General features: G+C 43.4%; 1 protein-coding gene across 2 annotated transcripts; it reads right to left on the bottom strand.

The window, feature by feature from the left end:
• Positions 1-2,261: 2,261 nt before the first annotated feature.
• PAFAH1B1 (platelet activating factor acetylhydrolase 1b regulatory subunit 1) lies at positions 2,262-74,455 on the bottom strand. Of its 2 annotated transcripts, none has more exons than XM_075904873.2 (11): positions 74,157-74,455; positions 41,689-41,905; positions 30,065-30,149; positions 21,634-21,708; positions 18,537-18,743; positions 15,477-15,645; positions 12,486-12,588; positions 9,853-10,081; positions 8,388-8,489; positions 7,788-7,944; positions 2,262-6,015 (listed from the first exon to the last, which is right to left on the bottom strand). In XM_075904873.2, exons 2-11 carry the CDS (start codon positions 41,718-41,720, stop codon positions 5,942-5,944), a joined length of 1,233 nt encoding a protein of 410 aa, XP_075760988.1. In that variant the 5' UTR covers positions 41,721-41,905; positions 74,157-74,455; the 3' UTR covers positions 2,262-5,941. The 2 variants fall into 2 exon arrangements, with proteins under 2 accessions (XP_075760988.1, XP_075760989.1); XM_075904874.2 differs by lacking the exon at positions 74,157-74,455 and adding an exon at positions 73,646-73,664.
• Positions 74,456-144,179: the final 69,724 nt, after the last annotated feature.

Below are 144,179 nucleotides of genomic sequence, written 5' to 3' on the forward strand. Positions count from 1 at the left end.
GTACCAGCCACTGACCTGTCCCCTGCACCAACCTCCTCCTAGTGCCAGCCCCACACCCTAGAGACATCCACCAGACCTCTCAATGCCAGCCTCCTGTTTCCAGAGCCACACTGCACCCAGCACCCTCAGAGCCCCTCCAGTGCCAGCCCTCAGTCCCCAATATTAGCTCCATCCCCAGTGCCAGCTCTGCCCCCCGAGCCCTCCACTTGATGCCCCAGTGCCAGCCCTCACCTAGAGACAGCCTCGCCCACCAACCCTTCCAGCACTAGCCCCCACCCCCACCTAGCACTAGGCTGCCTCCCAGCACTGCTGCCGGGTTGCGGCTGCTCTAAGGTTGTCCTGCCGGGCTCCGCACAGCGAGCTGCTCTTCCACCTCTAGGTGATCCCACCTCTGCCTGGTGCTGGCTGGCTGAGGGGTGGGCAGGACACACCTCTCCCCACATCCACAGCAGGAGCCAAGTACCCCAGCCCCCAGAGCTGCCACGGCCCATTGGGAACCGCTGACCCAGTCCGTTCCCTTGCACTACGGCAGGCTTAAGAATACATAGAGCATCCCGAACAGGCATTTGTCTAACCTGTTCTTACCAACAGGACCGGGGTTCCAAATCTCCTAGGTAACCTGTTCCCATACTTAACTGTCCTTAGGAAAATATCCCTGATAAATCATGCATCAGGCTAGCAAAGCTTTCTAGAGTTTCTTCGCCTTGCTTTGAACCTCTCAAGGACAGAATCTTCTAAAACCAAAGCTCAAGGTTTCCCATGGAATCCATGGTTCCAGCTGTGCCTTCAAGGGAAGGCACAATGCGAACTCTGGGTATGGTAATTGCCACGTTCTATATGCCCTGAAGAGTGATCATTCCCTGTAGCACCTTACCTATAAATGCCCTGTGGTACCAAACCGTTCCAGCCGTCCAGTCGCATCTTTCCGCTCAACTGAAGCTTTCGCTTTGATGACAGCATTTACTCCACATTTCAACAGTCATTTCAACACAAATACTGTGGCCTTCTCTAGACTCCTTTCCTTCTAGCACAAAGATAAAACCCATTTCTTTAAACAAGGAGAGTCAATTAGAGGCATTAACAGGCCTTGTCACACAGTCAGAAGATACCCATCAGTAAAGCGCAACTGAGAATGTACTCAAGTAACCATTCTACTGAGTACTGGGTAGCCATGCAAGTTAGTTTAACCTGTATAAACCATCGTCTTTTTGTCCAGTAAGAGTGGAAAATCCCCACTGATTTGACTAGGTTTGCATAACAAAAGCTGCTGAGAGAGTCAATACAAGCAAGCAAGCGCTTCCTTTCTAGCCACATGGAACAATGCCCGTGTAGTTTGTCCTCAATCTCAAAAGCATTCACAACAGTAGCAGCATGAAGTTAGTTATCAACTTCCCAATGCAGCCAGTTAAGACGTGGTCCAAACAGCTCCTGCTGTTTGCCAGGTAGAACGTGAGAGTCTTAGAAAGGTTCCAATTACTTCTTCACTGATGCAGTCTTACTCAGTTTGTGCATATCAAATACAACTATTGTACTTTTCTTGCTCTGCAAGAAACGCTTTCCTCTGAGTTCTTGCTACTATAATTTTGTCACTTTTCTAGACTAGGTTGGGTGCTGCATATTAAGTAGCTTATGCTCAAAATGTGCTACTCTTGAAATGGATAGCTGTGGAAAGGAATTGTCTTCTAGGTAAAACAAAACTTGAGCAAAAATTCACCAAGCAAGCAATGCAGAGAGATGCTGCTTCAGTATCTCTATGCACTTTGCTACAAAGCTATCGTGAAGGACATTTCAACTTACAGGCTGGGCTGATACCATCTGAGAATAAGGAAGTGCTCCATTGAGAACTGATGCTTGTTTAATAGGAAAGGGGGGGAATTAGGATGCAAAACCCCCCAAAATAATGGAATATAAAGATTTCTTCCTTTGAACTATGCAAGGTTGTATCCATATCAGTCCTAGGAGTGAGGTAATAGTTTTCATTGGACAAACTTCAGGTATTGAGAGCTGGCCCAGTGAAACGTATTACCTTACACACCTTGTCTCCCTTGAACTAATCAGTCTAATTTTCAATTTGCATCACAAACCCAAGATTCTCTTTTATAATTCAGTTACTACTCAGTATTAGGACTAATTAACTTAAAATATTTATACACTTCCTAGTTGGAATAGATTTAAAGTGTGGAGTAAAATCTGAAGGTGAGCCTACAGTATTTTATCCAAATAGTTTTAATTCCTGCAGCCAAGGAAACAAAAGCCACATCTAGTTTTATATGCATTTAATAGTTTACCAATTGGTACAATAAGATTTTTTTAATATGCAGAAAACATGAATAAATTTTGTTTTACACAGTCTGAGAGCAACAAATTTTACTGTAAAACACAGAGCAGTATTATATACATTCCTTTACTGATTTTTTTTTATTATTGTGTCAATATCTTCAGTTAACTCCTACAGTTTGGGAACTGTTTTCTCCAACGGGAGCCTCTACATCGTTCTTATGTTTGCCTTCATGTCAATGTCAGGATCAAATTCTAAACTTGAAGATTTCACTAACTTATCTTCAGAATGAACTTGGGAAAGCCTGAGGGATAGGTAGGACAAGAAAGCAGCTACTTACATGACACAGTGGAAAGATAGAAAGGCCAGTTAAATCCAGTCGTGACTTGTAAATCCAGCTCCCCTCCCCCATACCCCAAGTGTTCTTCCCTACCATTTTTACATGTAGTTTTACCCCACTAATGGAGATTATTTTGTAGTAACTAGTTTTCCTTGTAATACACTGGATTTTATGTACAGCTGGATCAAGAATGAGTAGTCTAAGTGCCTTTTTCCTTCATTCAATTCAGCAATTTTTAAATCTTCAAATTGTTAAAGGATTATCAAGCCACCACGGTCAACAAAAAAGGATATATATTTCTTTTAAATAGCTTTTAAGGGAAACAAAAGCTATTTAAGAGTGTTATTACCAGGCAGTTCACAAAAACAGAAGGAGGCAAACAGGAGAAGCAGGGTACTGACAGGATAAGTAGACTGGGCTTGGTGAGTCTATAGCCAAAGCTTTCAAACCACTACAGTGCTCCACAGCCCTTGGACAACTTGCTAGCAACTAGTTTTGTTTTGTTTTCTTTTCATTAGTGCCCTGGGCACATCATTGGTCACACCATACACAAAAGCAGGACGGCTTTTTAATCTTCTAAAGTGCAAGATGCTATAAAACATCAACTTTCAGATTATGTTTAAAACCACAATAAATTTTGCACTTTCAAGAATTCATTGAGGATTTCCTGGGCACATTAAGTTAGCGTGGCACTGGAATGTCTGTCTGTTTTCATTCATTTTAACATAGAATCCATTTGTCGATTTGGGAATGTAGTACTACGTGGTTTATTTTTAAAAGCCAATTTTAGTAAGGAAAGTGACAAAGCAGCAGTGAACCTCTAAACCCTCCAATAAATTCCTTTCACAATCCAAACCAGTAACCTCATCATTGTACTTATCACAGGAAAGGCACAGGATTAGACAGCTGACAGAAAACATTGAAAACAGTGAAAAAGATCAACAGTGTAATATCAAGGGGCTACACTGCAGGAAACCCTCATAAATCCAACTCCTGTGTTGTAGCTTTCACTTTGTCGTCTAAAAACAGGGCTTCAACGTTTGATCCATTTTAGGATCATCCCTGAGATTATTCACTGCTTATTAAAAGGAGAAGATTGCAAACTGAGTTGCTGCAAGTTTAAATATTCAGCAGGGTGTTTCACTTTCTCAAGCAAATAAAATGCTGCTTACAAACCTTTAGTTCCTCTTTATCCCTGTAAATCATTGCATGTTACAGGGGGAAAATGCAGTGCACAATTTCCACGTAATAGGTACCTTTAAGTTTATGAATTCTGTACACGTGTGTGGTTTACTTTATCCTTAAATAAGTGAAGTTGCTAGATCGTAACAGGAATTAAAATGCAGTACTACTTTACAAATGCAGATGTATAAAGAAATTTTAAAATGCACCATTTCTGTGTATTTGGAATTCTCAAAATAGGACAAATAAATAGCAGCAAGTTATTCCAGTTGAAACAGCTTAAGCAAAAATAAAACCTCAAATTTGTATGTTTTACTGTGGAAAACGTTATCCTGAATTACATAAACTACTAGATATAAGGAATTAGACTCCATGTTCATATGCCTTCAGAATACACTAACACTCAGTTTCCTTCCCTCTACCAGAGGCATGTTTATGCAATGAAACAATATTAGTATCAGAATCCAGCTCCTTCACGTTTTAGAGACCATTTTTGGTGTGACTGTAGGAAATTAGCAATCTTAACACGCACTATTTTTCTTAGTCTGTATATACCCTCCAATCCAATGCTTTCCATTGAATCATGTCTTTAAAAAGGGATAGTTTTAAAAGCTATGTAAACAAAATGAATAAAACAATGCACAGAATAAATTCACCTATTAAAATGTCAGACTGGTACTTCATTATATTGCAAATTTTAAAGTGGATTTTTAAAAAGACCTGGTTAGATAAGCAATGAAATTCTTAATTATCTACAATGGAATCTGTCACAAAAATGCTGATTAAAATATTAGTTTGATATTTTCATTCACTTCGGATCAAAATATGTAATTTTAGGGATATGCAAATTAAAAAATTTCTACCAGAAACTGATATACTAATTACCTAATCAGACTAAGATTTTGTTTTGTTTTTAACATTTACTTGATAAGATCATGCCTACTCTTGGGCAGCTCATTATAAGCTATAAATGTGAAAATTATTTAGAAGCTTGTATCAAAATCTATAATGGAGTCCATCACTCTACAATCAGATCCACTTTAGTGCTTTATTTAAAGTATGTGAACACTGTAACCTATGATATTTTTCCTTACACAGACCACAGTAAATTTTGATGCAAGCTGTGTTAAATCAGGTGTTTTATATTACCTCACAGTTTTAGAAGGAACTGAGGGGGCACTGAAACCCATTCCCCCCGACCCCCCCCACACACTTCCCACATATAACACAGGGAGAGTATCCTTTGATACTGAGTAATGGGCATTGCACATTCTTAATAAACTATGTCCAAACCAAACGTTAAACTGGTACCACAACGTATTCACTGGAGAGATTAAGCTCTAGATGGAAATTAAATCCTTAAGTTTACTAGGAAGGAGGACTCTTAGAAGTATGGCTAACATGAAAAGAATTAAGCTTAAAGTTTTACATATAGCTTAACCACTGAATGACCAAATAAAATAAATACATCACATCAGTTGCTACTAATATGTGTTCTCTTATTTCAGATTTACAAGTTAATTGGTTTATATAAATACACCACCTTTGCGAGACAGGAGGCCAAAACAAATGTATTCTATTGATTTGGCAAATGTGTCATGACAAAAATCCCAAAGTTTAATTAAATTCCCATTAATTACATATAAGGTTCAGAAGATTCTGAATTGCAGCCTTATTATCTAGTATCCTTAGAGAAGATTTATTAAGCACACTTAAGTGATGTTATATAGATACACATTTCTGAAAGAGCCCTACAAAACTTTTCCCAAATGAGGTCACCAATTCAGGCACCAACAGACAGCAGAAAGAAAAACAGGTATAATTATACAACATAAAACGACACCGTCAGCTATTCAGTTAAGTGCCCTATTTCAGTTATCCAACTTCTGCCTTCTTAGGTCTGATGTGACCAATGCCAGCCCATGTTCTTAAACCTATGGTACTTCTAGACAACGTATGTAAATTTACAGTATACAATTTGGATTCACCATGCATGAATACTTTGTGTGTAACATTTAATAAGCTCAATCTACATCCAGAATAATTTACATGAAAGGACAATATTTATTTAAACAGAGCTCAATGGATAACCATGGTATCTGAGTGCATCCAGAGGAAAAGGGGGTCAAGTGTGACTTCAATCAACGGCACTCCCACACTTTTACTGTTTGATCTACACTGCCAGTAACCACATATGGTGCTGTCTTGTGGAAATCTGTGAGAAAAAGAAACTCAGATGAATGCAGCAATTCATAGCATTCCCCTCCCCATCAAAGATACCTTCCCTCTGCTCCCAGGAAAATACAATGCTATAATGATCAAGGACAGATTCCATTGGTAGCCCTTCTGGGACAAAGATAATCTTTTGTTGTGCTAAGCACTGTATTAACACAGATTCAGGGCCCACAACTGTGTTTCCTAGAGTGATACTAATCAGAAGAACCCGTGAAAGTGTTAAAACCTCCCAGAGGAGAATGCTACTGGAAGGACAGAGTTACTAAGACCCTACAACAGAACTGCAACAAAAAGCATATTCCAAATAGTCTAAAAAGGGTGCACATCTCAGCTTCCTTATAGAATTCTGCTAGAAGGAATTGTTCTGAATCAGAGCCAAAAAGGTCCCAGATAACATGAATACTCTCTCCCAGTGATGGTTCAGCTAGAAGAATGCTGGTGACCTCTCAATTCCCTTAAGGGGAAAAAAAATCCCTTTTCATACTGAAATGTTTGGATTTTATTAACATTTAGATTACAAGTTTTGTGGGACAGGAAAAAGGTCTCACTCTACTTTTTAGAAAGTGTTGTGCAAATGTACAGTTATATGACGATTTAGCTTAACTTAGGTTTACTAAGTAGAGTGTTATAAAAATGGAAGTACACTCAAGTCTTTCATCCTTTGGCTAGAAATTGAAAATACCATTTCAGAAATTTCATACATATCAAAATGTTTGATAGTGGACACCAGAAAATACCACGTTTTTATTCCTGGAGTAGACACTGACCAGGAATGGAGGAGTATGTTTCATAGGCTTAAAGAGGGGACCACTTTTATGGGGAATCTGAGAGAGGAGGCATTATAAACCCTTTAATCAACTTCTGATCAGGTCAACTGGTGGAAGGCTAAATGAAGACTATCACTGGAAAATTAAGAAACAGTGTTCATCTTTAAAAGGTGGATGCTATAGATTTTAAATGTGTCTAACATTAACAACTTGATGTTATCTAGCCTTCATCTTTTCATGATTATTTTTAAACACTTTACTCCTTTTAGCAGTAAAGCCCTGGGCATACAGAAAGCCTGACTTTCAGTACTAATTGTGATAAGCACAAATACTTAGTAGCAAATTAAAACTTTTCATCTACAGGTCAGACAGCAAACTTGACAGAAGTTTCGCCATTGCACTTAACCAGCTTCAACTCTGATTTGAAGGGAAACTCATGGTGCTGGAGACTCACTAGAATAGGTACACAAGTCCCTGGCTTGTTTGCTGAAACTCAATCAGCGCAGGTGGTGATTTTTGATGGAAACCTCTAAAACTTGGTATGATGATATGTAAGTGAAGAATAACTTTTAGTCAACCACTGATCTAAGAGGAATATGAACACACATTAGGTGTTGTCTTAAACAACACTTTTGTAAGGTTAATGAGTCACTTTTGTATTTAACACAAGTCTTTTCTACCAGATTTTCTCTCTAATACGGTATTACTGATGTACCGTAAAATTAAATGGTCTTTTTGCAACAGATTTTGTGCATCAGTAATTGCAGTACAGATTAGCAAACAATGCATGAACTGCAACTACAGAAGCACTTCAGGTGGGTACTAAAAGACCTTATATTTAATCACACTTCGTTACTGTTATTCCTTTGAGTACTGTATTTAAGTCTTCAGGTGGATATTTCTGGCCTAGAACACAAGGAGTGAAAGTGCAGAAAGATGGTAGTTTTGGTTCGGTGTTCTGCAGTAAGCATTGTAGAATACATACCCAAAGAGGTAACAAAGTGTTCGTGCGCATTAAGGGTTTTCATACATCGTTTGTTCTTGTAGTCCCAGACACGTAGGGTCTTGTCATCAGCACAGCTCAAAATAAATTTTCCTCCAGAATGGAACAAAACACCACGTACCCAGTTATCATGGCCCACCTGATGAACAAGCGGACATAGGAAAGTTCTTACATTCTCTAGATCTGCTTAAAACACTTCAACTGTGTCTCATTAGCAAGTTGATGTCAAGACAGAATAAAGCTATTTCTTCATTACAGAATAAAAGTATTTTCTTAAAACCTATCCAGTGTTCTTGACTGGCCTACAAAACAGCAGCCCTAGTGTGTTCAGTGTTGGATATGTCTACCAATTTTCATCCTAGCCTTGTTGCAAGTGTTGCAACAGCAGGCCAGATACAGCAACACACTTGATTTCACTTTTGAATTTGCTGGGTCTCTAAAAACATTTATATAAGGGCAGAATTTAGATAAAACTAAGCCTACAGTTTCACAAGGTGAATCAAGATACCAGCTGTAGTCCCAGACCTATGCTGACCAAAGTAATATAGTGTCTGCACTACAGAAAAAAAAAAAACAACTTACAAGTGTCATAAGGCACATGCCAGTGCTAATGTCCCACATCTTAATGGTCTTGTCTCTGGATCCAGACAGCAGGAAAGGCCCAGGCTTACCACTCTTCTTAGTCTATGGAAACAAGCAGACTTTTGGATTGTGGTATTTTCCATGAAAGAAAGGTTTGCACAAACATTTCAAATGACACTCCCAATCAAGTCAAGTGATATTTCTAATTAAGTGGAAAGTGGATTGTTGTCTGACAAGTTTCAAGCTATTAAGCATGTACTACCAAACAAACTCCTGATGAATTTTTAACATTTACTAAGAATAATTCAGTGCTTGAACTTATGTGAAAGATCCAGCAAGAAATGCAACTGAAAGTTTCCCTCCCTAGCAATCCAAACTAAAGTTTTAATTTAGGAGACTTAATGGCGTCCTTCTCAACTTAATATCAGGCTGTCTCATTTAACATGCTGGTAGATATAGTATGATGCCTCCTTGGATAAAATTCCAGAAGCAGTCAAATAATTACACAGCAAAAAGGAAATCCAAACATGTTCAATTGGGATATTAGACCATCAAGACATATCCTCCGTTTTCTAAATCTTCACATAATTGACAGAGTAATACTAGCCAATGAATCCAGAAGAGGGCAGAAGAGAGCACTGCTTTGGATAAATTTCCTCTTGTCATGGTAGTTAACATTTGGAATTTAAATTTATTTAAAAAATAAGTACAGTAAGTCAATGAATAAAAAAACCTAACATTTGTCCAAACCTGTGATTTTGACAAGTTACACCACATAAAAGAAGCAATTGACAAATGTAAGTTATTTCACCCTAATAAAAAGGAACTGCCAACAGATGCAATTCTTCCATGCAGAAGAACCAACACATTGTGTCACCCTTAAAAGAGGTTTATGCAAACTAACAAAACTTCCTTAGTGATTATTTGCTTCTAAAACCAAAGACACTGGGCATCTGTGGGGAACATAAGAATCTCACTAGGACATTCAAATCAAAGCTCTACTCAAATGAAGTCCCCATAATCCTTTAGTAGGCACCTGCCTCTTAATTCTAGGTTAGTTTTCCTACCACTTGTCAAATGCCCTTTAGCTGATGAAAGCAACTGCACTGACAACAAAAAACATACCTTTACGTGTTCCCTGCAGGCTGGGCCCCGGGGGCCTCCTAAAAGCAGAACATTTGACCTGTCTCCCCAAAAGGAAAAGAAACGCACCACCACCCCCAAGCTCCTGATAATACGTTTAGAGGTAGCTCTTGAATTTACACAAAAAGTTCAATAAAAGGGCACTAGAAACTAGGAGCTCAGGAAGTGACAGATAGGAATAGTTCCCCCTGTGCACTGCCATATCCATTGCACCCAAACATAAAAAACGTTTACTGGATTAGGCATTTAACACTATAAGCCCTTTAGACAGCTGTCTTTGCACTGTGTTTATGCTGAACAGAAAGGAATTTTTTATGCTCACCTCGGATCCTGTAGCTTCCGATATGGTGGAGTATGAGCTCTCAGGAGCCCAAGAAATGCATTCTACCACATGCTCATGTTCTCGGAGCTCAGCTTTGCATTCCTTTGTTGCTACCACCCAAACACGCACTGTCTGGTCATTAGAACAGCTGGCAATCAGGGTACCATCCTGATTAGGTCGCACCATGCGCACCCATTCTCTGTGTCCCGTGAAAGTCTTCACACAATAACTATCAAACAGGAAGGCAAGTTATGAATCAGTCTAAGCATATTGCTATAAAAATCTGGTGGATTCAGTTTTAAGGTTTAGGGCAGGGGGCGGCCCTGCAGCTCAGGGCGCCTCCCAGCATTGGCACTTCAGCTTCCACCCCTCCCCGCTGCGGGGCTGGAGCAATCTACTAGCTTGGGCACCCTAGACTCTGGTGTGCAAGGGGAAGGTGAGGAGTGCCATTATCCTCCTTGGTTGGGGGCCACGGCAGTGAGGTGTTTGGAGTTTTTTGCTTCTCACTTGTGTGTGGCCCCCGACTGTTTCTGCAGGTCAACAGCAGTGTTTCCTGTAAGCTGAGCGCTTGGCAGCCGTTCCGCTGGTTAGAAGAGCACCCACTGCTGAGTTTGTGTTTCTACTGCTGATGCACATTCACACATCTCAATGCACATAAAATTCATTCCACACATGTATGGAAAAATATTTGCACATGGATGGAAAAGATTAGACGGAACATTGGTCAGCAGACCCTGACCCAAAAAAGGTTCCCCACCACTGATTTACGGACACTGGGGCTATTGAAGGGGCTATCACTATATAAGAGGCTACTTATGAACTGAAATATCAACATGCTGGCTAAGCAAGATGGAAAAGGCTCTAGAAGAGTTAAACATGTATGGATGAAAAGATCAGTAAATTAAAAAGAAAAGGAAGCTAAAATAAGCAGATAACGGGAAGGATATATGCAAGTAATAAAACAATAGGCCTAGAAAAAAACTAATACAGGCAGTCCCCGGGTTACTTCAGTCTGACTTAAGTCGGACCCCTAGTTACGAACTAGGGGAGGAGGCGCAGCTAGTGCAGGGTGCCTCTCCCACTGTCGCCACCTCCGGCGGCGCGGGGGGCACTTCCCCCCAGCAGACCAGGGAGACGCGGAGCTAGCGCACCCCCAGCAGACCAGGGAGACGCGGAGCAGCTTTTCTTGCCGCAGAGGACGCAGGCGGCGGGACCGCCAAGACACGCCACAGTCCCGCTGCCCGCGTCCTCCGCAGCGAGAAAAGCCGCTCTGCGTCTTCCTGGTCTGCTGGGGGGGGGGGGGGGCGCAGCTAGTGTCCCCCCTCCCCCCCAAGCAGAGCAGGCTTTTCTCGCCGACGCCTGGGGTAGAGCAGCTGGGGGGCTGCCGGGTTGGTCCCACAGCACCGAGGTGTGGCGCTACTGGACCAACCCAGCAGCACCCCAGCTGCTCTGCCCCAGGCATCCCCAAGTCAGCCGCTGCTGAAACTGATCAGAGGCTGATTCCAGGAAGCCCGGGGCAGAGCAGCTCTGCCCCGGGCTTCCTGGAATCAGCCTCTGATCAGTTTCAGCAGCGGCTGACTTGGGGATGCCTGGGGCAGAGCAGCTGGGGTGCTGCCGGGTTGGTCCCCGCAGCGCCGACATGCGGTGCTGCGAGGACCTACCCGGCAGCGCCCCAGCTGCTCTGTCCCAGGTGCCCAGATTCAGCCGCTGCCTTGGGCTTCCTGTAGTCAGCCGCTGGTCAGTTTCAGCAGCGGCTGACTTGGGAACACCTGCGGCAGAGCAGCTGGGGTGCTGCCGGGTTGGTCCAGTAGCGCCAAGGAGTGGCGCTGTGGGACCAACCCAGCAGCACCCCAGCTGCTCTGTCCCAGGTGTCCCCAAGAGCAGCTGGGGTGCTGCCGGGTTGGTCCCGCCACACCAAGGGTCAGCACTACCAGACCAACCCAGCAGCACTCCAGCTGCTCTGCCCCAGGCGTGTCCGATTCAGCCGCTGCTGGTCAGTTTCAACAGCAGCTGAATCTGGACGCCATTTCCGACTTACATACAAATTCAACTTGAGGACAAACCTACGGTTCCCTATCTTGTATGTAACCCGGGGACTGCCTGTACTGAAAAAATTAGTCTGATTAAAATACTAGGCTTTTTAAAAAATGACATCTGGGGAGATCTAGAAAAACTATAGAAATACTTCATTTGCAAGTTCAGAGCATATGGTTGGGGCACAGATGAGAGAAGCAAAGTTTTGTGGGAGGATGGGTGTTGCATACTGAGGAACGAAGAAACTGACAAGTATAAAGATAGGAAAAGGCTTTTGTCCACATCAAGATGGCAAGTATTGAAGTAATCACACCCCACTGGTGGCTATAAGAGTTACAGTCGTGTGTCCCAAAACTATATAGTATTCTATAGATTCTATAACTATAGTAGATCACAAGCAGCAAAGGAACAATCAGTATATGATTCCTGGATCTTTGGGGCCCAGTCATTTCAGGAAACATCTTTTAGCAGCCAGACTGAAGGCACACAACCCAAATGGTACATTATGACATTCAAGCTACATATAGCAAACTTCTTACAAAGGGTATACAGTGTTTCCCCTTGTGGAATGGATGCTTTTTAACCAGAACTATACATACCCTGTTTGAACTTCCCACATTTTGATAGTTTTATCCCTTGAAGCAGAGACTATGTGATCTCCATTGGGCATGATAGCTACTGAAGAAACATTATGATCATGACCTAAAAACAAATCAAGCTTATATTAAGTGGTACTCTGACATACTGCATTATACATAAGCAATCCAATACCCAATATTCTGGAGAAATAAAATTACAGTGGACTACACATTTTAATAGGTAAATCCTAATATGGAAGTTTATGGGGGAGTTTAATGAGCTAAGTAATACTTCAGTGCATCTGTAGTAGTATGTCAATGTTTCCATATGACAGTATTAGGTATTAAAGCAAGTATTAGAACATTACTGAGTCCTTTTGTAATTACTTATACATACGTGGTATGCATTACGTGTTCCTTACATTTATAACAAGTTTTGTGAATATGAGACAGCAACACCATATTTCTTAGAAAGGAAACTGCAGGAAAATAACTCAAGTTTTCACCAAATAGGCAAGAACAAGACCCGAGTGACAATCTTCATTCAAGGCCTTAACACTATTTTAAAGTGTAAGCATTGAAAGAGTGCCTCATTTTAGGCATTAGTTCTTATACCATTGTACTACTGAGATCCACATATCTGATCGTGTCTTCCCCATTATCTAGTGACTTAAAGAACGGGATCAGGATTGAGTCAGGGAAAAAAAAGTCAATTCTGATCCCAGCTCTTTCGGATTCAGTGACCTTGGCTATATAGTTTCACCTCTTGGCTTATGATAGCTGTAAGAGGATACACTCCCATCTCTCCTAAGCGTGTTGAAGATTAGTGTGTATGTTTTGCGAAGGCAATGTTTTTCATGAAACAAGATATTTCAAACATCTGAATAAAAGTGTTAATGAAAGGAAAGTATTAGCAAATACATCAAAAAAACCTTTGTGTTGTTTTGACAAGTTCAATAAAAACAACTTTTACCAAATCGATAGTTTATATCATTCACGTAGATGTACTTAAACATTTAAGATAAATGCAATATAATTTCAAAAAGGAATACTGTGTCCAGTTAAGATATTGGGACAGAAGTTATTATTTCTAAAGCTCTTGAGTACAATGATTTGAATAATCTTAGGGCAGCAGCTTAGAGTATTAATTTAAACAACCTCCTGTGTAAACATGAAATTCTAATATTCCCCAAAAATTATGTTACTAACATGCAGATTTTAGTGCTAAATACATGTCTTGCATATAGATATCTAAGAATAAAATATGAAGACTCAGTGAAACAAGTTTAAATTCTGCATGTTTTTTTGAAGTCCCACTAAAAAAAAAAAGTAACTATTTCAGTGGATATTAATCGTGACCCATCCAAAGAGTTTTTGGTAGATTTTCTGTACTTCATACTGCTCCATCAAAGTGACTTCATTTAAATGGATTTTTTTTAAAGGGAAAAAATGTTCAAAACAATGAAATTATGAAGTTTGGTGTGAAGCCATTTCACCCATGCCCATGTTAATTGACAGAACATGGTTTACAAAAATCAACACAAACATGTACTTTCTGTGGCCTATTTAAGGTGAATATAGCCCTTATTCACCTATTTGTGAATGACACAGTAGTGCTTAAAGAACAGCAGATGCTTCGCTGAAGACTCTGGCCAGTTAGTTGTTTTTCACTTGCTCTTTAGCAGACTTTTATTAAGAAACAAAGTTTGTATCAAAAAGATTATCTACTCCTGATGTAAATTTTTAACACAATTACATCACAAAATGTTATCTTGAGATGAAGCAGCAGGATATGAATACTTAAGGGTACGTCTACAGAGCAGTGTTATTTTGGAGTAACTGATGTTATTCCGAAATAACAAAGAGCTCATCTAAACTACAAGCCTTTATTTCAAAATGTCGTCAAGCTGCAGGACTTCTTACTCTGACTCCTGTAACTCTCGTTTTATGAGTAAACGAAGTTGAAGGAAGAGTGTTCTTCCTTAGATTTCCTGCTGTATAGACAGTGCCAAAAGCAGAGTTAACTAGTCTGACTTCAGCTATGTCAATTGTGTGGCTTAAGTTGCATAGCTTAATTCGACTTTAGCCCTGCTGTGTAGACGTACCCTAAAAGATCATGTTCACATGCAAGAGAGTTGTTAAAAAGTCAGAGGGTAAGAAATATACAATGTATAACCCAAGCAGAATTGTTTAGAACTTTCTGAAGGTTGCAGAGGTGGTCTCCATATTCTCCACCCCTCATCCCCATCATCTTCACCATCTGCCTTTGTAACCTTGAATTGGGGTAAGCCTGGAGGTTGTTCTCCATCCTCTGCAGCACGACACACAGATCACTTGCAGGTTTAAGCTAGTATAAACGGTAGATTCTCGGTAACTTGAAATCTTTAAATCTATTCAGCCAGAGCATAAAGGTCTATTACAGGAGTGGGTGGGTGAGAATCTGTGGCCTGCTGTGTGCAGGAGAATCCAGATGGTCCCTTCTGAGCCATGTTATGGCTCCTGAAATTTTGGCAGAATGGGAAAGTGTTCGTCCACCATTGTACAAGGAACCCACAACGTGCATACACCATTTATACACCTAGAACAGTAAGCATGTCAATTCAAAACAAGAAAACACGGAACCAGAGATTCTCCTAAGAGGTAGATTCAGTATAACAAGCAAATTAGCAAAAGCCACATATACCAAACTGTAAAAATATTTTAAACCCTCTTGGGACCGCCTCATTTTCCACTGATCTCTGTACATAGCAGTAGTAAACGCATCCATCTGCTGTTTCATTGAAACTATATCAGATATTTTATTTCTGGTACCATCTCACACAGTAGATTAGAGATAAATTTTCAATGTGTGATGGGACAGAATACAGAGTTATATAGAAGACACTCCAAGTGTTAAAGACAAGTCTTTTGGGTATTCTGACTGTATATCCCTTCTCACATCAGCAGTTTTCTGAATAGGAAAAATAAATTAATTTTTCTTCATCTTATAGATCATTAAGTTAGACTCCTTACCGTGCATGGTTCTGATACAATCAAAGCCCTGGAAGTCCCATAGCTTAATGGTCATATCAGCAGAACAGGAGGCCAAGAGTTTGCCACTGTGGTCAAAAGAAATATCCTGCACAGAGTCTGTATGTCCCTTAAGGGTTCGTTCAAAATCGCCTGTCTCATAATCCCACACCTGACAAGTGAACAGAAAATTTGTTAGCACCAGCCTATCACTCTTCAAGTTCTCCAGCTTTACATTTGCACCCCACAGGCCAGTCTGGCACCTTGTTCAATAATTAACTTGAGCAGGAGACAAAGGAAGACTGTCCTAGAAAAGCCAAGCCCTGGAGGAAAATAAACTGTGCTATATTTATATGGTTTAGTTACTTGTAAATTACGGTAGTTATATTTCAAGCATAGGTGCACTTCCCAGATTTCAAAACAATTTAACGTAAATGGTCTCCTCTTTGTGACTAGAAGTCTTGATACAAATTACCTTTAAAAAAAAAAAAAAAAATCCACAGAGCGAGTAAATTCCAATTAGGTAAAAAAAAAAAAAAAAAAAAAAAATGTAGTCCTTTTCTCTTCCCACCTTTTGCCATTAACTTCTCCAAGCCCTTACCAACGCTCTTCCCTTACAGCCTACCCCTTTCTAGGGATTAGTATGCTTCTAGTAATTATTTGATGCTAAAGAGCCATATGGCCACCAATCTCCCTCCTGGAGAGCAATATGCAGCATTTTGGTCAGATTAGAGAAGAAAATCTAAGGTCACTTCCAAAATTTAATAGTAAAAGTAAATGGAATCTTGTGTCAGCCAAGACAGTAGTCAATATAAATACAACACATTTGCAGTAAATAACTGATCTAATTAAGAGGTGAAAATGAAGCATTCACACTATTATTTGTCAATTATTAGATATCTATGAACATAAACCTACTTCACTCTGAGACAAGCTACTACAGATGCTAATTTCTTTAATGCCATTGGCCTCATCATAATCTAGTTGAAGATTAACTAAGTTTCATTTTATAACATTTAGAAGATTGAAGACATCTGTGACTCCAAAATCATTAGCCTTTTTAAATATTGAAAATAAAATGAGGTAATTCTGGTTACAGATACTGTATAGCTTAATTTCTGATGTGGCGTGGTTCCTAAGGCTGCAATGCATAATTAAGAATAGTAGCGGTTTATACTAGACCTACAAAACAAATGGTTTATATTCTGTTTAGCTCTCCACCATGACTTCAACATTATTTGATGTGTTAACACAAGGGATAATGCCAGTTTAGTTAAACAACAGATGGCACCCACTAGATAAATTTATTCTTATAGAAGAGCATGAAGGATACATAGAGTTTATGGGGAAATTATTTTCCAGGCATTTAACAAAGGCATTGAAGAATGGCACTAAACAGTTTTAGATAATCTTTTTAGAGACTCTTCTCCCTTTGCAGAACCTGGCCTTCTCACCATGCCTTAGAACCTGGAAACCTACACCTATCACTACCTACCAGACTAATTATTAAGTAACAAGATTACTACAGAGAGACATAATGCTTAGACTAGGTATGTAAAATCCCATTTAATTAATCGGTTAAACGTTAAATTTAACTGGTTAACTGATTAAACGGGGCCAAGCCCCACTGGGCTGGCTGCCCGCCCTCTCTCCTCTGCCCACCCCCCCTAGCCACCCACCCCCAAATCTGGGCTGGCTGCTCCACCCAGCTGCTTCCAACCCTGCACTAGGTTATCAGCTTCCAGCTCACACAGGCTCATGGGCTGGGATTTGGCGACCTCACCTGAAGCAGAAGAGTCTCAGCAGTCCTCTTCCTCCCTTCCCCCCCACCTCTGTGGGGCTGGAGCAGCCCGCTGCCTCCCAGGTAATGGTTAGCCATTACTCTGTAAGCATCACCTATTAAAGCTTACCAGATAGCCAGTTACCTATTCACATCCTTAGCTAAGGGGGAACTAACTGACAGTTGGGAGTCATGCACTTCATGCCCTGTGGAAGGAATATTGTATATTCAGCTCTCGCAATCACCCCTGGCAAAAAATGTTCCAAACTCCTGTGGCTGGGGCAAATGGATACCCTAAGTAGAATCTATATGTGCAGTAACCTGAAGAATGACATTATTGTTGTTTAAAAACTTGATGCTAAATTATTTTAATTTAAACTTTGTTGTAGCCATCAGGACAGATTTTTCAATATTTCCTTAGAGTTTGGGTAACAAATATTACAAGTCAGTATGACTTTCAACAACTTCAGCTCGCCATAGCAGTTTCCATGCATGCACAAATTAAGCCCCAAGCAAATGCTCAAGGTGGTCTTCAGGGAGTGCAGCCAACTGGAAATGCACCTTTTCATTCCATGAATAAATCAATTAGACAAATATTTTTCTTTCTAATTATGACACTAAATGGACAAAGTACCTGCCTACCACAAGAGTCATATGGGTGCATTAACATATGCAACAGATCTTAATAAAAGCACTATTAGAAGTACTGGAAAACTAAACCAGTTTCTATACACACCATCTTCAATTTCCCCAAGAATAGGAGAAAACATGTTGAAAACCATCATCATATGGTGTCTATGTGAGTATTTCACATGAAATGGAAAGTATTAATTCTTTACACTAAAAAGTAGCAGAAGAAAGATGGTAAAGTTTATTTAAAATGTTAGCCTGAAAAGGCACCATTCTTCAAAGAACCTTCTGAGATGGTCTTCTATCTCTCTCATTACTCTTTACCCAAACACTTCTATATCTCACATCATATTCCTTAATCTTTGGCTACTCTCTTCCATGACAGTGTTTATCCTTTAATCTTCTACCCAGACCCTAAATCCATACTTGTGGTCTCAACAGTTTTCAAATATTTATTTTGGCCAGAACTCCCCCCCTCCCCCCCAAAAAGATTACTTGAAAAACTAAAATCTGCTGCATACCACTACACAGACTGTGATCAATATCAAAGTTAAGGGATTATCAAAGTAGGTAAACCTTGGATCATGATTGCATGTGTTTAGGGAGCATGCATCTCAAACTGATTTGCTTGGCCAGTTATAGCAAACATTTACCTTTATTGTGGCATCCTCTGAAGCAGAGACCATAACACTGAAAACTGGATGAAAAATTACTCTTGTGACAGGACTCCTATGTCCACTCAATGCATACTTCTCTGGAGGACGAGGGATCCATTCTTTCGGGTCTCGTTTCTGACCAAGAGGTCCACCTGATGTGAATTCTTCCTTTGCTTCATTCAATTTAGATTCTAGTTCCATAACCTGAGATTTAGGCGTTTTAAACAAATAAGATTAATTGTTTCTACAATCTTCTACAAGACCACTGGCGATTAACAAAGTTAAACTTGCTGAATGACTTTGGATCTACAATATTTTGCTTCTCTTGGGAAGAGAGCAAGTTACTTTCCCAGAAGTTGTATGTGGAAGAGGGATTATGACTAAAGTCATTTAGCTCTACCATCCTGGAAAGTTCAATACTTCAAATTGACTGAAAGTAACTAAGTTATGAATTTTGCAAACAGCCTTTTGGCAAACTATTCTCAGAGGTAATTTTACTACTAAAAATGCTCACACAGTCCAAAGACCACTGCTCAAAAGACAATCCTGGGATTTACACATCGAGTGTGCATACAGGACATCCAAGGGAAAAATATATTAAAAGCTCAGTAAATCCTGTTATTCACTGTAGTTGGTATCCTCTGCTGTTAATACGCTATGATTTTTTATGCTTTCAATACACTAGAGAGCCATGGTCACCAACCGGTAGATTGCGATCTACCAGTAGATCTCAGGGGCTCTAAGAGTAGATCTTGAGCCCTCTCTGAACTGTGCGCCAGCGCAGTACATTTACATTTGATTTCTTCATTTGAGCAGCAGCTACTCACCAAGCAGCAACACAGGTGAGTAGCTGTGGAATGGTGGGAGCTGGGAGGTCAGGAGAGCTGAAACACCCTGGCAGCTAGCTGCTGCTTTCAACTGAAAGAGGCTGCCCTGCTCTCCAGCTGATCAGCCGGCTTCTCCTCTGCGCCTGCCGACATGGAGCATGGGGCGCCATGGCGCTCAGCCAGAGTGTATCACGCTCCACGTGGGCAGGCGCAGAGGAGAAGCCGCCCGATCAGCTGGAGCGCGGTTCAGCCTCCTCCGGGCTGAAAGCCACAGCCAGCTGGCCAGGCAGACGCTTCTCTTCGCTCCAGCCCAGCTGCCCTGCGCTCAGCTCAGGGAGGCTGCACCTACCTCCAGCTGTGCTGGAGCAAGCTTCCCGGGCTGAGCGCAGGGCAGCCAGGCTGCAGCGAAGAGAAGCCGCTTCTCCTCGCTCCAGCCTGGCTGCCCTGCACTGAGCCCGGGAACCTTGCTCCAGCACAGCCGGAGGTAGGTGTAGCCTCCTTGGGCTGAGCGCAGGGCAGCCAGGCTGGAGCAAGGAGAAGCGGCTTCTCTTCGCTCCAGCCCGGCTGCCCTGTGCTCAGCCTGGGAAGCTTGCTCCAGCATAGCTGGAGCTAGGCGCAGCGTCTCTGGGCTGGGCGCAGGGCAGCCAGGCGGGAGCGAAGAGAAGCCGCTTCTCCTCACTCTAGCCCGGCTGCCCTGCGGTCAGCCCAAGGGAGCGCAGGACGGAGGCTTCCCTCTGTGGCTGGTGTTGGGGACTCCCTGCTCCTGAACCTTGTTCCCTCTCCCCTGCCCCAAACCTGTCCACCACCCTCCTGTTCCCTCTCCTTTGCCCCCCTGCAGAAACCTGTCCCCCAGCACCCTGCTCCCTCTGGAGAAACCAGTTCCCTCTGGCACCCTGCCTCCTCTGGCATCCTGTTCCCTGCCCCAGAATCCACTAGCACCCCTCCCCAGTACTGTGTCCCCTGCTCCCGAATGACTTTTCTATGGATCAGAGACCCCTGACTCAAGGCAGATTCCCTGCCATCCTCATAAATAAAGACAATGCAGAAATTTTTTGTGTTTGACATAGTATTTTACTTAAAAATGAAGTCTGACCAACAAGCCCCCATCTGGCCACAACCACTCCTGCATTACCCCTTCCCCAGACCCTAGATCTGAGCCTATCAAACACTGGAACCCCCTGCCCTGAGCCCCTCACAGACCCCAACCCAAATTCCTGCACCCTCACATCCACAAGCCTGTGGCTTGCTTAGTACCCCAACACTGCCCAGCCTGGAGTCCCCTCCCTGAGCCAGCGTCCCCTTCTCCACCTCCTCCTGCATCCAGATCTCCTCCCAGAGCTTGCATCTCTCACCCCTTCCCACACCCAAATCCCTCATTCCCACCCCGGAGCCCACACATCCTGTCTCAACCCAGCAAGGGTATGACTAGACTGCAGGAGTTTTTCAGGATTCCAGAGATATCCCAGAAAAACTCTTCTGCATACAGGGTTGCATTTGTTCTTCCGCTTTTTTTAGTGGAAGAGCAAACATGCTCTTTCGGGCACCCCTATATTCCTCTTTCCACAGTCTAGACAGGCCAAATGTTGGAAAAACCTCTTCCTACAGGAGGAGAATAGAGAGGGTGGGGCTTCAAGGAAGGGGTGGGGCTTGGCTTGGTCTGTCATTTAAAAAGCCAGTAGATCTTGGCTTGGTCTGTCATTTAAAAAGTGATCTTGGGTATAAAAAGGTTGGAGACAACTGCTATAGAACTATGGATGCCCTGTAAAGCACATAGTTTTGTACTGTGTTTTTGCACTACAATCACTTACTCTAACACATCAGAACTAATGGCTTCACTGAAAAAGAAGACTCCAAAAGGACTAGAAACAGAGTGTATGCCTTATTCCCTGCTAAGCAAGCTTTTTGGGGACAACTATTCACCCTTTGTATTTCCAAAAAGCCTTGGGGCACTCTTTCCTTCCCACCATCTTCTCAAAGTGCATCAGAAATCCATGAGATGAATCAAAGTGTCAGATATCAGAGAAGCCATCACAGAAGAAGACTATAAAATATTTTTGCTGGAGATGAAGTGGACAGTCAAGCACATTTCAAGGCTAAATATTCTCCTCTGCCTGCCAAATATTTTCATAGAATATTTAATAAGCCCCACATTTCCTTTGAATGCATGACAGTTTTTCAATTTCAGTCCATTGAATACCGTTAATTTGATTTAAAATATATTACTCACTGTATAACTGTATATGTTAAATTTAAGTCCCTCCATTTACCTTCTTTTGTAATCTTATAACAGATGTCCATTTTTTCTCCAAAAGTCCAGCATACTTCTTATCTAGCTCTTCATTCTGAAACAAAGTTGTTATAATGTAGTTAGAGAGAGACAAGCCACAGCATTTTCAAGAATGTCTAAACATTCAAATGAATACTTAGGGGGAAGTAGTAGTATCAGCTGATTTCAAAATCAACTTAATTCAGTCACAATATTTTTAATACTTTGGCAGTCTACTTTGGTTACAAAGTAACACTGATGTTTAGCCAAAGATTTTCTGTGATCAAATCTACAAACCCAAACTCTCAGGTCACCCACATTATTGGCACTTTGGCCATTAACACCCTCCTGCCCACCCCATTTCTTATGCTTGAGAGTATTACAACTGAGTATTACTACGGGGGGGGGGGGGGCAGAGTCTGAGTACACAACTCATTTCCCTCACAGATTTGCTTCCCTTCAGATGATGGGGAAGCAAAAGGAAGCTGCAAGAGCAGCCACAGATTCCTGTCCAGCAACACAGGTGCAGTGTTTCAGATGCCTGGAGCAGCTGGTGGAGAGAAATCTCTGCACAGAGACAGGGGGGACCTGGCTCCTACCCCGTGCTGAGCCTTGCTAATCTTATCAGGGCTGGGGAAAAACAGAACTTCCTCTTCTCCTGCCAGATGCAGCCAGGGCTGGATTGGAGTTGGGGTACCAGGGCAGATCTATGCCCAGAAACCTCCCCCGGTTGCACAAAGCTCAACACCCCAGTCTCTGCCCCATTACCCCACAACTGCAGGTGGAGAGGATGCTGTAAGGGTAGCTGCTCCCCCATCTACCCAACCCCTCTGCATCCTGATCCCACACTGAGCCACCCACATTTCCCCATTCAAACCTCTTGCCATACACCTGGATCCCCACACACACTATGCACCCCTTCACACTTGAGATTCTGCTGGCCTGAGCCAGCTTCCCTATACTTTGGCCAGGGTGAGGGATGGGTATGAGAGACTCTGCCCATCTTGCTTACTATCTTGGTGCACTTAGTTGTGGAGGAGAATGGCCCTGGGGTGTTTGAGACAGGAACTTGTGTGTGGACTCACACCAAGTCCATGTTGGGGGGCACTGCAGGATCTCCCACCTCTGTGCTCCCCACTGCCATGCTGGAGCAGACATTTATTCATTGACAAAACATTCAGAATTTATTTTTTGGTACAAATCTCCTTCAGGATTAGAGTATACAATGAATTGCTGAGAAAACTCTACTTGCAGTTTGTCTTATCTTTCCCACCAACCTCCATTCAATTAGAAAAGGAGAAATAGGAAGAGATGTTTTGATTGTGTGGACTGGAGAATAAGTATGACCTGGTGATAATTAGGTTTTTGTAGTTACCTAACCTTTTGATCAAACAATCAAAAGCTGATGAATCTATATGTACCACAACCAAGGAAATAGGCTTCCATTATGTTTACACGCATAATCAGTTAACTTGAGACATCTGCTGCACTGCTTAAAAATTTACAGCACCATACCAGAAGGCAGGTTTGCAGATATAGGCTATGGCAGTTTCTTCTTATTTTTAGCTGATGAAAACAATCCCATCTTTGTTGAAAGGTCTTTACACCACATCAATGATAGGGTTCAGCCCTAATAGCTATGGGAATCATTTTTGGCATTTCAGTGAGCTCTCAAACTATACGGCTAAAGCAAAAAAGATTTAAGCCCTCTATTTCACTATGTCTAACAAGGTATTTCGGGACACTTGAAGGCGAGTCGTGTTCAGTGGCTAATAAGTGTTCCTTCTCTCAGAAAAGGAATATGCTGGTGACACTGACTTAAGGATTCTAAAGATCTCAGTAGAGCAAGAGAACTGCTACAACTCAGGGTTCCCTGAACTTCATTCCAAGGACTGGATGTGCTCACAAATGTAGGTCTGGAAGGGACTGGCCTGGTCCTTGGAAGGGAGTAGGTCTGGTTTTCCATACTGAGGCAAGACTAAGTGTTATCTAGAGTTTAGACCGTCTTGTTCGCCTCAAAGGAGCTTATTCCTGGTAAAGGGCATTACAGTATAGCTGTGTCTAGACTGCATCCCTCTGCCAGCAGAGGGATGCAAATCAAGCACTTTGGACGTGCAAATAAGCCTGGGATTTAAATATCCCGGGCTTCATTTGCATACTCACATTCAGGCTCTGTGCCAATCACGCGCCCTTTCGAAAGTGAAAGTAAAGTGTAGCCACAGCTCTGCTGACAGTGGGGAGCTTTTTCGGCAGATTCTGTACTCATTTTTTGAGGAGTACAGGATCTGCTGAAAAAGGCTCCCTGCTGTTGGCAGAGCCGCAGCTATACTTTACTTTCACTTGCGAAAGGGCGCGTGATTGGCACAGCGCCCGAAGTGAGTATGCAAATGAAGCCCAGGATATTTAAATCCCAGGCTCATTTGCACTTCCAAAGTGCTTGATCTGCATCCCTCTGTCAGAAGAGGGATGCAGTCTAGACGTAGTCTAAGACACTTAGGGTTAGAAATGAAGATTTCCATGCTGGAAACCAAGGAATCCTGTTACCTGCATAGATACTGGGTTAGGAGACAAGAGTTACCCTAGCCAAAACAGTCATTCTGTGAATCAAGCCATAGATTAAAACCAAGGTAGTTTAGACTTTGCAATACTCTCTACGGGATACTCTATAATAGTCCATTCTAGCTCCTGAAAGTGTACCAGAGCCGTACGTTTTGACAAACCTGGATGCACTAGCCAGGACCAAGTGCCAGTTCTTTGAAATGATCATAAGCCTTCCCACTCACACCCCCTTTTATCAGTTAATCTGTTAGACAACATGTTTAACTGGTTAGCCAACTAAATGGGATTTTACATTCCTAGCACAGAGCTGCCTCATCTCTCCTCCCAGGGCTGCAGAGGCAGCCTACTTGAGGATCACGATCGAATGGCAGAGGCTCCAGGATCTACCACTTGACTGCGATTGATGGGTTCGTGGCCACTGCTCTGGAATGGGGGTTTCAAATTCCCAGCCCATGGACCATCCCCAGTCGGAGCAGTTGTGCAATCAAGCTTGGGAGTGTCAGGGGGCTGGGGTGGAATACCTGTCCATTCCCATCCCCAATATTCACCTCATCCTCTCCTTCCCCCAATGGTACCTCATCCATCCCCCAAAGAATGTGACCCTTAGGGATTTTTTTGGGGGGGAGGAGGGGAGGGAATGGCATGGGGCGGCAGCTGCAGTTGGGCACCCACGCACTCCCTACAGTGGTGGGAGCCACAGGGAAACTGAACACAGCAAAGCGAGTACTACCACTGAGCGTGCTCTATTTCCCCATTGCTCCTGCCACCGCAAGGAGTGGGGAGGGGGATGACCACTGCTGCTGCCCTGCACCAGCCTCCCCCCACAAGTAATCCACGGCCACATCCCCTGGGGGAGTGCCATGGGGGAGAGGGTGGAGATGGGAAGGAAACAGGGCTTCAGAGGATGATGGAAAGGAAAAAGGGTCAGGGTTTGGGGGAAGGAAGAGACGGCCCTTACCACTGCCTGCCAGGACACCCAGTCCAGATTGTGCAATTGCTCTGGCTGGGGATGGCCTAGGGGCTTGAGACTTCTGCTCTAAAAGTAACAACTGTAAAAGCTTAGATGATTAAAGATTTTTCCCTATGCAATTTTCCCCCCTTTTATGGCTCAAGGATTCAATCAAGGAGATGCAATAGTGAGCAACTGATCCAACTGCTCAAGTGGGATAACTATCTTCTCTAGTAAACACTAAAAACATGATGAAAAGAGGCAAATACACTGAATCCCAATCCCCTCTCTCCATGTGTGAAAAGAGCAAGAGAAAACCCAGATTGAGGTGGGACAAAAAAGGGCAAACAAACAAGAGCAGTTTCTCCGAGTCTTGAGATAGTTTGAGCTAAAGGACAAAACACAGACTGTACATAAAGGCAGGGAAGAAGCAAGACTTCAGAGTTTCTAGCCAAATTTGCTACTTAAGTCAGAGCCCACGGTGATACAGCCTATTACTCTAGCAATGTTTTTGAGAACGGAGTCATTTGCAAAGTTAATCAGTACTAGGGATGTAAAATCCTGTTTTAGTTAACCAGCTAAATGTTAAATTTAACCAATTAAATAGGGGTGGGGGCTCCTGCAGTCCAGCTGGGCTGGAACAACCCCCCACCCACTGCAGCCTAAAGATGTTAAATATCGGCTAATTCACTAGTTGAGTAGCGGATGGAATTTCCATTGACTACCTGACTAGTCGATAGGCACTTCCTCATTCCTCCTCCCACTGGGGCTCTTGTACATTTCAAAGGAATGTACAGAATTCTGCATGCAGCCCCGGACCAGTGGGAAGTCCTGCTCACTCTGGGCTGCATCCAGGCTTGCCAGCTTGGAAATGCGGGCTCTTGTGCATTTCAAAGCAGCAGTGCAGAATGGAGCCGGAGGTCAGTGGGGGACTCCCCCTGTTGACCCTGGGCTCCACATGGTGCTATTGCTCTGAAATGCTGCCTTGGCATTTCAAAGGGGCAGTGCTGCCACTTTGAAGTACCCTCTCTCCCCTCTCCCCCCCCCCTTGCTGCCTCTAGCTAATAGAGGCAGCAAGAGAGGAGGGGAATCGACTAGTTCTTAACATCCTTATTGCAGACAAGTGCTGTATCAGCGAGGCCAGAGTGCCAACTGCAGACAGGGGTTGCTCCAACCTGGCTGGACACCCTCCACCTGCAGCAAGCCCCATGGGACTGAATAACCCCCTGCCTACAGCAGGTAGGAGGCTGCTGCAGCCCTCCACTGCTTAACCATAACAGGAAAGCCTCACCCTTAGCTTATAGGTTAACCAATAACAGCCCTAATTAGTACTGGAACTAGAATCAAACCATGCATAGGGCTCTGCTTATCTCCTTACCACTCGCTGTACCCATTACCATGTCAGATATTGTTAGTCCTTTTTAGCTGTTTTAAAGTAGTCACATCTAATTCACATTTTCCTGTGAGAAAGTTCCTGTATGAAGTTAACTAACTAACTTGATTTTCTTGTATCTCCCTTAAGACTATGCTAGGCAATCTGGTTATTTGATATTCAGGTCTTTTTAACCTTCAGGAGGAAGGCTTAATTAGGCTGACTGATAGTTTGATAAGTGAATGTTACTATGATTTTCAATTATTACTTAGAACACTGAATGCAATGTAAGCAAATCAAGTAAAACCTCAACTGAACATTTTGGAAAATAGGATGGATAATCCAAAATTTAAGAGAAATACTAATTTATGCAGTTTGCTAGTGCTGAGTGATATTTTCAAAGATAGTGATTTCCACCTATTACAAACAACCTGCTAATAGTAATTCAAATATTCTCCTGATCAACCTTACATATAGGTACAGAATATTAATTTCACTGCAGATTTGCAATCCCAAAACAAAGAATATTTGTCCATTCTAGAGCCATCTCCTAGATGTAAAACACATCAGGGATTTTCTTCATGCAATTTGGAAGTGAGATAATTGGCATTTTGTCAAAAGATATTGCACATATGCAACAGAAGTTCTTGAACTTGAATATGATCCAGTTTTCAAGTTCCACCGATCAGTTACTATGGAGACAAATACCACTGAAATGCCAACAAATGAAACAAAATAGAAGAGACAGGGTTAAATTCACCTGTATCATGAATCCCAGTAACTGGAATTGTAGTGACTAAATTTGGCCCCTTATTTCCAATACAGGCAGTCCCCGGGTTACGTACAAGATAGGGACTGTAGGTTTGTTCTTAAGTTGAATTTGTACGTAAGTCGGGGACACCTGGGGTACCCGATTCAGCCGCTGCTGAAACTGACCAGCGGCTGACTACAGAAAGCCGGAGGCAGAGCTGCTTTGCCCCGGGCTTCCTGGAATCAGCTGCTGATCAGTTTCAGCAGCAGCTGACTTGGGGAAACCTGGGGTAGAGCAGCTGGGGTGCTGCCAGGTTGGTCCCCGCAGTGCTGAGGTGCAGCACTGCAGGGACCAACCCGGCAGCCCCCCCAGCAGACCAGGGAGATGCGGAGCAGCTTTTCTTGCCGCGCAAGACGCGGGCTGCGGAACCGCCCAGACGCGCCGCGGTCCTGCCGCCCGCGTCCTCAGCGGCTTTGCTCTGCGTCTCCCTGGTCTGCTGGGGGCTTTGGGCAGGGGGCTGGACTCGATTACCTGAGGTATCTTCCAGCCCTAGGATTCTATGGACATGTTCACTGAAAGTGCTCTTGCTACCTTCAATCCTTGCTACCTTCAATCCAGTATGATGCAAGACCTCTTAAATTTGAGGGCATGCATCATACTGGATTGAAGGTAGCAAGGATTGAAGGTAGCAAGAGCACTTTCAGTGAACACGTCCATAGAATCCTAGGGCTGGAAGATACCTCAGGTCATCGAGTCCAGCCCTCTGCCCAAAGCAGGACCAACCATGACTAAACCATCCCAGCCCCCGCTTGACAAAGCCTTGATTTAAAAAACTCTAGGGATGGAGATTCCACCACATCCTTAGGTAACCCATTCCAGTGCTTCACCACCTTCCTATTAGTTTTTCCCTACTATCCAACCTGGAACTCCCCCACTGCAACTTGAGACCATTGCTCCTTGTTCTGTCATCTGTCAACACTGAACAGCCTCTCCATTCCCTTTGGAATCCAGCCTTCAGGTAGGTAAAGGCTGTTATCAACCTCCCCCACCACCACCACCACTCTTCTGTAGACTGAGCAAGTCCAAATCCCTCAGCCTCTCCTCATAGGTCACATACTCCAGCCTCCTAATCATTTTCATTGCCCTTTGCTGGACCCCCTCCAATGGTCCACAACCTTTCTGTAATGGGGGGCCCAGAACTGGACGCAATACTCCAGATGTGGCCTCACCAGTGTCGAATAAATAGGAATAAACATGTCTCTAGATCTGCTGGAGACGCTCCTCCTAATGCACCCTAATATGCCATTAGCCTTCTTGGCTACAAGGGCACACTGACTCATATCCAGCTTCTCATCCACTATAACCCCCAGGTCCTATTCTGCCAAACTACTGCATAGATAGTTGGTCCCCAGCCTTTAACAGTGCTTGGGATTCTTCTGTTCCAAGTGTAGTACTCTGCAATTGGCTTTGTTGAACCTCATCAGATTTCTTCTGGCTCAATCTTCCAATTTGTCTAGGGTCATCCTAGGTTGCGTGAACTAAAGTTTCAAAACAGGTGGCCCAGAATTCCTAAGACACTAAATAGGAGTTTGTAGTCTAGAGAATTTATCTACATACGCATTAGTTCTTGGCTTCTATACAATTCCCAGTAAAAAATTAAATTTGATGGTAAGGATAATAAGAACCACTCGACTCTTACTATATTTAAAATTCAGAGGCACAGTGGTCCCAGACCAATGCAAGACAGGACTGCTCAGTCCCAGCTCCACTGGGTCCAACAGCCCCTGTTCACAACAAGTCAGGCCACCATGAACAGGGGCTGCTGCCAGAGCAGCCTTGGCCCTCTGCAGGCAGGTTGCTATGCAGCAGCCTCCCCTACCTTTGCTGCCTCTGATAGAGGCAGGGGAGAGAGGGGTGGCTCAACATAGATGGTGCTGGGGGGGAACTGGCTTTTAAGTTGGCTCCCACCAGCACTGACTCCTATTTCCTTCTTCCTCCTCCTCCCCTGCTGCCTCTCAGAGGCAGCAAGGGGGGCAGGGAAGACAGGGAATCGAGTACTCAACTACTTGCTTACATCCCTATACCAAACTTGATATGGACAAGGTTAGTTTTGACAAAGCTAGATGGGCCAAAAGCGAATCAGTCCTATTGCCATTAAGGTTGAAAATAACAGTGTTTACATAATATTAAATTGGAAAATTGAAGAATTTGTTCCCTCTCCAGCTGAGGCCTTTAGGCATTTTAGGAGAGGCTCTGATTAAGCCTGTATCTGGAGAAATTTCAGTGTAAGAATTGAGAAAAGAAAATGAATTTATTTCCAGCACAGTAAAACTAAATACAGCCAAGTAATAATAATATGCATCTCAGAAAATGAAATGCATTCACTTGAATATTAACTTTTCCTTGATACCAAAAAACAAAGTATTTTTATATTGCTCTAACACCTTTCATCCTGGAGGAATTCAGAGCCCTTTGGGAACTGGATCCCTACAGTAATACAGAAAAGCAGGCTACTCTGGAGTGAAGGGTGACAGACAGGTGGACAACAGGCCTAAAGAACAAATACACCAATGTCAGGAATGGAGAAAAAAGGGGGAGGAACTTCGAGTTAGGGAATTGAGACTATCACAATGAAGAGAGAACATTTACTGTGTTGCAAAATGACTACTGCATTAAACACGTGGATCAAGTATTGATTTCTACATTGTAAGAGCTAATCAATACAGTTTCAGATGTTCAAAAGTAGTGAACTTCATAGAATTTGTTTTACAAAACAAATGAAGAATTGTGTTTCAACTCACCACATCTAACTCAGCTTCCTTTTTAAAAACGGAATATGCCTCTTCATAACCATTAGATCGAAGGTAGTCCGCTATTGCTCGATTTCTAGATGAAGAAAGAAAGACTTAACAGTAAGATATCCTTATTAACCACATTTCTGAACAGTACTGAAAAACAAAATACAGAACATATGAATATAGGTTTTCAAATTGTAACTAACAACTTAAACCTTGTTCTTTATTGTATCAGGCAGCATCCTGCTTTAGCACAACTAAAACCTTCAAACCAGTTTTAAAAGAAAACTGGTCATACAAAGTAATCAGGTCGAAACATGACCGGTAAAATAAAAATACTATATAATATGTTCTTTTGAACTCTAGTAAACTTAGTAGGATTAAATAATTCAATATTTAATAGACAAGTTATTACAATAAAGGAAGCTCTTGTTCACTATTTTAATACTCATTATCCATCTAAGGATGAAGTGCAGGCCATAACTACAAAAAGCTACAATTGTTTAAGAGCAGCTTTTGATTTAGCTCAAGTAGATTTTTTGGGAACAATTTTAAGACAAAACCTTAAATCAGTGTGCACACAGGGATTTGCTGGTTTAACTAAGTTGGTTTAAATTAATATCTTAAACAGTGCAATTCTCTCAAATTAACATGACCCAAATTTTAGAACACATTATATTATTCTGTAAAGCTAAGTTTCTTTTCTAATTGGTAAATGTCCTTGCATACATTTCTGCACCAGTGTGTTAGTTAACATCCTAAAGTAGACAAAGTTTCAGACTTTGTTTTTTCTTATAAAGACTGTAAGCAACTTAGCAATAACTAAAGTTTGATCATTACGTACAAGATAATTACAAAAGGAATATATGCCATCAAATACCAGCAATGCCCCTCTGCTATGTATATTGGCCAAACCAGACAGTCTCTGCACCAAAGGATAAATTAACACATCAGATGGTAACACACACAAACCTTAGGACAGGGTTTCCCAATCTATGGGTCAAGACCCAAATATGAGTCGCCATTACATTTCAAAAGGGTGGCCAAATGTCTTCCGAGGTGATGCTCTTAAGGAGCCATTCAAACATTTGAAAAGGTTCCCCACTGGTCAGCTCCCCAGCTGGCTTAGTCTTAAGGAGCCATTCACCTGAAGTGGTACTCAACTTAATTGGTTTAACAACCTTCAGGCAGTTAAACCAATCAATTGAACTGAATACCATTTCAGTGTCTCAGAGCAGAGTAAGGCAGGGGTCTCCAAACTTTTTAAGCATGAGATCATTTTAATTTAAGTGTAATCTAGGATCTACCTCAAACCCAAATACCCTGACCCCGCCTCCTTCATGCCCCTTCTCTGAGGCCCTGCCCCTGCTCACTCCATCCTTCCATTCTCCCTCCCTTTCACCAGATGGGCAGAGGTTTGGGGCACAGGTTCTGGTCTTGGACTAAGGGATTTGGAGCGTGAGGGGGCTCTGAACGGAGCCCGGGGCAGGGAGTTGGGATGCAGAAGGTGGTTCGGGGGGGCTCAGGGCTAAGGCAAGGACTTGGAGGTGTAAGGGGGGGGTACATGACTGGGACAGGGGTTCGGAGCTGGCTCCAGCCTGACGTTTGCCACAGGTGGCTCCTGGGTTGTGGTGCAGTGGGGCTAAGGCAGGCTAACCCCTGCCCTGGACCTGAACCACTCAAAAGCAGCCAGCAAACTCCTTCCATCCCAGGCCCTGTTGTCCCCCTCTCCCGTTCTGTGGAGATAGAATACTGGGTGGAAGAATGGGCACCCTGACATCAGCACCCTCCTCTCTCCCCCCTGTTCTGTACTACAAGCAGGAGGCTCCCGGGTGGCAAAGGGAAGCTCCCAGGCAAAGGGCAGGAGGTGCATAGCAGTGGTGGGAGGGGCAGCTGAAGTACTGGCACTTGATAGCCTCTTAGCCAAAACAGTCAGGCTCCAAGATCAACCAATAGATCCTGATCTACTGGTTGGTGACCACTGGAGTAAGGAAATATCCCTGGACATGGGGGGAAAAGTCAGAATGCTAGGGAACACAGAGAAGCAGTAGTGCCCAGCTCAGGTAGGTGGGGGTGGGGGTGAGGGTGGGAAGCCAGGTGTCCGGGCATCTGGTTGAGAGGTTTCCATCCACCCCAGCCAGGGTTCCCACAGCTGGTGTTGGCTGGCCAGGGCAGAGTCCTGGCCAGCTTGCAGCCACGAGGGCGGGGGGGGGGGGAAGGTTTGGGGATGAGTGTCTTCCCCCACCACAACTTAAATAAATGTTGTGTTATTATTTATGTATTTTCAGTTTTTCTATGAAATAACTACTATGAATATATAAACAGGAGGCAGCACAATTTTACATTCTTGCCTCAGGTGCAAAATTAGCTAGTTACGGCACTGACCCCCCCCCCCCCCTTTCTCCCCACTCCTGTTTTTTAATTGCCTTGGGTCACCAAGTCTTCCTGAATTGTCAAAATGGGTCCCCATCTGGAAAAGGTTGGGAACTGCTGCTGTAGGGGAACACTTAAACATGCATGGACATTCAGTAATGGATTTGAAAGTAGCCATCTTTCTACAAAAGGATTTACTAAACCAGTAACAAAGAGACATCTGACCTAGAACTCATTTGCAAATTCAACATTATCAATTTAGGACTGAATAAGGATCTCAACTGGCTAACGCATTACAAAGGCAATTTCCCCTTTCTGATTATTCACATCTCCAGAGTAGGGAGGTGAAGGCTGCTTCAGCCCTGTGGGGACCCTCCACAGAAAGGGGCTCCTCCAACACCTTGGCTGCTGCAGCCCCTGCCTGCAACAAGGGATCCACAGGCAGGGCTTCTCTGCCAAGCTGGAGCAGCCCCTGCCTGGAGCAGATGGAGGGGAGGGGAAAGGTGTGTTCCAGCCCAGTGGCAGGTAAGAGGGGTCATTCCAGCCAGGCTCCCTGACTAATCGGTTAACCAGTTAAATATGTTTAACTAGTTAGCCAATTAAACAGGATTTTACATCCCTACTCCAGACTAAATGCTATGAATAACCCACTTCCACTCTGACTTGATTAGTTCATATACACCAGCAACTTCTTCCTTCTATAAATTCCTGCTTCTATAACTTTCACACCAATTCATCTGATGAAGTGGGTTTTACTCTCAAAAGCTCACGTTCTAATAAATCTGTTAGTCTCTAAGGTGCCACAATCTTCCTCATATTTAGAGCCCTACCAAATTCATGGTCCATTTTCATCTATTTCACAGTCGTAGTATTTTGAAAGTAAATATATTTCATGATTTCAGTTATTTAAATCTAAAGTTTTATGGTGGTGTAACTGTAGGGGCCCTAAGTCAAAGAATAAGAATATAGCAGTAGGGATATATTATCGACCACCTGACCAGGACAGTGATCGTGAAATTGAAATGCTAAGGGAGATTAGAGAGGCTACCAAAATAAAAAAAACTATAATAATGGGGGATTTCAATTATCCCCATATTGACTGGGTACGTCGTCACCTCAGGAAGAGATGCAGAAATAAAATTTCTGCATGGCTTAAATGACTGCTTCTTGGAGCAGCTGGTACAGGAACCCACAAGGGGAGAGGCGATTCTCGATTTAGTCCTGAGTGGAGCGCAGGATGAGGTCCAGGAGGTAACTATCACAGGGCCACTTGGGAATAGTGACCATAATATAACAACATTTAACATTCCTGTGGTGGGAAGAACACTTCAGTAGTCCAGCACTCTTGCATTTAATTTCAAAAAGGGAAATTACACAAAAATGAGGAAGTTAGTTAAACAGAAATTAAAAGGCACAGTGACAAGAGCCGAAACCCTGCAAGCTGCATGGAAACTTTTTAAAGACACCATAATAGAGGCCCAACTTAAATGTATACCCCAAATTAAAAAAAACATAGGAAGAGACCTAAAAAAGAGTCACCGAGGCTTAACCATCATGTAAAAGAAGCAGTGAGGGACAAACAGGCAACTTTCAAGAAATGGAAGTCCAATCCCAGTGAGATAAATAGAAAGGAACATAAACACTGTCAAATTAAGTGTAAAACTGTAGTAAGAAAAGCAAAAAAAAAAAAAAAAAAAAAAAAGATTGAGGAACAGCTAGCCAAAAACTCAAAAAACAATAGCAAAATGTTTAAGTACATTAGAGGCAGGAAGCCTGCTAAAAAACCAGTGGGTCCCCTAGACATTCGAGATACAAAAGGAACAATCAAGGACGATAAAGCCATTGCAGAGAAGCTAAATGATTTCTTTGCATCAGTCTTCATGGCTGAGGATGTTAGGGAAATTCCCAAACCTGCACTGTCCTTTGTGGGAGATGAATCTGAGGAACTGTCCTGGATTGAAGTGTCTTTAGAGGAGGTTTTGGAACAAATAGAAAAACTTAACATGAACAAATCACCGGGACCGGATGGCATTCAACCCAGGGTTCTAAAAGGACTCAAATGGGAAACTGCAGAACTGTTAACTGTAGTTTGTAATCTATCCCTTAAATCAGCTTCCATACCTACTGACCGGAAGATAGCTAACGTGACACCAATATTTGAAAAGGGCTCCAGAGGTGATCCCGGCAATTACAGACTGGTAAGTCTAATGTCGGTACCAGGCAAATTAGTCGAAACAATAGTTAAGAATAAAATTGTTAGGCACATAGAAGAACATAATTTGTTGGGCAAAAGTCAACATGGTTTCTGTAAAGGGAAATCATGTCTTACTAATCTATTAGAGTTCTTTGAAGGGGTTAACAAACGTGCGGACAAGGGGGATCCAGTAGATATAGTATACTTAGATTTTCAGAAAGCCTTTGACAAGGTCCCTCACCAAAGGCTCTTGTGTAAAATACATGGCCATGGGATAAGAGGGAAGGTCCTTTCATGGATTGAAAACTGGTTAAAAGACAGGAAACAAAGGGTAGGAATAAATGGTAAATTTTTAGAATGGAGAGGGGTAACTAGTGGTGTCCCCCAAGGGTCAGTCCTAGGACCAATCCTATTCAACTTATTCATAAATGATCTAGAGAAAGGGGCAAGCAGCGAGGTAGTAAAGTTTGCGGATGACACTAAACTGTTTAAGATAAGACAGAAGCAGATTGTGAAGAACTTAAAAAAGATCTAACAAAACTGAGTGATTGAGCAACAAAATAGCAAATGAAGATAATGTGGATAAGTGTAAAGTAATGCACGCTGGAAAAAATAACCCCAACTATACATATAATATGATGGGGGCTAATTTGGCTATGACAAATCAGGAAAGAGATCTTGGAGTTATCGTGGATAGTTCTCTGAAAACATCCACACAGTGTGCTGTGGCATTCTAAAAGGAAAATAGAATGTTAGGAATTAAGAAACGGATAGAAAATAAAAAAGAGACAGAATATCTTACTGCCCCTGTATAAAACTATGGTATGCCCACATCTTGAGTACTGTGTACAGATGTGGTCTCCTCACCTCAAAAAAGATATGTTGGCCTTAGAAAGGATTCAGAAAAGGGCAAATAAAATGATCAGGGGTTTGGAACAGGTCCCATATGAGGAGAGGCAAAAGTGACTGGGACTTTTCAGTTTAGAAAAGAGGAGACGGAGGGGGGATATGATAGAGGTATATAAAATCATGAGTGGTGTGAGAGGGTGAATAAAGAAAAGTTATTCATTAGTTCCCATAATATAAGGACTAGAGGACACCAAATTAAGTTAATGGGTAGCAGGTTTAAAACTAATAAACCAAAGTTCTTCTTCACACAGCGCATAGTCAGCCTGTGGAACTCCTTGCCAGAGGAGGCTGTGAAGGCTAGAATTATAACAGAGTTTAAAGAGAAGCTGAATAAATTCGTGGAGGTTAGGTCCATAAAAGGCTATTAGCCAGGGGGTAGGAATGGTGTCCCTGGCCTCTGTTTGTCAAAGGCTAGAGAAGGATGGCAGGAGAGAGATCGCTTGATCATTGTCTTCAGTACACCCCTCTGGGGCTCCTGGTGCTGGCCACTGTCGGCAGACAGGATACTGGGCTTTGGTCCTTTGGTCTGACCCAGTACGGCCATTCTTATGTTCTCATGGGAATTGCGTGGGAGGTCACGAGGTTATTTGTAGAGGAAGTTGCAATTTTGCTACCCTTAATTCTGCATTCCTTCAGAGGTAACCAGCAGCATCTCCAGCTCTCCAAGAGCCCAGCCGCTGCCAGTAGCAGTGCAGAAGTAAGAGTGACATGGCAGGATATTGCCACCCTCGATTCAGCACTGCTGCCTGCAGAAGTGGGCCCTCAGCAGTCACCAATGCCCGATAATCCAGCTCTGCCGGCAGCAGCGCTGAGGTAACTGGCAATACTGTGACGTCTCTAAAACAACCTTGCAATGTCCCTGTAACTCCTTTTAGGGCTCGGTCCCCAATTTGAGAAACTCTGGTCTCCTCTGTGAAATATGTATGCTATAGGCTAAAAGCATACAAAAGACCAGATTTCACAATGTGGTGATCCATGACATTTTTCATGGCCATACATTTTGTGAATGACTGTATTCATATTATTTCCGATATTGTGAGTTTTGTAGAAGACAAGTTTGTCAGGAGTCAAATCACCAAGTCAAAAGGGCAGCTCCTACAAGTGGTTTCATGTAGTTCACGGGTGTTGATTTTAGTTGGTCAACCAGAGCTAGCCTCGTAAAGAGAATTCAACAGTAAGTACTCTGCATCTGTTACAGAATCTCATTCCAGTCCATCGAAAGCAATGAAAATTACCACTGAGGCTGAAGCCATCCTAAAATGTGCTTACTTTGTCCTTCAAAGAGTCTCTGAATCACACACTGTACCTGCTACAGTAGCCCATAATTGCAAAATGAAAAATTTAAACTAGAAGGTATTAAAGCCCAGTGCAGGGATGGGCAATAATTTTTAATGGGGGGCACTTTAAGATTTTGGAAAGTGGTCAAGGGCCGCAATTTTCTATGAAGAGCCCACAACATGTAACTGCTGAGATTTCAAGCAGTTACACAGTTACCTATTTAACTGACTTAACGTCTCTACTTCCTACCACTACTTGCCAAAGCAGTAGTAGTAGTACAGGGTCAGAGACGAACCTGACAATTCTATGGCTAATCCAAAATAAATATGAAGAGGTTCTTTTTAAAATCTACAGATCCTAAAACCTGTCATCGGAATCTTTTCATAGAGAAAAGAATTACGTTCAAACTAAAAGTAGATCATAGCTTGACCTGAAGGCCTAGAACAGCATACTGCGTTATAGCTTACTAGAGACACTACATTGTGCAGAGTCCATCCAAACTAAAAAACATTCACATGCATGGGACAACAGTGGAAGTTTTACTCCTTTCAAATAGCACTACTTTACAAAATTACTGATTTGAGGAGAATAATTAAAAAACAGAATGAATAGTTTTCCAAATATTCTTGCTAAACTGCCAGCACTACTACAGAACTCAATTTCATATTACCAGATAACTAGGCCGTGTTTTGGGATCAAACAACAACACTTGAAAAATCCTGAAGAAAAATTACGTGGAACTTTTACTTGAGAATAAATCTTGCACTTTCAAAACTGTACTGGCTTCAATGCTGAATATTGGAAACCTAGTATTCAAAATAGGGATGTCGATGTGTAGTTGACTATACGATTAACCGATAAACCTAGGCTTACCGATTAATCTTGGTGACTAAACGCATGGCCCCTCCCTTGTTGTCTTTATCTGTGGCAGCGGGGGTGGGGGCCGGTGGTGTGGAGCTGGTGCTGGGGGGAGCCAGCTTAAAAGCCAGTCATCTCCCCTCCCTCCCCAAGCACTGGTTCTCTGGTGCTGCCTGCTCCCTTCTACGCCGTTGCCCCTTTCAGAAGGCTGCAATGAAACAGACTCTGTCTGCAGCGGGCCTGAGCTCTCTGTGGACAAAGGCTGCTCTGCTTCCCATGGACCACCCCTGGACAGGAGCTGCTGCCGGACCAGCCTCTGTTCATGGCGGGCCCAGGCTCACTGCGGACAGAGGCTGCTCCATAGAAGGCTTGGACCTCCCCACCTGCATATAGGGGCGGCTCCCAGTCCAGGCTGCTGTAGACAGAGGTTGCTTCGCAGCAGTCTCCCCTCCATCCCCATAGCACCCTCTGTCTGTGGAGAGCTCAGACCCTCCCAAAGACAGGCGCTGTTGCCACCCCTGTACTGCGTCTGTATCAGAGGCAGCAGCACAGGTTGCAGGCAGCCAGTCTGCGCAGGGAGACTGTGTACCAGACTATTCAATTACCTGATAGCTAACATCCCTAATCCAAAAACCAAGCAAATACACTTCTGAAGACACAAATGAAAAAAGTGTCCCGTAATAAGGTGTCAACTTGAACATGTATGAACATAACTAAGCAGTCCTTTAACGTTAAGAGTTGAATGGTTAAAACTTCACACAACTATTTCAGCAGTTCACATGGTAAGAAGACCAGCACTGACCGAATGAAGATAGTCACTGTTTCTGTGAAGGTTAACCCTTCTTTTGACCTGTGTTTATATACAGGCTCATGACTCTCCATTAAGACAAGTTAGTGACAGCATTAATATGGTCTCATTTAGCCCAATAGAGAATCTGTTATAGTATGATGAATGCTATAGTATGTTATACTCAATGAACGGGGAATGCAATGTGCTGCTTTTCACAATGTGCATCACTAAGTACCAAACAGTAGCAAATTCAATTCATATTGGTTATAGAATAATCTTTGTTTGTAACTAAGTTTTCCTATCATTATGCTATCTACCAATATTTATTCCTCACGAGTCTAAAAAATTGGAGGACTGCGCTTGAGAAGTAAAAAGTCTTTACAAAATCTTTCAAAGTATGATAGTAATTCCTCCAGCTGTATTAAATAACTTTCAACAAACAATTCACATCACTAAGTCTTCTTTAACACATGGATAATACTTTATTTCAATGTGCTATTTAAGCATTAAATAGTCTTTCCTTAAGTGAAGCAGCAACATCCAAAAAGACAAGTGCTTAAAGACCTGTGCAAATACCAATTTTGTATCTGCATCTGCAAAAATTATCAGCAGATAACCACATCCACAAATGCCCACAGATATTCGCGAATTTGCATGGTTCTAAACACAAAGTGTTTATATGCATCTGTATCTGCAAAAATGAACCGTGGATATCAGCATCCACATCTGCCGAAGCGGATACCTGTGGATATAAAGTGAATATCCATGGATTTGCAGGGCTCTACAAATGTTGCTTCACCCCTCACACCTAGTAACAGGCCTACACAAGATTCTTCCAAAAAACCAGAGTACCCAAAATACTTACAAAATTTCCATCTAAAATGTCACCATAGAAACAAGCTTTTTAAAAGGCATCAGTGGGATCCTCTCTTTCCTGCTCTTACACATTTATCCATAACACAATAAGGCACATATCAATTTTTTATTTTTTTTTTTGTAACTGACTTTTTTATAAACTACTGAGCTGTTAAGATTCCTCCAAGTTACTCCCCATCTTCTACCCCATTGTAGTAAAAAAGCAGACCATGGGCCAAATCCAGACCACCAGCTACTTTTGAACAGATACCAAGATTTACATAATTATTTTCCCTAGTTTGGACCTTGACCCCCCCCCCCCCCCCCCCCCCCCCCCCAAAAAAAAAATCTTTCCCTGCTCATTCTTTGGTATCCTTCATCAAATTCCCATCTTCCAGTCACACATTCCTCTTAGAGATTCATTCTAGATATCAATCCACAGTCCATTTTCAGAGAGACCTGTCAACCCCATTCCAATACTTCCTATTCCCCATATGAAGAATGTATGGATCTCTGACCTCTCTATCACCTTCTCAGGCAATCCCTCATCTAAAAGGAGCCCCAAGTGCCTTGTCAATTCCTAATTATCCACTCAGACTGTCTCCTTATCCTTCCTGTTCATGTATTGTTCCTTCAAGTTCTGGCTTCTAGCAACTAATTCTAATAGTGCTCTAAATACTATAACCCTTCATAAAAAAAAAAAAATCGATGAGTTCACATTCCATTTTATTGCATGAGGGTTTTACCTCACTTAAAGTTACTTTAGTACAACTGAATAGGAAAAATAGCATTCACATGCCATTTCATTTTTATATTTAGAAAATGTATTGACACTGAAGAGATAGCTATGAAGGTGAAGCTGAAGCAGAGAAGTGAAGTGGCTTGCCCAACACTGGACAGTAAGACACCAAAAGAATCAGAAAAAAGAATGAAAACAGATGGAGAGTCAGGAACCAAGCATTTTTAAGCCAGGCATTTTTTAAATTTTATTTTTAACAAGCCAGATTCCTCTAACTTTTCCTTTTCCCTTTTAATAATAAGGGGATAGTTGTTGCATTCATGAGCCATTCATAAAAAACAATGAGCACCTTCAGATGAGTTTTCCTGGTTAAAACTATCTGATTAAGTGGGTTTTAGCCATGAAAGCTTATTGCCTAATAAATCTATTAGTCTTTAAGGTGCCACAGGACTCCTCTTTTTGCAGATGCAGACTAACATGGATACCCCTCTGAGACTATGAGCCATCTGAGCACTTCAGACTATTGTCCATCAACAATTGGGGTATTGTGCTAAACTAAACCAAATCAACTCCTGTATGGAGCCACCATTTAAAACATCCCATTGTAGTATACTGCAAAAACATACATGCAGAAGTAATATGCTTAGGAGACCATTCATATTTTATCAAGTGACAACTGCCTATCCCCCAAATTGAACTTTTTAAGTAGAGCTTTCATTTTAGGAAAGGACACAGGGAAGCAGAAGTAAGCTTCTCAAGTGCTCCCCTAGTCACGTGCCCCTGGCCCAACAGGAACTATGTTGACTGTATCCATACCAGGCCAGGATGGTGGTAGATTGGCAGGAGACCAGCATCTGCCCAAGACACCACCTTCTTTTCCTTTAATTCCACCCCATTAAAACAAAGAACTTAGAGAGACTGATGAACTCAATTTTGTATCAAATTCTTCATAACTAACTCTCCTTCTCTGTCATTGATGGGGACAAAGCAGTATTTCTCAAAGTGGGACCTTGTGTGTACTTGCTAGGCACCACAAACAGAATACAGAGTGAATATTTTAAAGCTCATGACTTCCATATTTTATTCCTATGAACTGTGAACAGATTACATTTAGGGATGTCAATGTGTAGTTAATTATGATTAATCTTGTTGACTACACACATTCCTTCCCCCACCCCCGGCTGCTACCTTAATGTTTAACTGGTGGCCCAGCTGGGTCAGTGCAGCCTACCCCACGTTGCGGGGGGGAGGGAAGCAGGAGGGGGAAGGAGACTCCAGGCCAGCCAAAGCAATCCACCTGTGCCCTCATTTAAGCAGTTAACTGGTTAAACAGGATTTTACATCCCTAGTTTCAGCCTCATACTATAACTGTCTAATTGTTTTAAAAGAGTCTTTCAAATAATTTGTTACATTTTCCCCTCTTCCAGTCACCCTCTAGTCTACAACTCCTGACTCCTATCTCAAACTTCCAAGTTTATACTAGCAAAAAACTTGGAGATATAATCAAAAGGGCCATTTCATGAAGTCAAACTGGAAGAGAAAAACCATGTCTCTTTGGGAGTCTTATGAAATAAGAATGAAATGTAAGCAATTACTACTTTTGCTATTTTAAGTACTGGAAAAAAAATACATACAATTCATCTCGTTGCCTCTGTGACAGCACCATTGTGGCTGTGGTGTCAGGTTAACGTGATTCAACTGTAGCTACCTCCTCAAGGTTAAAAACCCTGTGAATCCTAGATCCACAATTCTGTCTGCCACAGAGCTGGTTCAGCCAAAAGGAAAAGGTTTCTCCCAACGTGAAATCCAATGGGAAATCTGGAGGCATTCAACAGGGAAGGTTCATTCCATCTAGAAGGGGGGAGAAAAACAACACATTTTACTTTTTCAAAAGTTTATGCATTCATTTGAAACCATTTTTGAAGTTACATGAACATCTACGTTCCCAAGTTGGAACAGTTACCGGAAGAAACTTTTCCATTTTTGTTATGTGTGCTAACCCCTGCATTCTTCCCATGTTAATTTTTCCAGTTTACACCCTTGCAAGTTTTCTCCACCTACAAGAGAGATCCAGACAGGCTACAGCAGTCTCCTTCAACCTTTAGTTGCTTTCCTCACTGCAGTCTCCATGACTCTAGTGATGTGCATTTTCACACTACATTGTGAGGTGAATATTTCCAATGATTAGCCCATTTTAGTTTGCAAAACCTGGCACAGAGGAGCACTAAGGATCTGAACTATTTTTGTACTGACAGTTTCTCCCAAATTCAAGGGTAGCAAAAAGCACTCTTTCCAACCTTAGTGTACAAAACTGCCAAGGGAGGTTGGGACAGTGGTTTTTGTAACATAACCTTCCACTAAGAACTAGATCCCATCAGATGATCCCAACTATTTTCAATCACTACAGACACAGGCAAGAGGTAAACAGTGACCCAGAAATAGAAAGCTACTATTAACCAACCAGAATTATCAGTTCCTGTCAACACTATTGATTTAACTGTTTGTATTCATGCTCTGGTGAAAGTTTACCGTACATCACATTGGTTCTCCTTGACTTGTCTCTGCAGTTCTTTCAATCCAAGTCCTTTCAGTAGTCCTTGGCTTGAACTGAGTTAGACTCAAAAATCTGCACACTGTAGTTAAATAGTATTCAGCCAAGTGGCATTAATACCAGCTTGTTGAATTCTGAGATGTGCAAAAAATTGTCTTTGGAATTTCACAATAACTACTCTGAAAACGGTTATCCAGCCATTTATGCACCCATCTTATAGTAGCCTCTTCTAAGTTGTATTTGCCTAGTTCATTGATAAGAAGATCATGCAAGACCATATCAAATGCCTTACTAAAGTCTAGGTATACCACGTCCACTGCTTCTCCCTTATTCATAAGACTCGTTATCCTATCAAAGAAAGCTATCAGATTGGTTTGACATGATTTGTTCTTTATAAATCCATGCTGGATGTTACCTATCATCTTATCTTCCAGGTGCTTGCAGATGAATTCCTTAATTACATGCTCCATTATCTTTCCGGGCACAGAAGTTAACTGACTGGTCTGTAGTAGGGTTGTCAGTTAACACGTATTAACGCCTGCAATTAACGCATTAATTTTTTTTAATGTGTCAATTGAAGGTGTTTCCACAGCACTGCCCCGGCTGCTTTTCAAGGGGGCAGTGCTGCCCTGAGCCCAGTGTCAGCTGAGGACGCCAGCTACCCCAGGCTCTGCATTGCGCTGCCCCTTTGAAACGCTGTGGTGGCGTTTCAAAGGGGCAGTGCCGCACAGCTGATCCAAGCTCCCACGCTGCTGCCCCTTTGAAATGCCGTGGCAGTGTTTCCAAGGGGAAGCACTTCACCAAGCCCGTGGTAAGCTAGAGTCTTATTGTTTAACACCATGATTAAATGCCATTAATTTTTTTTTTGCACGATTAATCACAATTATTTTTTTTTAATCACTTGACAACCCTCGTCTGCAGTTTCCTGAGTTGTTCTTATTTCCCTTTTTATAGATGGGAACTATATTTGCCCTTTTCCAGACTTCTGGAATCTCACCTGTCTTCCATGATTTTTCAAAAATGATAGTTAAAGGCTCTGATACCTCCTCTATCAGCTCCTTGAGTATTCTCGGATGCACTTCATCAGACCCTGGTGACTTGCTGACATCTACATTTTCTAAGTGATTTTTAACTTGGTCTTCAAATTTGATCTTCAAAAAATACCCCATTCCCATTAGCGTTCACTATGTTAGGCATTCCTTCATCAAACTTCTTGGTAAAGACCAAAACAAAGAAGTCATTAAGCACCTCTGTCATTTCCAAGTTTCCTCTTACTGTTTCTCCCTCCTCACCAAGCAATGAGCCTACCCTGTCCTTGGTCTTCCTCTTGCGTCTAATATATTTATAGAAAGTCTTCTTGTTTTCCTTTGTCTGTAGCTAGTTTGAGCTCGTTTTGTGCCTTTGCCTTTCTAATCTTGCTCCTGCATACCTGTACTGTTTGCTTATAGTCATCCTTTGTAATTTGTCCTACTTTCCACTTTTTATATGACTCCTTTTTGATTTTTAGATCATGCAAAAATCTCCTGGTTAAGCCAAGGCAGTCATTCGCCATACTTTCTATCTTTCCTCCACAGTGGAATAGTTTTCTTTTGGGCCATTAATAATGTCCCTTTGAAAAACTGCCAACTCTCTTCAGTTGTTTTTCCTTAGTCTTGCTTCCCATGGGACCTTACCTACCAGCTCTGAGTGTACTAAAATCTGCCTTCTTGAAATCTACTGTTTCCATAAAATAACTTATGGAAATTGAAATGTGTTCCTCTTTCCCAATTACTAAGATCATGCTCACGAACAGGATCTTCTAAAATTCACCTGTTTATTCCCTGTCTGAATGCAATCCAGTTAACTATCAGAGGGGTAGCCGTGTTAGTCTGTAAGGTGCCACAGGACTTTGCGTCGCTTTTGCAGATTCAGACTAACAGATTTATTGGAACGTAAGCTTTCATGGGCAAAGACCTACTTCGTCAGATGCATGCATCTGACAAAGTGGGTGTTTGCCCATGAAAGCTTATGCTCCAATAAATCTGCTAATCCAGTGAGTGTCAACTGTTTACTCAGTTATTTTACAAACAGGATATTAAACTACAATAGACTAGAGCACTGGTCTCCAACCTTTTAACATCCAAGATCACTTTTTAAATGTCATGGCAAGCCAAGATCTACCCTATGCCTTCCCTAAGACACCACCCTTTCCTTGAGGCCCCACCCTCTCCATTATTTGCTGTCCCCAGCCCTTAATCACTCTCACCGGGCTGAGACAGGAGGTGCAGGTTCTGGGGTAGGAATGAAGGATTTGGGTGTGGGAAAGCGTGAGAGGTACAAGCTCTGGGAGGGAATTAGTATGCAGGAGGCAGCGGAGAGGGGGATGCTGGCTCCAGGCTGGATAGTGTTGGGGTGCTGAGCAAGGCGTTTGGGGACGTGAGGGGCTCAGGGCAGGGGGTTCAGGTGTATAATGGGCTGAGGGTTGGGGGGAGGTGCAGGAGCATTATGATGCTGCGGCCAGATGGGGGTTTGGCCCCCAATTGGGAGCTTGTTGACCAGGCTTGATTTTTAAATAAAATATTAGGTCAACACAAAATATTTCAGCATTATCTTTATTTATGGGAGGGGTGGGAAACCTTTTGCGTTGGGGGCCACTGACCCACAGAAAAAATAAATAAATAAATCGGGGACCACAAAAGTGAGAAGCAAAAAACTAAACCCTCTTTAAAAACAAAAAAAACAAAAACACACACACACACACACACACACACACACACAACACTCACTGATGTGGCCCCAACTGAGACACCACACTCCCCTGGCACTCCAGCCCCATTTGGGGGGGAGGAGGAGGAGGGTTGGTAAGTAGGACTGAGGTTCAAGGCCTCAGGCCAGGGTAACTCTGAGGTTCCAGGGTGAGTGGACATTGTAGGCCTTCCAGGCTCTGGGGTAGGGCCAAAAATGAGGGATCCAGTGTGTGGGACAGGGCTGACAGAGTGGGATGGGGGTGCAGAATCTGGAGGTACGTGTTTGGCCAGGAGGGAGGGGGCAGAAACAGGGTGCTGACTGATGGGTGTCTGGTCATGGGGAGGAGGTGGGAGCAGAGTGTGGATGGATGTCTGGCCAGAGGAGAGGGGGCAGAGGCAGCTTGGCCAGTACCTGGGGATCTCCAGGGACGAGTCTCTCTCAGGAAGGATCTGCGGGCAGCTCTGGAAGAAGTGCACATGTGGCTTTAAGAAATCCAGCTGCTACAGATCTTCCACTGCCGTCTTAACACACACACACACACACACACACGAAGGAAGGGAAAACAAGAAAGCACACACGCTGCTATGGGATGGGGAGGAACAGCAAGCACACACTTCTTACGAAGCTGGATCCGTCATGGAGCCGTGGGACTTCTCTCCCTCTCCCCCTCCCCCCGCCCAAACTGTAGGTGGGAGGGACCAAAGGGATCAACGGGCAGTGCCTCCTGGACTAGATTGGTTGGTGACTACTGGACTAGAGGGAGAGGATCGCTTTTCATGCAAATGTATGTTGTTCTTCATCTATAAACAAGCATGATTTTTTCTAAACAGTTATCCATTAAGTATTAGCTGCTATTTAAATATTAAATAAAACAGACAGCCTTAGCCACTCATGGAGTTGTGTATGCTACAGGATATTTTAGTTTCAAACCTGATTAAATAAATGATTGACCTCATATTGATGACCCTACATGCAAAGTTGTATGTGCGGAAATCCAACTTATTAACAGACCTACATTATGAGGTTGCACATGCTTCCAACAGGTTTTCCATAGTTTAGATAGCATAATTATAAACAGTTAAATGGTGTTAACCAGTTCAACCTTCCAGGTCCTGATGCAGTTCAACACCCCATAAGGGTTAACAAATCCAGTCCTTTACTTCTAGTACAAGCAGCTGAAGCAGTGGACTAGCTATCAAGAATTGCTAAGAATTTTCCCTGCATATACATGAATAGTTGTAAGTCTGTGAGAAGATCAGTATGGTCATACACTGCTGGCATGGCTTAAAATTAGGGCGGTAAAGCAATTAATTGCATTGTTAAACAATACTATTTAAATATTTTTGAATGTTTACACATTTTCAACACAGAATAAGTGATCAGTGCTCACTTTATATTTTTATTACAAATATTTGTACTGTAAAATAGTATTTTTCAGTTCACCTAGTGAACTGTAGTGCAAACTATCAAAGTTGAACTTACTAATGTAGAATTCTGTACAAAAAATAACTGCATTCAAAAAACAGAATGTAAAACTCTAGAGCCTACATGTCCACTCAGTCCTACTTCTGTTCAGCTAATTTTAAGACCAACAAGTTGATTTACATTTGAGAGATACTGCTGCCTGCTCCTTACAATGTCACATGAAACTGAGAGCAGGTGTTTGCATGGCGCTGCAGCTGGCATTGCAAGATATGTACCTGCCAAATGCACTGAAGATTCACATATCCTTTCACACTTCTACCACCATTCCAGAGGGCACACGTCCTTTTTGATGGGTTCTGCTGAACAATTCAAAGCAGAGAGGACTGACATGTTCATCATCATATGAGTAAGATGCTACCAGCAGTAGAGTGAATCTTTTTTGGTGGTTCAAGTTCTCTAGTTTCTGCATCAAAGTGCTACTTTTTAAGACTTCCAAAAGCATGCTCCACACTTCGTCCCCCTCAGATTTTGGACAGCACTTCAGAGTCTTAAGCCTTGGGTCAAATGCTGTAGCTATTTTTAGAAGCCTCACATTAGAACCTTCTCTTTTGTCAAATCTGCTGTGAAAATGCTGTTTAAAAGAAGATGCGTTGAGTAATCACCCAAGACTGCTGTAACATGTAATATATGGTAGAACGCAGGTAAAACAGAGCAGGCGACATACAATTCTCCCCCAAAAAGTTCAGTCACATATTTAACTAACGAGCTTTTCTTAAACGAGGACCATCAGCATAAAAATATGACCTCTGAAATGTTATCTAAAACACGATGGGAGATACAAATGTTTTAGCACACTTGGCATGTAAATACCTTGTAACAACAGATACAATGCAATGGCAAATGCCTGTTCTCATTTTTAGGTGACACTGTAAATAAGAAGCAGGCAATAGTATCTACCATAAATGTAAAGTAACTTGTTTGTCTTGGCATTGGCTGAACAAGAAGTATGACTGAGTGGACTTGTAGGCTCTAAACATTTACATTGTTTTGTCCGAATGCAGTTATGTAAAAAAAAAAAAATCTACTTTTGTAAGTTCAACTTGCACAAGGTGTTGCACTACAATACTTGTACAAGGAGAATTAAAAAATACTATTTTTATGAATTTTGTTTGTAAGTTTTGCCCCATCAAAATACAGTAAAACTCCAATTGTCCAGCATCCAGTGGTCCGGCACCAACTGGAACCCGGAAGTGCTCCAGCCAGCCGGGCAATTGGAGCTCCGAGCCCCACGCACACTCACTGGCCGGGAAAGGGAAGAGAGGGGGAAGGGGATTATACCCCCGTGACGGGTCTGCCGGGACCCGCACTGTGTCTGGCCGGGGAGTGGGAAGGGGGTTGGCAGGGAACAGTGCAGCCAGGGGCAAACTCTGCACCGTTTGCAGGAAAGCGGGGGAAGCCCCACACAGCCTCCTGCTACAGGCCAGCTGGGGCTGCAAGCGGCAGCAGAGGGAGCGAGGCGAGGGGTGGCGCGGTGGGACCCCAGCTCCTCTGCCCCGCCGCTTTCCCAAGTACTCCGCCGCCGTCACTTGCAGGTGTGGAAGCAGGAAGTCAATGGTAGGCCAAGAACCCAGTATTTTCAATTCATATACTAATCTGACTACACTGCTTCCCCATAAGTTTTTTTTTTTAATTCAGCAAAAAAGCAAATTCCCGGTTAGGAGTTTATTATAAGTAGCCTTATTTTCCTAAAGGTTAAACAAAATTGTGTCCTTCTCTAGTGCATCTCCCAGAACACAAACAGCTTCTCTTTCTCTTGCTTTTGTCTAAATCAAAGTTAAGATTACAAGCAAATAAGTTATCGTGCCAATAGCACTGCTGTATCCAGTGAAGTTAGGTGGCCTTTTATTGTTGACTAAACAAATAATTTAACTATTTTCTTCTTGGTCTATCTAATGAAGGTTAAGCAAGGCCATCATTTAAAATGACATTACTCGGGGCTGTAACATTTTTGAGTAGCCATCTGCTAATATCTTGCCTATGAACTGACTTTTCCACATCAAAGCGAATCAGACGAAAAACTTTAGATACACAAACCTTTAAGTTTGTCACCTTAAAAGAAAAGATGCAAGCAACAAAGATTTCAGGTTTGGAAACATGCAAGGAAGTAGTATTAGTGTACCATGTGGAATTGAGTCTCTTTTTTTCCTGGAGTCAAGTCATTAATACAGATAACAAAGAAAGAATTAGTACTGTAAGTCAATAAATCCCCTGAGCTTTTTAAGAAAAATCCTATAACACACTCAAGATAGTGAGTGTTACTGCTTTCTAGAAAAATAAGCAGCTAAATTAGTTGGGATGTTTGTATGATGAAGTACACCGGTCGTTTTCCTCATTGTCTCACATCTGTAGACTAAGGTATAGAGTTGGTCACGTTCAGATATTTCAAGTTAAATTTGTGTGAACCTGTCCCAGATAAGAAAGTCTGGCTTTGAGATAAATATAAAATTATCTACAAAGGTAAGAACTACTATAAAAACTTATTTTATTTCTGTCTAGTGATAAAATGTAGAACTCTTGAAACATGAGTAAGTTGAAAATACAGGATAAATATTAGTTATTCCTTATATTTTTCTGGGGAAGAAGTTATTGGAATTTTAGGGTTAGGTTTTAGCATACAGACTACTGAACTAGCAATGTAAAAAACATATACAAAATGTTAACTGAAAACAATTCTATTGGTTACACAATTAACCCTGGAGCTCAGCTCCCAGCTGCACAACATGGCAGGACCAGCAGAGCTGGAGCAGCACCTTTGGCTGGGTGGGGCACCAGTTAACCTCTTACATCCTTATACTGAACCAACACTCTAGTGATAATGTTTTTTGGGGGTTTTGTTTTGTTTTATTTTTAAGAAAAATGTATCTGTATCATCTCAGACCACTAATAGCAGTTTGCAAAAACAAAACAAAACAAAACAAAAAACCCCACACCACACCCCCCTACTACTTTGGTGTGGAATACTGTAGGACACACATACCAAAGGCATCTAGCCATTTGACGTAATTTTAAGTAAATATCCTATGGATACTGCTTTAAGGGCCAAAAGGTATTTTCTGGCTTCTTGGCCAAATAATGCTAAGATAATAATGTCATAATTCTGGAGAGGATCCTAGAATGATGGGGATTTTGATTAGGTTTAGATGTTTTTAATTAATTAGTGTCTTTTTTGAAGGACAGGAATATGCTTTTTGTGTTACCTGGAAAATCCTGTGAACAGTTTTCCTACAGAGATTAGCTTAAAAAAAAAGAAAAAGAAAAGAAAAAAAAGGGGGGTACCTGTTGATCAATTTAAGAGTCGATGGATAAAACAAGCCTCCTAAATAAAAGGGTCTTTCAACTGGCTTTTTTACAAACATGAGACATTCCTTCTCTTGCACCAAATGAGACATGTTTCTCCTATGGTCCTTAATCACAGTATCACTTTCTCAGTTTAAGATGGCAATTCTGTGAATAAGTAAATAGATGTACTTACTATTGCAAGAACAAATTTTCATTTCCAGATAACCAGTTAATAACTGATACAACTCCTACAGACTGAAGTGTACATACAACCAGGCACTCTACTTCCCACTATATAAAACTGAATGGAAACCAAAGAATAAAATGTGACAGACTTGCTCTTAACTACTTCTCTGCCAAACATGCCTTGCTCTGAACATATGAAAAATATGGTCTTCTGAAGGATGAGAGCTCCAGTAAGAAGGATAATTTCAAACAAAAACTTCTCCAAATTCTCCTATAGCACCTTAACTAGAAGGCCCATCAGAAGGATGAGGCTGAGGCCATGTCAACCTTACTGGGACTATAACTGTTATGCCCTAGTTATGCCAGCAGTGTCCTGCAGTACAGATACAACTCAAAGTGATGGAAGGGGTATTTCAGACTCTGTAGGAACCACTGCCCCCCAAATGATGGCAGCAAGACTGAAAGAGGTACTCTTCCATCAATCTAGCTGTGTCTATCCCAGAAGTCTACTTGTCATAACTATAATCTGCCTATATTTTAAGTATAGGACAGATCTGAGTGAAAATGAGCAGATGGCACACAGTTTATATATCCTCCTTTCTGCCCTGAGAAGGATTATATTCCTCCAGCAAATTTACTCTTTATATTACCAGAGGGTTCATCCTAGAGACTAACAAAATGTAAAGACTGTTGTCCAAGCACTTCTGCAAGAAGATAAATAATGAATACAACAGTTTCTGTCCTCTATAAATACAGGATTTGAGAAGTGGCAAGTATGTTGAAGTACAACCTTGCAAAAGCAGTTTGAAGACATAGATAAAATGTTCTCATTTCAGCAGATTTATGGTGCATTTTGGACAGGCTTATGGAGAACAGTCAGCCAGGATGAGGCAAGGAGAAGAGCTATTTGAGCCCTTCCCATATGAGAAAGTAGAATGGCCCTAGAGCCTGTTCTTTTTCTAGGAAACAATGGGAAGGAAGAGAAAATTCATTTCCCAAGGGAAGCAAGTAAGCAGGGAAAGAATAGTACTGGCACCCCTTCTCCAAGAGAAGTAGGGAGGAGCAATGTTGACGCCTCTATTTTCCAACAAAGCAGCATATGTTGAGAAGGCGTTACTGGGTGGCAAAGGGTCTCCTATGTACCTTGGAGCCTTGCAAACAAGTAGGTAGCAGGACAGGTCCTGTGTTTATAATAAGATAGAGAAGAGCCAAGAACTCATTTAATTGGAAGAAACAACAGAGGCCTCATTAATTAACAGGGGATTATCAGAGCTCAATCTGTATTTGGGGCATCACTCTTCAATATATTGAGGACAGGAGAATCTTGCATACATCCAGCATCTATTTATGTACATCAGAAATGTTTACAAATTGATGTTAACCCATTGCATAGAATAATGTCAATGGTAGGGAAATAATCTGGCAATGTAAATTAAACTGGGAAAGCCTCTGGAAGGCAGAGTATCAGTGTTTCTCAACCTTTTTTTTTTTTAAATAAAGTACCCCTTATAATTTTTTTTAAAAGTATCCCCAGTACCTACGGTTTTCAGACACAAATTTTTCTCTACCATTGCAACACATTTGTTTAAACAACTTAATTGTAGCCAGTCAGGCGATGAAATTTTTGGATGTAAAAAGTACAAAAATAAAGCGCTGTAAAACTTAACACAAAAATTCAGTTCTCCAAATTTGTGGTGTTGATGTACCCCCCCAGACTTCTCTCAAGTACCTCTAAGGGTACTCAGACCACTGGTTGAGAAACACTGCCATTGACTATATCATCAATTTGCAGGTGCCCTGAATTGTCTCAATCTGCTAGAGACCTTCCCAGTTTTTTTTCCCTGATCAAGAAATATTGACTGAAATCCTTGCTTTCATCACATTGACATGTAATTCCTATGCTTCTTCTGAGTTAGCTGCAAGTCAGCCGTAAGACTTTCAGAGGACTAGATTCCTCAAGAACACATAGCACAAGGCAGACTGCCACTCTTAATTTGTATTGTGGTAGGGACTAGCAACCACCATCCTAAAAGTCATCAGCACTCACTGGATTTAATTCTGCTTCACTCAGACTAGTCATAATTACTAGAGACTTGCAAAGCATTACTGATTTGAGATCTACTACTAAACTAGAAGAGAATTCAGAGATCTGGTAAATCAGAACACCCCTATTCTGGAAGCAGTTTAATATGCCTTAAATATCGAGTAACTGACTAATCGAATAGTCAATGCATTTGCCCTACAGCTGTTGCTACACTTCAAAGGAGAAGGCACCATGTAGAGCCCAAAGTCAGCTGGGGCCTCCTCCGCTGACCCAGGGTTCCATGTGGTTTTGCCACTTTGAAATGATGTGGGGAGCCCAACCTCAGGCTGCATGCGGCATTTCAAAGTGGCAGCGCTCCATGAACCCCAGGATCAGCGGGGTACTCCCTGCAGATTTCAGGGCCCATGCAGCACTGCCGGTTTGAAACACTGTGTTCAGTTTGGGGACACCACAGCTGGCTCCACAGTTTGGGGACATCACAGGGTCTGGCCCCAGGCTGCACACAGCGCTGCCACTTTGAAGTACCCCCACACCTCTTCACTCTCCTCGCTGCCTCTAATAAAGGCAAAGGGGGGGGGAGAGGGGAGGAGAGAAGCAATTTGCTTATCGGATAGTCAACTAGTACTTCACATCCCTAGACTCAACATTACAGTTTTAAAGGCAGTCTGAAAGTGTTTGAGTTACATGGATTCTAGTGAACTGGTGCATCACCTCAGATGCAAAAAAAACCAAACACAGCCATACTGGGTCAGACCAAAGGTTCATCTAGCCCAGTATCCTGTCTGCTGACAGTAGCCAATACCAGATGGCCAAGAGGGAGGGATCACAACAGGTTTAAAAAAAAAAAATCTCCTCACACCAAGATGCTAGATTTAGGGATGTACAAGAGTAGTCAGTCAACTACCCAATAAACCTAGGTTTACTGGGTAGTCATCCTCTCATCCTTCCCCTTGCTGCCTCTATATCAGAGACAGCAATGGCAGCAGGGTGCAGGAGCTGATGGGGGGGGGAGAGAAGCGAGGGGAAGGGGGAGACAGTGGTGCAGTGGGGAACCTGGCATGAGTAGGGACTGCTTCAGTCCCTGCTCGCAATGGGTTCCCCACTGCTGCGCCTCTGCCTTTTAAATGTAGTAAGGGCTGCCCGGCTTTTCCTACATTTAAAAGGCAAAGGCACAGCAGTCAGGATCTGGCGCAAGCGGGGACTGAAGCAGTCCACGCTGGAACTGGGTTCCCCACTGCACCTCCTCCCCTTATGAACGAATTGAGTAGTTGATGAAATTCTATTGACTACTCAATTAGCTGATTAATTGAAATTTAACATCCCTAGCTAGAATCTTTCCAAACAATGACTTAACATGTAATCTTTAAAAAGGGTTGTCAGTTTTGGTTGGATGCATTCCTGGAGGTTTTGTCACAAGGCAATATTTAATTCACCTTTAACTCTAGGAAACCGCAGGACAATCTTGGATGGTTGAGAACCTTACTTTAGAGCAGGGGTGGGAACCTAAGATCCAGGGGCTAGATGAAGCCCCCAGCATGCCTGGATCCTGCCCCTGTGGCTTGGGGCTTTCCGCCCAGCATTGGAGAACCTGTGCTGGTGCTCCAGCCCCACCCTTTACTGTCTCCCTGTGGGGCTGGAACCTAGCTCCCCTCTCCAAGGTTCTGGTGTGCAAGGGGAATGTCTTTCTGTCTCAGTAGGGGGCCACATCATTGAGGTGTTTTGTTTTAGTGAGTCCCCCCCCCCCCCCGCTTCTCACTTGTGTGCTTCCCCCCCATGAGTGGGGGGGGGAATGGGAGGGAGAGCACCTCCCTCCTGCAAGCCCCCTCCTTCCGTAAGCACATCTCTCCAACTGTGGCATGAGGAGGAGAGAGGGAGGTGCCTCCTGCTGCTGCTGCCTGAGCCACCATAGTTGCCGGAGCTGAGCCACTGGGAACAGCCAACTTGAGCTCCAGCAGCTGCCACAGCCCAGCAACGAGCCGTTTGCAGCCTGGAGGTTAGGAACTGAAGTGTCTTTCCATAAACATATTTTCATTTTAGACAACATCTAAAATTAAGGATGTTTTAGGTTAAACTAATCTGAGGGTTTCTTCAGTATCCAGGAATGGTTACTTATTCATCCTTCTGGGCTAATGAAACAGAGAAAATAAGTTGTAGGAATTTAATTCTGAGCAATAGCCTCTCCTGTTCATACATAAACCAAATATAGGTTTTGTTTGCAAGCTAACTGAAACAAGCAAAATGTGATGACCCCTTATCAAAGCACCTAGTGCATTTTCGATTCCATACTAAGCTCATATAGCAGAATAATGTGTTTATAAGCTAAATAAAACCAATCAAATACAGTCTTTATTGAGAATAAGGTTAAAAATCAAAGACAGACAAAAACTGCCTAGTTTACTAGAAGAGCAAGAAACTTTAATCCAGTGGGGATTTCCCCCTCCCCCCACAAGGCAACTGAAGATCGGCGCTTATAATCAAACTGTTGTTAGTCTTAACTTATTACTTCTGCAGTCAATAAGACCCAATCCTTTAGCTAATTGCAAATAGGTTTACATGGATACCACAAGCTCATACTGACCCCCTCAATATCCAAGCACAGGATGGTATATGAAAGGTCAAATAGCAGATTTCCCTCATTTTATCTAAAGCGATTTCTTTTACCCATTGCTACATCTTTAACAACTGTAGTAAACTGTCGAATTTGTAACTGCTGCTTCAGCACTGGATTATTATGTATCAATAGACAGACAGACAGATAGATACAATGTATTCAATTAACTCCATTGTATTCAGTGGACATTTTGCCTGAGTAAAGACTGTAGGATTTGGTCCTAAGTATATACATTGCATATGATATGCAACATACAGGAATTCACTACAGTGGATGATAAAGCAAAATGAAAACCTTGCCTTCTTATCCTCTCAACCTAAATGAGGTGGAAGATCATGTTTAAGATACTTCTACACCTAGACTTGCCACAGGAGAGTGAAAAGCAATGTACTACTCTCCTCCCCTACAAGAGAATATTAACAAAGGAACAAGTGCAAAGGCTCTGACAAAGAGGGTGGCATGGTGGTAAGGAAAATGAAGGGGTGTGTGCTAGGGACAAACTAAAGGCACAAATGAAAACAGAAGATTTCAAGCAGGCAATGGAACATAAATGTTCATGTCCCTTTAAATTTCAAATAATATTAAGAGTTTTATTAAAAAAGCCTTTCTAACTAGCTAGTACCAGCACTAACTGTATTCCTTCCTGATCTTAAAATCCCACAAATGTCTTCACTTTGTGATAGCCAGTCAGGAAGTCTAGATTTCTAAATATAAAATGTACTGAAGTATTTATATTGAGAAAATGCTTTATTAGATTAGGAGTAGTAAGAGGAAAGATTTGATGAATAAGTTTTTCCTTCTTTGGAAACCTGGACTGTAACCTAACATTGTTGAGCATGGAAAAAAATTTTAAAAAACGACTAGTCTAGCAGCACCTTAAAGACTAACAAACATGTAGTTGGCATCACAACTCACTTCTGCAGATGACTGCAGTATTAAAAGTCCAGATCCAAGAATAAATAAGGGAAGACTGGGGGGAGAGGGAAGTGAATTACACAAGCCATTTCATCACTAGGCCCAATCACATCAATCACTACAACATCAGGGGCTCATGTAACTGCACATCCACTAATGTGATTTATGCCATCAAATGCCAGCAATGCCCCACTGCCATGTTTAATGGCCAAACCAGACAGTCTTTACAGGAAAGAATAGACACAAATCAGATATCTGAAAAGGCAACACAGACAAACGTGTTAGAGAACACTTTAACCTGCCGGTCACTCATTAATGGATCTCCAAGTCACCATGGTTGAGGCAAATTCCATAAGCCTAATACACAGAGAAGGGTTGGAACGAACTTCATTTACAAGTTTGATTCCTATCAGAGAAGAATGAATAATATATTGGCTGGCTCGCACACTACCTTCCACATCCTAATAACTTAACCAACCAACCTAACAATGGGTACTTATAGAGGTACAAATTGAACAATCTAATTCACTATTTTTTTCCTCCTTTTCCCCTCCTCCCCCCCCCCCCTACTCCCCCAGCCTTCCCCTATTTATTCTTGGATCTGGACTTTTAATACTCCAGTCATCTGAAGTGGGTTGTGCCCACAATCTCACAACTACATCTACATGTTTTGTTAGACTTTAAGGTGCTGCTAGACTATTTCTTGTTTAAGTTTTTCCAGTTACAGACTAACTTGACTACGCCTCTGAAGCTTTTGAAATTGTTGAGCATATAAATTTGTTCTTCCCTGTGAATCATCTAGTTCATCAAATAATTCAAAAGAATTGGTAGAAGTCTAGGAATATAAGAATAGCCATACTGGGTAAGAGCAAAGGTCCATCCAGCCCAATATCCTGTTTTCCAACAGTTGCCCACACCAGGTATTTCCTAGGGAATTAACAGAAAAGGCGATCAAATGAGCCATCCCCTCATATCCACTTGCAACTTTGGCATGGTGTTACATCTCTGCCTAACCATGCTAATGGCCAATGATGTATCTATTCTCCTGGGTCTTTTGAACCCAGTTACAGTTCTGAGCTTCTCAACATCCCGTGGCAAAAAGTTCCACAAATTGACAGTGAATTGTGTGAAAATAATCCCCTTTGTTTTCAACCTGCTGTCTATTAATTTCAACGAGTGATCCTTAGTTCTTGTGTTATCTGAATGAGTAAACAACTTTTCCTTATTCACTTTCTCCACACTGTCAAGATTTTATAGTCATCTATCACAGTCACACTTCCTAGTCATCTTTTCCAAGCTAAAGAGTCCCAGTTTTTTTAATCCCTCATCACTGGAATGTAAAGTAAAACAAACACATCCCTGGAAGAAACTTGGGCTGCTAAAATGGGTAACCCATTAACCAGGGAGCAGACCACAGCCTGCAGGCCAGAAGTGGCAGTGATTCTGCAAGCCTCGCATGGGGTTTGCGCTTCCAGTCCAACATTGGCTGGGAGCCGGCAGCAGCCAGGCTGGAACTTCCCTTGCCCATCCCAGGGCCGTTCTAGCCTGCCTCCGTTTAACCAGTTAAGTAAAAGGGGATTTTACATCCCTAATTTAATCATTTGTCCAATAATGAAGACAAGAGAGCACCTGAGTTTAATTAGTTAAACAAACTTGTACCAGTTTTCCTTTTACCTTCAATTTCACAAAGATTTGAAATTACTGGATACAAAAACAGTTAGACCGTTTTCTAGAACAAGGATGTTTACTGTTTTACCAATTCTAAAATTACTTTTAAACAAGCTATACTTGTTGTATAATTGATTATAATGAAGGGCAGTTTACACAAATATGATAGAGATGAATCCATGCACAGTGATACACTATGCTAAAGATCTATATTTAAACTATTTTGTTGGGAGATATCTATTGAGAAACCAATTTCTAGTCCCTTATCTTTGTTTAACAGAAGCTATGTGATCTATGTGATCACTATTGTTAGAAGAAGTGTTGAGAAGCTGAAGAAATATTTCAATAAGGCTTCATACCACCATTATGCAGTGACAAACACAAACACACAAAGAATATAAAGGTAAACTCTTCAAAGCTAATGTATTTTAATGGACTACATCCAAATTAGATTCAAGCTTATTAGATGCTTTAAGAGAAAAGGAGTGGCTAATCAGCATTTAAAGTCAAATCAAATTTCACTGGCAGAGAGAAGAAATAGGTGTCCTATTCAAAAGATACAGAAGATTGGATCTTGGATGTATAAAGCTAAAGTAGTTAGAGCCTGTTACTACCTGAGACAGCTTTTCATTCCTGCAGATGATTACTTTCCTATAACTAGTTCAACATGCTTTCCTGAAGCACAGACAGGATCCTATAACCACATACGCTTAACCAATTTAACTGGCCTTCCTTCTTCACAACAGCACACATACTGCAATACCCCCAGAGCACATTACTCTACATATCAACAATACAACTGGGTGAATGTCCTATTGGTAACTTTTCCTTGCTGAGGCTGCCTACAATTTCCTAACATGCATTAATACAACAAGTTCTAAATTCAGTGGTCTCTAACTTTTTAGCCACAAGATCACTTTTTCAACATGAGTGAATCAAACCCAAATACCCTTACCCCACTTCCTTCCCACCCCTTCTTTGAGGCCGTGTCCTTGCCCTTACCTACCCCTTCTCCCAGGCCTCCCCGGTTCACTCCATTCCTCTTCTTCCCCAAACCGCACTCACTTTCACCAGGCTGGGGTGGGGGCGGGGGGGGAGGGAGGAGGAGAGAGAGGCTCTTGTCGTGGGCCAAGGGGTTTGGGGTATGGGAGGGGCTCCAGGCTTAGCCTAGCGTGGGAGATTGGGATCTAGCTGGGTTTTCCATACTGCAAGCTCAAGGAAGGAGTTTGGGTTCAGGGAGGACTCACGACTGGGGCAGGAGGTTGGGTGCAGGAGAAGGTTCAGGAAGTAGGCTCTGGCCAGGCACCGTTTAACTGAGACAGCTTCCGGGTGGGGGAGCAGTGGAATAAAGGCAGGCTTACTCTTGCCCTGGCCTGCACCATTCCTGAAAGCAGCTGGCATATACAGCAATGGCTCCATGGCACCACGTGCTGCCCCCCATCCACAGGCACTGAGCCCACAGCTTCTACTAGCCACAGTTCCCCATTATTGATCAATAGGACCTGCAGGAGTGGTGTCCGCAGGCAAGGACAGCATGTGAAGACCCCCTGCTCTGCAGCCCCTGAGAAAGGCAGGGATATGCCAGCCACTTCCAGGAGCAGCAGTTTCCATAGGGATAATGACTCCAGCCACGCCAAGTTGGAGACTGTAGAACTCACTACTCAAAATTAAATTTAAGCATAGGAGAAATGAAAAATGAAAATTATGAAATGCACAGACCAGTCAAAAACCCAAAATAATAGACATGCTGTAAAAGGAGTAACAACCACCCTTCCCCCCGCCATATGTGTTTGGCTGGGAGATGAGAGTGAAGGACAGTATGTGTTTGTGAGAATGATGGACACACACAGTGTGCGAGTGACAGATATGCATTGCCAAGCTCCCTCCATCCCCTTCTCTCCGTGTTGAGATAGGGTACAGAAGTGAGGGAAGGAGGGACACCCTGATATCAGCACCCCCCTCTTCTCCATCCCACACCCTGCACAGCAAGCAGGAGGCTCCCAGGGGGGTAGCTCCAAGACAGAGGGAAGGAGCAGCATGACTGTGGATGGATGGGGAACTGAATTAACAGCCTTTTACAATTATTAAAAACTAAATCTTACTAACTTCTGCCGAAGTAGCAAACACCTACTAGCCAAAAGAACAAGCCAGTGACATGTGCTAGAAATCTATTCCAAGATCCAGCTAAGGGGTGACAAGTCCCCTAATTCATTCTATCTTCCAGAAGCAGCAGTTTACTGATTGTTATGAGAAGGCAACCCCCATTAGGAATGTAAAGGAGTAGTCAGGTAAGTCAACTACTTGCATTCACGCCTTCTCCCCACCACTGCTGCCTCTCAGAGGCAGCAACGGCCGGGGGGGGGGGGGGGAAGACAGGAGCTGTTGCTGTCCATGGGGTCCCCAACTCTCTGCTGGGACCCCCTGCAGACAGGGGCTGCTGCTGGCTGGGCAAGTAGCCCAGCTCAGTCCCAGCTTGTACCGGGTCCAGGATTAAGTCGCAGCTGCGGCTCTGTAATTTAAAAGGAAGCAGGAGCTGGAGGGGCAGGCTGCCCATCTCCTACTATCTTTTAAATTGCAGAGCTGCAGTGGGGTTTGGGCCCGGAACCGGCACAAGCCAGGATTGAGCCCCAGCTGCCTATCAAGTAGTCGATACAAATTCTACTTGATACTCTATTCATTAAATGCCTGCTTCTTAACATCCCTAACCCCCATTCCTCTATCACTCTTTGTAAACCCGCAAACAGCATTTTTGGTCATCCTCTCCTATGAGCCTCCCCAATAATCTTGTGTGTCATAGATTTCCTGATAATTAACTAACAAGCCTGATCAACTTCACTAAAGCCAATTTTATGAATAAAGTATTGAAACTGACAATTAAGCATCTGTGAAGCTAACCTGAGTAATCTTAATTTTACCCTGCAGCTGCTAGGAAAATCTAAAAGCAGCTACAAATTGATGGAGCTATCCTCAGACTCTGGAGATCATCATTAACATCTGTTTATATTCAGCACACTCTGTTATCACAGATCTAGAGTTTTGGGTTATGTTTTTATCTCTCTTCCTTTCCTTTTTTTTTTTTAAATAAAGTTGAGTTCTGCAGAAACAGATGGCTTAGGCTCCCCAAACAAGTTCCTTCCCCCCCCCCCACTCAAAACTGGCAAGTAATTTTATTAGTGCCCTGCTATGATAACAGGTTTTCAATACAGAGGAAAGAAGCTATCCAACATTTTTACTGTACAACTTGAGAAAGTTTGAAGGCAACAATTGTAAATGCCATCAGTGAAAATTCAGGGCCTGTTTTTAAAAGTGAAACAATCTCAGGAATATTCCAAGAAAGCATAGGTGAAACACAACTAAAGCTTGAAAACAGTCTTGAAATCAAGATTTGAAAGTCAATGTGCCCTAAAATATTTAAGAAAGTATATGCAGTTCTCAAAACATCAGTTTCATCTTAATGATTAGACTTTTTGAAGAATTAAACCTCTTTCAAAACATTCAACTGCAGTTCTCAATATAGTAGCATACAAGCCCAAGAGGTAATGCCTATTTAATATTCAGTAGGCCATATATAAACCTGGCCTAGGGGATTAATTTCTTACTAGATCTATTACACCACATTATCTACTTGCAATATTTTAACATTAAAAATCAGAGGGTGGTGTGATGAGGTAAGACTAAAACCAATGGGGTGTCAGTAGTTACGTTAAGGGCAAAGAACTGTCCATTGACACACACAAAAAAACCCCAACATGTACACATTCTATATCTGCCTGGAAATGAAGGAACTAGCAACTAGCAGCAGATTAGTCCCGTCACTTCAATTAGAAGGAATTTTTCAGAAACAGGATTATACCAAGTATCTGTGTAACATTATGAATAGGGCCTTTCCAAATTCATGGCTGTGAAAAGCATGTCACAGACCATGAAATCTAGATTTCTGTGTACTACCTTATGTGATAGGTCTTCCCTGTGGAACTTGAGAGAGGTCACTGGGGGAGGAGGGAGGTGTCACAAGGTTATTGTAGGCGGGGGAAATCACAATATTGCCACCCCACTTCCATGCTGCCTTTAGAACTGGGTGGCTGGAGAGTGGTGGCCATTGGCCAGGCATACAGCTCTGAAGGTAGTGTGGCTGCCAGGAGAAGCGCAGAAATAAGGGTGGCAATATCATGTCATTCTTATTTCTACACTGCTGCTGGCAGCCACGCTACCTTCAGTTTGGCAGCTGCTGGCTAGGCACCCTTCTCCAGCTACCCAGCTCGGAAGGCAGCACAGTAGTGGTCCCATCGTGACCCCCAACAATAATTTTGTGGGTTTCTTCTGTGTCCCCAATATCAATTTGGATCAGGATTCTATAGTTACAATACTGAAGTTTCAATTTTAAAAATCATTTGACTCCAAAATTGACCAAAATGGTCCATGAATTTGGTAGAGGCCTAATTATGAAGAACCTACTAAGGATAAAAGATTTATATTGCAGAATCAAAACAAAAATTAGAGATACATGGATTGCTTAAATGTAGTTTTGAGTTAAAATTTTATCTAGCAACCAATTTAGGATCCAATGACCAGTATAATTATGCAAGTCGGAGTTGTATTTCAAAACAAAGAGGCAGGTGAATGTAACAAAGGGACATTATTTAAAAGTCACTTCTGTTTGAAGACTTATTTACTATTACAAGTACACCAAAGGGTGGAAGAATTTTTATTATTTTTTCCTGTTTGTTTATACAGAACTGAGAGTCTAGTCAGCCTTCTCTTTCCATGCAAGTTTTCAAACTCACCAAGAGGAAAAGGACTTAATGGTGTTAAACCACAAGCACTGGCACAGGGGTTGAATGGGCACAACTTGAAATCTATTCAGTAGACATAGGCTAACACCATTCCTTTAAGCCTACTAAAGGCTGAACTACTATAATATGTAGAGTTACTTTGTTTGTGAACTACAGATACATACAGGGTATTTGGGCCTTATTAGGACACTTTCAAAATACGTTAAGAAAATGGTCATGCACTGGTAGCAAAGATATAATTATGAAACACTGTGGGAGAAGAATGTCAAAATTGCATTTAATTGGATCTAACAAATCCATGAAGTCCAAGTGTAACAATAAAACAGATGCAGTCTTGCTAAAATGAACTGAGGGGCAGGAGACAAATGGGAGTATGAAGAGAGCATGCTATCCAAGGAATGGGAGGACCAGCTAGCCATGGAACTGATTAAAAAAAAAAAAACTAGTCAACTAACATCCACATCTACTGGAAACAATGTGATCTCAAAAATGGTGTCTATCTACTATGAAGAAACTGAATGGTAAATTGTAAGTGAGATAAAATGAGCTTCTAATCCAACAGTTCTCAAACTGTTGATTGTTATATAAAAGTGGATCACAGCCACATTTCAATAGTATGGTGTCAGATTTGCAGGGACCCAGGGCTGAAGCTCAAGCCCCACCTCCTGGGGCTGAAGCCTGAGCACAGTACCACCATTCAGGGCTGAAGCTCAAGCCCTGCCTGGGGCTGAAACTCTGGGGTTTGACTCCCCCCTCCAGAGGTTGTGTAACAATTTTTTTGCAAAAAACAGGTCATGGTGCAATGAAGCTTGAGAACCACTGCTCTAATCCTTTCATCATTTGCCATAAAATAAGCCAGTGAACAAAGAAGTCACCATACTAAGGTGGTATCTATTCTGCAAAAGTAACCATGCCAGGAAATTCAATTACATTAAAATACCATTGAATCTTCAAGTATAGACAGAAACTGAACTATAGTTTAATAGCACTCATAACTACCGTTCTGCTAGTCCACAGCTGTACAACATCTCAAGAACAGTTTTAGTTCCCTCCCCTCTGTTTTGTTAAATCTGTGTTGCAGATAATGCTATGTTCAGAAATCAGACATGACCCAGTACGCAGGTCCCACCCTGGAAAATATGTTCGAATTACTACAGGCTAAGCATGCAGAGATGAAACTGTAACAATGAAAAATGACAACTCACTTATGAGGTGGACTAACCTTTCCTCTATTCAACTTATGTCGATACATAAATGATTAAGTTAAAAGGAAAAAACCATGACAATTACAAATTATTCCACTTTTTTTTTAAAAAAGGTGTCCATACTAACCCCAGCTTTGAGTTTCACTTGTGTCAAATTTACCTATTTAAAATATGGCCCAAGTGAACAATTTAAAGCAAAAATATCTATGTAAATTAGGGTTTGAGTGAGAAATAATTGATCAATTATTTGTCTTTTTTGCTTGATCAAAGATACCAAATTTGGTTTTCAGAACATATTTACAAGCCAGATTATTTAGTACAAAATACAATTGAACACTGCACTCATGCATGTTTTACTGGCCCAAGGTAGAGAAAGTGGTTGAAGTAAGTCCATTGACACCATTCATACAAAGATTTCTCCCCACCCCCCCATCATAGAAAAAACAGCTTATTTTATCAAAAGGCCTAATAGCATTTTAGAGAGAAAAAACATGTAGTACCCTTCATTTTGTAAGGTATGTTCTTTGAACAATAGAATACACAGTGTTCAAAATAAAAATCCTTACAATTCCATAACAGTCTATTTCATGGAAAACAAATTGAGCAATTCAGATTTATAATCAACATTCAGGTGCCTCACACACTATCAAGGCCTCTGTGACTATCTTTCCTTGGACACCAACACAAGACTGCAAATATCTCTGTCCTTTTGTACCAAGGTATTGTGAAGTTTTAACCAAACTAAAAATGCTATGTTAACAACTTGCTGAAGCTAAAGGGGATATCCAGTTTTGACAAGACTGAATTTTCCTCTGTAATCCACCATATTTGTTCCTCAGCTTTCCACCAATTCTGATAGAACAAAGTTTGTCAGCTTCCTTCAGAAACAGATTTTCTGTAGAGTTTTCCAGTTTTGCCCATATGGTTCTCTGTTTATTAGAACAAAAGATTTCTCCAACTTCAACCATAGATCAGCCTTCAACCTGTCAAGCCCTTCCAATATCCAAAACAATGTTAAGCTTAATGCGTCTCTGTAGAGTCCTTTGTAAAAAGTGTGCTGTTTTCATCAAACTCTTTCTTGTAATAGTTACACGTTTAAACTAACATTTTGACTGTCTTTATATTTGTATCAATTTTATCCCTTTGAGTGTTGTTGGGAAGCTGAGGCACCAATCCTCCTTTTTTGGTCAAGCACATGGTTGAGTTTCCATCTTTTACAATCAGTTCTGAGATTGTCCCTCAACTACTCAGACAGACATTTTAAGACAACTGCATTCAAGGCTTCTTATATTACACAAAAATGGCAAAGGCTTACTTATCATACTGGGTTTTGGACCAGCATCTTCAGGAGCTTGAAAACATTTCACAGTTTTCATTTCAAGAGTTAACAGCTTCAACACAAACCCTATTCTTCTGTGGCACCATTATTGGGCAATACATTTGCTTGGCCTAGCACTTTGTATTGGATTTCAATGTTGATTCTTTTACTCTTAATTTTTTTCTGTTTTTCTTGTTACATCCAGTAACGGACACAACTTTAAATCTGTCTGTAGGAATACTTCCAGAATGAAGTACTTCAATCATTTCCTTAGACAGTTGTTACACTGAAGGGGATGTGGCCATGAAAAAGGCTAATTTAGTCCTAGGATGCCGCTGGTGCCAAGAGACACAGAGAAATGTTACCACCAATATATAAGGCACTGTTGAGATCTCATCTGGAATACAGTGTGCAATTCACATCTGACATGTCTAAGAAAAATTCATACAAATTGAAACAGGCTCAGGAAAGGTCTACAATAGGTATGGACAACCTGTGGCATGTGCACTCCTCATCTGCCCTCCTTCCTCTCACACCTCTCCTCCTGCACTGGAGCCCTGTACTTCCTACTCGTTTCCCTTCCACCCAGTATTTTCACAGCACCATGAATCTGCTGATTCGCATTCCTTTCAGAGCTTGCCCAGTTAAGGGTGATTGCTGGTACAATATCAAATGAATACAGACTAGCCATCAATAAGTTTAGTCTTGAAATTAGAAAAAGATTTCTAATGACCAGAAAAGAGAAATTCTAGAACCAGACTTCTAACGGGAATAGAGGGAGCAAAAAACTTAACACTGAGCTTGATGTGTTTATGACTGGGATGGTATGATGAGATAACTGTTGGGCATTTGCTAATAAGTTGCAGATGATCCATATGCCACTGTAAGTTGAGATAGGACACTAGCTGGGGAAAACTGAATTATCAAAGAATTCTCTGAGGGTCTAGCTGGTGAATCTTGCCTACATGCTCAGGGTCTGACTGCCATATGTGGGTCAGGAATAGGGATATTAAATTCAGTATAATCAACTAGTCGATCAGACAATAAGCAGGGGAGACGACAGGCGCTGGATGTCAGCTACTCTTCTGCATCCCCTGCCCCCTGTGGAGACAGTGCTAGGGGAAACCAGCTTTTAAGCTGTCTACCCCTAGCACCGGCTCCTGCTCCCCACCTTACTACCTCTGACAGAGACAGCAAAGGGGGAGGGGAGCAACCTGTTGAGGGACTAGTTAACTAGTCACTTACATCCCTAGTCAGGAATGGCAGTGATCTGGGGGGGTGGAGGAGAATCACCTTTCTCTGTTCTATTAAGCATGGGTCACTTGCTGATTTCAACTACAGGAAATAGCGGATTCTCTGCAATTTAACACTGTACATTAAAATCCAAGAATCTCAGGCTGTGCTACTGAAGCCACAGATGTATTACAGGAGTGGGTATGTGAAGCTCTGTAACTTGTGACATGCAGGAGGTCAGATGATCACGGATGGTCCCTTCTGGCTCTAAGTATGAAACTATGGTAGTGTAAAATTACATTGCAACTTGATACTTTAGAAGTGTTCTTCGTCATTTCAAGTGACATCATAGCCTATTTTCAGCAAAAACAAAATTAAATATGTGAGTGTCCATGTTAATGCATCAGAAGCAACAGGAAGTCAAAACATGAAAAATCGTCAACACCACTTCACAGGTCCACACTTTTTCCAAGGAAAGGGGAAGAATCCCCTCTTCCCCCCAGTCCTAATTAAAATATAGTACTGTTCCCCAACCACACTCTGGGTTCAAACATGTACACCATATTTAATATCACTAAATATATCTTCCCCAGGGGTGTGGAAGATAAAGGAGAATAAAAAGAAAATAAAAAGATGTGTTGCCTAGTGCCTGGAAAAGAGACGTGTCTAATTCCTATTAATGTGAGAAACATTAGCGTAAGCGGACAGAACTCAAGTTTTGTACGGAGTAGTGCCAGTCACACTACTACTCTAAATATTTTCTTTGTTTAAAGATCAGTCTATGAATGTGCTCAAATTTTTGTTCTGCCATCTTCATTTTCTAAGGAGATAGTATTGGATCAAAATATCCAGTTCATCTCTGATAGTCCAGCTCAATAATGGTAGTGTGTGTCTAAACTAGATAAACAGTATTATCCCACTGTTAATAAATGCATCTTCTGCTTTTAGAAAGTCCTGCCTATATTAAACAAACATACTATTTCTAACTATATGCAAACATTCAGGCATCTAAAGAAAAAAGTTGATTTGTTTAAGAGGAATTGATTTCTCTTACCCTTAAAAGTCAGGTGGACCAAGTGTAAGAGAAAAGTAGGGCAAGTTCAAACATCATTAGTTACTTAGAAGAGTGGTATGCCTCCAGATGAAAGCTTGAAATTAAAGTAAGATGTGTAAATTACTGTACATGGATTTTGTTTACTGTGTTAAACTTCTCTTCCACTCAATCTTACTTTTATTTAATACCTGAAATTGAGCTACCTCTGAGAAAATAACCAACCACTGGGGCGTAGAAACAACTTATTCAGTTAAACCAGGTTAGTTTAGTTTTGTCCAAAACAATAGAAGCCAATATCCTCTCTCACAGCATTAAACACTGAAAGTTATAAGAGCCATTATTTTATGTCTGAGAGAAAGCACTATGTCCCAGGCTGTTTAAAAACATTACCTTTATTCAATGATTCAAAGGGAGACACGCCATCTCAGTCACCAACCACTCCTTCCTATAGGATCTTTTTGTTCCTGAAGGTCTATCAAGAACTGATCAGGCACAGCGCTACTTCACATAGAAAATCTGACAAAACTGCAGCGGAAGATTGATGTGACTGCAGACACATCGTCAGGAAGCCTCAAAGATCTGAACGTGTAAAACAATTAGGTCTGACTCCATTCCAAAAACAAAAATCAAGTAAGGTGGTAGACTAGTAATTAGAGTCATTCGCCAAGTTCAAAAACTTGAAAGCAAAGACGACAATAGTTATGCAAAAGTCTTCCACATAACATTCTTATCAAATAAGTACATATTTAATCACAATAACCCTTAATTGGGCTAGTAATAATTGGTTTTTGTTATCATCCTTGTATATGAGCAATTTCTTTAAAAGCTATTCTAGTAAGTGGGAAACAAAATATTTGTCAATAAAATTTGCAGTAGGATACTTGGAATTCTTTAAATTAGTATGGATTTTTACTAAAATTATACATGAAGTATTGCTTGATACTGCGTAGTGTGCATTAATGTGTGTAGCTATTTTTCAAGACTTATTTTTATATTTTGAAACTGCTGATAAAACAACATTTTTGTTTGGGTCAGAAAAGGTTCTTTGTGATGCTATATGCTCTTATATTTTAAAACGAAGTGTTACTACTCCTTTAGCACAAGATTTAGCACACATGCTTTACTAGTCATCTCTTTGCTTTTATGCACTGGGTTTTATAAGTGATGAGACAGGTGAATTGCATAAATGTTAACAGTCTAAATGACAAAACACTGAAAAACCCATAACACTTCATTTTTTACACACATCCACCCCGTAAAATGTTTTAGACCGGGGTGGTGAACCTGTGGTCCCCAGCTTGCCTGGATCCAGCTCCCAGTGGTTCAGGGCTCCTCTCAGCACTAGGGAGCCCACACTGGCACTCCAGCCCCCACCACCTGCCTATGGGGCTGGAGCACACAAAAGTTACTAACCTGGGCCCCACTAGGGTTTTGATGGGAATCTGGGGAGTGTCCTTCTCAGTTGGGAGGACACATCAGTGAGGATTTGGTGGTTTGGGGGTTTTTTCCTTCTTTTTTTGCTGCTCACTTGTGTGCGGCCCCTGACTGATTGTTCTGAGGGTCAGTGGCCTACCAATCCAAATAAGGTTCCCTACCTCTGTTTTAAATACTTACCCTGGTAAATTAACTATCCTGCATTAGAGAGGTACTAGTAATGAATACAACGGTTCCAGCAGAATCCATCCTATATCTGGAAAGTGTTGATAAATCCTTTTCCTACTGTAGCCAAATTAGACACTTATGGCATGTGCAATACAGATTACAGCAAGTTACATTCCAGACTAGATCCCATCTCTGTTCCACATCCATTGTATAACTTGCTACTCTACAATGTCTCTCACAAATCACTCAATCAGTGCTTCCTACTGACCCAAGGTGAAAGATGTGGCTGCTGAAAAGTACACTGCATTATACAGCAGTCAAGAGCAGGCCCAAACATACTTTACCAAAGCATTATCCTTGTTACACTTAACTTTAACATAGAAATTAGACCTATCCTGGTCACAGAAGTTGAGTGATCTAATGGATGTGTCGTGTGTCTACCACTTAAAGAAGTCAAGATTCTGTTCTGAACTATACCACATTCTACCATGTGGAAAATTACCCCGTACATATTCCCCTTGAGTCAAGGGAACATTTTGGTGGAGAATGCAGGACTAGCAGTATTTTCTTTAACTTGGAGGTGACCAAGGCTATTCTTCAAATTATTGTGGCACCATGTTTTTCCTCTGCCAGGTTCTCTGCCTGCCCCACCTGCTAGGAGCCTTGTGGGTGTGTGGGAGGGGAAGGGGAAAGGCATCACTCGAAGTACCTCTCCTACCTCCAGGCTTGCAGTGTTCAGAGCCATACATGGCCCCTGCAACCAATGCAGGGGTATGAAAGACAGGGACCCTGACTGCGGAACCAGCTGGACAACTGGCTGGTAGCCACCCAGGTAAGTGCCTCCTGGTCAGAGCATGCCTGTGGCACCCCAGATCCTCCCTCCACTAACCATTTACCCTCTTCCTGTACCCCCACCCCATGTAACCCAAACCCTCTTCACCGTGCTCCTGAACCCATACTCCCTCCTACACCATTTCTCTTGATCACAAACCCCTCCCAGATATTGCAGCACAAACCCCTCTACTCCGTGTGATAAACCAAATCTCTGTAATCCCCTGCACGTCTGTCCCAGGACACAACCCCTTCCTTCACCCAATTCCCTCCCAGATCCCACAACCCCTCCTGCATCCCAATCCCTTAATCACAAACTCCCTTCCACAACCAACCTCCATCCCAGACCCATACCTCCTCCGTTAATATAATGGAAGAGTGCCATACTTCTTACCAAATTCTTAGAGTGACCCGCCCATCAAAAATTATTGCCCACCCCTACTTTTGTCTAATTTACATGAAGCAGCAGATTCTTGAATATTTTACTATTCCTGTGCCCTCCATGAACCAGTGTCAAAGTCCTCCAGTTTCAAATTTGAGATGTAACATGACTGTCAGGCAGAAAGAACATAAAACAATATTAAATGCTAGTAAATATTTATAATATAATACCCAAAGGCCCAATTGGGACTAGGATCCCTTTACTGTGCTGGGAAGTACTTATTTACTATTCCAAGAGCCACAAGAAAATATTTTAGTCAAAAGAGGTATGTCTTCTGAAAATTTCTATTAAGCTTTCTGATTCTATGCTTCACCTAAAACAAGATGGGGAGTAGGGTTTACAAGGGAACTCAAAATGAGTTTAATAAAACTGTTGCTGCAGACTTCGCTGTAAGGAGGCCACTGCTTCATCCAAACATTTAACAATGGCAGAACATATACTTCCAACATATAGGCCTCTATGTGTAAAAGGAAGACCTCATTAACTAGAACCAATGGAAATGCCAATATATTCTCAAATGCAATGTGCCAATAAAATGCACCTGTTAGGAGTAGGATTGGACCTCAAAAGATCTGCAACAAACATAATTTAATAGTTTAAGGTGATTTAACAATATGGAGAGTTTGAATAGGCAACAAACTTTTTAATTTAAGGAAACCAAACTTTCAAATCAGGATAAGTCTGTTTCTCCTCTGAATAAGTTTGTTTCTTTGAAGGTGAATCAATTTTCTACGTTTTCCTTTGCTTTGGGGCCAAACTAATTTTCCATACTAAAGTTATGCATCACCGTTAAATCTTCAACCAGCTTCTAATATGCAAAGGCTTCTAACATTAATTCAGACCACTTCAGCTGCTATCTAAATTCTTATTTGAGAAGGTTTTTATTAAATATTCAACTTCTGCTATTAATCTACATAAATGTACTCAAGGACCATTGACATGCACAACATCTTACAATAGTCAAAATAACCATTGATAAACAAGACCAAATCTTGGGTTAAAATACAAATGAATAGTACAATTGGATGGAAGTTAGATTGCATAGGCCTTGAGAACGAGGTAGTTTTGAAGGTGAGGCAAGGCGCTCAGCAAATAGTGATTGAATGGCTGTTTTAAGGTGTAAGATTGTATGGACGAATGCACAAAGATGAAAAACAAAAAAGATGAGAATTCTCAAAGCAAAATTGGGTGGAGCACAGGAAGAAACTGTGTCAGATCTATAGGCAGGAGAGACCTTGCACAGAACTACAAAAGTGAGTATTAGCTGTTAATTTTCTATTCTCTGCAGGAAGTATTAGGTTATTCCTGTACTAAGGGCATTCAAGAAGATGCATCTACTCTTTCCAAGGAGGAAAGTCAATCAAAGTTACAAGGAAGAAAGCTGCTACATTTAGTCTTCTTCCTATCTTGGAGACATCTTACAGACAGGTTTATGCTCACTAAAAACATTTCTTAAGAAAACCACTTTAATTTTTAAAAGTCGTTTGATTTACAACTGCCTTATATAGATATTTGTCAAATTAACACAACACCAGATATAGTTTGATCTTTGGTATTAGGCAAGTACAGACTAAACCCCAAATAAACAGATAAGAGCAACTACACAATGGTTCAGACAGCTTATCAGAGAATCACACCCTAAGTTCAATGTTATACTCTCTATGGTTGCCTAGATTTGGGTGGTAACACTGCTACCCCTCATTAGGAGAGTATTTTTAGAAAGAAGCAGAAGCCCTTCCTAGATGTCTACCAGTTGATCCTTCTGGTGTTCCCCAAATCTCTTTGTTCTAAAGCTTCTTCTAGCACCTATATAACCCATGATGCAGAAGATTTTAGTATGAGAATGCTATACAAAGCAATACCTTTCTACAAAAGCTTAAAAATCCTTACATATATCACTTCACATAACTGCACCACCCATCTTTAAGTCCTGCATTCCCTACAGTTCATAAAATTACCCTGCTAGGGCACAGGAGAGTGTAGGGAATCCATCGAGTTACATGAATGAACAGAGCACCGAACCACAATATTAATTCAGAATTATTTAGGTTCACCTTCTGCATAAACAATCTCCCTTAAATATTATAATAATCTTCAGATTTATACTGAAATGAAATTAAGTCAACAACGGAAAAAATCAAAGTCAACATATGAAAACGATAATCAGACAATAATCCTTGCTTTGCAACAGTGACTGGTCACTTTTTACTGCCAGACAAATCAATATCCACCCTGCAGAAAAATAAACCACAAAACAGAATACTAGATACGTTTCATTTCAGAAGGTTGCTGCACCACTGACTCTTCCCTAAAGAAGAGACTTCATTGTTACAGCAATTAGCATTCCCCCACCCCAGCAAAACGCAAGCAAAGAAAAAAAATGCTATGAAAGGGTAATCTAGCCATTTCGCAGCTTCTGCCTCCTTACTCCACCCAGTCTCTTCTCTGCTCAATGGCTGCACGCAGCATCCATAAACATGGTCAAATCAAAAGAACACACAAAAACAATAGCCCTGAAAACAAACTAGATATCGACAACAAAACCTTTTGCTTAATATATATTTTCTTTGTTTAGCTCCTCAAGATATTTTCCTGTTTTCCAGAGCCACTTTAAAGGCAAATGATACATTTTGGTAGGAGACCCTCCCTCTTCTGACTGCCAGTTTGAATGCTGCACAATCGTTTCATAAATGATAAATCGTGAACACAAGATTATTCTCCTTACCTCATGAAACTAAGATGTACAAGTAACATTTTGCCATAAGCACCCTGAAGAACCCCCACACACCTCACTGATTATTGAATCAGATTAATAAACCTAAACACATCACCTACGATTATTTTGCAGTCAAACCGTTCAATGAAGGCTTTTAATATAGCTTCAGTAACCTACCACCATCCTGGTTAGGTAATTCATTATGAATTGATTTGACCTGCAACAACCAAGCCCTACTGCAGCATTATCAGCAGAGAAATTTTACCACAGCTACTATGGAAAAGCACATTATTGTTGTATCAAAGGCCAAGTATGCTATCTCCTTCACCCTCCACACAAATTTCACACCCACAAAACTGAGCCATACCAACTTTATATGAAGGTAAAAGACATCACGGCCAACCTCCTTCCCCCCTACATCCCCCCCCGCCCCCAAAATCTGTTTGACTATAAACTCCATCCTGCCCATCAGCCGCAAGAAACATTCCTACTTAGATCTCCATCCTCTCTCCCAGCCACCTATTTTTGTCCTTAAAAAAACATTTGAATGCCAAGTACTAGGCATGGGTTTGACACACACACCCCAAAAGGAGAGAGGTTAGATCTCCCTCCCCCATTTCTGCAGCAGCTGATTCTGAAGGTCTGACCCACCTCCTAACAATGTTCTCCTCCCCCCACTTACTGAATCACTGCAGGGAGATAAGGGCGGGTGGGAAACGGATTCAAAATAAAGAAAGGCTAGCCCTCTCCTATTAGCAACCCTGGTTTTGTTGTTAGTGCTGCAGCTGATTCTGAAGATCCGGGCCATCTCCTCCCGAATCTCAAAGGGAACAAGGAGGAGAAACAGACCTAGATCCTCTAAGGATTTTCGGGGGGTAAGAGGGGAGTTAGGACCCTTTCACATGACACACACACACGCCACCCTCCTCACCCTCTGGGATTTTTTTTAACTGCCAGTCTCCTGTCCGGCCCATCAGGTCCGTCGTCTCCTCGCCGGCTGCTTGCTAAGTCATCAGGGGGAAGGACTAGAGGCCGGGGAGGGGAGAAGACACCCCAATGAGAGGGGGCTGGAGCCCACCCAGAAGGGGCACATCGCTCCCCCACCCCCTGGCCTGGGCCCACCCCGCCCTGCCCGCCTGTTCAATCCCCCGGAGGGCGCTGAGACCCCGGGGAGGGGGGAGCTGCCCCCCCCATCGCCCCCCAGCGCTGCGGAGAGGGGGGATGGGCGCTCCCCCTTCGCCCTGCCCCCCCTCCTCCCTCCTCACCACCAACGGGCGCGGCGGCCATTTTGAGAGCCGAGCTGGAGAGAAGGAGGGAGGGGACGGGGGGGAGGGAGGCGCACGGACCGCAGGGCCTCGCTCACCCCGCCGCTGCCGGCTGGGTCGTGGGAGGACCCCGCGGCGGGCGGGCGGACGGGGGCTCCCTCGCGGGCCCGGCCTTACCCGCGCCGCCGCTTCTCTTCGCTCCCTGAGGCCGGCGCCGCCCGTCGCTCCCATGCACCGGCGCGGGGCCCTGTGGCGTGGATGGGGGTGGCGCTCCAGGGGCCGGTGGGGGTGCGGGGAGGAGAGGGGGGGGGTCTCGGCAGGCTCCGACCCGCTCTCGCCGCCGCCGCGCCGGCTCCTCCTCGCTCTGTCAGTAGCGCCCCGGCCGCCAGGAGGGAGGGAGGGAGGGAGCAGCTCGGCCCGCCGCACCCACTGCGCATGTGCAGGAGGGAGGGCGGGGACAGGAGCCTAGAGACCATCTTGGGAAGCTAAAGCGGAGGCTCGCGTCCCGGCGTGCACCGCGCCCTGCCTCTCCCGGCATGCACCGCGGGCGGCCCCTGGGAGCATCTCCCACCTCAAGTCCTAATATCGCCCCCTGGCCTCTTCCACGCTCCCCAACCCCGCCCCCATCTTCCCGCTGCCAGCGCCCCTTCCCCCGGCTGCCAGCCCCACCCCTTCACACCTCCCCCCCCCAGCTGCCAGCCCCACCCCTTCACACCTCCCCCCCCCCGGCTGCCAGCCCCACCCCTTCACTCCCTCCCGGCTGCCAGCCCCACCCCTTAACCCCCCCCCCCCCCCTGCCCCCCCCCCGGCTGCCAGCCCCACCCCTTCCCTCCCACTGCCCCCCCACCCCCCCTTGCCAGCCCCACCCCCACTCTCCCCCCCCCCTTCCCCCCCCCCCTTGCCCCACCCCCACCTCCCCCGCGCCCCCCCCCTTCCCTTCCCTGGCTGCCAGCCCCACTCATTCTCCCCAGCACTCCTGCTGCCAGCCGCACCCCTTCTCCTTAGTGCCCCCACTGCCAGCCCTGCCTCTTCCCCCCCTCACCGCCAGCCGCACCCCTTCTCCCTCCCCCACTGCCAGCTGCACCCCTTCTCCCCAGCACCCCCCACTGCCAGCCCCACTCCTTATCATAGAATCCCAGGGCTGGAAGAGACCTCAAGAGGTCATCGAGTCCAGCCCCCTGCCCAAGGCAGGACCAATCCCAACTAAATCAACCCAGCCAGGGCTTTGTCAAGATGGGACTTAAAAACCTCTAGGGATGGAGATTCCACCCCCTCCCTAGGGAACCCATCCCAGTGCTTCACCATCCTCCTAGTGAAATAGTTTTTCCTAATATCCAACCTAGACGTTCCCCACTGTAACTTATCCTCCAGTGTCCCCTACTGCCGATCCCACCCCTTATCTTCCAGCATCCCCACTGCCAGCCCCACCCCTTCTCTTCCAGTGTCCCCACTGCCAGCCCCACCCCTTCTCCTCCAACATCCCCCACTGCCAGCCCCACCCTTTATCCTCCAACGTCCCCACCGCCAGCCCCACTCTTTATCCTCCAGCGTCCCCCACTCCCAGCCCCACATCTTATCCTCCATTGACACACCCTATCGCCCACTTCTAGCCCTCCGCCCTTCTGCTATCTCAGTACGTCCTCTCTGCCAGTCCATTCACCACATCTCCCAGCAGCCCCACACTCCTATCCCCACACACCCTAACCCCCACTCCCAGCCCCTTTTATCCCAGACTCCAGTGTCCCCCATTTCCCCTGCCCCATACACTGCATCTTCCAGTGTTCTCCACTCCCAGACCTACACACCCCATCCTTCCCCACTCTCAGCCCCACACACTCCATCCCAATGCAAATCCATTCCCAGTCCCACCACCCCAGTCCCCACATTCTCCAGTATCCCCCACTTCCAGCTCCACACCCCCCATTCCCCACCAAACTATCCCCAATCCTCTACTCCCTGGCCCACAGCCCATCCCACACTTCAAACCTCCCTCTACCCCAGTATATCCTCTCTGCCAGCACCACGTCCTCCAGCATTTCCCACTCCCAGCCCCACACACCCCATCCTCCAACATCCCGCACACCCCATCCTTCAGCATCTGCCTCTCAGCCCCACCATGCCAGTCCTACACTCCCTATCTGCAGCGTGTACCAGCCCCAAACACCTTCATGCATAGACCCACAAGCCTCCTTCCAATCATCCTGCATTCCCATCTCTACACCACGCCCTCCATTTCTCAGTATGTCTAACCTCCAGCCCCACGGAATGCCACAAAAAAGATAGTCCTCTTGCACTGACAAAACCTATCTTGCTAAGTTCCACATGATTGTTCCCTGCCATGCTGACTCTCAACAGGATCTCCACATACCAGAAATTGACTGCTCTCCAGTCTCTAGTTAAGTGCATATTTTCAAGTAGATTGCCAGAGATGTATGTACAAAATCCCTGTGTGTATTCAGGTATAACTAGATACATTTGCAGACAGCTATGGGCCCATGCATTGCTTTATGTTTACTTACCTATTTGGATTGAAATTCAACATAAACTAGCTGAAACTCTTAGCACCCTTGACAATAATTATAAATACCACCTGAAAATAATTACAAAGCTCAGAAAAGAACATGGGTCACTATATAATAATAATTTGTGTGTGTGCATATTGCAGATTAAAACCTTCCTTTTCTCATAGTCAGGCTCAGCTCTGCCAAAGACCCACTCAAAGATAAGGGCTTTACAGTGTGCCTGGAAAAGCAACAGAGTGATGCTATTTTGGACCAAAAAAGGGAGTGCTTTCCAAAGATGAAAGCCCTGGAGGTTGCCCTGCCAGCAGATCCTTCCTTTTTGTACAGTATTGAGAGACTCCAGCTCAGATGCCTTCACTGATCTCAACTGCAACACTATGGCATGTAAAAAGAAGCCGTATCTCAGGTAGGAAACACCTAGATCTTTTGAACTTTATAGGTCAAAATCCTTATAATCCTAGGCTGCAGAAAAAATTGCCAGCTGTCTACACTGGCCGCTTGAATTTCTGCAAGAACACTGACGATCTCATGTAAGATTGTCAGTGTTCTTGTGGAAATACTATGCTGCTCCCGTTCGGGCAAAAGCCCTCTTGTGCAAATGCTTTTGCGCAAGTGGGCCAGTGTAGACAACGCGGTATTTTGCGCAAAAAAGCCCCGATGGCGAAAATGGCGATCGGAGCTTTCTTGCGCAAAACCACGCCTAGATTGGCATGGACACTTTTCCGCAAAAAGTGCTTTTGCGGAAAAGCGTCCGTGCCAATCTAGATGCTCTTTTCCGCAAATGCTTTTAACAGAAAAACTTTTCCATTAAAAGCATTTGCGGAAGATCATGCCAGTCTAGACATAGCCCTGAAGTCAAGGTGTCATGGAGGTTGGCATGTGCACTCATATAAACTTCCCAAGGGACAGAAAATCCGGCAAACTCACAAAATCTTATTAGAGAAAATGTATTCAAATTGGGTTGAATATAAACCCTGTGGCCTGAATACTGGTTTAAGGACAAGAAACACAAGCTTCAGAGGTGTAGCCAAGTTAGTCTGTAACAGGAAAAACTTAAAAAAACAACAGATGAAGAAGTGGGTTGTGCCCATGAACACTCATGATGCCGTCTACATGTTTTGTTAGTCTTTAAAGTGCTACTAGACTATTTGTTGTTTTTTAAGTTTTCCAGTAAACACCAGGTAATGCTAATGCCATTGTATTAAGTTGTGGGAAGAGTTCTGGTGGGGGTATTGCAGGGATCAGTTTGAGGTTCAATGTTATTTTCATTAACCTTTTATTGGTGATCTGGAACATGTAGTTAAAATAATTTCAATATTGCAAATGATGCTAAACTAAGAAGAGCTGCACATAATTGTGAAGAGACAAATAATAAAAAGGGGACACCTGAATATAGGAAGAAAGTAACATAATTAGATCCAGCATGGAAAATACACCTTAAATAGTAAAAATTGCTTGTACATATGAAGAGAAATAATTTGAAACATACACTAAGGCTACGTCCACACTGCAGGCTTCTTGCGCAAGAAGCCTGTTGTACAATAGTTTTTGCGCAATAAACTTCTTGTACAAGAGCACGTCCACACCTCAAAGCGTATTGCAAAAGCAATGTGCTTTTGCACCAGAGAGCGTCCACACTGCATGGACGCTCTTGCGCAAGAAAGCTCTGATGGCCATTCATGGCCTCAGAGCACCTGTGCTTTTTCCCTCAGGAGCTTCCACACTTGCTTTTTTGTGCAATAGCTATAGCACAAAAGGGAGATATGCCTCGTAGAAGAAGGTTTACCTACACCAGCAAAAGCTCTCTGATCTGCTATTTTACTGCTGATTTACTTGCGCAAAAGCACATTTCATGTGTGGATGCTCCGCAGGTTTTTGCGCAAAAACCTTGCAGTGTAGACGTAGCCTCAACGGGAAGAAACATGGGAAAAGTAGTAGTGATAGAAACCCAGGAGTGGTAATAGCAACAGCTTCACTTGTTAGGAACAAGAACGTCAGGTTCATTGGAGGTAGCTGCTCTGAGGTGGAAAAAACCCTAGAGCTAAGTCATTGCTGTACCTTTCTGTTGGGTATCACGTTTGGTTGCAACACAAGGAGATGGATTGGCATGGTATGTTAATTGTGGTTTGTGTGAAATCTGCCACTGAATCAGCAGTACATTTAACACATGAGCTTTCCTGCAGGACCCAGTGTCACTAGATCTGAAAGAAGCATGCACATCATCCATGGCCCTTCCCTAATTTAGATCTGGGATCTAGGGATTTGATAGATCTTGGCTCATCTTCCCAGATACTCTCCTCCTATCTTAGAGGAATATGAGAAAGTAATAAAACTTGTCTGTGGTCTTATTGTAGCCATGTTAGTCCCAGGATATGAGAGAGACAAGATAGGTGAGGTAATATATTACCTGTTGGCAGACAATCTGGCACACCTTGCATTTAGCATGTCCATTCTAATTACCTTCTCCAGGTCTGAAGAATACTAAGGGGTGCCTACAGCCTCCATAGGTCTTTGGGAAGGTGTGTGTGGGGGGCAGTTCCATGTTCCAGGAAGGGGCTAGGGCCTCAAGTGGAAGGGGAGGGGCTGTGGTAGAAGTTGGTTCAATAAAAGATATTACTTCATCTACCTTGTCTCTTTCAGTAATAACAAAAAATAACATTTCTGAGCCAAACATCTCAAAGCCCTTTACAAAAACTAGTCAAGTCTCACTATGCGCTGTGAAGTAGGTAGGTGTTGATAGTAGGGCTGTCAGTTGACCTCCGTTAATGCCTGCGATTAACGCAGGACAGGATTATTGTGTTAATTTTTTTAATGCATTAATCACAGGTGTTAATGCTGTGTTGCCCCGTTAAAGCACCAAAACGGCGCTGCTTGCGCTGCCCCTTTGAAGTACCGTTTTGGAATCCCCAGCTGATCCCAGGCTCCTAATGCGCTGCCCCTTTAAAGTGCCAAAAGGGCACTTCAAAGAGGCTCGGCATTGCAAAGTCCCTTTGAAGTGCTGCTCTAGCACTTCAAAGGGGCTTTACAACACCTGAGCCGGGGACTAGGTGGAGTCCCCAGCTGATCCCAGGCTCCTAATGAGCTGCCCCTTGGAAATGCCGCCGCGGCGCTTCCAAGGGGCAGTGCTGCATGCAGCCCGGGGTCAGCTGGGGACTCCAGCTGATCCCAGGCTCCATGCAGCGCTGCCCCGTTGAAATGCTGCCACATTGTTTCAAAGGGGAGGCGCATGCAATTAATCGCGCAGTTATTTGCGATTAAATTTAATCGCGTAATTAATCAGGATTAAATTTTGTCATCGCTTGACAGCCCTAGTTGATAGCTATGCTTCATGGAGGTATCCTGAGGCATGGTGCGATTGTGTGCCTTGTCCACTAATGTACTGCAAGTAAATAGCATAAGTGGGCATAAAATCTATTAACGCTAAGGCCCAATTCCCCACACTGCCTATTTACACCACTTGCTTCTCAGGATTTATACCCCAACAGCCAAATTCTGCCTTCTGTCACACCCATGTAATTTCCATTGACTTCACTGACTTGCCTGAGTGTCAGTGACACCAGACTCTAGCATAGATACTTCATAATATATCTTGTGGAGAAGAAATGACAAAGTGACAAGCTATTAATAGACAGAATCAATTCAAACGCTTGCTTTTAATACATCAAGCTGAAAAGCAGAAAGTCTTGTTATTACAGGAAATGTTATAGAGAGTTAAATCACTTCTTGTGTTGGCAGGCGTAACTCCATAGTCTCACCCAATTCACTTTAGGCCTGAAATTGGTCCATAAAGTTTTCTAAATTATTGGTGCCCAGTAAATACATAAATATTATTTTTTCATGGAATATTAGTTGTGAGATATAAATTTTAAGAAGACTAAAGACACACTGCTATTTTCACAATCACACTTCTGTTTGAATATTTTTACCCAGTATTATTGCAAGTAACATATAAGATTGGAACACAAATAACTGAAATTAGAAAAAAACATATTCCTGTTTTTTTTGGTTTGTTTGCTATGGGCATTTGACAGCACTTTGTGCACAATTTCATGTTTCCCCTCTGCATAATCAGTCACTTTCCCTTTTCAATTATTTGATCTTTCACATAGTAATAGGACAAAGAAAACAATATAAAAACAAAATACAGAAACAAAAAACAAATAACAAAATGTGATTATAGAACTGCCAAAATAGCAGAGTCACTTGGGGTAAGTGTGGAATACCAAGTTTATTTTAACTTATTTTTTTTTAATTAAGTAGATTGCAACTGAAAGTCTCTTTTAATTTCTGAAGGTCCCTTGAACTTAATATCCAGAGCAGCTGATATTACAACTATTTCAAAAGGCAATTCTAGGGATTCACAATGTACCAAAAACATAAAGACATTCACTATGGGTGCGTCTAGACTGGCAAGATTTTGCGCAAAAGCAACTGCTTTTGCGCAAAATCTTGCCGCCTGTCTACACTGGCCGTGAGTATTTGCGCAAGAACACTGACTTTGTACTGTACAAAATCAGTGGTTCTTGTGCAAATACTCCCGACGCTCCCGCTCAGGGATAAGCCCTCTTGCGCAAATATTCGTGCACAAGAGGGCCAGTGTAGACAGCCAAGTTAATTTCTTGCACAAGAAAACCCGATGGCTAAAATGGCCATCGGAGCTTTCTTGCACAAGAGAGAATCTACACTGACATGGATGCTTTTGCGCAAAAGCAAATCTTTTGTGCAAAGGCACATGCCAGTATAGATGCTCTCTTGCGCAAATACTTTTAACGGAAAAATTTTTCCGTTAAAAGTATTTGCGCAAAATCATGCCAGTCTAGACACAGCCTATTACAGCTGTGAGTTCTAAATCTAACAGTGAGCTTGATAGTATGGTGGTTTGTTAGTATAGCAGCTTTGTATTGATGAGACAGAAGTTCAAATCCTAATTAAGAGCGGTTTTGTGGATTTGATCCTGTTCTTTATTTCTGTTAATCTTAAAGGTGCATTGTTATCAATGTACAGTTTTGCATAATTGACCATTCTTGCATTCAGAAGAGCCAGGGTAGCAGGCACATTACAAGTCTGAGATGCAAAAAACAAGTTGAATATAATTAGTGCTTGCTTTTACTGTATTTAGCTCAGGTCTCTATTATGAATCATTCATTTGCTCAAAACTAAATACACTCATGGAATAAAACAAAAATTTAGAAACTATAATGAAGATCCAATCATTGGAAGAGCTCCTTGAAGGGACTCCTGTTGCCATGTGGAGTCTCATTGACTACCGTGGAGCTCTTGTAGATCTAATTGCAGGATTGGGGCTTATTGTTAAAGTATATTGATTTCAGTGTTGAAAGGAGCACTGTCAGTTAAAAATAATGTATCAGAACAAGTTTCCTTGCTTCTGTGAGTTATAACACCTGCAATTATTAATGCTAAAAGGCTTTTAGTCCAATTTAATTAGTTTACATTTCCCAGCATGTATTTTTCATTTAATTTGCACTACTTGCACAGTTGACTTTTTGTATTTCACTCATCTTGAGCAGAGAAAACAGATCAGTTTTTTTTACTTGATTATAATTTATACTGAGGTCCTGTTGGCATGGCAGAAATATCTTAGGGTGCAAATGTATTATTTTAAGACATTTTGTGCTGCTAGGTGAATGCAAAAAATAATCTATTTATTTTCCTTCTGGTCACTTCCACTTTCATGCACCAGCAAGATGTTGCAAAGTTTGGATTTCAAACAATAAAGGAAATGTTGATATCCAGAAAGAAAATAGCTAGATTGTTTGTTTGGATTTATTTTTAATTTATGAAAATATTCAGTGTATTCTTGTTTTTGTATAACACTTTCACTGTAACTAACTTTACATTTTCAACCTAAGCTACATGACACTTTGCTATTCTACATCCAGGATTTCCACTGAAGCTACATTCTCGCAAGTAAATTGTGGCAATGTCTGTGAAGTACTATGTATTATCCCTAAGCATCCTGTATTTTAAGGAAAGCATTTGCCTGTGAATCTAGACTGTGGGCCCAATTCAGGCCTGATATAAACAAATGCAATTCCACTATTTACTACAGTGGAGTTACATCTACTAATATTAGGCCTGAATTTCCGGCCTACTTTTTGTATCTCTTTACTGTTGTTGTTGTTATTATTCCTATTACCATAATATCTAAGCACCACTCAAAGAAAACAATATTTCTTCATGGAAACCTTGAACATGTATCTTCCAGTCAAAGCATACCTCCCTCTTTCTTCCTCACAAGTAGTTTTGTACACAAGTACAGCTGAGTAGTATTCTAGAAACAGGTCAACAAAGAGAATTTGTTGTGGGGCAAAATTTCCCAACATTTATTCATGCCCAATAGAAAAAATCACACTACAAACTCTGAGTCTTAGTAGCTATTGAGCATTCTTTCATTTGATCATCTTAAAATACTAGCCATTATTTAATATGTTTTTCATATTTAAATATTCTAAGTAAATGTTAATGTCTACTTTATATTATGAGTCGCAGGGTCATTGGCAGAATACTGAATAGTAGCATAAGGACAGGCCTCTTAGAAGTTGCATAGGCTCAGATCCTCAAAAGATTCATTGAAGTAAGGAGCTTAACTACCTTTGAGGATCTGGGCCTGAGAGACTTGTTCAGGGTCATAAGGAGAGTCTTCACAAGAGCCAGAGAATGGATCCAAGTGTTCTAAGCATTTCTGTCATGTAGAGTTGTCCCTTATCTACTGTATATTTTGAAGAGGTTCTTTGTGGATTTGTTTGTGTAAAATAAAGTCATACTTTGCGATTACCTACAGATACCAAATTTTGCATAAACAATCCTGCCACTTAAATTAGCTGAATGCACTACTTTTTACACTGGAACATGTTGGGTGAAAGGTTTAAATAATTATTTTTGTTTTTCATTGGAAAAAATCATGACTGTTATGATTAGAGTTCATAAAAATATTTGCTAACAGAATTAAAATCCATCTCCCTATTCAACTGTTATTTTAGTGCAAAGAAAATGTTAACTATTACAAATCAGAAAATAATTCAGATTAGTTACAGAAAGAGTAATAAAAGCTTTACAAGTTTCTGATTCAAATTTACTATGTATAGTGTAATTATTCAATAAAATGAATAATGTTTGAGGTTGAAATCCTACAAATGTGCAACTGTTCTTTTATTTCCCTTTTGCAAGCACATTAATAACAAATTCTATGACATATATTTAATTTCTTGAACTTTCCTATAAGTGTAATATACACAAAATGACTTTTCCCAGTCAACGATGAACCTCACCTGCTAATATCGCTTTAAAAGTGACATTGTTTGTGACACTCATAATATCATCAGATAGTGGGAACCAATTTTTTCATCCTTTGTGATCCTTTAGAATGTCAGCGGAAGAAACTGAAGATAGCTTTCTCTATAGCACCATCTATGTTTATATTCCAATGGAAACCCTTAACAGAGAGACTCCACACTGATATTAAATCATAAGGCCAAATGTATCGAGTTGACCAGGTATGGTCACAATTAACTGAACACCTGACTTTCTGTGACAAATGGCTTCTACTCCTTCATACTGGATGATAATCTATTAATGGACCCTCAATAACAAGCCAGGTCTTCTTGCTGGCCAGAGAATGATATAATCATATTAATAATACAAATAACTGACATAATCCAAAGTTTCAGAGGGGTAGCCGAGTTAGTCTGTAAACGGAAAAACTTAAAAAACAACGAATAGTCTAGCATCACCTTAAAGACTAACAAAACATATAGATAGTTTTCTTAGTCTTTAAGGTGCTGCTAGACTATTTGTTGATATAGAGCCGGTCCCCGAGTTGCGAACGGTCAAGTTACGACCGTTTGAATTTACGACCAAAGCTCCCATAAAGTGGTCATAAAGGCGGTCCCCGAGTTACGAACGCGACCCGCGTTTACGAACAGTATAAAAAGTATAAAAGACAGAAGTTTGACATGATAAACTCTGCTTTGGGATCTCTAAATATGATTTTTCTAATAAAATGAGTTATTTTGTAGGAAACCATTAATAACCTTTCCCTGAGTATTTAAAATATAGCTACATGTAAGGGTGCATTTCAGTATTACTTTAAAAATTGGCATGAGATGCCTATAGCATACAAACTTAGTTTCATTTTACAAACCATAAAGACATTTGCTGACGGTGTTTTAAATATCAAATAAGGTTTTTTTTAGCTGAACTTCAGAATATTGCCAACCAAATGGAGATTTTTTTCCAGTGTCAGTTTCCTAATTGCTATGGCCCTCACTTCATCTCATTGTTAAATTGGATCTACCCATTACAGTAATTGCAACATGTGTCCATGTACTTCGAAGAGAGATTGAAATTTAGGATTAGAACTAATGCTGTAAATCAAAACCACATATATATGCTTATTAGCTACATAGATAGATATTTTAGTGTGTATCTGCGTGTCTTTCTGCCAGTCTGTTTGTTCAAGAACCACTCCTAAATGGTAAGAGCTAGGGCCACCTAATTAGGTATACAGCTTCCTCTTTTCCTAACTTAAAGCAAGGTCTGGGTTTGGTTGTAGCAGGACAACTGGCAGCCCTCAGAAAGGGACAGTTTTCCATAACGATGAAAGGGAGCAGCTGCTCTTCCAAGGGACATGAAATGAAAGTGTCCATGATGGCCACCGCACTACCAAAGGATTGCCCCTCATGGCTCCGCACCCTTTCTCCCCTGCACCAGCTGCAGCCCAGAAGGGGGATGCTGGAGCCCTGAACTGGCCCCCACAGCCTGCTCCTCCCTTGTGCAGAGAGCCTGCAGGCCATGGAGGGACCGCTGGAGGCTGGCCTCACCCCCTCTTGACAGGCTGAAGGACATGAGGGGGGTTATTGGAGGCTGGGGCCAGTCCCAACACCCTCACGCACCCTTGCTGACAGCCTGCAGGCTGCAGGGGGCCCCTGGAGACCTGTATCAGCCCCTTGAGCCTGTCCCCCCTCCCCGGACAGCCTGCAGGCCAAGGGAAGGAGGAGGGGCTCTGGAGGCCTGGGCTAGCCCTCGGAGCCTCATTCCCTTCACCCCGGACAAGCTTCAGGAAACGGGGCGCTGGAACTGCTCCTCCTCCCCCCCCCCCCCCCCGACAGGCTGCAGGCCACAGGAGGGGCACTGGAGGTGAACCCGGTTTAGAATTTTTGAGAATTAACTGTATATCAAATGTTGTTTGAGGTGCACTTCCAATAATATTTTACACTTTTTATCTAGGAATCCCAAAGTACTTCACAAACATGGATTACGTCTCTTGAAACCTTATGCAATGGATATAGTTATTTATGGATGGGGAATCTGAGACATAGAAAAACTGTGACTTTTCTAAGGTAAAAGTAAGCAGCAGAGTTGGACATGTCCTAGTTTTTAGTCGTTTATTCTAATCATAAGTCACCCTTCTCTGTAAAGAATGTGGTGCTAATATCTTGTAATTTTCATTATTTAATCTTTGGCTGAATGAAACTCCCAAATCAAAAACTAAGTAAAAACTTCTTGTTTGGTGAGTGAGAAGATGAGGAAATCCTCATTTTATGTGATGTATGTTGGTGACAGAGGTAATGACACAGGTAGTCTTGCCCATTGACTCATTAATTTGAGTGGTGAGACACTGCTAGAACTTAATGTTCCCTGTGTATGTATATGGATAGCTAGTTATGACAATATTTGTGTCATGAGAATTTATTGCTTCCCTAGAGCTAGGTGAGTATCAATCTCTTAGAGCAGATCTATGTAGGCACCTCTGTCATCTGTGCATATTTCACCATACCATGATGAATACATCAAAGTGGGTGGGGTGACATTTTTGTCTCATGTCAAGACCCATGTCTTTCATGCATCAGCCAGAGGAGGCATACATTTGCCATTTCTTCTGCTGCTAAGTCTCCTCTGCTAAGGGCACTCTGGCCTGTGTTAGCAGCAGTGGGAAATAATATAGACTTACAAGCAGGACACAATGTAGCAGTTAGACAGAGGCTTTCCAAAAGATAACATTTATGAATATTTTAAAGCTACCAACCTACCAAAGCATCGCTTTTGAAAACAAGAGCATCGCTTTACAATGAAACCATTATGTTCCACCTGTTAGGGGCAGGTATCCCCAGGAAGAGATGTTATAGGCAAACAATTGTTGGTCATAGTTAAAAAGCAAGGGGAAATGAAATGCAAAAGATGGATGATGGTCTTGTTGCTAAGCCACAGTACTAAGTGAGCTTTGTAGCACCATGAAGGGTCAGCGAATCCAGATTCTAGAGGTTTAAGTAGGGAAGTAAGTTCCAACACTGAGGACCGAGCAAATGGACCCAACCTTTGCGGTCTTCATCCAACCTAGTGGAATTTTTGCGGGAAGTGAGCCCACTTTCAAGTTTAAAGGATGCACTATTACATTACTTTTAAGATGTTTGCATTTTGGTACAAATATTCCATACCCCTCTATTCCATAGTTCCTATGGCCAAGGATAGTGAGCCCTTGCAGTGTCATAAGTGGCTCTTGCAAACAAGGGTGCGTCTACACAGCAGGGCTTAATTCAAAATAAGCTACGCAAATTGAGCTACGTCAATTGCATCACTTATTTCGAAATAGCTTATTTTGAAATTGGGAGCATCTACACAGCACTTATTTCGAAACAGAGCACTCTTCCTCAAACTTCCCTTACTTCTCGTACAATGAGGGTTACAGGAGTCAGAGTAAGAAGTCCTCCAGCTTGACAGTATTTTGACATTATTTCAAAATAACTGCTTGCTGTGTAGGCACGGACTAAGTTATTTTGAAATAATGCTGCTGTGTAAACGTACCCCCAAGAGAGCATTTCTTTCTTTTGTTGCCTTGATTGAACAGTTTTCATTTTGGCTAGGATTATCTGCTTGTTTTTTTTAATCACATTGTGATTCAGAATTTGCAAATTGCCCTTAGACTTTAAGGACAGAGGTCCAGCTACAAATAGTATTCCATTAGCTTATCAATTCTATTTTATTGGTCCTGCACTAGCAGAGGACTTTATATAAACTTTGCTGCTCACCTTTGAAATACAACTTTATCTAGCATCTGTAAATCTGGCTTGTGTGGTGAGTCACCCTTCACCTGTTGTCTCCTTTGTACTCTGGTGCTGTGTTGGGCTCTTTTCTGCTATATTGCAAAGTTCAATCTTCTTTGGCATCAGTGCTGTAGAATGTCATTCCTACTAATGTTGAAGTATTTTTTTATTTTTACATATTTATTAGTGACACTGTGAGACCCGAAAGCAAACATAGTGTCCTTGACAAAGCTTTTCAGGTTTAGTATTAACTGGACATTTATTTCCGTACATTAAGAAATTAGCTTTGTACATACAAGACATCTATTTATAGTTCTTAAAAGGAATTACAGTTCTAGCAGGAGAGAATATGTATTATTTAATAAGTCGCTGACAGAGGTTCTCTTTCATTTAGGCTTAAAGGAGCACTATCAATGGATTTTAAACCAAAACATAATCTAGTCAAAAAAATGAGGGGAAAGGTGAAGGCATAGATGATCTAATATGAATAAATGTGTTCATTTAACATTTCTACTAGTTATGGGTGTGACCTATGATAGGATATACTTGTGCCAGTTTTGCTTATTTTGCATGTTCCATCATAATATTATGTTGGTATCCAGACTTATATAATGTTTGTATGGTATACCTTTCTGCTTCCTAATTTAAGAGCCTATGACTTTACCTCAAAGCAGTAACCTCAGTAAATTAAATTCAGTCTTTCAGCTATACGCTTTTGCTGCCATTTCTGGCATTGCCAAGGAAATTGGTGCCTAACTTAGTTGCAATTAGCTGACATTTGGGACAACAAGGTCAATGTAGTATAATTGTAAGGCCTAGTCTACACTGGGAGTTTAGGTCAAGCTTAGCTGCTTTAGGTCTATTTTCTAAACAAGTCCACACTATCAAATCATTCTGTTGACTTTAAAGGCCTTTGAAGTTGATTTTTGTACTCCTGCTTTCAAGAGGAGTAACCATTAAGTTCAATCTTGCATGGTCAACTTTACAGTAGTACAGATGCAGCACTGTGAAAGTTGACGTTCTTGGCTTCCAAGAGGTATACCACAGTACTCCATGGTGATCGCCGTGGATACGACTTTGAACTCTCCTGCTCTTCAGGTGAACAGGAAAAGCCCCAGGAAATTCTGAATTTCATTACTTATGTGGCCAGCATGGTGAGCAGACCTCTGAGCTGACAGCTCACCTGAGCAGTACACCTGGCCATGAGCTCCAGGAGTTCCCCGGATTGCAGACGAGTACCAGCATGTAGCGTGGAGGGGATCCTAGACTTCATTGCTGCATGGGTAGAGGAATCTGTTCTTGCAGAACTATGAACCCACAAAAGAGACACAGATATCTATGCCAGATTGCAAAGGGCATAGAGGAGGAAGGATGTGCCAGGGATGCCCAGCAGTGCTTAGTGAAAATGAAGGCGCTGAGGCAGCCATACCAAAAGACAAAGGAGGCAAACAGACAGTTTGCAGCATCGCCACAAGCATGGCACTTCTACAAGAAGCTGCCCGCGATCCTTGTGGGGGGACATGACCAGCTTCCCTAACCAGTCTGTGGACTCCTCCCAAGACACTCAGACAGCCTCAGGTAGCAGTGTGGAGGACAGCATGGTGGAAGAGGAGAAGGAAGAGGAGAACAGCAGGTGAGCAGGGCAATCGAGGTCACCGAGAGCCAAGAACTTTTTATAACCTTGGAGACAGGCCCCTCCTCCCAAGGTGTCTCACAGTTGGACACTAATACTGGGAAGAGCACTTCTGGTGAGTTCACATTTTTTTATCTTGCAAAAAGTGGGTTAAGGCAGTTGGGTGTGATCTGTGGTGGTCACAGTGCCTGCACAGTGGGGGGTCCCCGGAGCAGCTTGTTAACATGTCTAGAGCTGGAGTGGGAATCCTCCCTGCACATCTCCATAAAGCTCTCGTAGAGGAACTCTATCATCTTTCTCACAAGGTTGCTGGGGAGGCTGCCTTATTCCATTCTCCACCGCAGGGCACCTTTCCCGGCCAAGCCAGCAGAAAGTGGTCTGACATCGTTGCAGCACAAAGCACTGAAGCATAAGGTCCAGGTTTCTGGCCACATTCAGTCAGCATCCACTCCTTATGACTGTGTGATTTGGAGAAGACTGATCTCTCACATGACAACCTGGATGAAGCACAGGAAGCTATTAGCTGATGCCTCTGCAGTAAACCTCTGTTTGCTCATCCCCAATGAAGCATGGCTTGAGCCCCTGCCCTGCCCTGCTGTCAGACCAGACTCCTCCTCAATCCCTCCTGCCCACTCATGTAGGAAGGGAAAGTTGCACCTTCCTGCCAAACACTTGGGCGCCATATCAGCCCAATCCAGACCCCCTTCCCCGTTCCTCTCACCTGCCCATGCCTGTGGGAAAGAAAATTTGCACTCTTTTGGAAAATGGAGGGTGTCGTGTGAGTCCCTGCCCTGCTCTGCTGCCATTCCCAGGCCTCCTGCCCCATCCTGCCCACAGGCTCATGCCCCAGCCTGTCCCTTACCAGGCCTGCCACCAAACCAAATCCAGCTGCTCTCCTAAGAACTCTGAGGTGTACCTGATGCAAAATGGCTGCCTAAAAGTATAACTGTGGCCTTGTGCATAACACATCCCTATTGTCTTCAGACAGACCTTCATTATATTCTAATGTATTAGGCTTTACACTCTTTGATGTATCTCCTGTAAAGTCCACACTTTTTGTGACAGCAGGAACAGCAGTCAAAGCTGTGGTGCACTCCTCTGGCCCCGCCAGCTGTCCACCTGGCACAAATCTGCAGGCAAAACAGACTAGAGAAGAGATGTCCAAGGAGCAAATGCAATCCACCAACTTGGACAGGGAGCACACAAGCGAGGGGAGGAATATGCTGCAGGAGGAGATGTGAGGAAAGGAGAACATGCAGGAAACTGGAAGTGAAGGACTAGGAGAGTGTTAATATTATTAATAAAAAATATGGTAAAGCCACATACATGTCCAAACATATATATCCTGATTTTTAAATAAGTTAGACATTCAGTTCTGCTTGTAAAATATATTGTGATTATGTTGGTAATTTGGGGATGCAAATACTATGGATGTATATGTAAATTAGGTAATCATAACCTCAAATGGCTAATTAAGGTCATTTGTGGGCACAGGTACCTGAATTGCATTAGAAAATCACTCAGTTGTGAAGCTAGCTTGTTTGAAAATTAGACATAAAATGTCTGGATAGATAATTCCATAAACCTAGTGTTATATCTCTGATCTCATGAAAAGAGAAAATCCAACATAATCTGAGATTCCTGAAAAAAAGTTAGAAAACAAGCTGACTACCGAAGTACAAATGTTCTTTGTGTTTTGCTAGTACTTTTCAATCACACATACACATTTAACAAGCATACAAATTATAAATCATGTTAGTCAGAAAAATATGGAATATAGCATCTTAGCCAGATTGTTATAAGCAGTGATGTACGGATGCATCATTAATTGTAATAAGAAAGAAACTATTGTAACACTTACTGGTATGGGAGTAAAAATTTTTGGAGGCAAATAATCCAAAACATGTTAATGTGAGGTAGTAGTGTTAAAGGTGGGGAAAGCATAGGCTTTCAAATCTGCAGATATCCATTTTATATCCATGTTGTGCATAGATGCAGATGCAGACACAAATTTTGTATCTAGAACCCTGCAAATTTGCAGTTATCTGCTTCCTATCTGTGGGTATCTGCCTCCACGGATGTGGATGTGGATATTACAGCTCATTTTTGCGAATACGGATGCGGATACACATTTTTATCCGTGCAATGCTCTATTCATACCACAGCATTCTTAATCCACAGTTATCCCAGATTTCAATTGAAGTACCTTCTGGGTTGTTCGCCCCCCTCTATTTTAAAAGATCTTTTTTCATATTCTGATATTTACCTTTGGACACAGTGCTTTTCCCTTTAATAATTCCAGGTTTAAAAGAAGACATATACATTTTTCTGTTGACTATATCTTTCTGTTGAATGAATCTAAGAAATCATTAAAAATACAGCGGATATGTTGTGTATTTTTTCATTCTTTAACTCACATTGCTAATTATAGTAACTTGTGCTACGTGTGTGTGTTGCTGCTGCCAGCCCCTGTAAATTAATTTCAGTGGGTTCCATTCCTAGAAGTAATAAAACAGTGCAGATGAAATGAAATGCAAATGCTTCAATTGTATGTAATTACTATTCAGAAAAGGATCGATTCGGTTTCAAAATATTTGCTTTTCATTTCCAACATCTTGCAATTTACTCTGATATTACAGGTTGGACCTCCCTAGTCTGGCATCCTGGGGACTTCAGCTGTCCTGGACTGGGGATTTTACCTGACCAGGGGAAGTCCATGTTTCCCTGCTGACTGCCCCACTCCCAGGCTCCTCTCCCTGGGCTCCCTCTACTGCTGCTGACCCTGCTAAAGCTGGCCCAGCAGGGGCTCCCCACCTTGCTGCCTGCCCACTGCCCCAGGGTCTCCTGGAGTTTGGGATTCGCTTGGCCACTGCCAGTCCTGCTGCCGCAGGGTGTTCCCTGGGGTTCCAGGTTGGGGCTACCCAGCACAACCGGCCCCGCTGCCAACAAGGGTTTCCCAGTCGGGGCCACCTGGCCATCCCACCTCGCTGCTGGGGCTGCCCTGCTGACGCTGAGGATTCTGTGGGTTCCCCAGCCAAGGCCACCCTCCTCCGCCAGCCCCACTTCAGCGGGAGTTCCCCGACAGATGTTGCCCAGTCACCCTGCTGCCACCACCAGGGGTTTGCCAGGATTCCTGGCCTCGGCAGCCCAGCTGCAGGGAGCTTTGCTGTAGCTGGGGGTACCCCGGCTAGAGCCGAGGCTCTCCAGCCATGTGGCCCTGCTAATGCTGGGGGTTCACTGGCCAGGGCAGGAGGTCCTCGGCCACCTCCTAGCCCCACTGGAGCCGGGGAGCTCTCCAGCCACCACTTGCTGTCTTGATGCTGTAGGTTCCCAGCCAGGGCAGGGGCTTCCCAGATGCTACCTGGCCCAGCTGGGGCTCCCCAACCCCTGGGTTGCTCCAGGGTTCTTTGGTCCAGCAACATCCATGGCCCTGCCAGACCACAGATGTTGCAGGATCAGAGTGTCCTGGATTTGGGAGGTTCAACATGTAAAAGTTGTTGTTTTTCATAATTTGTATTATTTTTTTCTTTTATTGTTCACGTCCCTTAGGAATGTGGAATCTGCTCTCAAACTGAAATTTCTTTCTTCCAGTAGACGTTCAACATACACACTGATTTGTTATTGCAAGGTTGTCAAGACCTAGCTATTAGCAATCATCTTTTAAAGCTGGGAACTGCTGTGCTAGGCACTACACACACAGAGGTGGGCATGGTCTCTGCCCTGATGAGATTACAGTCTTCCAGTCAGTCCCAGAGAGAACAGTATAATGTTAGTTGCAAGAGAACCAGAACGATAAACTAACTGGGATGAAACTGATTAACTTAGTTTCAGTTCTTTATCTGAGTGAAAGGAGAAAACTAAAAAGTAAATAAATATAATTCAATAATCTGTTGCTAGTAAAACAGGCAAGGATATCTTTTTTATGTAGAAATAAATATTGTGGAACAATGTTTCATAACATTAAACTATATCCACTGTTACAGTGGAGTAGACCTGTAGATGATAATCAACTTTTCAAAATTGCTATATATATCCTTGACATAACTGTCTCTTACTTGTCTCAGAAGCAGTGCAGGGCTTAGCTGGCATAAAGACTGAATTGCTTCTTACCCAAGAGGAAGGTGATCGTTACAGGTGAAGCCATTAATAATGTAATAGAGGAAAATCGTGTTGCCAACAATAAGATCTTCATGTAACCTTGTGAGTAGCTAACCCAGTGGCAATTTCTGACCTTTTTTATCTCCTAATTTTCTCAACTACAAATATTTATTGCCTGAGAATGAAAAGAAAATAAATGCCCTTTTTCTGACCTTGAAACAGAGCGACCTTAAATCTCATATATTGTCATTTAACAAATGCACCTACTTCTAATTGTAAAATATTGATAGTCAATTAAAATATTAAGTATCTGCAATATTTTTTGGAAAACAAATGACAGAATTTTCTAAACGATTTCCGTAGAAAACAGTATTGCAAATATCATGTTGATTTATCACTTTAAGAAAGATTTTGAATACTTTTCAAAAGAAATGGACCTGAACTAAAGCGACCTATCTGAATACTCATGAATATAGTCCCACTAGACATGTATACAGTTCTCTTCTGCTTCTGACATGAGTATTATTGACCTAAGTAGCAGCTGTTACAGCAGTTTTCAAATATGCAATAAGGGTTCACTTCTCTTCTGTGTGCCAGAGGTCTGTTGTCAACTTTTTAAAAAAATTGTTCATATTAGGCTATTTTACCCATTAATCAAGATGAAGCATCTATGGGAATAGCAAAAGTTGCTGTCTTATTTGCCAAGAGCTAGGTGATACACAATATATTATGATTCACAAACATAGGAACACACCAAGCACAAACCATGCACAAATACACCCCCCCCCCCCATGAAATTATACATTTGGCACTACCTTAAAATGAAGTTTCCTGAAAATTAAAATATTAATTAGCTATGCTGCTATTTGAAAATCATACTATTGTACCTACAAATTGCATGTTTTGGTGGAATTTGGCTGTTCTTTGTCATGTATCCCATCGACAAGCAGTAGAAGCTTAGGTAGCTTTTTCACTCAGGTTTGAATCTCTGGAGAACAGTTTTAATTAATGTGACATTGCTGAAAACATGTTTTGAAGGAGGGCCTCTTTGAAACACCAGTCATCATTATAGGTACTTTTTAATGAAATGAATTGAAAGTTGCAAAGGAAGAAAAAATACGAGTTCTTTATGCCATTGTGTTTGCAGAAAATCTATGGAGTAAAAAGTCAGTGGGGAAGAGAAGTAGCTGGTCTCAGTAATTTACCATCAGAATGATAACAGCAATGGGAATGGGGCTTATTACAAATAAAAGAAGGATACGGAGGAACGAAAGTTGACTGCCTGGGAGAGACAGAGATAGAGATAAGAAATCTTAAAGTCTATTGCAGAAATGTTTCTCCTAGGGCAACTGAGGGAATTATTGGCTTATGTTTATTGTAATTCTCTCATCCTCCAGATACATTTTCCCAGCATTAGATTTAACATATTAAGAAAAGTCTTATAATAATGGAAATAGGGTGAGAAAAAACAAAGTCTTTCTGTTCCATTTTTTAAATGTGAGAATCCTAGATAAAAGAGTGTTTTCCTAGTCACATAAATAGTCTGAGACTTAATTGAAAATAGGCTCAAACTTGAGTGACATTGTGAAAAAAAAAAGACGTTGATTCCCCTGGTATGTTGCTTTGTGGTCTAGCACTTTAAATGGATAGAAAAAGCACTTTAGACCTTCTTTAGCAGGTGATATGATTTTACTAGATTTTCTAGCTTTACATTTATATTTACAGAGGTGGTAAAAGCCACTGTGCCTCATGGATTTAATAGTTCAAGGGCAGAGATTATAAATGATTGTGGCAATAAAGTAACCTCATTCTAATCTTTTTAGTTGAAACCAAACTTTCTGTTACTCAAGTAAATAACAATAGGAAAAGGGAGCAATTCTGTTGAATAACACCAGAGAAGAGGTATACAAGATCAGGTATTCAGCTATGAAAGTATTGTCTAGTAATTAAAATGTGAAATAGCATAAATGGGAGTAAGCATTCCATGCCTTGATCTGCTAATGACTTGTGGCATTATTTTGGGCAAATCTTTTAACTTCTTAGTACCTCACTTTCCTCACCTGTAAAAAGGTTTAAACGTATTAGTTCATGTTTATAAAAACAAGTTTGTTTCCATGCTTTGATAGGACCATAGATACATATAGGCTACGTCTACACTGGCATGATTTTCCGGAAATGCTTTTAACGGAAAAGTTTTCCGTTAAAAGCATTTTTTTGGAAAAGCACGTCTAGATTGGCAGGATGCTTTTCCGCAAAAGCACTTTTTGCAGAAAAGCATCCGTGGCCAATCTAGACGTGCTTTTCTGCAAAAAAGCCCCGATCGCCATTTTCGCGATCAGGGCTTTTTTGTGGAAAACAAATCTCTGCTGTCTACACTGGCCCTTTTGCACAAAAGCTTTTCAGAAAAAGACTTTTGCCCGAACGGGAGCAGCATAGTATTTCCGCAAAAGCACTGACAATCTTACATGAGATCGTCAGTGCTTTTGCGGAAATTCAAGCGACCAGTGTAGACAGCTGGCAAGTTTTTCCGCAAAAGCAGATGATTTTGCGGAAAAACTTGCCAGTCTAGACACAGCCATATTTATTAACAAAGTGTTGAAAACTTGTTTTATAAATCAGTGACAAAACTCCCATTTACTTCAACTGTCACAGACTGAGCCATAAACTAATTGGCTCTACTTCAATATTTTTTATAGTAGGACTTCAACATGAATGCACATTCTACTGGCTCAAATGCTTTCTTAACATCAAGCCCTACAATGTCATTGTTTGTGATAGGATTTACCATAATTAATAATCTTACTATCTCAATGCATAGAACGATTGAGACTCATTGAAATATGCAATTTTTTTTGGCCATCTCAGAAGAACTTTTTCATCTGCACCCTTTGAATTGATTGGGTTCTACATTGTATCGTTTATACTCTGGTATAGCTACAAACAATGGTAGGCAATAGTTAGAATTTTTTATTGCATAGGTTCAGTTTACAAGTTTTATTAGATGGGTATTAGTCAGAATGTCTCAGAAAGTTCCACTATATATATGTTCAATACATTATTGAATAAATTGAGAAGAGGCATGGAGCAGTGGTCTCAGTAGAAGAATGAGCACTATGAACACCAGAATTCTAACCCCATTCTAAACACCAATTTCCTTTTTGGTTTGTCCAGTGGTGATGCACAACTATAACTAGGAACAGTATTTGACACTAAAATTATAAAAATGACAATGGGGTATTGTGATTCGACATAATTCATTACTGTTTGTAAAAGCATATTGAGACCCTTAGTTGGAAATTGTTATAATACACGAAGAGAGTTCTGATTTAGAAATGTGTGATTGAGAGGCAGGCCTAATAATTCTTTAGAAATGGGAATCAGCTCCTCTTGGGTTCATTTATAGACTCCCAGTGGGATTCCATTTGGCTTGGAGAATTTTCTCTGTCCCCATTTTCAGGCTTCCTGATGTTAGCTGTAGTCACTTTTTTATCTTGTATAGCAGCTTTTTCATTAAACAGGCTCTGTGAAAGCTCTATTAAATTAGATCATTTTTGACATTTTACAACACAAGACAATACAAAATCTTTCCTGAGCTTTCTGGTGGGTTACAAAGTATAGGATGTATTGATGTCTACTGTATTGATAGAAGGCATCCAATATAGAATAATACTTCTAAAATGTAGTATTTATTGCACTGCACTTTTCTTTCTTTGTTTTAAGAATTAGTTTTCTCCTTTGAGGAGGTGTTTGGAAAAACCAAAACCAACCAAGAGGTAGAGTCTGACAAGTGAGAGAATGAGAATTATGTAAATATGAAGTGTATGTCTCATCTCTTCACTTGCAAAGTCCTTTCTCCCAAAATAGATATTACTTAGGATTCTGGATTTTCAATTCAATTATTTTACTGATTTTTGATACTGAGTAGGAGACTGTACAGAACTCATCAAGCAAATGATGTGGGGCACAACTGAAAGATATATCTTCCGTTTTGGATAGAGTTGGAAAATCTACTTTTAAGATGCTATTCTATTATGTTTGTGAGAAGTGACTAACTGACAGAAGAAGTGCCAGAAACACCTCTAGGGAAAACAAGTTTGACAACAAGGCACTGAGTAAGACACTTAATTATGACCAGCATGAGTAGTAACACTAGTGGGAAGCAACTTGTGTGGGAAGATAGGCAGATACCTACTTGCCACTGTAAGAGGTTCACAGTCGGCTCAGTGCAAGAGGCCAGCACAAGACTTGCATGTCTTTTAAATCCCAGCTTGTTTCTGAAGCATGAATATACATAATTGCTGTTGGCCATCTGCCTTATAGTGATTCAGACAAGAAGCCAGGCAAGCCAGAGAAGGTTAGGATCTATCTAGGTGGATTAAAAAACCCCGACTATAAAAGTAATACCTGTTTTTCCCTTACAGCTTTGCTTTGCCATTTCTGAGAAATGATTTGACTTTCATAGAGCCCAACCCTGTACCACAGAAATCAATGTATGTCAGTTTTGCCTTTGACTTTTATGTGACCAGGATTGGGCCCTAAAGTGAGAAATCCTGATGTGATAATCCAAAACTGAATGCAGAGAAATGCCTTTAGACAGTCCCAGCAACTGCAAGATTTCTTTTTTAAAACTATTTTTATTTAGAAAAATTTAGCAGGCATAGAAATCCTAGCTATGTAAATATCAGAGACAATACAATAATAATTACAACAGTGAGCTTTTGTTTAGAGAAACAGATAGTGTAATACAATCATATCTCACTATTTAGTAGTACTACAAAGCAAGCATCTTCATACTAACTCTGACATGTCATTTCTAGTGGTTTTATAACATTGAATGAATTGATTGCACATATTTAACAAACCAGGCATGTCTATCAAATGTTAATAGTTAAAAAAATCGGATGGGTGGGCTGGATGATTTGCAGGCAAAAATGTACTTTGAGCATTGAATAAATGGTAACCGAATGTCTAAGTATCTCTTTGTCCTCTGTCTGTTTTGCTGGGTACATAATTGCTGCATTCATTTTTCCATTACAACCACTTCCCATATTTTTGAGCTATTCATCTAGAGTCAGACTAACAAGATTTTCATTTGTGAGAATGGGACTACATCCTCAAAACTGGGAGAACTGCATTTTCTTGCTGGACAATGAGATTTGAAGTCTTAGATGCCTGCAAAGAAATCATAAAGAAAACAAAACCCAGCCTGTTACTTAGGAGCTTCTGGTTGTAAGCCCTGCTCAGTAAGGGTATATCTACATTGCAAGGCTATTTTGGGATACTGGAAGTCCAAGGAGGTCCAAGGAACGTGCCCGTTATTTTGAAATATTTTTCAAAATAACAGACATGCTATTTCGCCATCCCTGTAAATTTTATTGCAGGAGGAATAAGGAATGGCTTGAAATAGCGCTTTATTTCGAAATTCGGTGCCGTGTAGATGTGCCAAACTTCAAAATAGCCTATTCTGAAATAAAATCAAAATAAGATATGAAATTTGTGTATCTTATTTCGAGCTAAGGGTCCAGTGAAGACGCACCCTGACAGAGCATGTTACCCACCCGATCCTTACATTTGTTCCCTTAGGTACTCAATACAGATCACTGTTTCTCAAGATTAAACATGCTTTATTCATGGAATCTTTCCCTGTGAGTTAGTTCCTTCCATGCCCCAATTAATTATGTTTATTTCCTCTGTGGTTTGTTTGATACTGAGAAATCAAATCTAATCTATTTCAAATTTTTTGTGGTGTCCACTGCGATAATATCTAACTACTAGTCTAAAGGGATGACAAAAATCTGAATGTGGAGAGGATATTCAGGGATCATCCTAGTTCTCACAGAACATAGTGTCTTCTGGATAACTTAAGTAGTTGTCCTGAAGTAGGGTGTGTCCAGACTCCATGCCTCCGTCGACGGAGGCATGTAGATTAGCCAGATCGGAAGAGGGAAATGAAGCCGCGATTAAAATAATCGCGGCTTCATTTAAATTTAAATGGCTGCCCCGATCTGCCGATCAGCTGTTTGTCGGCAGATCGGGAGAGTCTGGACGCGATGCCCCGACAAAGAAGCCTTTCTTCATCGACACAGGTAAACCTGGTTTCACGAGGCTTACCTGTGTCGATGAAGAAAGGCTTCTTTGTCGGGGCATCGCGTCCAGACTCTCCCGATCTGCCGACAAACAGCTGATCGGCAGATCGGGGCAGCCATTTAAATTTAAATGAAGCCGCGATTATTTTAATCGCGGCTTCATTTCCCTCTTCCGATCTCGCTAATCTACATGCCTCCGTCGACGGAGGCATGGAGTCTGGACACAGCCGTAGTATACTTTAGGGTAGGCAGAATCCTGTATATTTAATGAGGTGCTTTAATCCCTATATTCTAGGAAAAGACCTTGATAGCATTATCAGTCATTAATTACACATACTGTATCTATTATAATGTATCGATCTATTCTTGTACCACTAGGCCAGTTAAATGAAGACAATTTCTTAAAGTGAACTACAGCTTTGTGCGTGCATGCTCTTGGCTCAGTGGCTGCCACAGAACACCAGAGACAAGGAGTCACAACTGAGAAGGGTTGTGAAGAGAGAATAGTGAAGAACAGAGGGGGCAATACTGGGTCGGATCCTGTAAGATGCTGTGTGCCCACAATGAAGCTAATGGAAAATTGCAAGTGCTCATTACCTCTCAGCAGGAGCTCCATCAGATAATAGTCTGCACATGCTATTGAAATAGCCCTAAATACTGAGAGTTTCAGTCTCACCCCTCAGTTGCAGCCTTTGTTGTCATAACAGTGAACCTTCAAATTCTGCTAGATAAACGCAGCAAGACTCCTAGTGCCATGTACGATGGAGGAAATAAACCACCAGTCGTGCTAAATGTCATACTTGGAAATGACAGTCGCACGTGTTCAGCAGCCCTTTACCAACTGAAGATTAAAAAATAATGCAAGGGGATGCATCACCAGTCAGAAAAATAGAAAGCACTGTCTGCACAGAAATTGCTGAGCCAGCCAAATGCATTGGAAGGATCTCTGTGCCAGTGAACTGTTACCTAATAACTTAGCGGTTCAATCTCTGGGAGATACAGTCACAGAGCACAGGAGAGCAATAGATAGCTTGTAGCTTGACGTTTTGGCACCTGAAAGAAAGAATTAAATAAAATCACTAGCTTTCTTTTAATTAAAATTCATGCGCTCCCATCAACTGTGAGGCATAAAAGGGAGCAAATTAAAGTCAAACAAGACTGTAAAGCCCCAAAACCAGCTGAAGGGGGAGAGCAGAAGCCACATCAGCTGCTCCTGCTTCTCAGTATCCTAAAGGAACTTCTCTAGAGTCAGCTCTGATCAATCAGGGCTCTCCAGCGCTGGGAAAGGGTACGAGGCCAACAGCAGCTACACGGGGCAGTATGTTCCTTTCTGAAATCTATGAAAATACCTTCAGAAACAAACAGCAGCAGCTAAGGCTTATAGGAGCAAAATTTACTCCCATGCCACACCGCCCCACTCCTTGTGACATAGGACTTATAATACAGTTGTGGGCAGTGGTAGTATGGCTACTAGGGGGAATCCTGCTGTCAGATAGAAAAGGCTGGCTAGAATGTCCATTCCTATCAGATCCTTGGGATGTGTGTACAGGTTGAACCTCTCTAATCCAGAATTCTCTCATCCAGAAACAGCCGTTGTCCAGAATTATTTTAGTGATCCAGATGTCCACTTTTCATGGGTGTGGCCAAGTTTCCCACAGTCCCATAAAGCTTGTTTATGGCCACCAGTCCTGGCTCTCAGTGTTCTGTGCTGTTATTTAGCTCTAATTTACCCCGAAATGTCCTCTAACCGCACAGGAAGCAGTGGAAGTATTGGTAATGCTGCTAAACAATATTGACCTCCCCATGGACCAAAAAATTCACTCATTCAGAATCAGTCAGGTCCCAAGGATTCTGGACTAGAGAGGTTCCACCTGTAGCTTGGAGAATGGATTCCCTGACTCATCTACAGGTCCTTAAATCCCTCACCTCTGAAGGGAACATTTGTCGCAAACTCTGCAAGGTGCATGTTGTGCTGAGGTTGTAAGTTATATTATTCTAGTCACCAATTATATGTCAAGGCCTAGACCTTCCGATCAGTCCAAACTTCATTCAGTGCAAGACCAGGGGATAGAGCTTTATGCACCTCAAATCCCAGAGTTGGCTGGGGATTGGGCCAGTTCCCAACAAAGTGAGAGCAGCATCAAAAATGTTCCTACTTATGTAGGAGACCGATCATAAGCTTCCAAGGTGTCATTTCAAAACCAAGGGATTGCTGTAGTATATAGACTATGGTTCCCATATGCTGTGAATTCTCACTACTGCAAAGGCAATCTATGGATCCTCCAGATGTATAGTTCCTTTGTGATGCCAGAGGAGGATCTGGATCTGGTTCATAATCGACAAAATTCAATGCTGGTATAAACTTTTGATGTTAGTAGAGTTAATGTTGGTTTTAACGTGGCCTGATAGGATATTTAGTCCTGACATTTCTTCAGAAGAAAGTCATCAAGAACAGAAAAAATGGAGGTGAGGAGGTTTCTTGGTTGCTCCTTAGAAATCATCGAAAATGTGCACAATAGCATTTCCCTGGACAGGTATGCACAGTAGAGAGACATTGCTCAAAGGCAGGCATAGAAGCTACATGCCCTACTAATACATTTGCTTGCTCACTCTCTCTCTCTGGTAATAGGTGATTCCTGATACCTTCTCAGGTATAGATCAAAGAAAATCAGACATTGAACTGAAATGAGGACATTTGTAACTGGGAAGGCACCCTAGCTTTGGTAATGTAATATGGATAGCTCTTTTTATGAACAGTACTTACAATAGTTTCTCCTACCTTTGAACTAGAAAAATAATCTTTTTATAATTATAGCTCTTATTAAGATGAGTGATAAAAAGTCACAAAGGATACGTAGACTAATTCCAGATAAGCATAAGGACTGGGAAGTTCATACATCAACTGTATTTTGTAGAAAGATACTAGCATTTTAGTTAAATGTCTGCTTCTGAAATCTAACTTGAACTTAGGCACGTTATGGGCGAGTAAAAGTATTTGTTTTTCACCTCAGCTTCTGCTGTGCTATCAATGACTTTGATACTGTGCATATGAAAGGAGCATCTAGAACAAAAGAGTACAAGGGATTCTTAAATGACAAATCAGAAATGGAACAATACTTTCTTTCTTTCTTTCTTTCTTTCTTTCTTTCTTTCTTTCTTTCTTTCTTTCTTTCTTTCTTTCTTTCTTTCTTTCTTTCTTTCTTTCTTTCTTTCTTTCTTTCTATAAAATATAGTAATATACATATATAAAATTAAATAACAATAAATTTACACACACAGAGAGTATTTCCATGAACAGAACTGGTCATAACAAACCGATAACATTTTTCAAATATATTGAGGTGATAGATGTGAGGCAGTATGAGAAGTAATCATCTTAATCTGTAGCAAGGGAGATTTAAGTGAAATGTTGGGGAAAACTACTCTAATATCAGGGTAGTTAAGTACTAGAATAAGTTACCAATGGAGATTATGGAATCCTTGTTGTGGGAGGTTTTTAAGAACAGATAAGACAAACACCTCTCTGCAATGGGGTAGGAGGGTTGATGCCTCGGTGCAAGGGGATAACTGACTGACATCTCAAAGTCCTTTGCAACACTATGATTCTGTTATTTTATAAATGTCCAGATTGGATATTTCATACATATTCAAATTGGACTAAATTTTGTAATTTCTTCCGTACATGAAAAGAGGCCCTCTCAAGATTAACCACATCTCCTAAGACAATGTGTTAATTTTATGTACATTTTTAAGCTAGTAACATGTTTTAGTTGCTGAGCTAGCCCTCAATGAAAATTTCCCAGGTGCTGTAGTTATTTGAGATGAATTATCTAGATGTGTAATATACTTTGTTTTAGTAGTCTTAACTTTTGTAAAATCAAACGACAAGGTTCACTCTCTAGAGCAAGAACCCTCACTGGTGTAAATCAGCACAGGTTGGTTGACTTCAACTGAAATATGCCATTTTACACCAGCTGGGAATCTGGCACACTAGAAAACAGTTTCTCTGCACAGCTTGGTATTTTTTCCATTGAAAAGGAAGTAGAAAGTCTTCCATTGCCTTCAATGGGAGAAGAAGCTACGAGAAACAAATTATTCTCTGGTCATTATTAATGAAGTTACACCAGAGGTGAATTTGACCCTATATATTTCAATCAGCAATTTAATTTTTGTACAAAGATTGCAATTAACAAAGTACATTTTTTCAAACCTATGCTAATGAACATAAAAGCTTGATATTAGTTATTAATTATATTACTAGGCAGAGTTTAGAAAACCACAAAACCCCATCATACCACACTTGTAATTAGAAAAAAAATCATTTGCAGTGTAAAGGATTAGAAAAAAAATCTAAATTGTAATGCATTGTGGGAAACTTACAGTGCATATTAAATATTCAGGAACAAGTTAATTCTTTCTATTGCAAATATATGAGCCAGATCCTCATCTGGCCTACAATGGCATAGCTCTATTGGCTTAACCGAAGCTATACTGATTTACACCTGTTGAGAAACTAGTCTATTTGGGACTGATTCTCATTTACTCTAAAACTTCTTTATATCACTCTGGGGTTGTAATGGGTGTAGTTTACATTTACACTCATTTCAAGGCCCATTTACAGTGGTAAAAAAGCTTAGTGTAAATGAAAATTCAGGTCCACATGTTTTGTCCCTATTCCTTAAATATTAACCTTCTCTTGTTCTTTCTTTCTCTTTCATCTCACTCCAAAATAAAAAGATGCAAATCCTGGTGTAGGAAATTATTTCAGATTTCCTGTCTTTGATATTATTAGAAATCTTCTGTGTAGCATCATAAGGGCTAGTATGTTGGCTCAATTAACCAGATTAAAAAAAAATTCCTTTTTTTGTGTGTGTGTAGCAAATTATGTATATTTAAGGAAACATGATAAATGATATTGGGTAATAAATGATCAAGATAATAAATGATTTTTTAGCTGTTACTGTTGCATTTAAGGTTTGTTAACACCAGCATGGATTTCCCTATGAACACTCACTGAGGGTATGTCTACACTACCACCCTAGTTCGAACTAGGGTGGTAATGTAGGCAACCGGAGTTGCAAATGAAGCCCGGGATTTGAATTTCCCGGGCTTCATTTGCATCTCGCCGGGCGCCGCCATTTTTAAATGTCCGCTAGTGCGGACTCCGTGCCGCGTGTAGCCACTAGCGGACATTTAAAAATGGCGGCGCCCGGCGAGATGCAAATGAAACCCGGGAAATTCAAATCCCGGGCTTCATTTGCAACTCCGGTTGCCTACATTACCACCCTAGTTTGAACTAAGGTGGTAGTGTAGACATACCCTGAGTTAGTAGACTCTTTGAATAAGCATATTCCATAGGGAATCATAATTGTAGGATTTATCTTTGCATTATTCAGTCTCATTTGAATTATTTGGAAAAATATGTTGTTAATAACCTTACATCAATTAAAATGGATGTTAGGTTACTTTATTTAGAAAAATAAGGGATGGTGAATAGAAAGCTGCCAGTCATTCATTATTTAAGTTGTTCATTGTACTGTGTTATAACAGATGTGAGAATAGCTAATTAGGCATGATAGATAGAAAAATTAGTTGTATGACTGGGGCTCCTATATTGTTTTTATGGGAGTTGTAGTTAAGGATCAAATAAGCCCTAGTAGTCCCTAAATATTTTCTAACCTGATAATAGGCTGTTAAGAAACACCATGGAGAAGATCTCTATGACAGAATCACCAGAGAGGTGTAATATATGCCTCCCTTTGCCAGCTAATCCTCCTGGTTTACAACAGAGGAGAAGTGGTGTTGCTCTTGTTCCTCAGAGCTTTCTGCAAAGGAGAATAACTTGGATTTCTGGCTCTGGATTCATACAAGCCCTACAAGAGGCCGTTGGGATGTACCAATCTTAGCATCCTGTGACTGTCCTTGCTGGGTCTTTTCCCAAACAGCTATCCACTTTTGGGGGTCTTCCTGTTTTCTATGAGATGACCCCATCAACCTTGCAGAGAGGAGGTTGCAGCAGTTTTCTGCAATTTCATCCTCCATAGTAAACTTTTACCTTAGGGTATGTCTACACAGCAACATTATTTCAAAATAACTTAGTCCGTGTCTAGACAGCAGGCAGTAATTTCAAAATAATGTTGAAATTCTCTCAAGCTGGAGGACTTCTTACTCGGATTCCTGTAGCCCTCATTGTACGAGGAGTAAGGGAAGTCGGAGGAAAAGGGCTCTGTTTCGAAATAAGTGCTGTGTAAACATTCCCAATTTCGAAATAAGCTACGCAATTGATGTAGCTCAATTTGCGCAGCTTATTTCGAGTTAAGCCCTGATGTGTAGATGCACCCTTAGAGAAAACCCTTTGCCTGAATATACAGCCATAGAAATTAGAGCAAACTTGGGCTGACTTTTACCCATGGCTTTCTTCCACATAGTAATTGCTGATTATTTGTGGGAAGCAGTGTCTGGCTTGGGAGATGAGGTGGACAATATTGCAATTGCTTATGGCACTGGTAGAATACCAAGTATTTCCGAGAACAGTGTTTCTCAACCAGTGGTACGAGTATCCTCAGGGGTGCTTGAGAAGTGTCTGGGGGGATGTCAGCACAACTAAAATTTAGAGAAAACTGAATTTTTGTTTTAAGTTTTGCAGTGCTTTAGTATTTTTGCACTTTTTACACCCGAAAATTTCATCACCCACCCAGCTACAATTAAGTTGTTTAAACAAATGTTGCAATGGTAGAAAAAATTGTGTGTCTGAAATCTGTAGGTACTGGGGATACTTATAACTTTTTAGAAGGGGGTACTTACAATTTTTTTAAAGGGGTACTTTGTAAAAAAAATACAGGACTATGTAGCACTTTAAAGACTAACAAGATGGTTTATTAGATGATGAGCTTTCGTTGGCCAGACCCACTTCCTCAGATCAAATAGTGGAAGAAAATTGTCACAACCATATATACCAAAGGATACAATTTAAAAAAATGAATACATATGACAAATCACAAGGACAAATCACATTACAGAACAGAAGGGGGATGCGGCGGGGGGGAGGGAGGAAGGTAGATGTCTGTGAGCTAATGGTATTAGAAGTGGGGAAAGGTAAATGTCTGTGAGCTAATGGTATTAGAGGTGATAATTGGGGAAGCTAGCTTTGTAATGGGTAAGATAGTTAGTGTCTTTGTTGAGACCGACGCGTAGATTGTTGAATTTTAGCATGAATGACAGTTCAGAGGATTCCCTTTCAAGTGCAGATTTAAAAGGCTTTTGAAGCAGGATGCAGGTAATTAAGTCGTTGAGACAGTGTCCTTTCTGGTTGAAATGGCAAGAAACTGTTTTTTCTTTGTGATCCTGTCTAATATCTGTTTTGTGGGCATTGATCCTTTGGCGAAGTGTCTGAGACGTTTGTCCAATGTACAAAACAGACGGACACTATTGGCACATGATAGCATAAATTATATTTCTGGATGCGCAGGAATATGTATTCTTGATCTTATAACTCACTTGGTTAGGTTCAATAATGGTATCAGCAGAGTGAATATGTGGACAAAGCTGGCAACGGGGTTTGTTGCAAGGGAAGGTACCAGGGTTGGTATTAGTGTGGTATGTCCTGTGGTTGTTGGTAAGAATCAACTTGAGGTTAGGTGATTGTCTATAGGAGACTATGGGTCTGTCTCCCAGAGCCTCTTGGAGTTTAGTATCCTGTTCCAGTATAGGCTGTAGTTTATTGATAATGTGTTGGACACGTTTAAGTTGGGGGCTGTAGGTGATGACAAGTGGTGTTCTATTGTTGGTTTTCTTGGGTGTGTCTTGAAGTAGATGGTTTCTAGGTATTTGTCTGGCTCTTTCAATTTGCTTTTTTATTTCTCCTCTGAACTGTCATTCATGCTAAAATTCGACACTCTACGCGTTGGTCTCAACAAAGACACTAACTATCTTACCCGTTACAAAGATAGCTTCCCCAATTATCACCTCTAATACCATTAGCTCACAGACATTTACCTTTCCGCCCTCCCCCCATCCCCCTTCTGTTCTGTAATGTGATTTGTCCTTTTCATATGTATTCATTTTTTTAAATTGTGTCCTTTGGTATATATGGTTGTGACTATTTTCTTCCACTATTTGATCTGAGGAAGTGGGTCTGGCCCACGAAATCTCATCATCTAATAAACCATCTTGTTAGTCTTTAAAGTGCTGCATAGTCCTGTATTTTGTTTCAGCTACACCAGACTAACATGGCTATATTTCTATCACTATTTGTAAAAAAAGGTTGAGAAACACTGTCCTAGAATATAATAATTATCATTTTACTCAAGACTTGTCCAGTGTGTTTAATCCAAGGATCCCAAAACTATTTATAAACATCAATTAACGGATTCTTACCACATATCTTTTGAAGTATTAAAGTCCCATTTTACAGGGTAGGAAACTGAAGCAAAGAGATTTTGTACAAAGATATAAGTGAGTCAATAGCGGAGTTCGGAACAGAGTCTAGAACAGGCCTGGGCAAAATACTCTCGGCAGGCCACATCTGGCCTGCAAAGGCACCGGATCCAGCCCACAGACGCAGTGGGGAGCCTCAGGCAGACTCCCTGCTTACCCCGAGCGCTCCCACCCACCACTCAGAAATGCAGCTGCCGGCCATTTCTCTTTCTCAGCTGTGACCTTGGGGGAGGAAGCTTCATGTGCTACCTCCACACCCAGCACAATCCCATTGGCCCATTTATGGCCAATGGGAGCTGCCAGTTTGAAAGACAGGCAAATGTGTGAAGCACCACTTCCCTGCCCTCTCCCCCGGCTCTTATTGACCAACACACATGGCCCCTGCAGTCTGAGCGGGTGCAGGGCAGACAGGGAAGCTACCTGAGAACCTGCTGGCTGGGTGTCACCTGGGGAAGTCTCCTGGTCAGAGCCTGCGTCTGGCACCCCAGCCTGTTCCTTTCCTTACCCTCTGCCTCCCACACACACAATCCAAACCCTCTGCCGCCCTCCTGAATCCATACCCCCTCCTAGATTCTGCAGCCCAATCTCCTGCCCCAGATCACAGCCTCTTCCAACACTAGGTCACAACCCCCTCCTGCCCTAGGTCACAATCTAAATTCCTGCAGACCAGTGACCCAGGTCACAACAACCTCCTTCACCCAAATGCCTTCCCAGACCCCACATTCTTTCCTGCACCCAGTCCTTTACCCCCAAGCTCCCTTTTGCACACAACCTCCATCCTAGGCCCCACACCACCTCCATAAATATCATGGAAGAGTGCGGTCCTTGGCCACTTTCCAAAATCTTTGAGTGGCTCCCATCAAAAATGATTGTCCACTCCTGATCTAGAAGCAGCATTGTCAACTCTTCGGTTTACATTGCAATCCTCATACTATTTCATGTAGCCCAACAGCTCAAAAAACGAAGGTAAACAAAAATGTGAGTGAGTTAGTTTAGTTAAAAGATTTTTCAGCCAATCTCATGACTCTGGGTCATATAGTTTAGCAATAGACTGTAGAAGCCTTACCAGCCCCTTGCATGCTTTGAGATGTAAACCTTGTGGAGTAATTTACATCTGTGCAAAATGAATATGAAATGCTACCAAATCAGAATGCACCATTTTCCACTCCCATTTCACAGACGACAGCAGGATACCAGATACAAGGCAGCGGGGGGAACATGATTGTGGGATTGAATCAGTTCTCACTTATACCAGTTTCATGCTGTTTGAACTCCACTGGCTTTGATGGAGTTGCTTCTGATTTATACAGGCATGAGGACAGAATTAAGCTCCTTCCATTCAAAAAAAATGTTCATTAAGCTATAGCATTCATGAACTGCTATCAACCGCTCCAAGGGTGCAGTGCATAGCTTGAAATAAGCTATGCAAATTGAGCTACATCAATTGTGTAGCATATTTCGAAATTGGGAACGTCTACACAGCACTTATTTCGAAATAGAGCACTCTTCCTCTGACTTCCCTTATTCCTCGTACAATTAGGGTTACAGGAGTCGAAGTAACAAGTCCTCCAGCTTGACAGTATTTCAACTGCTGTGTAGACACGGACTAAGGTATTTCGAGATAACGCTAGTTATTTCGAAATAATGTTGCTGTGTAGATGCACCCCAAGTGAAACAAACATGAATATAGAATGCTGAGGACATTGGATTAGATGCTGGAGGGTTAGTTAGAGGCTGGAGGGTTAGTTAGAGGCTGGGGGAAGGGAGCTTGGAAGAAGCTAAGGAAATAAGGGAGAGAAGCTGATGTCAGTCTCATTTAGCAATTAAGGAAAGAATCTGCCTTTATCCCTGGTGGCAGACAGACAGAGAAAAGTAAGGAGGGGGAGGGGTTGGTCTGGGGTGTTTTCTTAGAACACAGGCTAGGGTGAGACAGCTGAGTGAGAGCAAAAGAGAGTGTCTGCTGTCAGTATCAACAATACAGAAATGTCTTATCAGGGTGACAGTCAGCTAGTCAAATATTCCATAGCCCATTTATTAGCCAGGTGGCCAGTTCCCCACTTAGCCTGCCAAGCGAGATGATCCATCAACTAAGAGCCAGACAGAAGGCCAGGTGGCCACATCCATCACTCTGGATCCAATTAGCAATGACACTGGTTCAAAGCCAAGTTGAAAGCCAGCTACAAAATGGGGAGAAAGCAGTACCCCAGAATTGCTACGCTGCTGCCAATGTCCTGTTTCCCCCTGCCCCTCCAGCCCCATCTTTTAACTCTCCTGGAAAGCCCTGCTCTGTGACTCTCCACCCTCAGTTTCCTTTTCTTACAGCCTTCAGCTTCTCTCCCTCTCTCCTTCTGGCATCCTCATTTTGGGGAACCTGTCCCTCGTTTCTGAAATTCCACATGGTCAGACTTGCTCCAGACTGTGTGGGGGCACTGGACCTGTCTAGCCTACAAAGAAACTACCAAACTCATTTCTAAATGGTGCACAGTGTTATCCCAGAGATGAATAAACCAATTGGATGTTAGCAGGTAGTTGGTACCCCCAAGCAACAGAGCAAGTAACAGCATCTGAAATATTTGGTAGCAAATAGTGGACTGACCCACTGTCTCACCTATCTCCATCAAGAATAGTGATAGAAATGTAGCCGTGTTAGTCTGGTGTAGCTGAAACAAAAAACAGGACTATGTAGCACTTTAAAGACTAACAAGATCGTTTATTAGGTGATGAGCTTTCGTGGGCCAGACCCACTTCCTCAGATCAAATAGTAGAAGAAAATTGTCACAACCATATATACCAAAGGATACAATAAAAAAAATGAACACACATGAAAAGGACAAATCAGATTTCAGAACAGAAGGGGGATGGGGTTGGGGGAGGTAAATGTCTGTGAGCTAATGATATTAGAGGTGATAATTGGGGAAGCTATCTTTGTAATGGGTAAGATAATTAGAGTCTTTATTCAAACTTAAGTGTAAAGTGTCGAATTTTAGCATGAATAACAATTCAGAGGATTCTCTATCTTCATCAAGGGTGTCTTGTATCTAAGGGTATGTCTACACTACCCCGCTAGTTCGAACTAGCGGGGTAATGTAGGCATACCGCACTTGCAAATGAAGCCCGGGATTTGAATTTCCCGGGCTTCATTTGCATAAGCGGGGAGCTGCCATTTTTAAAACCCTGCTGGTTCAAACCCCGTGCAGCGCAGCTACACGGGGCACAAACTAGGTAGTTCGAACTAGGCTTCCTAGTTCGAACTACCGTTACTCCTCGTGAAATGAGGAGTAACGGTAGTTCTAACTAGGAAGCCTAGTTCGAACTACCTAGTTCGAGCCCCGTGTCGCCGCGCTGCACGAGGTTCGAACCAGCGGGGTTTTAAAAATGGCGGCTCCCCGCTTATGCAAATGAAGCCCAGGAAATTCGAATCCCGGGCTTCATTTGCAAGTGCGGTATGCCTACATTACCCCGCTAGTTCGAACTAGCGGGGTAGTGTAGACATACCCTAGGAAAGCTGTCTCTCAAGTGGCTTTTGCACAAAGTCACAGTTATAAACAAGAATCTACCTTTGGAGTCTAATTTGACACCCTTTAAAGCCAATGGAAAGACTCCATTGGCAGTGCAGTGGTGGGCAGCCTCCAGGCCGGATCCCCTTTGGCCCCTCTCCCCCGTGCATCTCTCATGCACTGAGGAACCAGAGCCCCACACTTTTTACTCCTCCCCTTTCCTCCCAGCACTTTTGGAGCGTGTGAATTGCCTGATTCGCGCTCCATCCCTGCTCCTCTCCCTCCCTCCCTCCCACCCAGAGCTTGAACAGCCACACCCAGCTGATTTGCGTGCTCCATAAGTGCTGGGAGGGCGGGGGAGAAGTGGGAAGTGCAGGGTTCCAGTGTACGAGAGGCACATGGGGGAGAGGGGCAGACGGGGGGCTGCGGGGTAGCAGGTAGAACTCCAGTAATCCGCAGGTTGCTGCAGCCCATTGAGGTGAACGAGGGCCACTCATGCAGCCCACTCCCTAGTTTTGGTTGCCCATTGCTGGTATAGTGTATGGCCTTGAAAGTATGTCTCCATTAGAAACCTCTGCCCCAGTCCCCATGGCAACAACCCTGGGTCAACGGACAGGTTCGTGCTACAGGGCTAAAAGAGCAGTGTAGACCGAGGTTCTTCCTAGGCTGCACGGCAGCACGACCCCTGCTTCATGAGCCCACCCAGCCAGGGGCTCAGGTCTCCACTCAGGGAGCTGCCTGGTTGAGGGAGGGGCTCTTCTCCCTCAGCAACAGCAGCAGCTCCCTGCGGAGGACAGAGCAGCGAGTCTCTCCCAGCCCGTAGGGAAGGGACCTGGCCGGGCAGGGCTCATTATGCAGCTGTGGGGACGTGCTGCTGCGCAGCTCAGAGTGAACCTTGGTGTGGATGTTCCTGCTTGGGCGGCAGCCTGGGTTCGGAGACCCACCCCCCTTCCCTGGTTTCAGTGACTGTGCACCAGCTCATGGCACAATGTCTGCACTGCTGTTTTTAGCCCCCTAGCATGAGCTCTGTGAGCCTGAGTCCGTTGCCCTGGGCTGTGAGCCTAGCTGCCATGGGGTACTTTTTGCTGTGTAGCTGTGCCCTGAAGGGCCTTCAACCATCCTTTTGACTGAAACCACAGCATGGACCATATCAATTAGAGAGAGAGAAGAAAGGATTTATTTGCAAATCCAGCACTTTTCATAGCTCTGTGAGTGTCTCGCAACAGAATGTTCCCTCTTTACAGCTTGAGGCTGACAGCTAAGGCAAGATAAACATTCATGAATGAAACTCTCTGACTGGCCAAAAGTAACATGATGGTTTATAGGGAAGCATCTATATATAGCCTTCAAGAAATGCAGCTCAGTTGGAAATGCCGGAGCCAGGGACTCATGAGCAACTCAGGAATCATCTGGCACCACATACAGAAATCTGTTGGATTATCCACAATCCTTCAGAAGTGCTGCTGCCACTATTGAAACACGTGCATGACTCTGCTTAGAACATAAGAACATAAGAACGGCCGTACTGGGTCAGACCAAAGGTCCATCTAGCCCAGTATTCTGTCTGCTGACAGTGGCCAGCACCAGGTGCCCCAGAGAGGGTGGACCGAAGACAATGATCAAGCGAATTGTCTCCTGCCATCCCTCTCCAGCCTCTGACAAACAAAGGCCAAGGACACCATTTTATCCCCTGGCTAATAGCCTTTTATGGACCTAACCTCCATGAAATTATCTGGCTTCTCTTTAAACTCTATTATAGTCCTAGCCTTCACAGCCTCCTCTGGCAAGGAGTTCCACAGGTTGACTACACGCTGTGTGAAGAAGAACTTTCTTTTATTAGTTTTAAACCTGCTACCCATTAATTTCACTTCAGGACGAGGGCCGGTAATCTAGGGTGGTCTCTTGGGGCATGTCTACCCAGCAGTGTTATTTCAAAATAACTAAGTGAGCATCTACATAGCAAGCCCATTATTTCGAAATAATTTCGAATATCAGGCATCTTATTCTGAGTTCTGTAACCCTCATTCTATGAGGAATAACGTCTATTCTGAAATAGGTATTTTGAAATAGGGCGTGTGTAGACAGGGCAGATGGAGTTTTTTCAAAATAACTGGCCTCCAGGGTTTCCCACAGGTGCCCTGGTGGCCACTTTATTCACACTCATCAGAACTTTATAGTTCCTCTTCCCCTGCAGCCCTTAAAGCTAGAGCCACAAGGGAAAGGGCTTGTGGCACAACGTAGGCACCAGCCAGCCCAGTGCCACAGCAGCAGCCATCACTGCCTGCCCTGCTGCTGTGGCAGACCCCAGCACACCTCCAGAGCCCTCCACGGCTGCCAGCAGTGCTGCAGGCGACTCCCAAATCCCTGCCCAGGGGCGGAAGAGAGAGGTACCATCCTGGTCTGGTGTGGAGATCCTGGATCTCATTGAGATATGGGGAGAGGCGGCAAACCTCCAGGATCTCCACGCCAGATGTAGGAATGCTGAGATATACAGCCAGATGGCCGACAGCCTGGGCCAAAGAGGCCACATACGCACCCAGGAGCAAGTGTGCATGAAGGTCCAGGAGCTCAGGCAGGCCTACACAAGGACCAGGGAGTGCAGCAACCACTTGGGTGGCACCCCAGACCTGCCCCTACTTTGACCAGGTCCACAGCATCCTGGGAGGGGGGTCAGACCCTTTTCCCCTCCCCGTTGTAGACTCTGACCTGTAGATGCCCATCATCACCTTCCTGGAGGGCAGGCCTACAGCTCAGGAAGAGGAGGAGGAGGAGCAGGCCAGCCACTGACACCACCATGTCTGCCAGCCGGAAGCTCAGCCAGTACCACCCTCCCAGGATGTCACCAAGGGATCGGACGAAGCCGGGGAAGGCCCATCAGGTGAGCCCTATTACTTTCCCTAGACACACAAGGTGTGGGGCTGCACACTCCTTGCTTGGCTTTCTTGGCCTGGTCATCACGCAGCAGCCTCTGCACATGGGTGCACATGGAGAGCCAGTCTGGAGCATGCAGCCCCTATGAGGCTGCCACAGAAGACCCTTGTGCTCCTGCTCAGAGGGTTTCTGGAGAGGCCTGTCTTACTCCTGACTCCGAGGTGGGACACTCTCCCACCACTGGCCACCCCTAAGAAGGATGGGGTCAGGGACACACACACACACAGCAGTGCCATGCACGGCCCACGGGCATGCCTGCTCTCTCAGGGCAGCATGCGCTCCTGGGTGAGCATGGCAAGGGGGAGGACACTAAGCCCCTGCTAGGGGAGCCTGCTGGGAGGTGAAGGACGTGTAGGGGAACCCAGTAGCATCCTCCCCAGCAAGCAGTGTCTGTTGCTCAGACACATCTTCCGCCCCCCATCCACCAGTGGGCAGGGATAGAAGTCTTCTCTCTGCTGGATGCCGCCACTGCCAGTCCTGGTACGTACATGGCACAGAAGGAAGCCAAGCCGCTCCATCGCCTCCTCCCCCCAGGCTTCCGGCCTGGCTGGCACCTTCCCATGCCTGCTCATCCCCAGGACGTGGGGGAAGGGAGGCTCCCCCAGGGACATCTGTGCCCCTGCAGGAAGGGGCCTGCTGTGTAGGCCACAGATGGCCTTGCTTCAAACACACCTTTGTGGGACCCGAGACCTTTTGGAGTCGGTTCAGAGACAAGGGAGAGGCTTCAGGCACAGTGTCTCTAGGGATGACTGCCCCTTGTTTTGTTCTTCACAGCTGGACCAGCTGCAAGTGAGGCACCTGCCACACCTCCTGCATCAGCCTCCCAACCCCATGGGAGCCACCACCGCAGACGAGCCTGTGAGGACTTGAAGCAGAAACATGTGGCCTGCCTGCGTGGCCTCCAGAACTCTCTGGACCAGCGGGGGAGGAGGCAATCCAGGTGGCCAGTGTAGGGCTTCATAAGCCATGGGAGCAGAGGTAGGCAGCATCCCCCACTATGTACATGGGCATGTCTACGTCTCCGATCCTGATGGTGTGCTTGGGGGAAAACGTGCCAGCGGGCATCTTCTGGAACAGGCTGGAATTCCTAAAGATGCGGGCATCATGCACCTTCCCCAACCACCCGGCATTAATGTCTGCGAAGCGGCGCTGGTGGTCCACAATGGCCTGTCGGACCATAGAAAAGTACCCCTTGTCGTTAATGTCGTTGGATGCCTGGTGGTTGGGGGGCCAGATGGGGATGTGGATGCCATGAATGGTCCCCCCATTGGGGAAGCCCATGGCAGCAAAGCCCGTGACAATGGGGTCCACGTTGCCGAGGAGGATGAGGCGGCACAGCAGATTGGTGCTGATGGCCCTCACTGCCTGTAGAAGGATACAAACAGAATCGCAGGGTTGCCAAAGCCCTTGGGAATTCCCCGAGACCAGCTCTCCTTCCCTCACACACTGGGCCCAACCCTGAGCTTGCCCCATCTCCTTGCAGGGCTTTGTGAAGACAGAGACTGAAAAACCTTCCAGGGAGGGAGTTTCCATCACCACCAACCTCCCCCCCCCCCGACCAGGGAGCCCCATTCCAGCAGTTCACCTCCCTCCCAATAACATAGTAAGAGCACCATACCTGCATGAGCAGTCGATCTCCCCACACCGAACTGGTTCCGACGGAGCAGTAGCTGTCGGCGTGGTGAGCTTCCACAGTATGATGGTGACCTGCTTCTGGAGGGGGATGCAGGTCGCATGTGGGTGTCCTGTTGCCTGAGGGCAGGGGTGAGCCACTCACACAGCTCCAGGAAGGTGTCCTTCTGCATGCATAAGTTCTGGAGCCAAGGCTGGTCATTCCACCGCTCTGTGATGATGTGGTCCCTCCAGTCGGAACTGGTGTCCAGTGGCCAAAAGCAGCGGTGCATTGTGCACAGGAGAGGCTAGGAGGGGCTGTGCTGCCTGAGCAGCACATGGAAAGAGGAGAGGAGGTGCCCCGCAGGGAGCTCTGGGTCCATATTCTGCAATGCTACGAGAGCAACCTGCAAAAACTGCACCAGGAGATGCATCATGAGGTCCAGGAGCTGGTGATAGCTTTCCAGCAGGTCCTGTATAATGTCAAAAGCTCCTATTTTATAGGAATGTGCTACAGGTAGCACTTACTTATTGATACGATTGTAAGGAAGTGCTACTGTAGAAAATAGCTGCTAGGGCAGCACAATCCTACATGCAGCAGTTCCCAACATTTCTGTGCCAAAAACAGCTCCCTGGAGGATTGTGCTCCTGGGGGCAGTTTCTGATTTCCAGAAATGAGAAATTGCTACTGTAAGAAAATAGCAGGAAGTAGCACAATCTCTCAAGGAGGAGCTTTTGACAGTACACCGGCTCCATGGCAGATGTGCTGAGGTATCCGCAAGGGCAACCAGAGCAGGCAGTGAGAAGGCTTTGCTATCCCTCCAGGAGGTAGGCAAAAGAGAGGCGCCTGAGATACGGCTAAACCGGAGGTGGGGGGGGAGGTTTTCCTTTAAGCACAAGCCTCAGGCAGCAGCTACAGGAAGTGACTGCTGTCCTGATGCCCTGCCTAACGTGCTTCCAGGGGGCTATAAATGCGATTGAGGCGCCAATGTGTGTGAACGGTCTATTTCATAATAGCTCAGTGCTATTTTGATTGGCATTTGCTATGTAGACGTGCTATTCAAAATAAACTATTTCGGAGTTTTTCTTCCAAAACAGCTTATTCCGAAATAAGCGTGCAATGTAGACATACCCTTAATAGCTAGGGTAAGCAGATAGAAAGTTAAGAACATTTAAAAATCCATTGCAGAAGATAGGTGTTAGGTAGGTTCCACCCGATCGCTTCCTTGTTGTTAAAAGCCTAAAGAAATGCCTATAAAAGACAGTTGAATAAATATTAAGGAGGTATGTTCTAGAGAGAAAAGGGTGTGGTACACTGGTCTGACCACTGAGGAGACCTATGTTGATTTTCTGGCTCACTCAGGGAATTAATCTGGGAACCAGGTCAAGTCACTTAATTCCTGTGCCTCAGTTTCACCAGCTGTAAAACAGGAATAACAATACTTGACAATCTCACAGGTACATGCTGAGGTTCAATTTATTAATGTTCACAAAGCCTCTTGAGACCTTTGGAGGACGGGACATTAACTGATTAATCAGAACCTCGGTCTGACTTTAATACCCTCTGTGATCTTGGGTAAGTCTCTTGGCTTTGCTTCCTGTTTCCCATATGTAGAATGGGACTAATGATCAGTAATCTATTTTACAGGGATGTTGTGAGGTTTATTTTCTGTTTCCAAAGGGCACTGAAGAAAAGTGACTGAATAACAGTACTCACGGTTACACTGTGCCCTGTGATTTCTGGCATAACTTCATGAGAGTAAGAAGCCAAACACGGCTCTGGTTCAGGCAGGGTTAACAAGCAGATGCAAATGCTACGCACTGTGTCACTCCTGGCTCTGCATTCCGAGTTCTCTCCACCCTCCAGGACTGCATCCATGTATCTGTGCCGTCTCTCTTGACTACGCATGCTTCCTTACAAAGGACTCAGTCTGGTGATTGCTGAGTGTGATACCCACCCCCTTGCATCATCCTCTTTCCTCCCCCTCTCTGTAGCTGTGATAGTAACAATTCTGGTGTGGTTCCTGTCTTGCTTACGTGTCTATGTTGATACCACCCAGCTGTGCGTCTGCACTGAACTGTGTATAGCAACGTGTCTGCAGCAGAGGCTGACAACTTGTGGCTTGAAAACATTAGGCAGCTTTTTGAAGACAGGCAAGCAGCTCGGGGGCAGGGCAGGGCCTAGGAAAAAAAATCAAATATCTCAGCAGACACTCTATGTCCCCAGTTCAACTCCCATGTGCCTGTGGTTCAATTCGGCTTCTTCACTCGCTCTGATTGGCTTTTTGGCGTGCTTGAGAGGAGAGGGAGAGGGATGTTCTTTGGTAGAACGTGAGTTAGAAATGGCAAAGACTATGATGCAATCAAGCCTCTCCTTTGACAGTTTCAGGAATTGGGGCTACAGAGCCCCTGATAGGGGGTAGATCAGATATTAAACTGACACAGCACTAATAGTGAGCACCGTAGACACACACATAAAAAACCTGTGCTAAGCTGAACCTGAGTATCATGCAGGTAGGTGCAGATGCACTTGATCCTGTGATGCAGAAGGTACCCAGCGCCTCTCAGAAGACACTCAGCACCTCACAGGATTAAATCCTCTTGAAAACAGATTTCCAGCATAGATTTAACACACTCTGGCTGATACACACTTAGCAGACAAAGAATCAGAAACCCTTGGTTGGCTGGGCCATTTTCAAAACATTGTTCAGATAAAAGATTTTTTGTACTCTAGATGGGGCCATCCCCTTATCCAAAAAATGCTGCTTCTCTTTTCCTTTTGACATTTATTGAGTAGAACTGGTCAGGACATTTTGGACTAAAAGTTTATTCATCAGAAAATACCAATTGATCAGAAATGACATTTAACTGAAATCGATCAGTGCTGATAAATGTCTTAGTTCCAGGATGGAATCTCTGGTCAAAAGTGAAAGGGAGGGACCTTTGGTTTTGTTTCCCATCAGAACAGAAGCCTGTGTCAAGACCTTGCTTATTTTTTTTCAAAGTGGAAGCTCTGTTTTTAGGTCAGCCCTAATATTGAGGGGTTTGTTAAATCTTTTTTTTTTAAGTGTGACTGTTTCTAAATGTCTCCCCCAGTTTGGAGACAGAGGTAAGTGCCTATGACATCAATTTACTGATGCGAGTTTACGAATAGAATCTTAGTAATATCCGTTGATTACCCAAAAGGAAGTCACCAGCTTCATAAATTTCAAAGCACAAGGATTCAACAGATCCCCAGGCTATAGGGTATCCTTTGCCATTTAAATAATCTTAGCTGGAGATATGTTGAGCTAATCCAGGGGTTCCCAACCTTTTTCCGTCCCCATAGCCCCTTGGCTTTTAGTAAACCTTCCCGTACCCCCTATTCAATATGAAAGGAAATAAATTCTAGACTCTAGAATCCACTGCTTTTTTCACTAACACTACTACTTTTGGAATATTTCAATTAGGATAATCTAGTTATTTACCAAATATTCCCCGTACCGCCTTGACAAGCTTCTCGTACTCCCTGGGGGTACATGTGCCCCAGGTTGGGAACCCCTGAGCTAATCAGTCTCTATACACAATATTTATGCCAGCTTATCACTGGGGTACCTGAGCACCTCTGGATAGAGTATTTTCATTTGTTTGTCTTGATTCTCAGAGATTTATCTAGGCTCTGAATCTGAAAAAAAATGTGCAATAGATGAACAGGAACCAAATCCATTGACAATGTACAAACAATGTACCATTTGAAGTCAGTTGGGACTATTTTTCTGATCAGAGGTCTCACAGTTCCAGACACCAGATGGAAAGCAATTATGACTAGGTTTGTCGACTTGATCTTGCTCCTGAGTAGACGATGGGAGTTGAGGTTGTTTAGTGTCTCCTCAGGATCAGAGTGGCAAGACCTTTTTTGGGGGAAAAAAATGCTGTTTGCTTTGAGCAAACCAGTGATATCTGTGTTCATGCTAACTTAGACATGGGTTTAAATGTATGCACGACTATACATAATTATCCATATTTGTAGGTCCTACTCCTGCTCTATCCTGGCAGAAACATGCACCTGAATGATGAACCCAATGATGGTCCATGCAGACACAGGCATCCTCCTGAACAGATGCAGTTGCGAGGTGGAAGCCTTATACCGCACGCTCATTGGGACAAAGACCAGTTTCTTTTGTAAAGCACCATGCACACCTGCCCACTACTTATTTACTTCTCAGGGGCACAGCGAGGATTCACTGGCTAATGTTTGCAACAACGGAAAGTGCTACTGAGATACAATTATTAATTATTATGATATTGTTAACTCAGGGGTTGTGAGAGGTGTTGTGAGAACCACTTTACGTTCATAAAGCACTTCAAGGATGGGGGAGTGCATATGTCCTGAGGCCAATGGACTGTAATACTCTGAATACTGGGATGTGCATATTGACTGAGGCTGCTGGGCTGTAATACCCTGAATACAAGGAGAGTGTCTATTGACTAAGGCTGGTGGGCCATTCTGTGAATAGACCTGGTGGTTGTTAGGTCACTCAATTAAGGAAGTAAGTTCGAGGAGCCTCCAAGGGCTTGTCGCCCCTCGACAAGGAAAAATAGGTGACAATGGAGATTGGCTGATTTTTTGTGCTTTCTTGGATACATGGTTTTCTGAGAATAAGGTCAGGCAAGGGAGCAGAAGAGGGAGAGGAAGGCTGTTTAGTTGTAATATGTTGGATGAATGGATTGGAGAGAGAAGTTATCGACAGTAAGGCTGGAGAAGAAGTTGCTATAGTCTTGATGAGTGGGAACCGAGGCATGAACCAGGGATTTTGCAATGGGAATAAGGCAAGAAGGCATGCAATTTAGAATTGTTAGGGAGAAACAACAACATTTTGTGGAAAACCTGGATGTGACAGGAGAAGGAAAAGGAACAAAACACCAAGATTTTGATCATGAGTGACCACAAGGAGAATGGATTTGTCAGCAGAGAACGGAGAGAAGGCCAGTCATCCCAGGAGACACTGGGCCTGAAGCCCATCCCTCATCTCTGAGTCAACACCAAAAGTTCTTGGTTCACACGATGGCAATGTGCTTCGAGCAAGTCCATCTGTGGCCTAGACAGCAGGCAGTGTCCTGTCATGTGCACGGCACGGAAGGAAGACGAACTGCCCTACCATACCCTGCCCCTCACTGCCCACTGCCTTCCCCTTTATGTGAAATTAATGGAACTCACATGATGGGCCTTCTCCGGCTTCGTCTGAACCCTGGCTATGGTCTTAATAGCTTCTTGTGTATTCTCTTAGGTTGGGGAGGCAGTCTTCAAAAACTGAAGACAATTGTTAATCGCTTCCCATCCCTTAAATAAAATTTCACCCTGGTCACAAATCTGTTACCGTCTCCCCATCCCAATGGAACAATGCCAAATTCAAGATGGATTCTAGCACCAAGGGGCATGGTCATATGTCTTTGTAGGACCAACCACAGTTATGGCTTTCAGGACAAACACAACCATTTACAGATCCTTGTCTTGAGCACTGGGCCATTAAGTCCCTTAAGTACCACTAACAGCTCTCACTAGAAATTCTAGATTAATATACAGATTTACACTTCATATTTCTAACTTCACAGATACGTATAATGCATACACAAATAGAATATTCACATTCAGGAGATCACAGTCTTGAATGATAGGTTACTTGGCCTGTTTTGCCTAAAGCATCTTCAAATTATGCATATTCATATTCAAATACATATTTGCATAAAACTATGGGGCAAAACATCATACACATCTCAAAGAATCTCAATTACTGCAGAGGGTGAGTAACCTCTTCTTGGCTCTAGACAGTGCTAGCGCTCTCTCATTTCCACATTGCACTGAACAGACACAGATGTGACCCAGGCTGCCTGGATGTGGATAGCTGATGGGTTTTTTTAGATATAAAATGCCGTATTAAGATTTGACATTTTCCGAGCAATAATACATATAAGTCAAGAGCCCCTTCCTCAGCTGAAATAAATCATCTTAGTAACACTGAAGGGTAGGAAGCTACGCTGATGTATGCTAGTCGCGGTTCTGTCTTCAAGTATCTTATTCTTATCACTTGATGTACATTGCTGTGCTTAGCTGCAGATTAATATGTATGTCTTATCAGCTTATCACTCCCTGTATTCTTTACAATCTGTTCCAGTTTAGGATGGCCCTTAATAAATCAATGAAACAAGTGCAAGGACAAGCCGCCTGAGTTTGCTTATCTGGCATCTCAATACCCAGTTTTTAAGCAGCATGAGCAGATAAACTTGTCTGGAAAAGTATGGTAGGTCAACTGCAAAAGTAATACTTCATTTAAATGTTAGTAAGGGCCTGATCCTCCATTGTCTCACATCTTGTGTAATTTAAACCCCTACAAGAGGAGTATAAAAGCTACCAGATCAGGGGAGCAGTGTTTCACACCCACCTTGAAAAGGTGTAATTGATTACACAAGATGCAAGGCAGTAGAGAATCAGGCCCTTACATTTAGCAATATCGATTTGATGACCTCCTGAGGTCTCTTCCAGCTCTAGGATTCTATGATTCTAAGAGACCTCAGGAGGTCATCGAGTCCAACCCCCTCCCCAAGGCAGGACCAACCCCAATTAAATCATCCCAGGAAGGGCTTTGTCAAGCCTGGACTTAAAAACTCAAGGGATGGAGATTCCACCCCCTACCTAGGGAACCCATTCCGGTGCTTCACCACCCTCCTAGGGAAATAGTTTTTCCTAATATCCAATCTCAATCTCCCCACTGCAATTTGAGACCATTGCTCCTTGTTCTGTCATCTGTCACTACTGACAATGGTCTCCCTCCATCTTCTTTGGAACCCACCTTCAGGTAGTTGAAGGCTGCTATCAAATCCCCCCTCACTCTTCTCTTCTGTAGACTAAATAAGCCCAAATCTCTCAGCCTTTCCTTATAAATCATGTGCTCCAGCCCCCTAATCATTTTTGTTGGCTCTCCAATTGGATGCAATACACCAGATGAGGCCTCACCAGTCCTGAATAAAGGGGAATAAACACTTCTCTAGATCTGCTGGAAATGCTCCTCCTAATGCGCCTGTTGAGAGGCCAGTCCCCTTAACGGTGAGGACACCCCCAAACAGAGGCAACCCTTGATCCTAGGCAAACTAGGCAGTTGCCTAGGGCGCCACCGGTCCGGGCACCCTATGATGATGTCATGGGGCACCGGGGTGCCCAGTGATTATGTCACGGCCATTGACGGCCGTGCAGGTAGGGGCGCTGATTGTGCCTTCTGCCTAGGGTGCCAGCTGCCACAGCCGGCCTCAGGACACTCCTCTCCCCAAAGTCGGGGCAATGCCTCTTTTTTGCAGGGTAGATACAGCCTTCCAGGCCTGGTCTCAAAGTACAATGCCCTTCGACTAGGGTAAATATGGCCCTGCAGGCCTAGTCCCAAAGTTCAGTGCCCTCCAACCAGGGTACATACGGTCCTACGGGCTTAGTCGCAGACACACTCCTCTCTCTTGGAGTTGCTCTGGCCTAGAGACTTAGTCCATTGCTAGGTCTCCCCAGGTTGTCAGGGGGTAGGGGGGAGAGTCATCGGGGGATCCGGGCCCTCCCACTCCACCGGGTCCCAGCCTAGAACCCTGTTGGCAGTGGAGGCTTTCGCTGCCTGCTCAGCAGGGATGCCGGTGGAAGTGTGCTGAGCTCCTGGAGGACAATCCTCTGCTTGGGGCCACTTCCTACTGTCCCCGGCACTGCTCAGCTCTCCAGGCGCTGCTCGGCGTGTCCGGCCCTTGCGGACGGCCTCCCGGGGTTGCTGCTCCTGGGGTGGCTGTGGCTCAGACGTCTGCTGCCAGGGCAGCTCAGGAGCTCCAGCCTGGGCTCCTTCCCCTCTGGCAGTCCACCCCAACTGAGCTGCTCCGCTTCCTCTTATATGGCTCCAGCAATTGGAGCATGCCAATTGATTCTTTGAGGATCCCCTCCATGATTTTTCTGGGGACTGAGGTGAGGCTGACCGGTCTGTAGTTCCCTAGATTGTCCTTTCTTCCCTTAGTCAAACCGTGCTGCAAACTGTTAAACTAAAGCAAGAGTGTTTCAATTTTGTGTTACTTTTTAGGTCTGTTTGAAGTTAAATTTAATTTTACTCCTACCTTTTATGAGGGTATGCAACAGCTCTACCATCTCTTGGAGCCAAAAACATACTGAAAACACCATCTAATTTTATGGCCTTTTGGAGAAGAAGGGGTAAGAATTCATTGTGAACTCTGATCTACATTTTTTTAATCGATTAGTAATTTTGCATATGTCAACTTTTGGATATCCAAATGAAGACATATTAAAGGGGCTGATTTTCATAAAGTGCCACCCTTGACTTATCAGACCTCTTTAATGTATGCCAAGTGGGGCACCCAAACATAGAGACATCCAGAATCCTTTGCCATTTTTTTAAAATGGGGCCCACTAGCTATTCTGAGATTTAGTTTTCAGCTTTTTGTTAGTATTAGCTCTTGGTGTACAAACCAGCTGCCCCGAGTGATGTCTGTACCTCTGACACACTTTCTCCTTATTATACAAAGCATCCGCTCCTGTGGCTTTTGCTTTAATCATGTCCCCACCTAAGTCAATGGGACTTTTGCCATTGGATTCAGTGGAGCCAGGATTTCACCTAAAGGATTTTGTCATAGTGGTTACATCATCTGTAGTGCTGTCAGATGTTCATTGTGACCATTCAGAAATGCAGCCCACATCCTCTGGCCAGGAAAAGTGGGTGGCAGAATGAGCAAGAAACTTTTGGATCTTGTTAGCTTCCTGATCCACAGGCTTAAATCGCTGCCTTGTAACCTTTATTTTGACATCCAAGTTTGCCATCTTCTCACTTAAGCCTAGAAATTCTTTTCATGCGGAGGGTTAGCGACGAGGAGATGTGTGGCTTATGCCTGTTAATCCTACAGTGAGGGAAATGGGGCTGCACTTAGGAGCTTAAGAAGTCTTTGGGAGTTTGTAATTTTTTTCTTGGATGGTTTGTATGTACAGTGATTCCTCATTTAACCCTATAGGGCTATATCTAGACTGGCATGATTTTCTGCAAATGCTTTTAATGGAAAAGTTTTTCCGTTAAAAGCATTTGCGGAAAAGAGCATCTAGATTGGCATGGACGCTTTTCCGCAAAAGCACTTTTTGTGGAAAAGCGTCCATGCCAATCTAGACGTGGTTTTGCCCAAGAAAGCCCCAATCGCTATTTTCACGATTGGGGCTTTTTTGTGCAAAACAATACCGCATTGTCTACATTAGCCCTCTTGCGCAAAAGCATTTGCGCAAGAGGGCTTTTGCCTGAACGGGAGCAGCACAGTATTTCCGCAAGAACACTGACAATCTTACATGAGATCGTCAGTGTTCTTGCGGAAATTCAAGCGGCCAGTGTAGACAGGTGGGAAGTTTTTCCGCAAAAGCAGCTGCTTTTGTGGAAAAATGTGCCAGTCTAGACGCAGCCTAGATATATTTCAGAAAATGATTGTGTTAAGTGAAACATGTTATGCGGGGTCAATTTTCCCATTGAAAATAATGGAAAAGGTGGGGCTTGCGTTTCAAGCAGTGGTGTCTGTTGGGACTGGGACATAAGTTTGAGGGAGAAAGGGGACTGGGTTACAGCAGGGAGGGGAGGTGTTTGGCTCTGGGGAAGAGAAGGGGAGAAGAGGTGAGGGGGATTGGGTTGGGAGTATGCCCCTGTGATGGGTTTGCCAGGACCCGCACCGCGTCCGGCAAGGGGGGATCGCCGGGGAACGGCGCAGCAAGCAGCAAACCCTCTGCCGCTTTGCAGGGAGGTGGGGGAAGCCCGCGCAGCTGCCGGCAACGGGCTGGCTGGGGAAATCGTGTTATTCTGGCGACGGTCGTGTAATTCAAAAAAGTTCGCTAAAAAAAAACCGTGCTATAGCGAAAATGTGTTAAGCGGGCACGTGTTAAATAAGGAATTACTGTACAGGGCAGCCCTGCTATCAGTAGCCCCAATATACATCTGTTCTGCACTGAAGTCATTGATGCTTGTAGGAACTGATGCGTTATAAGTCTTCCTGTTCCCTGCTCTTAAGTCTCACAACACCCTCCCCCCCCATTTGTGCAAATGGGAGTCAGCCACGGGAAAAAAATTCTCCACTTTAAGTTGTTGCACTCTTAGGATGCGTCTAGACTGCAGGTTTTTTTCAGAAAAGCAGCTGTTTTTCCGAAAAAACTTCATGTCCACACTGCTAATGCGTTCTTTCAAAAGAAAATCAAAAGAATGCAGGGCTTTTTCTGACATTGGTGAACCTCATTCTATGAGAAAGAACGCCTTTTCCAAAAGAGCTCTTTCGGAAAAAGGTGTGTATGGACGGGGAAGAGGGAGTTTTTTTTGAAAGAAGAGGCCCCCAGAAAAAGGCACAGGTGCCCTTGTGGCCACTCCATCCATAGTCATCACAGCTTACATGAGAGAGCGTCCAATGAGTGTGGACGCTATCTTTCGAAAAAGCAGATCGCTTTTTCAATGCGCTTTTGAAATGTGAACGCTCTCTTTTGGAAGAAGATTTTTCAGAAGATCTCTTCCAAAAAAGCTTCTTTCAAAAGAAGCCTGCAGTCTAGACGTACCCCAAGTCCAAGATTTTTGGAATGTATCTTGGATTTATAGTGAGGATGGCCTATATCTTTTGCCACTAATGGTTTAACATTTAATCATAATATGCAGCACTTGTATCTCTTCAAGGGGGGGTGCAAACATTCATTAAGCCTTGTTGCTAGTTATTGGCCTCTGTGAGGTGGGTAAGCATGGTCCCCGTTTTACAGGTGAGAAAGCTGAAGCTAGAGAGTGTCTGAGGATCACAGTTTCAAAAGTGGCCTCGTTAATGCTGGTGCTTGCATTTTTGGGTGTCCAGCTTTCCCTAGCTGAGGCCTGATACTGAGCAGTGCGGGGCACCGATGTTTCCCATTGGCTTCAACTGCAGTGCAAGTGTCTTAGGTCTCCAGTGTCCACAACTGAGCGTCTGAAAACTGAGGCATCCAAACTAAAACACTTTAGCAAATATTGGTCTGGGTGACTTATCCAAGCCACATGGTGAGACAGTGGTGAACTCCTGAGTTCATCAAATAGGGGACCCCAGAGAGGGCAGATCCTCAGCTGGTGTCCATTGTCATGACTCCAACTTCAGTGGAGCTGCTAGAATGTGCAGTATTCAAGGATCTGCCCCTGGGCCTTGTGACTTGATTATAGCCCCATGCGTCAGTAAACTACATACTGCCTACAACTGCCGAAAACTCCGACTCGCCTTTCCTTCAAAGTGACATCTTTAGCCAGAAGCTCAGCTTCAGGTACACAACTCTAGCTGCGTAAAATTCATAGTAGGGATGTAATATTGTAGTCAGTTAAACAGCTAACCGATAATGCTACCAATTACACACATCCCCCCTCCCCCGGCTCTGCCAGTACATTTTTTAGAGGGCTGGCCCACAGCCTGGCTCGGTCCCAGCTTGCACCAGGTTCCAGGAGCTACCCCCACTGTGGCTCTGCAGGGAAAGTAATTTAGGAGCCAGCAGGCAGGTAGCTGGTTCACTCCCAACTCACACCTGGTCCCGGGAGCTACCTCCTCCACGGCTCTGCATTAAAAGTAATTTAGGTGCCGGCAGGCAAGCAGCCTGGCTTAGTCCTGGCTTGTGCCAGGTCCAGGAGCTACCTCTGCTGAGGCTCTGCATGGTAGCTCCCAATACTCGGCACGATCCAGGACTAAGCTGGGCTGCCTGTCTCCTTAATTTTTATGCAGAGCTGTAGCAGGAGTAGCTCCCAGGACCTAGCATGAGCTGGGACTGAGCTAAGCTGCCTGCCCAACGGCTCCTAAAATACTTTCCCTCCAGAGCCACAGTGAGGGGTAGCTCCCAGACCTGATGTGAGGTGGGACCAAGCCAGGTTATCTGCCTGCTGGCATCTAAATGACCTTTTATGTAGAGCTGCAGCAGGGGTAGCTCCCGGGACCTGGCCCAAGCCAGGACTGAGTGCTTGCAGTGCTAATCCTTATTGATTAATTGTGTGTTCATCAAAATTTTTGTCAATGACATGATTAACAAATTACACGCTTCTTAACATCCCTAATTCATAGCTGGAGTTGGCTTACTCTTACTCCTTGCAAGAGCAGGAGTACCAGCTGCAGGCAAGGGTGCCCTCTGAGTTTGATTTAGTGAATCTTACCTAGACTCGCTAAATCAAACTCCAAAAGATTGATCACTGCAACCTCAATCGTTGATCACTGCAATCTCAAACTGAAGATAAGGCCTTAGTGAGAAGCGAGTTATGAACAGGGCTTTTCTCGCCCCGGAGGACGGGAGCGGCGGGACGCCCAGATGCGCTGCGGTCCCGCCGCCCACGTCCTCCGGGGCGAGAAAAGCTGCTCTGCGTCTCCCTGGTCTGCTGGGGGAGCGCCCCCCCCCCCAGCAGACTAGGGAGACGCGGAGCAAAGCCGCGGAGCACGCGGGCAGTGGGACAGCCCAGATGCGCCACGGCTGCCCCGCTGCCCGCGTGCTCCGCAGCTTTGCTCCCCGTCTCCCTGGTCTGCTGGGGGAGCCCCCCCAGCAGACCAGGGAGACGCGGAGCAAAGCCGCGGCGGATGCGGGCGGGACCGCAGCGCGTCTCGGAGGTCCCGCCACCTGCGTCTCCCTGAGGTGCAGCGCTGCGGGGACCTACCCGGCAGCACCCCAGCTGCTCTACCCCAGGTGTCCCCAAGTCAGCCGCTGCTGAAACTGATCAGCGGCTGATTTCAGGAAGCCGGGGCAGAGCAACTCTGCCTCGGGCTTCCTGTAGTCAGCCGCTGGTCAGTTTCAGCAGCGGCTGAATCTGGACGCCAGTTCCGACTTACATACGAATTCAACTTAAGAACAAACCGACAGTCCCTATATCTTGTACATAACCCGGGGACTGCCTGTATAGGATTAATCTGGTTAACTAAAATGAAGCGATCCCTATTCAGGGAATGAATAAACATTTCCAAAATGTCATTCTCACCTTTCTTTCCCCCTCCATCTCTTTTTTTGCTTTCCTTGGCAAGTAAAAAATTGTAGCTATTATCCAGGGATTGCCCAATCAGGAAGCTAAAATCTTTTAACTCTCTTTTGGAAGCGAGAGAAATGTCTCTCTGTTTTATAGGCTATTCTTAGAGGGCTTGTGACATATCAAGAGATTCACTACAGTTAGACAGAGAGCTGCAGGCTGTCTGCCATTTAGCTGAGCACTGAAAGTTGTTGTTTGAAACACTTCAAAGTCCCAAAGCTGCAGCTGGAGGGGGTCAGCAATCCTAGTGCTGCAGAATCTTTTTCTTGAACTTTTACGTGCTCGGCTATTATTCCGGAAGTGTTGTGCCACCTATAGAAAATGAGGTTCTGTGCCACCTTATTGGCATTTTATCAGATTCTCTCACAGGTTCAAAAGGAGCAAAAATTCAGCTGTGTTCTCTGTCATGGCCCCCGCCATGTTTTATGAAAACTGGCTTATGAATATGCATAACTCAAAGATGCTGTAGACAAAATACCTCCTGGAACCTATCTATTTTAATGTTACAGGCTGATGCATGTGTAACCCCTTATGTGTATAGTGCATGTATCATTCTTGTATGTGAAGTTAGAAGTATGTGGATCTGTTGTATGTGAAGTTAGAAGTATGTGGATTCTAATGTGCTAATGAAGGCCATTACTGATCAAATCAACAATCTGTGAATAGTCTTGTTTGTCCTGCAAGCCCAGATCCTGTTTGGTCCTAGAAAGGCATGTGACCCTGCCATCTGGTACTGGAATCCATCTTGAATGTGGTATTTTTCCAGGGGAATGGGAGTGCTGAACAAAGGAGTTCAGCCCTAGGAGAAAGTGTATTTATGCCATGGGAAGCTTTAGTTGGCTTTTGAAACTGCCTGACTTACCCAAGATACTTAACAATGAAGAACTCTGAAGAGCTGTAGACCCATGCTAGAGTAAAGCTCAACTCTAACTTGAAGTTCTTTACCTGAGATAAGAACAGCTGTTTAGGGTAAGAATTTGCATGTAACAACTTTCATAGTGGATTAGAACTAGCTAAGCATTAATTTAGTGACTTACTTTCATCTGACTATTTTCATTTGTAACCACTTTAATCCTACTTATTGTACTTAAAAAACCTTTTGTTTATTACCTGGGAGGGGGGAACCACTGTGCATATCTCTCTTTCATTGATAAAGTGTAAGGACCTTATGAGCTTTCCCAGATTTATTTGGGGTTTGGGCCCCTTTGGGGTAGGTTTCCTGGGTGTTCAGCCCTGATAGTTGAGCCCTCCTGGGGCAGAACGGGTTCAGCATCTGTGTTGTTCTGCAGGGTGAGGGTGACAATAATCCCAACTCTGTGCCTTGTTTGGGGGTGGGGAGCCCCAGAGAGCACGAAGGTGAGTGTCGGTGGCATGATCAGCACACCAGGGAATAACCTTAAGGGGACTTCTGTGATTCAACCCATCACACTATCATTGTAGCATGTGTTAGGGTACGTCTACACTACAGCGCTAATTCGAACTAACTTAGTTCGAATTAGTTAATTCGAACTAAGCTAATTCGAACTAACGCATCTAGAACTAAAAACTAGTTCGAATTAGCGTTTTGCTAATTCGAACTAGCGCGTCCACACTGATTGGATGCAGGGGCGCATTTAAGGGCGGCTGAAACTGATTCTGGCAGGGCATCAGGTCAGTAGTTGCTTTGTGTGGCTGCTGTCTGAGACTATCTGAGGCTCGTGCTTAAAGGGACCCCCCTGGACAGCCGGTTCTCAGCTTTTCCTGCTTGCTTGCCTACCTCGCCGAGGGACAGCAAAGCGTTGGTCTCTGCGCCCGTGTGTGTCGCTGCTTCCCTTCGGGGGGGCTGCCGCAGGTGGCAACATGGAACCAGAGCTCGCCCTGGTGCACTTTCTGGACTTGCTGCTGCAAGCCTGCCAGCAATGGCTCAAGGCTGCCTGGCACCACCTGGTGCACGTCAGCCCCCTGCCTCTCCACCTGGCCGCCCTGGGGGCCGTGGAGGAGCCGCGGCAGCGCCCCGGCACCAGCGTGCCCCGCCGCATCTGGCGTCTGGACACCAGCAGCGACTGGTGGGACCGCATCGTCCTGGAGCGCTGGGAAGACCGACAGTGGACCCAGAACTTCAGGATGAGGAGGGACACCTTCCTGGAGCTCTGCGAGTGGCTCGCCCCTGCTCTGCGCAGAAGGGACACTCGCATGAGGCCCGCCATCCCCCTCCGGAAGCGGGTGGCCATCGCCCTCTGGAAGCTCTCCACGCCGGACAGCTACCGATCCGTCGGGAACCAGTTCAGCGTGGGGAGATCCACCATCGGAGCGGTGCTCATGCAGGTATGGCGCTCGTCGGCCACTGCGCCGGGGGGGGAGGGCGGCTGCAAGGAGGGGATGGGCCGCCCCAGGGACAAAGGGGGGGCGGGAGGAGGCGAAAGCGCTCCGCACCGGAGGGGTTGGTCTGTCCCAGCCGTACTACACACCGCCAGGGGGGTTGCTTCCGGGAGTGGGGTGTGGGGCACTGCCAGGGCACGAATGCTCCCAGCCACCTGGGCGCCCCACTGATTGGCGCTTTGCTGTGTCTCTCTCCGCAGGTGGTCAAGGCCATCCACCGGGTGCTGCTCCGCAGAGTGGTCCGCCTCGCCGACCCGGACGCCGTCATCTGGGGATTCGGCGCCCTCGGCTTCCCCAACTGCGGGGGGGCCATCGACGGGATGCACATCCCCATCCGTGCCCTGGAACACCAGGCGTCCCATTACGTGAACCGCAGGGGGTACTTCTCCATCCTCCTGCAAGCCGTGTGTGACCACCGGGGACAGTTCACGGACATTAATGTGGGCTGGTCCGGCAAAGCACACGACGCCCGGGTGTACCGCAACTCCTCCGTGTGCCGGGGGCATTGGTGGGGAATGGTTGTGGAGGGTGGGGCAGGAGGGACGGGAGGTGTGGAGGAAGCAGGAGCGGGAGCAGGAGGGGGAGCAGGGGGAGCAGGAGGAATTGGGAAGCGGTTGAGCAGGCTCTGGAGGTGGCCTCGCAGGGCACAGCCCTGCTCCTCCAGTGCCTCCAAGCTCCTCCGGCGCAGCCTCAGGTCCTCCTGGACCCAGTGCTCCTGGAGACGGAGCTGTTGCTCCAGGAACCGGAGGTGCCGCCTCTGGTACTCCTCCTGGTTCCTGGCTCTCCTGCTTGCCCGGGTGTGGGCGGCTGCTGCAGGCGGGGTGGTGCGCCCTGCAGTCCCAGGTGCTGCGGCTGTGGTGCAAGAAGACCAGCGGTCAATTACCCCAGGGGCCCAGGTGTGTGAAACCCAGCTCCCCTCTGCAAGGCCAGGGCCCCTGCAGGATCCCCAGCTGCTGCTCCGTGGTGGGCAAGGCCCAGGCGCACGGTCCCGGGGCTCCCTCTCGCCCCAGCCCCCATACACATAAGGGGAGCATGATGGTACTCACAGGTGGACGCCTCCCCGGCCTCGGACGACACAGGCAAGCGGCTCTGTGGGGTGCCTTGGGGGTCCCGGGTCCTGGGCAGGCTGGCGGCAGGCTCCTGGCTCTCGGAGCCCTCCTCCTCCACCTTCTCCTCCGTCTCTTGGAGCGGTCCCTCTGCCCCGGGGTCTATCACGTCCCGGGGGGCAGGGACGGCATGAGCCCCCAGGAGGTGGTCCGGAGCCTGGAAGTGGGGGCACGCGTCCGGGTCGGCCCCTGGCAGGCAGGCCCGGGAGTAGGACTGCTGCAGGTCCTTTATTTTCCAGCGCACCTGCTCCCGGCTGTGCTGGTGGCCCCTGGCGGCCAGGCTGGCAGCCATGCGGCCGTAGACTGCCGCGTTCCTGTGGCTAGTGCAGAGATCGTGGACATTGGAGGCTTCCCCCCAAACCTCGATGAGGTCCACAATATCCGCACTAGACCACGCGGACGCCTGCCTCTTGCGGCCCCGGGTAGGGTCCTGGGAGCCGCCAGGCTGGTCCCGGGAAGAGGGGGAGGGCTGGGTGTCATCGGGTGGCTGGCTCATGGGTGTCAGCTGCTGGGTGTGCTGGCACGGGTGCTGGCAGCCCTGCAACTGGCACAAACTGTGTAGCCAGCCCGTGACCCTTTAAGGGCTCCGGGGCCGGGAGGGGGGCAGTAGAGTTTGCCTGGTGTTGGCCAGAGTGGCCACCAGGGCAAGCTGGGAAGGGCTAGCCTCCCACTAGTTCGAATTAAGGGTCTACACAGCCCTTAATTCGAACTAGTAAGTTTGAACTAGGCTTAATCCTCGTGGAATAAGGATTACCTAGTTTGAACTAAGCGCTCCGTTAGTTCGAATTAAATTTGAACTAACGGAGCGCTAGTGTAGCGCCTATGAAAGTTAGTTCGAACTAATGTCTGTTAGTTCGAACTAACTTTGTAGTGTAGACATACCCTCAGAGGCTTGCTCTAGATAAAGCTTTAGTGCTGATAGAACTATGTCAGTTAGGCCATGTCTACACCAGGAAAGGATTTCACAATTACTAAATTCAATGTAATGACTCCCGATTTAACTAATTTGAACTAGCGTGTCCACGCTATGGGGAAGCCTTGAAATTAGTCTGAGGCAGGCTCTGTGTATGTGGATGTGCTACGTCGGACTTAGAGCCTCAGGAAGCACAAGGAAGTAATTAATTTGAATTACTCTAGGAAGTAATTATTTCAAAATAGCAGCACCAGAGCATCCACACGACCGTTATTTCAAATAACTATTTCGGAATTAGTGCTACTTCTGATGAAAAGCAGGAGTACAGATTTTGAATTCCATGGCCCATTATTTTAAATGAATGGGCTTGCTAGTAGGGAAGCTCTGCTTATAAATTCGACCTGGGAAGTGGGGGGTTATTTCAAAATAAGTCTTAGTGTAGACCAAGGCTTAGAGGTGTGACTTTTACAGAATAGATACAATAGTACAACCCCTTATGTGGATGCAGTTATACTGTGAGGCTATGTCTACACTACAGAGTTTTTCCGGAATCCCGGAAAAACTCTTCTGCATCCAGGGAACATGTCTGCTCTTCCGAAACTTTTTTTGCAAGAGCAAACTCACTTTTTCGGCATCCCTGTAATTCTCATTTTATAAGGAAGAAGGGATATTCCAAAAAAGGGTTTTTTTCTCACATGTGGCCCAGTGTAGCTGGGCCAAATGTTGGAAAAGTCTCTTCCAAAAAAAGGAAGCAGAAAAAGCTATGCAAATTGTTGTTCGTGATTTGAGTAGCTTTTTCTGGAAGAACAGTGTAGTGTATACACAGCCTGAGAAAGGTGCCTTATACTGATCTAGCTTATTCCCCTTCCCATGTAGGGATAAACTATGCTGGTGCAAGCATCTTTATACCAGTATTACTGCTTTCACACTGGGGAGGAAAGGAGTTCGTAATTATAGGAGTATAATTAAAGCAGTACAGCTTTTATGTATGGATGAGCCTTAGCATGATTGCCATCGATCACACCTAAGTAAGGATTACACCGTTGGGCCCAGTATAGTCTAATTATTTGAAATCATTTTCAAACAAATTGGCTATCCTCTTTGGCAGAGTAAGTCTGAGTATGAAAGATAATCTATACTCATAATTTATTCAGTTCTAAATGCAAAGTTTGGCTTTACAGTATGGTACAATTAAAGGGAAACAAAGTCCTTGAAAAAAAGCTTTACCAGATTTCCAAAGAAAAGCGTTTCCTCCACAGACCTTCCCATCTCACTGATTTTTATTTCCCCTGCTCCAGGTAAAACATTCTGCTCGGTCACTAAGTATGGAGGTATCTGTCCTGTCCGTCTCCTCCTGCTTCATGTCCTGATATCTCTATGGCTCCCTGTTCCTGTGTCCTATCTGACTGCCACATGCAGTTAAAGTCCCTTGCACTTCAGTGGGCAGCGCACCTTGAGCCGTTCTGCAGCTATGCATGGATGTAATTGACCCACACTTGGCTGCAGCGGAAGATCTGTTTTATACATATTCTCTCTTGGAGCATGAGGGGCACTGAACTGCAATCGGTGGTCATCCACCATGGAGCAAATTGAACAGACAGTACGCTGGTTGTCAGAGTGGTAATTCTGAGACACAATATGTCACCATATTGAAGTCTCAAAGGTGACCTTGCAGGAACATTTATTTCAGTCTGGCTGAGAGTCCCTTTGAGAGGCACCTAGTTTTAAAGGAGTTTGTTGCGAGGAACTTCTCACGAGTAGGTTTTGTATAATGTTCATTGGACAATCAAGTGTTGCTGTGATTTAAGTGTAAGTTAATGTTTTCATAAAGCAGACTTCTGCTTTGTGATTACTTGTGAATATTTGAAATTATACGTGAGGCTTCATATCATCTAGAAAACAGGCCTTAGTCCCCTTTCATTTTTCTGTTTTATGCCCATTGGAGTTCCCCTGGCTTCAGTAGAACTTATTCTTGATTTACAAGGTAGGAATCAGGCCTAGTGGTTTTATTTTTGACACAGTTTTTTGGAAATTGCCAGATCCTCCACACAGACCTTAATGCGTATATTAGAAAAGAGTCATTTCATTGTTGATATTATATCTTATTGTTTAACCAGTGTCATAGAACCAAGAAATAGGCAAACTAGTTTAAGTCAGTATCTGAATCCTGTGATTGCTATGGCAGTATGGATAATTAAACTTGTTTCTGGCTTTGCTAAGGAACTAGCAGCAACATAGCTTTGAAGTGAAAAATGCAGGTATCTCAAGGAGGTATAGTGACTAGTAATAAAAATCAATGAAGTAGGTGACCCCCAAAATAATCCCCAGTCTCTTTGTACACAGGACAGCAACTGTGGAAATCATTCTTTTTGTAAAGTGAAGGGATGTCAAATTGGTGACTGGTTCACAACACCTATTTTGTGTCTCTTCAGATTTCTCTCTTCCCTCTTATAATAATGCTCATAGGTCAGAGTCTGGTGCCACTACTCACACCCCTATGAGAGCAATCCGACTGAAATCAGTGCATCTAATTAAGTAAATACTCTCTGCTATGTATAAGGACTCCCTGGTATAATTAATTACTTTGGATCAATCCGATTTTTAACTTTCAGGAGCTGATTTGTCTTTTCTGGTTTTGAGTTGTTGTCTTCTTCCTATTGGCTTTATTTGATGCAGAGGCACCAGACTTCCAGATACACGGATTTCCCACCAGCCAGCTATCTTGCTTTTTTGAGGCATCTGAGAGTTCTTTGTTTGGAGAAAAGGGAGTTCAGTCTGTATGCTCAAGACTTTCCAATTTTCCCCAGGGAAGGAGGGTTGCCACTCTAGGCAGACTGAATAATAGCCAGTTCTTGCTCCACTGTTAGGATAATGTCCTCATCATTGAACACAATGGACTTCTGGATGATCTAGGGGTGCGTCTACACAGCAGGACTTAACTTGAAATAAGCTTCTGCGAGTTGAGCTCCATCAATTGCATAGCTTATTTCGAAACTGGGAACATCTACACAGAACTTATTTTTAAATAGAGCCCTCTTCCTCCAACTTTCCTTACTCCTCATACAATGTGGCTACATCTACACTGCAGGCTTCTTGTGCAAGAACTGTTTTGCAGTTGTTGTGCAAATGGTCTTGTGCAAAAGGTCTTCCACAAGAGAGTGTCCACACTGCCATGTGCTTTTGCGCAAGAGATGTGCTTTTGCGCAAGAGCGTCCATGGCAGTGTGGATGCTCTCTTATGCAAGAAAGCTCTGATGGCCATTTTAGCCATAGGGGTTGCTTCCACAAGAAATTCATGTTGCCTGTCTACACTGCCTTCTTGTGGAAGAGCTCTTGTGCAAGAGGGCTTATTTCTCATGGGGAGAGGAATAACTCTTCTGGAAGAAGCCCTGTTTTCCAACGCTGTACTATAAATTTACTTGCACAAGAACGCGCATGCAATGTAGACATTTTGCAAGTTTTTGCACAAGAACAGTTGTTCTTGTGCAAAAAGCCTGCAGTGTAGACACAGCCTGCGGGTTACAGGAGCTGGAGTAAGAAGTCCTCCAGCTTGACAGTATTTTGACATTATTTTGAAATAACTGCCTGCTGTGTAGACACAGACTAAGCTATTTCAAAATAACACTAGTTATTTTGTAATAATGTTGCTGTGTAGACATACTCTAGCAGACTTCCAGTTTTGCATAGTATATTTGTGGTTCCCTGTTTCTTGTAACCTTGCTGAAACTGATTTTTTAAAAAGCAAGGTTGAAATGTCTTAATTTTTTAGGAAGTTTGTTCTAATTTTTAGCAGATTCTCCCTTTTCTCTTACCCATTGAGCCTGATTCTCCCAGGCTGTGGTAATTTTCACTTACCCAAAAGTGGGGTAAAATGGCATTCTGATTTGGTAGAACTCTGTAGCCACTTTGCACAGAATTCTACCAAATTACTGCCAAAAGTGCAAGATGTCAGAGAAGCAGGCCTCTCCAGGCTGCTATCCGTACTTGGATGTATGCTGTTTTATTCACTTTTTTCATTCTTTGCTTTGAGATTTTGGATACATTGAGACCACCAGGGATAAAATGTAAAGTCTGTTTAAACTCTTTTCTTCCCTGTTCTCTTCACTAGAAATGCATCTTGAACCTCTTGGTGTGCGGCATTTTCTCTCTCTCTCGTATTTCTGTAGTTCTGATATATTGTGATGCTCCAAGGAGAGTCACAAGCAGTGGGACTAAACCAACGGCATCTAAATCTAAAAGTGTGCACCTCTGCTGCCTGAGTCAAAGGACGCATCCCAACCTTGTACCCAATTCCTTTCTATGTGATCCAGCCACTAGAGGGAGACAGAGAGAGACCACAGATTAAGGGAAGGAAATATTTTTGGTGTCTAACTCAGAAATAGCCTCATCTGAGCTGTTGCGTTACTAGTAAACTTGTACAGTCTGGGGGAGAGCATTCATTTGAGCTCCACCAAGAACTACATAGGACACAGGAGATTAAACTCGCCATCACGAAAACAGTGAAATTGATTGTATATGTGGTGTAGGGACGTTGTTATATAGCAGGTTAGACTAGATAGGCACAGAGGTCCCTTCTGGCCTTACAGTTTATGAATCTATTAATCAAACTCCAAACAAATTCATCAATACGCAGACGAAAAAGAGGAACATGAGTGTCGATATTTTTTCTCACGGTAGGTAATGGATGTGCAGACAGTGTGATCAATGTTCTTTCGATATCTGAAAGCCATATTTCTAATCCTTTTGCACAGTGAGGTTCAGAGTCATCCTATCATCTTTACATATTTTCTCATGCCAAACAAATGTGATTTTGGTTTTGAGTGCATAGACTAACAGTGACATCCATCAGAGGGGTGGCTGCATTAGTTTTTAAGGCGCTATAGGACTCCTCATTGTATTTGCAGATACAGACTATCAGACTGATTTGGGCATAAGCTTTTGTGGGCAAAGACCCACTTTGTCAGATGCAGAAGTGGGTCTTTGCCCACACAAGCTTATGCCCAAATAAATCTATTTGTCTTTAAGATGCCACAGGCCTCCTTGTTGTTCCAGTGATATCCAGTGGTTGATCAGCCTATCCCCAAAATAGAAGCAAACATTTCACCTGGAGCATCTCAATAAGGCAAGCCAGTGACTTAAAGCAGAGTTAGTTTGTGGTAAGATCTTTGCAAGATTGAGAATGGCATAAAGTTGTCAGCTTTGCATTTATTCTTTTTGAAATAAGCTAGTCATAGTTCTCAGAGTTTATCCCACTGTAACAAAAGGAGGGGATGTTTGTCAGTATACGTTTGTTTCCTTTTAGATTTCTTTGATAGCAAATTTGATTCACTCAGATGCCTACAGATTTCCCTTTGGTTTAAGTGCATGACAATGCAAAGCTTTGTATAGTTTCTAAGCAGAATACAGAAGCCACTCAACTTGGTTAGCCAGTTCTGCCCATACTAATGAATATTACTTTAGAAGGCTTTTGAGCACACAAATTAATATAAACTTTAAAAAAAATTGAACATTTATTTTGGTTAGCTAAAGTGAAGCATATTAATGTGCTACCTAAGGCTGAAGTAACGGGGCCATGGAATGGCAGGAAACCATTTCTATCCAAGCAGCATTAATAAGGGACAGATATAGTTAGGTCAGATACTCAGCTGAGGTAAATCAACCTAGCTCCACCAAAATCCGTGGTGCCACAGTAATTTACAGCAACATAGCTCTACCCATTTGTCTTTTCAATCCTGGTGGTTTTCATAGTTATTTGTGAAGAACAGAGCCAAAAACTGAATGAAGAATTAAGAATTAGTTATATGAATTAATTAGTTATATTTCCTAATTCCCATGGAATGCTAGTTCTTGATGGAAATGATGTAGCCGAATTCCCACAACGACTGCAGAACTACCCCGTTAAAGTTCAAATTGAGTGAAGTCTTTAGATATGGTAGGAAAAATATACACAACAGATACTATGGTGTTAGCTGCCAATAAAAGCCCTACATAGATAGCTGAATCTTACCAGAAAACTGCTACACCCTATGATTTATTTAGGTGCTATCAGGGCTACAACGGTGATGTAGATGTGGTGGCCATTGCTCAATAAAGAATTAGTCTGTAATGTAAAAGGGCATTTCATATATACCAAAATATGACACAAAGCTTAAGAAGTAAATTATATCAAGAGCGTACCCTATGAAGCAGTAATAGGACAATAGCATAACAGTAGCTACCAGTAAAGGGCAAAAAAGAATGCGCTAATTTCACTGTGCTATGTGAATTGTGTTTGTCAAGAGCATGTGCTTGGTGAAGATACTTGATCATCCTTGCGGTGGCTAGCCGCAGGCAATAAGACTGAAATTAATGCTATCGCTGCAATCAATGATTACTACAGTGATGGGTGTAATGCAAGATGAGCGCACCTGTTGCATGTGTGTTGGTAATGCAGTGTTTATTTTGTTAGTAAATTGGTGATGCAGGGTCAGGATAATGCAACTAGTAGTGCATCCTGTTCCCATGCTAGAAGGGCTGGTCTCCACTACAAAGCCGAGTCAACCTAATTATGTCAGCGTCTAAACTACAGCCCATGTAAGTGCCCGATCCACCCAAACTTTAAAGCATATGCCTCTTGTGGAGATGGCATTATGTTGGTGCAATAGGCGTTATGTTGGTGCAATAGGCGTTATGTTGGTGCAATAGGCGTTATGTTGGTGCAAACTCGAGAAGCACGGGGATTCAATGCTGGTATAGTAAGGTGTCTCGGAGACGCTGCTTTATGATCTCAGTCATTGTCTGTCGTTCTTGTCAATTTCACAGCTGTCTACAGGAGCCCAGAAATTAACAACAAAAGGTAGTAGGCTTCTTGCTGTGAACCCCCTAGCTCACATCTCAGGTATTCCCAGGGGCTTCCTTTCCCTGCACTGCCCCTCTTAGGTTGATGGAAGCGCTCCTGGTGAGGATATGCACCACCAAGAGAAAGAGGGAAAAACTTCAGAAATTACTTTGTTAGCTGTAAGCTGACCTAAGAGAGGGCAATTTGAGTTTGCCATCTAGACATGCTCTAAGCATTCTGTGGAGATGGTTGTAGGGTTGTTTCCTACAGTCTGCTACAAATTTGAGGTAATCTTACTAATGCACCATACACAGAACCTACCTGGCTTGGGAGGAGGGGGAATTCTAGTATCATGAGGCCTTCCCATACTCGCAGAAGCAGATCTTGCTCTAGACTTACTCATAATAGAATATTGTGTTTCAGCTCTTATATAAGCTGTTCCAGAAAAATCTGGTACAAAAGCTATCCTGTATCTCATAAGCTGTTTTCTGGTACTAAACACACAAATAACCCGATAGAATGAATGGTGGCTTCCCATGCGGATGCATCTAATTTTAGACAGTGGTACTTCATGTGCCCACCCGTACTTGAGAAATGAATGATTTACAGTTAAAAATAGATTGTTTTCGTGTGTTCGCTTGTGCCAGGACTTAGAGCTACAGGGGATACAGTCCCAGAACATATTTTATTTCAGTATGTTCTGGGGATGGCTTTCAAGGCATCTGCTCAGCATAACTAATTGCACCATCACAAGTGGAAAATGTTTCTAACCCTGTGTCAAGGGGCCAGTCCCCTCAACAGTCAGGACACCCCAAAGTCTGGGCAATGCCCCTTTTTTGCAGCGCAAATACAGCCCTAAGGGCCTAATCCCAAAGTTCAGTGCCCTCCAACCAGGGTAAATACGGCCCTATAGGCTTAGTCCCAGACACACTCCTCTCTCTTGGAGTTGCTCTGGCCTAGAGGCCTAGTCCACAGGTCGGTCTCCCCAAGTTGTCAGGGAGCAGGGTACTGGGGGTTGGGAGGTTGGGGGATCTGGGCCCTCCCACTCCACCGGGTCCCAGCCCAGGGTCCTGTTGGCAGTGGAGGCTTTCGCTGCCTGCTCAGCAGGGATTCTGGCCGAAGGGTGCTGAGCTCCTGGAGGATGATCCTCCGCCCGGGGCCACTTCCTACTGTCCCCGGCACTGCTCAGCTCTCCGGGTGCTGCTCAGCAGACAGCCTCCCTGGTCGGGGCTGACACTGCTCCTGGGGCTGCAGCTGCGGCTGCTGCCAGAGTGAGTGCTCTGGGGGCAGCAGCTGCTGCAGAGGTGATTCAAGAGCTCCAGCCTGAACTCCTTCTCCTCTGGCCATCCCCCCTGACTGAGCTGCTCCACTGTCTCTTATACGGCTCCAGCACTTGGAGCATGCCCAGACTGGAGAAAGGGGCGGGACTTCCTCCGGCCACAGAGTCTTAGCTCCCCCTCTGCAGGGCGTGGTACGCTTTCCCCATCACACCCTGGTTATAATTCCGAGAGATTTATTCTGACTTGACTGCCTTCTGTTATTCAGTTAATTGTCATTCTAGCTGATTGAGTAAGCCAGGCCTCGTAGCATAATTTCCTTTTTACTAAATAGATGAACACTACAGGCTATAATGCTGCCTTTTATTGATTGTAATGTGTACTGGTAAATTGTTGTTATATCATTATTACACATTCTCCAAATGCCTCTTTGAATCAGTGGGCCCAATTTTCTTCTCATATATACTAGAGTTGAAGTCATACAAAACTTGTGTAACTGGGGCCCTGCACAAATACTCTGAAGAAATTTGACATGTGAATCACTGTGTTTCCCTACCATGCTTGTGACGCACCTTGCATCCACCCACAAAAGAGCTCCCAATAGCACAGAATTTCTCCCAACTATTTGGATTAGACATTCTTTGCGAACAGAGAACTTCTTTCAGCCGTCCAGATTAGTGGACCTAAATAATCAAGGTATTTTCTGATTTTAGAAGTTCACTTTCATGTACTGCTGCTTGAAGGGGATGGGAATTTCCCCCTCCAGCCTTGTTCTTAGTTAATTTCTTTACATGAACTTGCTATTTGACATCTCACATATCTTGTGTTTGTTAATCTCCACTTAAACATTTTTCTTCTCACGTCATTTCACTTCCTAATCTGTGATATGATTTTAATTAAATATCACCTGAAAACTAATAGATATTTTAAATGTGCCCATTTGCAAACAAGGCTCCCTTCACAAAGCCAGATTGTTCTTTTAGCATCCTAAGCACTGTATATTATGAGTACTATGGTACCTCAATATTTAACATGGAACCAACCTATTGTGCAAAACCTAGAGAGCAAATATATACAATATATGTTCTTAAAAGGCCAAAAGTGACCATGCCTTGTGTAGGTGTGTAACATAGCCACAGAGAACTGATCTTGTATTAAGTGCTTAATTAGCAACTAAAGAGTAAAGTCAGGAAAATCCAGTTAATTATTTTTCTTAGGTACATAGTATGTTTCACTTTGCTATGTACAGTAATACGTTTATATTAAGACTTAACACTTTCAAGGTTCACAGGTCAAGATTAATCATTTGTGACCTTGGAATGTAGCTCTTCTGTTCATGAAATAAAGCTGAGTAAGGGAGACTAGACAAGAACCCATACATTTGATCTGATAGAGTGGTTAAAATATAATTGAACAGCGAAGATAACATTACTTTTTGGAGAGACGAATTAAAAACCTCAGGGACAAGAAAGGTGAAATATGAGTAATTGTTCAGAGTGGGAGAATTATGAATTAAGCTGTTGCAGGACTGAGGATGGTTGTCACTGTTATTTTTCTAATAGAGTTCTTTTTCAAGAGAAACTTTATCTGCTTAAAATAGCCATCCACTGGCTTATTTATATATATATGTATCAGATGCACTGATGGAAAGACGACATACTGCCTCATTGACCCTAGCAACTATCTTTACTTCTTTATGGGATCTTTATTTTATACGAACCTCACTCCTGGCTCCACCTTACACATTCATTGGCATAAAAGGAAAAAAATTGCTTGACAGTGGATTACTGAACCCTTTTTAGCATTGATTTTGGACAGACATGGCACTGGTTTGTTAGTAAACAAGCCAGGATACTAAGATCTAAGGGGCAGCATCTTCACTGCATCTGAATCGCACTTTGACTCGGGAGGAGGGGGTGTTTAAACTGATTGCAGATGATTCTGAGTAATCCCAAGCAATGTTTCCTCTATTTTTTTCCATCCATGTGCAGAATAAATTTTGGTATGTGCACCAAGGCATGTGTGGATGTGCACCACCAGTCGGAACACATGCAGCTGTGGGCGCTCTGCTAATCAGGTGGGTGGAATCTGACTCTCTCCTGGGTGGCTGCCCAAGAGCTCAGCTTACAGGGAACGCTGCAGAAAAGCAGCTCTGACTTATGCTTGGTCACTTACTTTGTGCCAGTCTTGAGGAGAGAGGGTGTCGCTGATCATCTGCTATCCCAGATAACCTGAGATGCCATCTCCCCCTCCACAGCAAAGATGGGGAAGGTAACTATGCTATCTGTGCTAACTTGACAGCAGTTGAGTTCTCCTGCACAAGGGAAGTTCTCCTCCTCTGGCTGTTTAAGGGAAATTTCATTTTTATTTTTTATTTTTGCAGCTTAGTGGGTTTAGCAGACCAAAGAATTTCAGCCTCATAGTTTGAACGAGTTTTGTTTGTTAAACTCCAAACAAAAAGCCCTTACATTGACATGAGACTCAGTTTTCTGCTGTGGGTTGGCTGCAGTGTTTCTATTCAAATTGAATTAGCTGCTTTTATATTCATTTCAAAATTATCCACTCTTCACTTTAGAAACCCTTAATCTGTTAGCTCTACAGATTTAGGAGAAAATCAGAAAGGAAATATTAATTTTGCTTGGTTGCATAGTTCCCCCCCGTTCCCCCGTCCTATTGCAAAATAACCTTAAACATTAATGCTACCATATTCTGGGTAGAAAATGCATAACTTTCATCATAATACATGATCTCTTTGAGCAACAAACTTTTTCTCAATTATTTTCTGTTTTTATGAGCATCTGTGCCGAGATTTTTTTTTTATTTTATAACTCCTTCTG

Source organism: Pelodiscus sinensis, chromosome 21, assembly GCF_052426305.1.
Source record: "Pelodiscus sinensis isolate ZL-2025 chromosome 21, ASM5242630v1, whole genome shotgun sequence".
Taxonomy (NCBI): domain Eukaryota; kingdom Metazoa; phylum Chordata; order Testudines; family Trionychidae; genus Pelodiscus; species Pelodiscus sinensis.

Bases quoted from the DNA above. Each gene is read 5' to 3' on its own strand.
- PAFAH1B1 (XM_075904873.2), bottom strand. From the start codon at position 41,720: ATGGTGCTGTCACAGAGGCAACGAGATGAATT. The intron at 8,490-9,852 runs GTGAGCATAAAA...TTGTTTCCATAG, and splicing joins CGGAAGCTACAGGATCCGAG to ACTAAGAAGAGTGGTAAGCC. The intron at 6,016-7,787 runs GTATGTATTCTA...TTTTTCTCACAG, and splicing joins ACACTTTGTTACCTCTTTGG to ATTTCCACAAGACAGCACCA.